Consider the following 134053-nt stretch of genomic DNA (forward strand, 5'->3'; position numbering starts at 1 on the left):
AAAATTCGCCCCAGGCGGCATTTTGCCTTGGGCCGGCCCTGTCAGCAGTGGTTTTTCGCCTTGCAACTCTTCCATGGATGCTTTTTTTAACTATCATGAACAATCATGAACATTGATCTTAACTGAAGCAAGTGATTCATGCGGTTCTTTACATGTTATTCTCATCTTATATTTGTGACCTCCTGGATGAGTCGTCGATGTGCTCTTGGAGGAATTTTAGTAGGCCGGCCGCTCCTGGGAAGTGGAAGTCTTTCTACCTTCCTGCATTGAAACAATCAAGTTACTGTAGGATTTGTTTGTGAACTATTTTGAGAAATACTTTCATTTAGGACTGAGTATTTATTATTTCAAACAAGCTGCTAAGAAGCATGAAATTTCACAGCTTATATTTGGGTTTTCTATGCATACTTTTATGAATTATACTTTCTAGCAAATTATGAACTTTATGCCACCACACTCATGTAATGGATAGCTGTAACTAGGGGAATTCTTGAAAATCATGGATTTAATTATGCAAATACAACCAGCACTTCTTGCAGAAGAATGAATAATACATTTGGCTACTTCAAAGTCACCTATAAACTCCCAGTTTATCAGTAAACATTCAAATTAAACTGTCTTCTGTTGAATACTAACAGAAAGTAAATGCAGTGACTTAGCTAGACTTTCAGTCCTTTTTGGAACACAGAGGCTTGGAACTTTACCCACAATGATGATTCAGCCACATGAATTCAAAGGAAAAGGCCAGAAGAAATTGAGATATTCTGTGCTGATGCCTGTCTATGTATAATAAATTCAAGCATGAGTACCAAGAATATATACGGTAAATAAAAAATATAAAGAATTGTATATATGTACTAAAATATTGAATTAAATCCGGGTGCAAGAGGCACATAAACACTGTTGATGTCAGAGGTCAGAGGAGAATGGGCAGACTGCTTCGAGATGACAGAAAGGCAACAGTAATTCAAATAACCACTCGTTACAACCAAGGTATGTAGAATACCATCTCTGCACCCATGGGCGTAGGAACCCCTAAACATCTGGGGGGGGGACAGCATTTTCCCCCATCAGATCCCCACTTTCTCCCCATCTCTCACACTATCTACCCCCTCTCCCCCTCTCCCCCTTTCTTACTATCTACCCTCTCCCTACCCTCCCTTCTCACTAGCTACCCTCTCCCTATCGCCCCCTTTTCACTAGCTACCCTCTCCCTACCCCCCTTCTCACTAGCTACCCTCTTCCTACCCCCCCTTCTCACTGTCTACCCCAGGGGTGTCCAAGTTTTTTCTGCAGGGGGCCACTAAATCAGAATTGTATACGTGCGCGGGCCGCACTTATTTTTCACTGTGAGAAAATATGGCCTTTAATAAAATATGCAGATTAAAATAAAGTAAATGACACAAAACCTTTACTTTTCCTCTCAATATTTTCTGGGCCTAGAAAGTTTTGTGACTACAAATTCAGGACTCAGGATAATTAAAAATGAAATAGTTATATTTATTCTAGGGATGCACCAAAATGAAAATTCTGGACCAAAACATTCACGGTTCACTTAGCCAAAACCGAAAATAACCCCCCACCTTTAAAAATTAATAATAAAAACTCACATTTTTAATAAAAGCAACACACCACAATTGGACCAAAAAAATAGCAATACGACTTGGCATGATAGCAATCACACTCCTATCATACCCAGGCAGCCAGTACAGGGTGGCTGTAAGTGATGTGCTGACCCCATACTGCTGGCAGCATCAATACACAAGGGGGGCAGCTAGCTAGGTTTCACCATGTACTGGCTGACTTGGCATGATAGGAGTGTGATTGCTAACAGCAATCACAGTCCCATCATGCCTAGGTTCCAGCAGTTACACATCCATGCTATCACACACACTCATTCATTCCCTCAATCACGCATACTGATTCAAACACCCCCCTTACCTGCACTGCAGCTCCTCGATGCCGCTCACTGACTTCTCTGATACTGCACAGAGGAAGCAGGATGTGATGTGATGTCACGTGAACTCTGCTGGGTTCCGCTTCCTCTGTGCAGTACAGAAGATCCTCCCACAGGTAAGTAGCAGGGCTCTTGTTATAGCAGGGCTCGAGGTGCGGACCGCGTAAGATCGGATGCCCTGTCTGCCGATCTTACGCGGGCCGCACCTCGAGGTCTCGCGGGCTGCATTTGCGGCGTTTCTATTGGGGGGGTTCCTACGGCCCTGGGGGGGATTTCTTCATTATCGCCCCCCCCCGCATGAGTTACTGGGGGGATCTGCCCCCCGTCCCTCCCGGTTCCTACACCCATGTCTGCACCCACAACACATCAAACCTTGAAGCAGATGGGCTACAGCAGCAGAAGACCACACTGGGTGCAACTCCTGTCAGCTAAGAATAGGAAACTTGGGCTACAACTCGCACAGGGTCACCAAAATTGGACAATGGAAGACTGGAAGAACGTTGCCTGGTCTGATAAGTCTTGATTCCAGCTGCGACATTCAGATAGCAGGGTCAGACTTTGGCATAAACGGTTCAGGCGGGCTTTTGGCCCCTTTGAACCAATTGAGCATTGTTTAAACGTGACAGCCCACCTATGTATTGTTGCTGACCATGTCCATCCCTTTATGACCGCAGTGTAGCCATCTTCTGATGGCTACTTCCAGCAGGATAATGCACCATGTTACAAAGCTCGCATCATCTCAAATTGGTTTCTTGAACGTGACAATGAGTTCTCCCTACTCCAATGGCCCTCATAGTCACCAGATCTCAATCCAATAGAGCACCTTTGGGATGTGGTGGAACGGGAGATTCGCATCATGGATGTGCAGCCGACAAATCTGCAGCAACTGCATGATGCCATCATGTCTATATAGACCAAAGTCTCTGAGGAATGTTTCCAGCACCTTGTCGAAAGTATGCGACGAAGAATGAAGCTGGTTCTGAAGGCAAAAAAAGGGTCCAACCCAGTACTAGCAAGCTGTACCTAATAAAGTGGCCAGTTAGTGTATGTATTTGGGGGTAAGGAACCAATGGCAAGGATAGTCTCAGGTAAATCCAAACAGAAGTAGCTCTAGAATTTTAGTGGACTTGCATGAAACAATTTACAGAGGCCTTTTCTCAAATATAGGTAAAGCATAATTATTTGTAAACAAAGAGAATGATACCTCTGATGATAGTTTTGTTGAGAAGAAAATTGTTATAGTAGTAGGGATGTGAGAGGAAACTGTATATATAACGTCATTTATATCATGTCAGGGATACTTTAGACCAGTGCACAAATGTTTCACGTTCTTAGCTGGTAGATCCACCACTACCCCCAGAAGTGTATGGTTTTTTTCAAATGAACAGAGGTGTATTCCTTTAGGACCAACCCTGCAACATCACTACTCTTAAGCATTCCAAGCTCCTGGCTCTGTACAGAAGCTCTGAATGCATTGTAAGTGTTTTGCTTAAGCTTTAACGTTGCATGATTCATCAAGCAGATTCTGAAACTTTATAGTTAGAATGTAAAGGAATGAAAAATATTCCTAGAGACACCCATTTTGATGAGAACATAAGGCAACTCATCTGGAATGTTTTAGGAACAGGAAATAACGGAGAGACCATGCAAACAAGGTGCATTCTCTCTATAAGATGGAAGAGGGCAGGTGCACATATGTTTCCAAGCACAGCTCTTGATTCATTAGTGATAACACATATTTTAACATGAAACATTTTGATTTTTCCAAATTATTAGAAGGCTATACAGGTATATGTTATAATGAATGGTGCCAGTTGTAAAAAAATCCATTGGTAGGACATGTACCTACCATCTGTCTAAGTTAGTATGGTGAGAAAATCATAGCAAATGTGTGACCTCCACAGAACAATAAAGACAATGGATGTAAATTAACTGTGATCTTAAGACAGTCTTTAAAATAAATCCAACACTGGTGCTGTTGTATATTTTTGGCTGCTGTAATGTCATAAGACAATACTCCTGGATGATAAATCAGTATGAATATTATCAGTTATAAAGTGCAATATTAATGAGAACGTTTGTGCCAAGGAATGCTGCTTCCACATCTAGGATACTGCACGATAGTGAATGGCACAAGAACAATGGTAGTGCAAGAGAATGCCAACTATGTTCTTTCCCTGTTGTCTACCTTTCCAATGTAAAAGGTGACTTCTTAGAAGAGGCACTAATGATAGAGGGAGACAAGGCCAGCCCAAGGCATAATGCCGCCTGAGGCGAAGTTTAAAGTGCCACCCCGCCCCCCATTATTTACCCTTCCTCTGCCGCCCCCCCCCCATTATCTACCCCTTTGTACTTAACTTTCAGCAGTGCTGCGGCGAATCTCCCTGCTCGGTGCCGGCTTGTAACGATGAGCAACCGGAAATTACGTCATCTTCCGGCGCTCAGCATTACAAGCAGACATCCAGACCGAGCTAAAGGGCTCGCAGAGGAGAGAGAGGGGCGCCGAGCGAAAACCACTCGGCGCCCTCTCTCCTCCGCTTTTAAAAAAAATAAAAAAAAAATAAAAAAAAAAAAAGGCTTGGGGCCGCCCCTTCAAAAGCGCCTCCTGGAGCAATTGCCCCACTCTGCTCCATGGTAGGGCCGGCCCTGGAGGGAGACCTTTAGGGAGTAAAAAAATAGAGTGAGGGGTTAGCTAACTAAACTCGTTGAATACCCTGTGCCAAGGAACTTGACTTTTTGTAGAAAAATCCCACCACTCGCAATGCATACAGATGTCAGCTCACTGTAACACACCTTGCACAGCTGGTACACATAAACATAGTAACTAGTACATCATTTTTATTCTAGCTGAAGACATGAATCATTGCCTATGTTTAATCACTTAACTCAGCCCATACAGATTTCATACTGAAGAATATGCGTCTAATAGGATTAAGTAAAAAAAATACCAGCAGAAAATTGCCATTGGCTTGTTTAACATGACACACCATAAGTTGATACCGGGAGTAGTTCCAAAGCCTCAGCTTCAATAACTACACATCTTGATACTGCTTCCCACTTAGATGCAGGCATTTGGGCTGATGGTATTGAATTATAAGATTGTAGCTTTTTTTTTTTGTCCCTAAATCTGTTTTCAGTCTAACGTTTTCTGTAAATTCTGGTTAAAGAAGCCACCTGACCCCTACAGACAAGTTTTCCCCTACAGGAAAAGTGAAAATGTTAGTATTTGCAGGATAGAATAACCTTTGATAAGTTAGAATGAGAAAATTGCACCAAATGTACTTACATAATAATGTACAAATACATATTTAAACTATTAAAAGCCATCCATCCCTCCTTATCTTAATTTTCATATTATTTAATATTTTCTTGTCTAGGGTTGTGGTCTTCACTAAATAAAATGAACATTGAGAGATTCAGAATGATACCTTGGGGGATGAATTACTTGATTAAATTACAGCCAGAATGGTCATGTGAAATAAATAAAAACATAAGGAACAAAAAGCACTAGAATAGTGCTATTTTGTGTTTGTCCCTTTCTAACCTACAATGTATGTCTTACTGATTTTTACAGGTGACATAGTCACACATAACTAGTCAGTAATCTGCAAGGACAGTAATCTGTTAGGGCTGTAAATATTGTAAATCCATTTGGCCAAACTGTTAAATATACGTAATATATATATATATTGAGTCTTTAATGTGAAGCGTAAGTTCTTGAGGTGAATGTAAATGAAAATACAGTGAATTGTTAAAATGTAAAGCTTCTACTAAGACAATGCATGATAAATAATCTGAAAACAGAGCCAACACTGCCATCTAGTGTACATAGAGCAAGTTTCTCTTCTTTGTGAGCACACATTACATTTATTTATATAGCACCAGCAGATTCCACAATGCTGTTACAATCAGTGGGATAATGTAAACTGGCACACAATAATAATAAAAAAAAAACCTAGTACAAAAGGAGAAGAGGGTCCTTAAACTTATTATAAAATACAATAATGACATGACACATTTTGGTGGTAAAAGGCCACAGAAAAAACACCCAATTCGCATCATAATACGAACTAATTGAATACAAACAATAAATAATCATTGATCATAAACCATAAACTGAATACAAATAATAAAAACTACAAATAACCAAAATCTAGACTATACACCATAAAAGCTACTCTATACCACACATGAACTTAAACTGTGTGTCAAGAACTTTCTTCAGTCTTCAACTGACTGCACCTCTATCTGTGAGGTAGGATTAGGGGAATGGAGAAAGATAGTGATGAAGAGTCCATTCAGTCTGAGGTATGCCAGACAGACGTACCAGGTAGGCCTAGAAGAGGGCTCTCCCGAGTTAAAGAAATGAAAGAAAGTACAGAATAAAGGAAGAGAAGAGTAATAAAGGGGGGGGGGACAACCACAAGAATGGAGAAAGATAGTGATAAAGGGCCCATTCGGTATGCCAAAACCGATGTACCATGTACATACCTGGGAACTTCTGCCAGGACTGCACAATGACGTCGGGGGCGGCCCCAGTGACGTCGGGGGGCATAATCACAATGCATGTGCTGGGACTGAAGGGATGTGTATTTAAATAGTTTACCAGAGCTCTGAAAATCCCACCAACCGCCCCTTCTCACTGCCTTCCCCCCCACCCCTTCTCACTATCTACCCCCTCTCCCTATCCTTACTTACCTTTTTGCCAGAGTCCTGCGGTGGGAGAGTGAGGGGCGCGAGCGGTTGCTGAAAACTTCCCGAGCGACCGCTCGCGCCCCTGCCCGGGACTTAAATTAAAACACCGTTTGTTTTTTTTAGTTTTAATTTTATTTAACATCCTCTGTGTTAAATAAAGTTAAAAACAACTTTATTTAGCATGGAGGATGATGAATAAAGTTTAAAAAAAAAAACCCGATGTTTTAATTTAAGTCCCGGGCAAGCTCCCCTGTTGCCATGGCATCCTGTGCGGCCGCACAGGTCGCACACCCCTAAGGCCGTCCCTGAGTTTACGCATAATCCACATAATATGGACTGATGATCTGCCTTTATTGACAATTTCAGCAGTAGCAATATTATTGCCGCTGTCTCAACAATAGGATACATTTCAAACAATGCTGAGGTATTATTAAAGGGGGGGGTAAGTAATATACACATACAGGAATATAACTATACATACATGTAACATGTACAGACATAAATACATGTAACAAAAACAAACATAAATATAACAACCTGTGCGAACCTAAGAAGGTTCTATACACAGATCTAAGTTCAACACTACAGTACTAACAACAAGCAAAATGCATATGAATAATACGGATTAAATAACACAGGTAATCTAAATCTCCAACTTCCAACACCTCCTGGATCATAGGAACCACCACACTACGGGTATGCAACAGAACTTCCGGAAGTGTTGATATGAGGCGCTGCAACGTAGCTGTGGAAGGACCTCAGGCTCATGAGAATAAGCCTTAACATATATCCATCCTTTACCTGCTCAGAGCTATTTATATCCATCCTTTACGCAACTAGCTTTTGGTGCTTGGTTTATTAAAGATAAACTTCTGCAGGAAAGAGGCAAAGTTAGTTTTTAGTCTCACGAGTAGTAATATAATATAATTATGTTATTGAAATATAATTATGGTACAATTAAAACAATATCATTGCTGACATGCAACTTTGAACATACTTGTATCTCCATTGAGGACCCAAGACTCGGGGGATAGAAGGAGCTCCAATTCTGGGATCAGAAAAGAAAATATTAATGGGCTTGCATAATTTGGGGCACTGTTAGTGAAGAGATTTTCAAGGGATAGTGTCAGGACCCGGGTAATCAGGTTGCATAGGAGCTTCATTGCAGGGATACCTGGGGTCCTGTCTTCACACAGCGATGCATGGTGAACAAAGGACAGACAGGCACAAAGGAATACAACACAGGCAGAATTACAGGTAATGCTATGTATTGTATAATATGACAGGACAAGCCAATACAGGTTAAACAGTGTCTTGGCAAGAAAACTGACGTATGACAGAATGTATTGTAAATTATGGCAGGACAAGCAAATACAGGTTAAACAGTCTCTTAGCAAGAAAACGTACGTATGGCAGGAAGCCCACTTGGACAGGGCACAAGGCAGGAAGCCCACTTGGACAGGGCACAAGGCAGGAACACAGGGGATGGAGTGAGGAGCCGAAATCTCCAGACTCTTTTCCTTTAATCAAGGATAGGATATCTTAACCTGGAGGAACTTCTTGAAGCCACCTAAAAGAGCGACCGCTGACAACCACCACAACCACTTTGCTGGCTGGATTCACCACGTACGGATTCCCTGGTCAAGGCGCAGGAAGCCAGGAACATGTCAGGATCAGTTACAGGACCAGAGCAACACGGTCCCATTACTTTAATGCAAAGGCCCTGACTGAAGGGCAGAGCAGGATGGAATAGGCAGGCTCAGTCCAGTCAACGAGGCACAGCTGGTTGGACTGATTAGGTCTGGGTGCTCCAGAGTGAGAAGGCTTACACCCAGGTAAGCAGAGGCTGCTGGTCTGCTTGTTAGCCTACAGGGTACTGTGTACACACACAGGAGGCCTCTAGGGGCTGCCGCTGATATGACACTGGCTGACAGGGTAGAATCCTGACAGATAGTTTGCCTTCTTGGCCAATCAACTACTTAAGGTGATTAAGAAATGTATTAAACAACTAGCACAATTTTGTTGTTTTTGGGAACTTAATGTGATTTTGAGGTAAAACTGTCTGCAAATCCTGCACATTTTTTTCTTTAGTGTCAGTGGAATCCCACTGTGAACTTGTAGTGCTTTTATGCTCTGTATTTTTATGCAAGTGTGTTTGCCCCCTGTATCACTGCCTGTGTGCGAACATTTTTAGTGTGTTTCTGGGTTTGTGGCTGTGAAGACAAGAAACTAACCTTAAATAAACTCATAGTGGTGCCTGGATACTGGTGACTGCTCCATTTGCCCTGTCTTAGAGAAACTCACCTGGATTCATAATTTATAGTTTAGGGGAAATTTAAAAAATTCTCACTACAACCCACCACAGAGTGACCCATTTACATCCTTTGATTGTCAGTCAGTTGTGTATCATCCCATTCTTTACTCACGTGCATTCCTGGGAACTTCAGGGCTCCTGCAACCCGGAGCCTTCCCTTTCAGGACACGGCCAGGACTGCCCGCTGGCTCCAGGGGCATTCCTGCTGACAGCAGCAGGAAACACCCCCATTTAAAGGGATAATGGGCGGAGAGCAGGGTGTGTGTCAAGACCCCACAACCCGGAGGATTTGGGTCTTGACCTGGAGAAGCGGTGCTTCACCCAGCAATCTCGTGCCTTAAGTTTAATGGGGTCATGGGCCGACACCTGTTGTTGGGACCCATGCATTTATTTTATGTACATGGTAAATGTGCCCATGTAATCCCATAAAAATGTGTTATTTTATACAACATTTCACTCTAACCAACCTAAGGTTTTACAAAAAAATGTTTTGCCTTCTTTTGGATCAACAGCAACAAATTAACAGATATAGGAAAGGCTGAACTTGATGGACGCATGTCTTTTTTCAGCCTATATAACTATGTAACTATGTAAATGTTGATGTTGCAGAGATAAATGCAATACATGCATGCATGCATGTAAACATTGACACAGTATGTTTATGTCTTTATATTTATATACTTACCATTTTTTTATGACAGTGTTTTTATTTAGCAGTAAAAACAATGCACATTGTATTGTCAATTACAGATTAATACAATTCAGCATTTCTCTGACCATCCAAACAGCATAGACATTATAGTCACTGACAATATTAACACAAAAGTGTACCAAGCACTTTAAACATAAGTGTACTGCCCTCACTCACAGAGAATGCTGCAACATCAACATTTACATAGAACACTCATTCCCATATATCTGTCATTTTCCACCCTTCGCAGCCTGGAATACACACAACCTTGTGCTGCTCATTTCCTTTAGTATCCACTAGTGGCTGCCCTTGTCACTCTGGGCTTACCTGCCGTGCGCCCCACCCAGAGGGCTTTCAGCTGTGCTCCCCGCCAGCGGGCTTCCAACCTAGAGACTTAACACCTGTATTTGTTGTTTTTATCATCATCTGCAATACAGATCATTTCACCGTATTCTGCCTGTGGTTTGTTTCTTGCGCCTGTCTGTAACAACCTCCAAGTCATCATGCATCGTGGGGTACAAACGGAACCCCTGGTATCCCCTACACCTGGGCTCCTACCAGATCTGTTTACCCAGTTTGTGACAATATCTGGACACATAAACAGAGGATCATACAAAAAAGACAGGCTCTCATGTGACTGAGATACACACCCTGCAACAAGTTCTTGCTTGTAAGTACCAACAAAATACGGTACTTACAGCTTCTCTTTTCTTTAGTTTCACTCTGACCCAATGGGGTCAGCCACATTATTGAAATTCAGTTTGAAAAGTGGCAGCTGTGGATGGGCCCCTGGGAAGCTGCTCCCCTGTAAAGATAGCCGTGATGGCTTCTTACAACCATCATGTGCTCAACAGCACTTGTCATCATTTGGGCACAAAGATGGCACCGGCAAGTGACAAGATGGGGGTAAAGATGGCACTTACTGCTACCTGTACACAGTGCTTTGCACAAGCTGAATTTAGTTTTAACTATGTATGTTTATATTTAATGTCTAAACTGACCATAAATAGAGCTCCAGGCACCTGTTACCTTTTACCCCTTTAACAAAAAGGCTGCAGCTCAATCTTAAGGGCATACTTAATGTCGAGTGACTCTGAACCCTTCTTGGCTCTGCCCCTGCTGACTGATCATTATCCATGACTATGGCCAGTATTTTTTAAGAAAAGGTGACAACCCTATTGGCTAATATTGACACTCCAGCTACTGTGGACTACAGTTCTCATTATGCTCAGCAAGACAACTTAGTATAAAAGACGCTAGCACTGTCTTGTTTGTATGGCGCAAACAGTGTGTGACTGTGCAGTAAAAGCAGTTACTACTCACGTCTTGGACTGACCACATGCTGATTCAACCAATGTGAGTGTAAGTACTGAAAGTTTCATCTTTCACTGTCACTGCTCTCTGCTGCTTTACTATGGCAATCACTCCATTGGTTCCCTATACCCTTAAGAATCAAATTTAAACTTCTGACCCTGACCTACAGAGCCCTAAACAACTTCGCACCCCCTATATATCTGCGCTCCTATCCAAATACACCCCTAACTGCCTCTTTGATCCTCTCATGACTTGCACCCCTCTTCTACTGTCATTACCTCTTCCAATTTCTGTATTCAGGATTTCACCCACACTGCTCCCCTTCTGTGGATTTACCCTCCCCATCCCGTCAAACTTTCTCTCTCGTAAATGTTCAAAAATCCCCTGAAAACCAACCTTTTTTTGAGAATGGGAAAAAAAAACTTAAAAAATCTCCTTAAAACTCTCAGGCATCATCCTAATCAACAATGAAGAAAGAAGTGTGAGCAAAAAGGAACTCACCTTGGTTCCTGCAGTTCATGGGACTCTACTGCTCCATGCCCACCTGCATTTCTGTTCCTGTGTACTGCTCCTAGGCGGGCGCGCTTTTCTTCTTATATATATATATCCTGTCGGGATAGAGTCTACTGAGCGTGCTCCTGAATTGCATCTCTTCAGGGGCATGGCCTAACCAGGCGTGCTAAGTCATTTTTATCCTCTGCGAGCTTCTGATTGCAGTTTGCTATTTGATATCTCATTTGTGTCTTGCTACTGACCCCTGTATTGACCTATTGCCTTCTGCCTGCCTGCCTACTGACCCCTGGATTGTTTAACAGACTTTTGCTTTATTATCTTCTGCCTGCATGTTAAATATCTTTGGATTGTCATCCTTACATAATCCTGCATAGTGGACTTCTCACCGAACCTGACACAAACTGATGAATCCACAGAAGTCCAATTAATATAAAAATATGAAGTTTATTGAAAAAAATAATAATAACAAAGCCAATGGAGAGAAATTGAAATGAGAGGGGGAGAGAAGAGGCGAGAGAGAAAAAAAGAGATAGAGAAGAGAGAGCAGAGAAAGGGGAGCGAAAGAAGATAGAGTGGTGAGAGAAAAAAAGGGGGGAGGGTAGAAGAAGAGAGAATAAATATGAGATGAGAAAAAAGTACACATGATTTTATGACATGCGTAAACGCAAATTTCCAAATATTTGTATAAACTTTACAAAGTGGCAACTGCTGTCATTTCATCAAGCTACAGCAGCTGACACCTCCCTTTAAACTTGTATTGGTAATTAGACATATACCCCTAACTCTGCATGCATTAGGTGAGATGATCTTAAAAATTGGTTACTGATATTCATTATTGCTGTGGTCCAGTATGTGTTTGGCCATCTTGCCCAGTGATGTGTGAATAGTTTAACTTTAAAGTAGACTCTCGGAAGAACAAAATTCATTAAATAATATGTATTTAAGGTTTCTACCCAAGGAAGAGAGGAAAACTTTTGAAAGCTTGTCTTTTAAGTATTATGTTAATCCAACAAAAAAAAGGTATCATTGCCCCCCCCCCCCCTAGTTTTCACTGTGGTATCTTATGTTCCTGTTATATTGTTCCTAAAGTCACCACTGCTTCCCATGTTGCCTATACACTGCAAGATTCAGTCACTTGCTCGCTCGTAAGTCATATACACACTAGAACACATACACACATCTTTGTCTGTCCTCTGCTCTGATTTCTATTTCTCATCCATGCTTACAAGATTTCTCAAAGGCTGCCCCACCATCTGGAATGCTTCTACACTTGTCTTCAGTTTCTTTCCTTTTAGCCATTTCTTTAGGGAGGCATTTCAACTGACATGTTAAAACCCTTCCTCTTCACCTTTCCTAGTCCCTCTCCTTCTTACAGTCTTCACGTATATCCAGCAGTGTTATTATTTATTTAACTAGTGCTTTCTCCCAGATATACAATTGCAAAGAGTGGCAGGTGTGTAATATCTTGTGTAATATAACCTGCCGTAACTCCTTCTAGTTTGCAAGCTCTTTTGAGAAGGGCCCTCCATATATTTGTTTCTGTAAGTCACAATTGTTATGGTATGCACTACTTATCATGTCCTGCTATTCACACAGCGCTATGGAATATGATGGCGTGGTATAAATCAATAAATTACAACAATCATGACTATGTTATAATATTATTAGTCAACTACGTTACTATCTACATTGTGCACCAATAACTATATACATACATCAGCTAAATACAAAATGTTTAAGTTAAAAGAGCTAGGAGGTAGAATATGTTGTTGAAAAGAACAGTAGCATTAAAAATGACATAACTGTTGCCTTTGAACATGCACAGCAAGGCTGTGTGTTCTATTAACTGCTTAATTGTGTCTTGAATAGCCAAGAAATGCGTTGACTTGGTAGAACCTTGATGGGTTTGATTTGCTCAGGCTTTCAGTTTCAAGTTATAACAACCTAGTACTGAACAGCTTTTTAAAGCACAGGTTAATACTTTCTCACCTCCTGTTTCTCACCCCTTATCCACCTTATCCACCTAAGTTCCTGCGGTACACAGTGCCCTTCATTCCTCCTGTATCTCTATGTCAATAGCCGTATTATACTTATCTGTAACATTTTCATCTTTGTACAGCGCTGTGGAATCTGCAGGCGCTTTATAAATAAAGTATAATAATAATGCTAATACCCAGTGGCGTCGGCAGGGGGGGCCAGAGGGGGCCATGGCCCCCCCTACATCATGCTGTGCCCCCCGGTGTGCCCCCCCAATCGAAACGCCGTCTTTTTTTTTTTTTTTTAATAGACCCGGAGGAGAGAGTGAGAGGCGCCGAGCGGTTGCTGAGGAATAAGTTCTCAGCAACCGTTCGGCGCCTCTCACTCTTCTCCGCGACCGAGAGGCCTCTTCCTGGTTCGCAGTGCCGGCATTTCAAGCCGAGCGCCGGTATATGTCGTCATATCCGGCGCCCAGCAGTGAAGCCGGCAGAACCAGGGATACAGAGACCTCGCGATCTCACCGCTGGACAAGCCCAAGGTAAGTGAACTTCAAAGGGGGGGTTAGAAAGTTAGGGGGGGGTTAGAGAGTCAGAAGAGGTAGATAGGAAGTGAGAAGGGGTAGATAAGGATAGATTGGGAGGGAGAGGGGGTAGATAGGATAGATTGGGAGGGAGAGGGGGTAGATAGGATAGATTGGGAGGGAGAGGGGGGTAGATGGGATAGATTGGGAGGGAGAGGGGGTAGATGGGATAGATTGGCAGGGAGAGGGGGGTAGATGGGATACATTGGGAGGGAGATGGGGGTGGATGGGATACATTGGGAGGGAGAGGGGGGTAGATGGGATACATTGGTAGGGAGATGGGGGTGGATGGGATACATTGGGAGGGAGAGGGGATAGTTAGGATTGATTGGGAGGGAGAGGGGGTACATAGGATAGATTGGGAGGGAGAGGGGGGTACATAGGATAGATTGGGAGGCAGATGTGGTAGATAGAGAGGCAGATGTGGTAGATAGGGAGGGAGAGGGGGTAGATAGGATAGATTGGGAGGGAGAGGGGGTAGATAGGATAGATTGGGAGGGAGAGGGGGTAGATAGGATAGATTGGGAGGGAGAGGTCTTTATGGGACAAAAACGGCGTACGTTCAGCTGTTTGGGGACAAAGTTGACATAATGTGTAACTTAGGTGCTGGTCAGGTTCTATGTGGGCAGTGTGGACACCAGGGTTGGCTTTGGGGTGTGTGACCAGTGATCTATGCCTGTAATTTAGGGGGTTTTATCTATACCTTTAATGCAGAGTTTATATGTAATTTCCAATTGATTTATATCTGCAAAGCTGGGTTTTGTGTCATTCTGTTCATCTGTATAGGCTATATTTCCATACATTATTAATGTTTACCTGCAAATATAGGATTTGCATGTCTTATTCAGTTGATCAATACCTGGAGTGCTGTTTCCATGTGTTGATTATTTGATCTAAACCTTCAGTGCTGAGTGTACATGTGATTTCCAGTTGATATATACCTACAATGCTGGGTTTGTGTGTTCTGTTGGTTTATACCTGCAATGCTATGTTTCCATACATTATTTATGTATACCTGCAAATACAAGTTTTTTTTTATTCTCATTCAGTTACATGTGCTGTTTCCATGTGTTGTTTATTTGATCTATACCTGAACTACAGGGTGTAAGTAAAAGAGCGCTATGGTTTAGTGAATGAGGGGACAAAGGGACTCTGGGGATGATTACAGGGGAGAGGACCTCTCAATGTAACGGTGCAGTCAGAAGGAGGGAACAGTGCACTGACTCTCACTGTCTTCCCCTGATCTGCAGTCAGTGTGGCAAATATATTGGCAGCAGGGTCTAATATTAATATATATTGGCTGCAGGGGCTAATATTAATATATATCGGAAGCTGGGACTAATGTTTATATATATCGGCAGCAGGGGCTAATATTAATATATATTGGCTGCAGGGCCTATTATCAATAAATATTGGCTGCAGGGGCTAATATTTATATATATTGGCTGCAGGGACTAATACTATATGTCGGCAGTAGGGGCTAATATTAATATATGTTGGCAGCAGGGTATAATTTCTATGTATATCGGCAGCAGGGTATAATATAAGTATGTATCCGCAGCAGGGGCTAATATTAATATATATCCGCAGCAGGGGTTAATATTAATATATATCGGAAGCAGGGTGTAATATTTCTATATATCTGCAGCAGGGGCTAATATTGAATGAAAAATAACTGTCACTTTAGCTGTTATTTTGAAATCATATTTTAATCACAGTCTTTACTTCAAAGAGATAAGTGCATATTATGTAGTTAAAAATGCACGTCTAGCGTGTGTGTGTATACATATATATATATATATATATATATATATAGTGTATATGTACCGTTTTATAATTGGCCCCCCTACTTTGGTCCCTGGCCCCCCATGTGCCCCCCCTAAATATGAAACCTGGAGACGCCACTGCTAATACCTAACCACCATGGTTTATCTCCATAAGACACAATTAATCAATAATCAAAAGGAACACTATTATAAAATATTTTTATTAACATTCCTAAAAAAGGATTTAAAAGTCTAGCATGGACCAGGTACCAGGTTAAATAAAAAATGAGGATAGTGGTCCAAAGAATCCATAGGACATGGCGTTCCAGTTGATAATTAATGGCTACTTCCTATTGAACCAAAAAATCCATTTAGCATTGTTATACAGGCAACTCAATGACAAGTATACCTTTCATCCTAAAACTGTTGTATTGATTTTAGGCTAGATTTTTGGCTAAATAGGAAAAACAAAAGTGACCATTAGTAATCTATTACTATTGAGGTCACCTTGTGGATTTTTGGCCCATTATCTTAATTGTTAACTGTTTTGGTTCCAGGTCTATGCTAGACTTTTACATGTGTTTTAGGAATATTAATAAAAGCCGAGGTTGCCAACAAGTAGTTGTTGGGAAAGTGATACTAATGCCCCCAGTCCCGACCACTGCGTCTACATCTTAATATTACCCTTTTCTTTGTGCTTCTTCTGTCTGCCTTGAAATATCTGCATGGAAGAGACCTTGTTGTTGAGTTTAAATACCTTGTGTCTTATTGCAGTGCTTAATCTTGCCGTGGTGCATGTCCGTTATTCCTCTTACATAACTGTTTCAGTTAATGATTGTGTTTCGACCAACATATTAAATTGATCACACTCCTATCATGCCCAGGTTCTAGGATGTACTGGCTGCCTGGGCATGATAGGAGTGTGACAATATATACCTGTCACATACCTGGCCCGGCAGCCGCCGAGAAGAAGGGGGAGACCTCCCACCGTGCCGCGGCAACCGCAGCCGCCACGGAGAAGAGGGAGACCCCCCACCGTACCGCGGCAGCTGCAACCGCCACGGAGAAGAGGGAGACCTCCCGCCTCTACACGGCAGCCGCCGCGGAAGAGGGGGAGACCTCCCGCCTTGCCGCGGGAGCCGCAACCGCCGCGGAGAAGAGGGAGACCTCCCGCCTCTCCGAGACAGCCTCAGCCGCCGCGAGGGAGGGGAAGACCTCGCGGATCCACGCGTCGGTCGTCCTGTGTTGGAGCCAGGTCCGGTCCTGCTGTGTGCACGCGGTCCGCTGCACGCCACCTAGTGGCGCCAGCCGGTACTACGGCTCCTTTTAGATTTTTACGTTCTGCCAATCCCAAGATGGCCGCGAACCGGAAGTGACGTAACGGCACTTTGAATTTTTGGCGGGAATTCAGTAATTGTTGCCTGGACTTCCTCTGCTTATTTAAGAGCCTCAGAAACACTCCAGCCTTGCCTTCTGATGGTTGTACCTATCTCGTATAGTGTCTGCTCAGTACGCGTTCCTGTTGATTTCCCGTTACCGACCCGGCTTGTTCCTGATACTGACTCCTGGCGTTTGACTCTGGCTTTCCTCACGTTTATCCTGACTTCTGGCTTCCTGACCTCGGCTTACCCTGCTACGATCCTGACTTCTGGCTTCCTGACCTCGGCTTGCTCATTGGCTATTCTATACTGGACTCTGGTTTTCTGTCTATTGGACTCGCACACGCTGCTCTACCTGATTACAGGTTCTACCATACGCTGTGCGTGACAATACCATTGTTTTTTATTTTCTTGTCCAATTTTGGTTTGTTAACCACACTTAAAAGTAAGTAACACACCAAAATTGGACAGACAAAAAAACAATATTAATATATATATATATATATATATATATAATTGTTAACAGCAATCACACTCCTATCATGCCTAGGCAACCAGTAAATGCCAGAACCTGGGCATGCCTGGGCATGATAGGAGTGTGATTGCTGTGAACAATCATATATAGATATTAATATTGTTATTGATTTTGTGGTCCAATTTTGGTGCGTTACTTTTAATAAAAGTGTGGTTATTAATGTATTTATTTTTTTATCTAAAAGGGGGGGTCATTTACAGTTTCAGCCAAGTGAATGTTGAATTTCCGGTTTCGGTCCAAAATTTTCATTTCAGTGCATCCCTAATATTTATTTTATTTTAGCAGCATTTGCAAAATAGTGCCTATAGTGCAGGTCAGCAGCCATGTGATGATCTTCTGGCACAGGTGTAGAACTAAAATAGCCATCCTTAATTTGCCATCGTGATATCTGAGAATAGTGTGAATAACCAGCATATTAATGTGTGCTTGGCATGCTCTTTTTCTTCATATCATATTGTATGGTTAGCAGCCTTCATAACTGTTTATTATAGAAAATGTGAAGTTATTAGCATGTGTTTTTGTTATCCAGTTCTATTATATTTATGTAAAAACAAGTTCACTTCTAAACTTTGCTTAAGCACAGATCATTAGACAGTTTTAAGCCTATTAATAGTTTATGGCTATTTTCTATTGATGAAAATTTGTGGACATTGGCCAGTGGCTTAATAAAGGCTATAATCACAAATACCCTATCCATTTAAAAAAAAAAAGCAACCCTCTGTATCTATACTGCCACACAGGTGAACCCTTGGTATGAGAAGACTAACAAGTACCCCAGAGAGGGAATGTCTGTAACAATCATGTCCCCTTTTGGTTGAGCCTCCTGGCCCCCCGGGTCTTGATCAGTAGTAAAAATACAAAACATAAACTCATTAACATTTTGTGTCACAATCCGAGACTTTTGTCAAGATTATATTTATATATATATATATATATATATATATAAACATCCTTTATCTGCAGACTAGGAAGCTGCCATTGTTCTCAAACATGTGACATTTTGGATGACTTTCCCTGAAATGCTGTGCTGATATTTTATAGCAATGCTAATGCAGTCCTTTCCTCTAAACTTTCATTAGTCAGAATGCCTGGCTGGGTGATTAACAGTGAGGTGTTGTATTGTTTACCGCAGGCAGTTTGATAATACCTGAGAACCCTTTGAGTTTGACCCAGAGTCCCAGGATGAGGCGTTGGTCTCTGGGTCACTCTTTTTTTCCCCTGGGGAGTTTAGCAATGCCCACTCTCCCCTCATACTCCCAAACCATTTAACATTATCTGGGGCTAGAGACTTCCTTGCTTGCCCTACACATGACTAACCACACCCCTTGTATGGCTAACTATACCCATACCTGGGAACTCTCCCGGTTTGACCCGGAGATTGCCAGGTGAAACACCGTTTCTCCGGGGCAAGACCCGAATCCTCGGGGTCGCAGGAGCTTGACACGCCTCGCTCCCCGCCCATTTTCCCTTTAATGGGGTTGTTTCCCACTGCCATCAGCGGGGATGCCCCCGACATCAGCGGGAACTCCCTGGAAGAGAAGGCTCCGGGTAGCCGGAGCCCAGACGTTCCCAGGTATGACTATACCCTTGTGCCACTCCCTTAGAAGTCCCAGTAGCCCACCCTAAAAAGTTTCTAGGTACTATTATAAAAGGGAGCGTGCTCCTCTAGTAGACTGGGCCAAGATAACAGAGCTAGAATGCACACAAATGGCTAATATGCAGCTGCCTTAAAACATTATGTGAAGACTAGGACCGCTTTAAAAAAGAAGTGTGCACTATTTTTTTACAAATTACTTTGCATCTGATACTAGTAACAAAATATGGTGGAAGTTCCAATTAAAAAACCTGTGGAAAATGTGAAGGGGGGCAATTTCTTGGCCCTGCAGGGTCCAAGGTAGGAAAGTTTCCAATGTGACACTTCGATAGACTTGATTGACAATAGTTTCATTTTCATCTTAGGACTATGCCTAGACCAGCTCCAACTTTTGTCAATAAATCCGTGACTGATATACAGAGTTCAGGATAGAAAGTGAAACATAGAAAGTGACGGCAGATAAGAACCAGTAGGCCCATCCAGTCTGCCCAGGATGTGTGTTTTATTGCTAATACGCTAATATCACCTATCCTATGTGTTGTAAGAGTGTGTGTATATGTAAGCATACACATAGATGCGCGCTTCTAGTCAGTGCGAGGTATTAGTTAGTACTGATTGCGGTCACGCCTCACATACAAATGACAGGGAGCCCAGCGCCGGTGACGCGCCCCCACCCTGTGCAGCCCGTGCGCGCTCCCGCCTGTCTCTCCTGACGTCAGGCTCCGCCCCGGGGACGCGCGCACTCTGTCCAGGCGCCAGGAAAAGGGGGTGAAGAAGATGGCGGATGTGGAGGAACAGTTGTCCGAGGAAGAGAAGGTTTGTATTTATGTGGCTGTTTGCAAGGCTCAGTAGGAGGAGCTTGGAGTGAAGATAAGGGGCTCTAGAGTGAAAGCGTGTGGAATTCGGGGTGGGTGTCATGTACGAGTAATCACGATATACCGCGGGCGTCTTCCTACGGTAGTGGGTGCGTGCAGGTAAATGGGCCTGTCAGGGTTTTGCTCCACTCAGAGCAGTTTTGTGGGTGAAGTGACTTGGGGTTTCCGCTTGGCCGCGGGGTAGGGAGAGGCCAGGTCTAGTGTCTGCTGCCTCCCCCTGGGTGCCCTGTCCATGTACGGCCTGATCACGAAAATAGGAACCAGAAGGGTGGGACCTCTCCAGCCGGAGGAGATGCACAACTTGCGGCATACTGTCCGGCAACGGGCCCCCCGGGGCCAGCCAGTTGTCCTGTGCCCCACTGGAGCGTTCAGCCAATGAGTGTACGGGGATCCACACCTAAGCAAGGTGTGCGCTGCTTATTCTGAGCAGATCCTGGCTGCACACAATTGGGTTTAATGTGATCGGATCACAGGGACAGCGCAGATCTGCTCACCTGGAAGGCTATCCTCCCAGTGTGAAAAGGCGGCCATGGGCATGGAAAATGAAAACAATAGTCTCCTATTTAATGATGTCTATTTAGTGGACAGATAATGTGCTTTTACTGCTCTAAGAATTCTTTTCATTAGAGCCAACATACTCTGCAGCGTGGTACAATGGACCGTACTGAGAGTTGGTAGTATTAGGCATAAAAGAGCTTCAAAACAAAAGTGTAACTGCCAGTGGGATAAAAAATTATATATCACCAACTTTACTGCGTTGTGACTTTATTTTTCTTCCTGTGATAAGGACGGAGTTGGACGTGCAAATTCAAACTTCATCTCTTAGAGTTGGAGGAAATGGTTCATGAGAAGTTGACAGTGCTAAATACCCAGTATCCTTAAATATGCTCCATTGAATAATTCTGGATATGCAGCTTCAACAAACTATTTATAAATGGGCAACCCCAGTGAATTGGTGGCCTTGTTTAATAGATCTGTTCCATTTTGTGAGTCACCTTTAGTAAATATTCTGGTGTATACTGAAATTGTAAAATGAAACTTCATCTCTCCTGCAAACTTTAGTGAATCAACACCGCTCAGGGTTTAGTGAAAAGAGAGTTTATTGAAGGAACGGTGTAAAGAGCCCTGAATTCACATCTAAAGGTTCTGGAATATCCCAGGTCACCCAATATAAAGGAGATTAACAGAAGAACCCATTGCAGCGTGTCCAAACCAAAAAGAGTTCACACCTGCTGTAACCTGTATCACAAATAGTAAAGTTTGGGAAACTCTTTGTTCTAATTAAGACTCCCCCAAATATATATTCCTGATGGAAGAGAAAACAATGTACTTGGGAAGAAGCCACTGTTACTGCAGATTTTTATCTTTTTATAAAGCCACAAAATCACCATATGATGTGATCACAAGAGGAAATTGACGTTCTGGTTCCATATTTTGTTCTCCAGTTGAACCTTGTTGCTCAGTGAAATTTGCGTAATTACTGGTGTACAGAAACAGCCAACCACTACATCAAAGAACCCAGGGAGTGTCCGCGCTGTTGACTGTTTAAACATGATCATCAGACTGGGTTGGTCTATATTGAGACCTTGATAACACATATTACCAAGTAAGGTTGTGATACTAGAGTATCATATCAGCGTCCTATTAAATATCATAGTTAAAATGCTTATGTATGTAAGCTCGTTTGAGCAGGGCCCTCCTCACCTGTTGTTTCTGTAAGTCAAATCGTTATGTTATATACTACTTATGTCCAACATATCATCTAACCAAAAAGGAGTGAATGGACATGCAACCAGTGCTGTCTGTCATAGGTTATTGTTTTATATAGTTGCCCTATAATAATAATGTATGACAGACAGCACTGGTTGTATGTCAATTCACTCCTTTTTTTGGTTAGATATGTTGTAAAAATGGGTCATGGTGGAAAGAGGAAGTAGTTTCCATTCTTGACGGTGGAAACTTTGGGTGTGGTTCTGATTAAGGGAATAACTGAAGTACGCTTTCTCCTAATGTACCAACTATATGTGTACAATGTAATAATAACCTTGATTAAACTGGAAGCTGCTATGACTTGTGTAGATAAAATACTTCTTGGACTATGATAAAACAGCATACAGTGTGACGTACAAGATACTTGTGCTCAGCAGCTAGTAACATGTGAGTGGGAGTGTTCCCTGAGCCTGGGGCCTGAGTTGTAAGCTGATAATGGGAAATCCGTATGGCTTGGAGATTTGGCTGAGATCAGTCGGTGGGTCAGTCTTGTACAGTTGCCCCCCGTCTATAAACCCAAGGGAGGGAATTCCCCCACATAATGGTTGGGATTCCTGCTTTCCACTGATGTCATGTGCCCATTTTATACCTGATGGCATTGCTGTGCTGTGAGAGTCTACCCAAGAGAGGTTGGTGTGGTGCAGAGTCTAGCAGAAGTGCTTGCCAACAATTAGCTCACCAGCTATTGTGGAACTACCAGTATGCCAAAGCACCTGTGTGTGTAAAGCATTGAGAGTTAAAGGGGTATCAGCTGGCTAGAATTGCTCTAAGGTAAGCACGATTGCTTTGGTGGAAAAATAAACCCAATCTAATTATAGAGGAATTCTATCACTCGTAATGCTTTTAAGCACTGTTCAAATTGCAACTTTCACATCCATAATTCGTACATTTTATAGTTTAATAATTTATGTGATTCTATAACACTATTAAGTAAAATAATAGATGCTGGGAACATACCTTGTATATGCTATTGAGAACAGACATCTTAAAGGTTCCTTTTTCTCTCTGTATCATTATTTTCCGAGATGTCTAGTTTAAAATGGTCTGTTTGCATCAGAGAAGCAGAAACCCATGACAAGAGCTGGTGTAAAACTCAAATACTGATCATGTGTAAGGAAGTCCTCTGCTTTCTTGCTACAGCAGCTGCCTGAACCAATCAACAATAAGGGAGAGAACGCTCACTGGGTAATATTATTTGCACTGGTCCTGGGAATCGGGTCCCATGGTATACACATAATTTGTGTTCCCAATACAAATGTATAATTATTTATAATATGTGAATACCATTGCACACTAATTTAGTGCACTTAAATATAAAATGAAGCAGGGCTTTTTTACCCACTGTGTTGGCTTATCTGTCTTGCTGTTAAGTGTAAAGGTCAGAAGGAGCAGGCAGTACATAATATAATACAGATGCAGGCAGTTGTGGCAATAGCTGAATTCGTTTACCCCTTAATCTTTTAATGTCTCATTGAGGAACATTTACTCAGGGCTCCAGCAAGCCTGCTGGCATCATATAATTGGGGATTACCTACCCAGATGCATATTCTGTTTCAGGAGCTCTTTTGAATAGGTCATCATATGAAATATGTCATTGCATTAAACTCGTCTTATAAACACAAATGTGCATATAAAAATATTCTCGTGATATTTTAATCTTCTCATAACCTCATCAGGCCCAAAGGTTATTTTGTGCCCTGAAGATTTTTTTTGTGACGTCTCACCATGTGTTCAACCCTGATTTCCTTTTTTTCTTGTGTTGTTTCCACACAAATTATGTCTGTTTTATGAAGGGAAATTGGGCTTTCAGCTTAGAAAGTTAACATATATCCGTCTGGAAAGGGGACTCTGGGACTCCAGTGAACCATGGTGAGAGTCATTGTCGACAAGTGGAGAAAACCTGGAACAATGGTGAACCTTCCCAGGAGTAGCCAGCCTACCAAAAGAGTGCATCCATGACTCGTCTAGAAAGTCACAAAAGAAACAGACTAACATGTAAAGAACTGCTGGCATCACATGCCTTCATCTAACACTTGCCACAAAAAACCACATCTTCATGACGCCTAACACATTTGAGATAGTATGACATTTTTGCTGTACAGCTAACACAGCATTCCACAATAAAAACATCAGACCAACAGTCAGACATAGTGGTAGTGTGATGGTCCGTGACTTGATGACCATACCTGGGAACTCTCCGGGTGAAGCACCGCATCTCTAGTTCGTGGGAGCGGGGTCTTGACACGCCCTGCTCCCTGCCCATTTCCACTTTAAATTGACATCAGTGGGCAGTCGTGGCCACGTCCTGCAAGGGAATGCTCCGGGTAGCTGGAGCTAAGAAATTCCCAGGTATGTTCATGACCTGAACATCTTGCCATAATTGGCAAAACCATGTATTCTGCTGTCTACTAGAAAATCCTGAAGGAAAATGTTTGGCCAAAAGTTTGTGACCTAAAGCTCAAAAGCATTTGCATTATGCAGCAGGACAATGATCTGACACACAAAAGCAAGTCCATCTCTGAATGGCTCAAAAGAAACAAAATGAAGCTTTTTGAGTGGCCTAGTCCTGATTTGAATCTGATTGAGATGCTGTGGCATGACGTTAAAAAGGCAGTTCATGCTGAAAACCTTCCAGTGTGGCTGAATTAAAACAATTCTGCCAAGAGTGGGCCATTATTCCTCCACAGTGATGTAAAAGACTCATTTCCAGTTATGCAAATGTTTGATTGCGGTTGTCCGGATTAGGGGGCATTTACTTTTTCACATGGGTGATATATAAGTTTTGATTAACTTTTAACCTAGAGTAAATTAAATGGTCATTTAAAAGGTGCATTTTGTGTTTACTACTGTTGTCTTGTATTCAGGACCTGATTAAGACATTGTAGGCCCCTGGGCTACAGGTACTGTGAGGCCCCCAGTAATATCAATTGGGCATAATTTGCTTGACAAATTTCATTTTAATATTCCTGCTACGTCTTTATATATATGCATGGAGCATCCGGAAATATATTTATTTGGCCCTCTTCCCAGAGTCACCAACCCATTGCAAAAAAAATAAAATACCGGCTTTTGTATTGCCGATTTGCAGGGCCGGACTGTGGTCGAGCTCTTGCACCCACACGTCGCCCTCATGCATACCTGAGTGGCACTATTTGCTATCCAAATAACTATAAATCATTAATTTTTATCACATTGTTTGTATTAAAATCCCAGAAATCAAAAGTGTTAAAAGGCCCAAATTAGTTAGAGATTAGACATAATGGAATCAAAACATTTGCTACTGCCCGTGTGTATGTAAAAGGTTCTCCCTTAAGGTTTGAGGACAGGGAATTGTCCCCTGTAGAGTAGAATGAAATAAGGTCTTATAATTTTCACAGACTCTGAAAAACCTTTTGTGATGAAATCTGCATTTTGAAATAGAGTAAATAACACAATACCTTTTTACTTTTCCTCTCACTGATTTTTGGGCCTAGAAAGTTTTGTAACTACAAAACCAGGATGGTGTTTTATCTCTGAAAAAGTAAAAATTACATAGTTAATTTTATTAAGTGCCAGGAAAAAGATGACCAAACACACACCAGGACAGGCTCTGCCACACCGACACCCAAACTAATTTCATTAGGTGGCCAGCGGACTCTCTGAATGTTGGTCTGCTGGGCCAAATTTCCCTTGCTGGCATGAGGCCCCTGGGCTTCAGCCCCGCCAGCCCATGCCTTAATTCTGCCCTGCTTATATTAAAATTTGTTGGATGATCTGAAGCAGTTAATATATTAAATCCCAAATTATTTTTCATTTTCTAAAGAATATTGTTTATATACCATAAAGATTTTTTTTTAGATGTTGATTTAATTCAATGTTTTGTGTCTGTCAACTAGATAAATAACAGTAGACTTTCTTTCATAAATGAACCAGTGGAGTATGTATGCAGGCTCAGGAAGGGGCTTCCTGTACACACCTTAGTATCTATGATCTGCATTACTGTGTATAACATAAAAAGAAGAAATTATTTTTCTTTTAATATTTGACCGTTTCAGAATCGACCTTGGTGGTGGTGGTTTTTTTTCCACTATACGATGATTTTGTTGGGGAATTAAGCATTCAAGCTTCTGACTTCTCAATGTGTTCTGTAGTTTCAATCCAGGTGAGGTTTGCCTCATCGTTAGGTCATAGATTACAGCAAAGTGACCTCAGTAAGCTCCCCTGCAGTGTTCACCTTGCATTTCAGAAATATTTTTAGTGATGCATAAAAAAAATAAAAAAAATTCTGTGTGTACTGGCGATGTTCTCCGCAACTGTGGTTTTTCCTATAAACTATTAATGTCTTTAGGCAAGTCCTTCCAAGAATGAGTAAGTGAGATGAGGGGGTTTTCATCGTATTTTTACATTTCTCTATGGAGCAGTCTTCTAGAATGTTGATGAGATCAGTAATGTTTTTGCAGTTGCTGATTACATAGATGATATACTGTGAGATGCATATGAAGTGCGCTTTAGATCATGCTGTAGGTTCTTGCTATTGCCTCCACCATGTAATTCTGCACTTGTATATGGTACTCTTGCAAGGTGTATATATAAGTAACTGTATACTGATCTTTTATTAAGCCTAATGGTTTACATCAGAAGCAAGCGTTTCTGTACTATTGCTTCATGTTTTTTTACATAATGCATCTTTTTTTTTTTTTTTTTTACCATACATGGACAATAAAGTGCTGCAGAAAGTGTGGGTTCTGGTGTTGCAAGAAACAGGAAATAGATATTATTGTATTGAAATATGCAATGTAATAGTGTCACACATCACAATTATTCTGTACTTCTACCATAAGCCAGATATTTTTCTTTTATTTATACAACCCTCTCTGCCGCATGTTAGCTACCCTGCTTTTTATTCCTCATTTCACGCGAAGGACCCATCAGAAAGACCAATAATAGACTGAATGCTAACTGTTGCCCACCTATTGACAGGCAGCACTGCTGTGTATACTGCACATGCACAGACACCATGGACACCCATGCCCCCAGTGCTTTTGGCCCTGACAGTCAGGAACTGGACCCTGCCAGGATCTGTTCATAGAATGGCAGCAGATTTTCATAGAGCTGCATAGGGCAATACGCCACCAAGCTCAAAGGGGCTAAGAACAGAAACCAGGGAGGTTTGCAGTATTAGAGAATAATATAAAATAGATCAAAAGCTCCCCACCAGTAGGTTATACTGGCATTTGTGCAGCATAGTATGAGTAGTGTTATAGAGAAGAATATGGTAACACCACTCATGCATGTGTGTTATATCTGTGATGAAAGCCTTTCACAAATTTGTGTTTGTTACTTAGGTACGTGTAGCAGCGAAGTTCATTGTCCATGCTCCACCAGGAGAGTTTAATGAAGTTTTTAATGGTAAGTAATGACGCTCACTGACATTGACTGTGCTGATTGTTATAGACAAAACAGGATTGGCCTCTGTACCGTTCACCTGTATGAGCTTAATTAAAAGAGCTTGTCCGCTAAATTTTTAAAATAACTTTGCACTGTTAGGAAGCGAAATTATTAGAGGGGATCTTAACTTAATACCCTCAGTCTGGGGAATGTATTTGGGGCAGGTGATCTGTAAATATAGAAATTATTTGTACAGAATAAAGACACGTGTAGTAACTCTATTTACAACTCAAATACCATATGTGCTTGATTATAAGACAACCCCCCAAAAATGTTATATTCATAAAAAAAGAAAAGGCCTGAATATAAGACTACCCTATAGGAAAGTTTTACTGGTAATTCACATGTAAGCTGTTTTTTCATATTTAAGAAATACTATGCATTTCGTGTTTTTATTTCCTTTTATTTGCCAAACTGCCCCCCAGAACGTCTATACAACGTGCGTAGACAACCTCTGCTGCTACCCATCACTTCTACCGGGACTGAGCACCGGAAGGTTATGTCATGCCGGTGCTCCATTATAGAAGCCCCAGGAGAAGTGCCGGGTAGTAGCGGAGGTTGTCTGCGCACATCGCAAAGACGTCCACCGGCTGCCAAAGAGGAGGATCCAGGTCTCCTGCAGCGCTGCGGGGAATCTGGATCTTAGTCTTGTAGTCAGACCTCTAAGTGAGGTCAGATTATAAGAACACATCAGATATAAAACTAGGGGTATTTTTCAGAGCAAAAAAAACTTTCTTATATTCTAGCAAATACAGTACATGTTTTTATTATTTATACTGAACAACTTGCAATACCAGGTAAAGGTAAAATTTCTGTAGATGTTAAGAGAGAAATCTTGTTGACTTGATGTATTTTAAGACCCAGAAAGAGGTACACCAATAGAGATCAACCTTTTTTCTGCCAGGAATGCATCAGACTATGAATGTGGCTTTTTGTTTCTAACTGCAATTTGTGTTTCTCATGCAGATGTTCGGTTCCTGCTAAACAATGATAACTTGCTTAGGGAAGGTGCTGCCCAGTAAGTGTGAACGATTTCATGGGTTTCTCAGAAAAATCTTTCCTCTCAGTACTTTTGTTGTGTTTTTTTAATGATCTTTCTTAGTATTCAATGTAATTAATGGATTTTGATGTTTATACACTAAAGTTTACAGCCCCCCCCCCAAAAAAAAACTATCCGTGTGCAAGCATTATCTTAGTTACTATTTTTTCTCATTAGCCTTTATGAGGTTTTTTGTTTGTTTTTGTTAGCTCTTAAAGTGTATTTTCTCTACCATTTATGTTGGAAGGATATTCCAGACATCTACTTCCTGATAAACATATAATTTTAGTTTAAAAGTTTCTTTTCAACAATTTCCCTCCGACTTATTCCTCCGTGTGCGGACCATATACGAAACCAAGCCCAATTTTTTAGGGCACATTAACATTTAATGTGGCTAATATATTTGGTCAAATATCTTATTTTAATGCGTTCTGTTAGGGACTGGCCGATCTAGAACTTTTTGGGTTTTGTGCTTCATGTCATATTATCTGTTACAATCGTTTTTTGTCTGTTTCAGTGCATTTGCGCAGTACAACTTGGATCAGTTTACTCCGGTTAAAATTGAAGGCTATGAAGATCAGGTATGTACAGGTGGATTTAGCTGCAAACAAATGGGACACTGGCTAAGAAGTGGAATGTTTTTTTTCTGTGAATAGTTTAAATTATTGACTGCAAGATGAGCAGAGATTTTTGGTATTTGCTTACTCCATGTGTGTTACTTGAGTAGTAATCGTAACATATTTACAAACTGAGTGTTAATGCTGTTTGTACGTTGTTGTCGTAGAATAGACATTGAGATACCTTTTTGTTATGTTACTATAACTAGTGTACTGAAAAGCGTGTGAAAAAATGTTGAACAGACAGTGTTTACTTCTAAAGACTATGTTTTTATTTAAACTATATATGTGTGTATATTTGTTTTCATTCCGCTGCAGGCATTAATAACAGAGCATGGTGATCTTGGAAACGGAAGGTTTTTGGATCCAAGAAATAAAATTTCCTTCAAGTTTGATCACCTAAGAAAAGAGGCAAGTGATATCCGGCCCTCTGAAGGAGAAAATGCAATAGAGTCGTGGAGGAATGCTGTAGATACTGCGGTGAGATCCTACGTTAAAGATCATTACCCCAACGGAGTTTGCACTGTAAGTACAATGATGTATAGATATACGTATCTTCCTAGGTACCCAGAAAAAGGAGAATGTCATGACTTAAACTATTTCAGAAACAATGTTTACTGGTCAAATCAGCACCGAGTTGGGTATGCCTCATCTGACCCCTACCCAACAGATCTAGATGGTGAAAGATGTTTTTTACATAGATTAGATTTTTTTAATTATTCACTCTACCAGTCTTTTACTTTTTAATGGAACCTGGTTATGAGAAGCAGACTGTTTCAAATTTCAAGACATTGGCAAAAATATATTGTGTAAGACCAGAACTGTGAATCCAGTTTCACCTTCTACCCCTAAATGCTATCCATGGGATCAATGCCTGGCAGGTCTCCACAAACATTTCACAAACATTGCTTACTGAGCATCATAACTGTGCTTCAATGGCACTAAAAGTTTGTTTTGTTTTTCACTTGTAATATATACCTAAGCAAGTTGTTAACTAAGTGTTTGTAGTTTATTTGTTAACGCTTATCTACGGCCCGCCGGACTTCAATGTGCAGCCCGCGTGAGTAGGGCCAGACTGGCCCTGCTCGCGGTGCAGCACAGTGTGTGCAAGCCGGCTGCCAGCAGTCTTACCAACTCGTCGTTGCACCACGTGAATATTGGTCTACCGGCCCACCGTGTAGTACAGATTTTGCAATTTAGTTATTGTCGCTTTTATATACATCCAAAACAGAATGCAGATAAATGAAACTATTGCAAAAGAATTATATTTATACAAAAATGTTCCCTTGTTCAGGTTTATGGCAAAACAATCGATGGACAACAAACCATAATTGCGTGTATAGAGAGTCATCAGTTTCAAGCAAAAAATTTTTGGTAAGTATTGATTTCAAACACAGTTCAACTTCATTAAACTTTTCCTAAATGTTTGTGTGAGACGCATGCTATAATTCATTGTGGGGCGTTTTGTTTTTGTACTTGCAGGTTGTACTGCCTTGTTTCTAAGATTGATCTAAGTAAAGATTGTGTGATGGAAAATTTAAGAGATAGAAAGGGATGTTTGCAACACTGTTGACCTATGGATTTTTGAGCAGTTTGGCCATTTTAGCTTTGTTGCCCAGCCTTTGATATTTGTGGGGTCTAAGTTAAAAGGCACCTTGAGATCAGGGCTAAGTCTGGAAGTCCTGTATTGAAACCACCTGCACTGTTAGTTATGATAGATTTGGTGGTCCCAAAAAGGGTTTATTTCAGGAAAGTAGGTGACACAGCACCGTTTTAATTCTTGCTTCTAGCCAGCTAAAACCTACAGCAGCTTCTGAGATTGTTGGAGACTCAGCTTCCTGCATTGGGTAGATCCTTTCCTTTAAATGTACCGTATTTGCTCGATTATAAGACGATGTTTTTTTTCAGAGCAAATGCTCTGAAAAATACCCCTCGTCTTCTAATCGGGGTCGTCTTATAATCAGACCTCAAATAGAGGTCTCACTATGAGACTAAGATCCACCCCACCCCACACACACTTACCTGTGCTTCCAATTTCCTGCTGTAAACCGGGGCAGCGGGTTGACGTCCACGCGATCCGCGTAGACAACTTACGCTGCAGCCGAAAGGAGGTGTGGCTAGCAGCGGGGGTTGTCTGCGTCCATCGCGCAGACCTTCCCCGACTGTCAGAGATCAGTGCGGGGAACTCTGATCTCTGACAGCCGGGGAAGGTCTGCGTGATGGACGCAGACAACCCCCGCTGCTAGCCACACCTCCTTCCGGTATACAGCAGGAAATTGGAAGCTCCGGTAAGTGTGTGTGTGGGGGGGGGGAGTGTTAAATGGGGGCATAGGGCATTTCTGGAGGCAGAGTGCTCTATGAAATGCTTTTTATTCCCCTGAACGGCCTTCTGCCTCCTGAAATGCTTTATACCTCCCTATATGCCACTCTGCCCCATAATATGCCTTTTAACCCCCTAAATGCCAGAGTGGCATATAGGGGTATAAGGCATTTCTGGAGGCAGAGTGGCACATAGGGGGTTAAAAGGCATATCATGGGGCACAGTGGCATATAGAGGGTTAAAAGGCATATCATGGGCCACAGTGCCATATTGGAGTGGCAAGCCGGGGGGCAGGTTGGAAAATACAAGGAAATAAAAACAAAAAAATATTTTTCTCAATCGTAGCTTTTATTAAAAAATGTAATAGTTTACATGAATAAACATTTACTGGTAAAACTTTTTTCCTATAGGGTCATCTTATATTCAGGCTTTTTCTTTTTTTCCTAAATTAATATTCAGATTTTGGGGGGTCGTCTTATAATCAGGGTTGTCTTATAATCGAGCAAATACGGTACTTGCAGACACTCAGGAACTCTCACACTAAAGAAAGCATTTTAAAATACTTACTGTGCATTTTTTGGCTGTTGATGCTGCATGGGACATTAAACTGTCCTCTCGAACATACGTGCTGTTTAATATATGAATATGTAACATTGGCCACCACTTGCTGTGCTTGTTGATTTGCTTATCTTTTCAAAAGTACTGATAATGCTATGTATATGAAATTGAAAACATTCTATTATGAACCATTATTTTTATTTAAACCTTTTTCATTACGCTTTGTTTTACTCTATTAAAAAAAAAAAAAAAAAAAAGGAATGGCCGTTGGAGATCAGAGTGGAAGTTTACAATTACACCATCAACTACGAAAGTGGCTGGCATTTTAAAAATTCAGGTAAAAACTCCATACCAGAACTACTCTATATGACCAAAACTATATGGACACCTGACCATCACACCTACATGAGCTTGTTGGACATCCATTCCAAAACCATGGGCATTAATATGTAGCTGCCCCCTGCTTTGGGTCTATAACAGTCTCTGCTCTTCTGAGAAGGCCTTTTGCAAGATTTTGGAACCCTTCACTGGACCTAAGGAGTGAAAACAATGAAATTCAGTCCCAGATCATTATCCAACCTCTATCATACTTCACAGTATGTCTTGTATTTGTCTGAATACCCTTTTTTTGGTTAAAGAGGAACATCCCGTCGGTTGCATACGCTTTTACCAAGTTGCACCAGAATTATTCTGTTACCTAAAGTAATTTCCTAGATGTTGTAGTTGTTTGAACCTGAGAACAAAAACATGTATGTTGCTTTTAGCGAGTATATGTACCTTTTACAGTTGTTTCACATAGTCAGCAGTTCTGAATGGTATTGCTTGGTTACAATTATCTAAATGCAATTATCTAAATTCCACTTCAGGCGTTCTGAATGAATTAGAGAAACACCTCTATCTCCTTAATTTTTAAACCAGGCATTGCCTATATTTCTTGGATATCCATCAGCTATACATACTCAATGACTTTTTTCTGAACTTATAGGTGTGTTTTGTATCTGTTCATGTCAGGTTCATTATTATGAAGATGGAAATGTCCAACTAGTAAGCCATAAAGATGTAGAAGAGTCTCTAACTGTGTCTGTAAGTATATGTTTGGATACTAAATCTGCATATGCGGTGCATGAAGAAGTGTATGAATATGTTTATATTTTGTATTAATGTGAGCAAAAAAAAAATCCCTCTAGGCAAGTCATCATGACATGTGATCTCTAGTTATGGCCCACTGTTTTCTTTTAGAGAGAGAATGTGAAAATATTTAAAAAGGGGGATAAGTTTTTAACAGCCCTCCATAATTAGTTTTACTTTTTTCCAGTTTGAGCCTGAATTTCATATCACTTTTAAAAAAAATAAAATCATTTTTTATATTCAGAATGAAGTCCAGACTGCTAAAGAGTTCATTAAAATTGTAGAAGATGCGGAGAACGAGTATCAGGTACGTGTTTCCCCCTCATGCAGCTGCATCAGGTGGCATGAAGGTAACTTTTTCCTTGGGCTCTGCCACCAGTGTGTGTTTACCAACAAGTGTTCATTTTTTAAATTACTTTATTTTCTGTATATTGCTGAACATACACACTCTCATCAAACATTGTTTTGGCTATCAAAACGTCTTACACCGCAGCTCTATTGTACCTTGGCATTTTTCCTATTTTCTTGCATTACAACCTGGGATTAAAATGGATTTTTATTTAGATTTCATGTAATGGACATACACAAAATAGTGCAAATTAGTAAAGTGAAAGGAAGAAAATATATATATTTTTTTTAAACAAAATAATAATAAAAAAAAACAGAAAAGCTGTGTGTGCATATGTATTCACCAACGTGTTATGAAGCCCCTCAATACGATCTTTTGCTACTAATTACCTTAAACCAGAAGTCACACAATTAGTTAAATGAAGTCTACCTGTATGCAATCTCAGTATATACACTCACTGGCCACTTTATTAGGTACACCTTGCTGGTATCTGGTTGGGGACCTCCTTTTGCCTTCAGAACTGCCGTCATTCTTCATGACATACTTTCTACAAGGTGCTGGAAACATTCCTAAGAGATTTTGGTCTATATAGACATGATGGCATCTTGCAGTTGCTGCAGATTTGTCGGCTGCACATCCATGATGTGAATCTCCTGTTCCACCACATCCCAAAGGTGTTCTATTGGATTGAGATCTGATGACTGTGGAGGCCATTTAAGTACAATGAACTCATTGTCATGTTCAAGAAACCAGTTTGAGATGATGTTAGTTTTGTTACATGGTGCATTATCCTGCTGGAAGTAGCCATCAGAAGATACTGATACTCAGGTAGGCTGTCACGTTTCAACAATGCTCAATTGCTACTAAAGGACCAAAAGCGTGCCAAGAAAATGTCCCCCACAGCATTACACCACCGCCAGCCTGAACCGTTGATAAAAGGCAGGATGGATCCATGCTTTCTTGTTGTTTATGCCAAAGTCTGACCCTGCCATCTAAATGTCACAGATGGAATCGAGGCTAATCAAGCTAGGCAACTTTCTTCCGGTCTTCCATTGTCCGATTTTGGTGAGCCTGTGCGAATTGTAGCCTCCGTTTACTGTTCTTAGCTGACAGGAGTGGCATCCGGTGTGGTCTTCTGCTGCTTTACTTCAAGGTTGAATATGTTCTGCGTTCAGTGATGGCATTCTGCATACCTTGGTTGTAACGAGTGGTCATTTGAGTTACTGTTGCCGTTTTTCTCCGTAAATCCTAGAGATGGTTGTGTGTTAAAATCCCAGTAGATCAGCAGTTTATGAAATACTCAGACTAGCCTGTCTGGCACCAACAAACAAGTCACTTAAATCCTCTTTCTTCCCCATTCTGATGATCTATTTGGACTTCATCAAGTTGTCTTGACCGCGTCTACATGCCCAAATGCATAGTTGCTGCCATGGGATTGGCTGATTAGCTAACAGGTGTACCTAATAAAGTGGCCAGTGAGTGTATATACCTGCTCATGGTGCAATAGACCAAGGAGCTCTCCAAACAGGTCAGGGACAAAGTTGTGGAGAAGTACAGATCAGGGTTTGGTTATAATTTAAAAAAAAATAAATCTGAAACTTTGAACATCTCACAGAGCACCGTTAAATTCATTATTAAGAAGTGGGAATAATATGGCATCACAACAAACCTGCCAAGAGAACATTTGCTGTTCGACAAAAAGCATGCGGGAGACTCCTCGATCATATGGAAGAAGTTACTCCGGTCAGATGCAACTAAAATTGAGCTTATGGGGCATCAAGTAAAAATGTTACGTCTGGTACGAACCCAACCCCTCTCAGGACAATGACCATAAGCATACTCCTAAAGCTCAGACCTCAATACAATTAAGTAACTGTGGTATGACTTAGAGATTGCTGTACACCAGCGGAACCCATCCACGGAGCTGGAGCAGTTTTGCCTTGGAAAAATGGGCACTAAATCTCAGTGGCTAGATGTGCCAAGCTTATGAAGACATACATCAAGAGACTTGCAGCTGTAAGTGGTGCAAAAGGTGGCTCTACAAAGTATTGACTGGAAGGGAGGTAGTTATGCACACAAGTTTTTTTGGTCTTATTTCTTGTTTGTTACACAATGCAAAAATATGTTGCATCTTCAATGTGGTAGGCATGTTGGGTAAATCAAATGATACAACCCCCAACAAATCCATTTTAATTCCAGGTTGTAATATTACAAAATAGGAAAAATGCCAAGGGAGTGAATGCTTTTAGAAGACACTGTATAAGCTTTACTGTTCTGCAATGGGAAAATACAATGGTAACTGTCTGTCTTTGGTGTCGGATATATTTCCACCATAACTATTCAATTTAAACATTGAAAGCATCATTGTTGGATATTATTTTTGTGCAATATTATGAAAACAGTCATGCTTATGGGAGGACATTTAAAGCACAATGTGGCTAAAGATGGATCTCTGAAAACTGCCATCAAGTGTCGTAGGTAAATAGTGTAAGGTAGGTTATAACTCAGGAATGTTGATCAAAATAACTTCGATATGTTTTTCTCCCTAGTGTTGGCCCAGAAGGCTTTTAACCCCTTCGCGACCTTTGCCGGTTCAGGACCGTCATGACATGAAGGTCACTAAATGACCTTTGACGGTCCTGAACCGTCAAACAGTAAAATAAGCTTAGAAAGTGATCAACGATCACTTTCTTCGCTTAAACGGCGTTACTGTAATGCCTCGATGTCGAGGCATTCAGTAACGCCGAGATCGGCATCGGGGGCCATGTCTGGCCCCTCCCCGAGGCGTCAACAGCCGCCATACATTGTATGGCGGCGGACGCCCGTTTTAAAAGCGTTTAGGAGGCGATCAACGATCGCCTCCTAAACTTAAATGGTGTCGCTGGAATGCCTCGATCAGAGCGGTCACAGCCGCAGCTGCCGGTGTTCTTCGCCATCAACAAGATGGCGGCCGCCCTGTAAAAGAAACAACCACGTTTTTAAAGTTCGCTAGATGGTCTAGAGAACTCTGGCTCCACTTGCAGGTTGAATACAGGTACTGCATTCAACCATGCAAGTCAATGGAGCCCAGCTTTCTAATCACAATGTGATTAGTAAAATATTAAAAAAAAAAAAAAATATGGAAAAAATTGCTAACATTTAAAAATTATTATGCAGTGATGTCACTAGATGAACCATCCAGCAAAATGTGTAAAAAAAATATATAAAAAAAAAAAGTATTAAAAAATAAAATAAAAAAAATAAAGTTTATTATTTTGAGCAAGTGCTAAAATTTCTCAAAAATCTCAACAAAGAGTTAAAATAAAAGCACTTCAAATACCCAAGGGGTGTCTAATATGAAAAAAAAATGGCTGATGGGGTAAATTGGAGTGGCTGAGCTCAAAGATAGGGCATAGGTACAGACTTTCCAAAATGGACAAAAAAAGCGCACTTCCCAAATGTGGCATTTTAAATCTCAAACAACACGACAAACCCATGCATGTCAGGTATCACTGCACTCAGGAGATGTTCCTGAACACATATTGGGGGGTTGTTTGACAGTGGCATATACCAGGACCTGTATATCTATAACTAAAGTACAATTTGTGTGGGGAAAAAAAAAAAAAAATTACTATTACAAAGTGTAGTTGTATAATTGGTGCATGGAAAGGGTTAAAATAACAGCATTTGGAATACCCTGGGGTGTCTAGTTTTCAAAAATATATGGTTTGAATGGGTTAAATTGAGTTAACCGGCTTCAAAGATGTTCCAAAGAGGAGATGGAGGCAGAATGACCAGATTTGTTAAAAAAGATTTGGAAATCATAAAACGCTGCTTGTACTTATTGCCCTATATCTTACAAAAAACAGCAAAAAAACATAAAAACATTGGGTATTTCTAAACTCAGGACAAGTAGTAGAATCTATTTAGCTAGTTTTTTTACTTGCTTTTTTAGGTGAGTAAAAGATTTTTCAAATAAAAGTTATAAAATGTGTTTTTTTTTTCAATTTTTCACCATGTTTTTTTTATTTTTTTTATAGTAAATAAGATGATATGATCAAAATAATGATATCTGAAGAAAGCCCATCTTGTCCTGAAAAAAACTATATATAACTTATGTGGGTACACTAAATGGGTGAGGAGAAAATTACAGCTGAACACAAGCACCACAAAAGTATTAAAACAGCCTCGGTCCCACAGGGTACAAAACGAAAAATGAGCCCGGGCCTTAAGGGGTTAAAGTTTCTAATGCAACAGGTGTAGGCAAAATGTATTCCCCACTGAATAACATTCCAGATACATAACATGTGCCAACATTGACACTTTAATCAAGGACTTTAATTTGTTTTTCCATCACAGACCGCAATCAGTGAGAACTACCAGACTATGTCGGACACTACATTCAAAGCCTTACGCAGGCAGCTGCCGGTTACACGCACAAAGATCGACTGGAACAAGATTCTTAGTTACAAAATAGGAAAAGAAATGCAGAATGCCTAAAGTGAACATTGCATGACTGGATCATTTTAGTGTATGTGCATAAAAATAAAAATGATTGCAAAAGTATTTGGAGCTTCCAGGTTGCCTGGTCAGCACGGCCTTTTGCTATGTTAAAAAATATAGAAAAAAGGTATCGCTGTAATGAAACTAACTGAGTTATAGCACAAGATTATCCCTACTGGCTTTCTCTCCTCTGGTTTATGTTGTGATTTTTTTTTTATTTTTTTTTTAGCGGGCAGTTGGTACATTTGCTATGTTTTTAATTATTTTTCTTCCAAGATGACATTTTTGTTTTTTAGGAGAGGAGCAGTGATATCTATAACTATATACTTAATCTTGTGGTAATGCAGAAACCAGGGGTAGCCTACAATACAGGATTTCCGTTTCTAGTTTTATACCCCTTAGTGCCATCCTGTAAACTGCAGAGAAGGTGTTAGTGCATCGGTTGTAAACATTTGCTGACTTCTCTCCCAATCATTGATATAAAACACACACAGGCAGTTTTGACTGTATGGAATTCCATTGAAAGGTAATTATTATTCTAGTTCAGTCTAAAAGTGCAAGGCCGACTTCTAATGTTTTGGGACTTGATTAAATCATAGATTGCTTGAATATGTTATGCTTTGTTCCTGCGATGGCTATTTAAATTTGCTTGCAATCCATCAGACCTTAACTTCTCTTTATTATACAACCACCTATGTATTATAACAAAGTAAATTGTAATATATACATATATACACAAATACATACACTGGTGTATCTATATATTATTATAGGTATATCTGTGCTCATTATCATGTCTGTTTTACTTTTTCGCTGCAGTTGGAATGTACTGCTATTCAATGTGTCATTAAAAATGCAAATTTTCTATTTCTCTGAGTAGCATGTGCTTGTACCAAACCAAGAGTGTAAGCGATTTCTTGGAGATGCAGTGATTGTTTATCAGACCTGGTTCTGTGGTTTTAAACATTAACATTCTCGCTTGTTTACCTATGAGTTATACAGGTCGACTGTAATGAAACATTTGTTTAGTTAACACAACCTAGTAACTGTATACATTCAATGTATACAGTGTAAAACAAGCCATAATTTATCAATGAAGAATTATAGAACTTCTGGGCAGGGATGGACATTAGTTTAAGGCCAGCATCTGATAGATGACTTACAAATAAAGAATTTGACAGCAGGTTAGAACCATTGAGCCCATCTAGTCTGTCGGTTTTTCTTGAATTAGAGTCTTACACTTCTTTGGTCTCATCTTTGATTCAAGATATATGCTTATCTTCTGGGAGGCCACCCTCCCAGTAAACATCTGGCAGTACATAAAAGCTTCAGACCATCTAGTGCAAGATTGCAACCTTCTTGAAATAAAATTCTTATACTTTAAATCCCTTTTTATATGACATGGATATGGCTGCTGGGTACAGAGTCACACGCTACACTTTTACAACATGGGCCATGTGTATCCAGCAAACAGCTGCATACTAATGTGTTGTATAGGGGTGTGAGTGCCAATAAATTGTACATGTGAGGTGCCATCAGCCGTTTTATTTGCATGTACCCCCCTCATTATAGAGGCTCCTGTTGCACACTTTGGGGAATTTTCTTGACTGTTGACCCCCCCCCCCCCCGTCCATTCATCCCAGTGGACTCTGCAGGTGTGCCCAAGGGGCAGTCTAGCCCTGCTTCTTGGGTCTAGGTAGTAAGGTTGGAAACAGGAACTTATTAGTTCTACATGGAGAATTCTTCTAATATTGTGCTTGAATTTCTACTGGTTTTGCTCGATGAATGATAGCTCTGAATATGCTATTTTACATTCACTCAAAGCAGTGTTCAGATGAATCAAAGGCATTTTCATACCAGGGCTCGGTTGGGTTTAATTACTGAAGGGGGCATTGTGTGTGTTTTTTTTGTTTTGTTTTTTTTTATATTTACTAGTCATTAACAACCAACCCTAGAAAGGTTCTGCAGCATGTACAGCTGAGATGGCCCTGTATGAATTTGTGTGAATAAATCTTACTGTGCATGATGCAGGGCTAGGCAAGTTCTTCCTGCAGCAAAGGCTCACTAGGTTTCGGCCTTCATGATTTGGAATGTCAATGAACTGAAAGCTCTGTGCACATGTTCCTACTGTATGTAACATACTTGGAACATATAGAATTGCTAAATATATGTTATCTACATATATGAGCATGTGTGTCTTGCAGGTATTTATTTTTAAATCGCATCATCTTTTGTGGTCTTTGGTCTGATTGAGACCCCACTCCATTCCCCTCAACTTTTTGTAAAACTTCACCAGTAGACATCTCATTCGTCCAGTAACTGAGATTTGGTTTCATATTTTTTGTATATAATGTAAATAAATACTTTGAAAGAATAACACAGAGGTAACAATAATTGAGCTCAATCTTTTTATTTTTTACTTACATAAAATTACACATTTACCTCCAAAGGAGGAAAAAAGGCTACCTCTGGACTCACATAGAGTCATTCTTCAGCACATAGGAAAGGAAAAACCCCCATTGTGGAGGAAACCTCTGGGAGACCATGGCTGAAAGAACTGCCCTCCCCTCTGAGCACTAAGAGGTTAGTTCAATACAAGGAATGTGAGCTACATGCAAAAAGGAAAAGTTGAAATTTTTACAATCTTCTGAGAGTTTTACAATTCTGCAATCTTTTCACCTACCGTGATAAGTATTTCCTAAATACTAATACACAAAAAAATCTAGCTAAATCCAGTATTCTTCTTTCTTGGTAAAATGCAAAAAATCTTCAGATATCCTTCTGGAGCCCTGACACAAGGCCAGGTAGCCAGCACCGTCGATATCTCATCAAAAATGGTGAGTGTGCAGGGTGGAGCTATAGCATATAAGCAGATTCTATTGTGACATCACAGTGCCATTAACAGTGTCTATGATATCATCTCCTGTTCTCAGTACAGTAAATGTTGCATATCACATGTTATAAATATGAATATTTTCATTCATAAGTTATGGATTTTAGTTTCCTACTCAAGTCAAATCTCACCACCATAGCCATGGTATTTCATGCACATTTCTCTATATCGTACCTACTTTTTTAAAATCATCAATAAATGCATCCTAATCCTAACGATGTGGTTTTTACAAGTAATAAGGAGAAAATGAGACCCCTATTTGCACCCCCCCCTCTATAGGGTCACCTTCTGTAATAAAACTATACTCATTGATTCATGACTCAATATTTTAAGTGTGCCCCTGACCTTGTTGACATACTTTTACCTACAATGAGTAGAAACAAATATAAATTCTCCAAGGATACAACTATGGAAATAAAAACATGTCTCCGTCACATATCAAGATCCACCAAGCAGCAGCACTGGGGAAAAAAAACAGCCAGTAAATAAACATTACAATAATCTAAACGCTTAAAGGGGTTTAACAAAGTGCAGGAGTGAAACCTATTTCAGAGGTTTAAATGTCCCTTTACTGAGAGGGTGGTAGATAAATGGAACAGCCTCCCAGCAGAAATGATACAGTGACACTTATCATATATATATATAGATATGTTATGTTAAAAGTAATAGTCAATAAGCTAAATGAGAAACACAATCAATAGGCGAAACGGATGAATTACACAGAATGCATGTTGTAAAACATTGCAGTTACTAGTAAGAGTGCAGCGTCCCAAGAGAAAGCAAACGGTAACCATGCGAAAGCGGCCACCAATTTCCCAAAATGTCCAGAAGCCCAAACACGGCAATTATAAGCCCAAAGGTAGCTCCAGCTACCACTCCGATGGGGTACCGGAGACGGTAACGGTCGGTACCGGAGACCGAAGCGGATAAACAGCAACCTGTCAATTGGTTCTGAAAGGGAGGGGCTGGGGGCTACCTTGTCAATGGGATTGGCCACCAAGTGGCTGCCGAGTCCTCCCATGCTGCAGACACACACAGTGCTTTGGGGCAGCAGAGAGCAGCACGCATACCGTGCACACAACATAAAACATGGCTGAAGCTGGGACAGGCTTCCTGGAGCAGATCAAGTCCTGCATGCTTTGCTCGTGGAGCTCTGTGTGGACCGTGTGCTTCTTCTTCCTGCTCTTCCTGGTGTACATCCTGAGGGTCCCCATGAAGATTAATGCCAATCTGAGCACAGGTAGGGAGAGCGGCTGCTCGGGAGGGCATTGCCACGTTGAGTGCTTTGGGGAGGAGAGAAAAGTTCCGTGGCTGTCGGTTTGTGGCCGTGGGAGGGTGTTGTTGCCCCCCCCGAGCGCGCGGGGGGGGGGGGGGGCGGTGTGTTAGTTATGGGGTCGCTGCTTTTCTTTTCTTGAATGTTTTTCTCTGGAGTATCCGATAGGTTTCTGCCCGGGTGCTCCCCGGGTCCTAGTGCCCGACAGGTTTATACGCTTTGTGGGCTGTAGTAACCCGCAGGTCACAAAATCAATATATTCCATTCTTTCCACGGACTGAAACTTGTTGCATGAAGCGGCCTGTGTGAAAATCATAATGAAGGGACTGTGTATGAGCTCTGTAACATTATTTAGACTACAGTTTGGGATAACTGATAGGGGGGGTGGAATAATGTACTGCATGTATACATACAAAGTAATGGTAAACGTGTCTTGTCTATTACTATAGTTTATTCATTAGTATCTAGTCAGGGCTGATATCCATCCAGTACATTATTCTATATATATATATATATTTTAGATAGATGCAGGTTTAATCTACCAAACCTTATGGACCCTCCTTGTGACCATAAACTCCATGAGAAGCAGCCGGGGATAATGATGGATTTGCTCTTTACTGAAAGATGTATGATGCTTCTTGTTTATGCTGCCGCCTGTTTATATTGCTCTTGCAGACAGGTATGAAAATTGTGGAAACCGCTCCGGGGCCGTGCCCAGTATTGCCCCATAAGGTATATTGGTCATCGCACATTTATTTATTCTGGTCTTATTAGGCCCATTGCATGTGCAGAGATGGCAGGCCTACGTCTTAGCAGCGTCTTGTTTAGGGGAGCAGCAGAGTTCCCTCCATCAGTATTATATAGACACAATGGAGTGGATGGGGTTATCCACTAAACGGAAAGTGTCAGTTCCTTCGCTTCACTGTTCATCATGAATGTCCATTCCATTTGCACTGGAAGAGCTTGAGCGGCCCTGTGTAATGGGTGAATCGGCAAGAATTCTTCAAAATCTCCTCATTTCTCCACATTTAGAGCTTTGTCCCAAAATCGCCATTTATAGATGAGGCCCAGTGTGGGTTCCCTAGAGTTTCTAGTAAACTTCTATGGAAATTATCCCGATTCCTCACCGCTGATACAGTATGATTCTGCCATTACACGCAGACCCTGCTAAACAAGTGACCCTCTGTTACGGGGCAGAAACAGCCGTATTTGTTTAAAATTAAAACATAATCCTTGTTGATATAAACCTCATGTGTATGAGAATGTCATGTTATTGGCACCTCTTCTGTACGCCATCCCAGCTTTTATTACTATAAAGCAATCTACATTGCCAGGTAATGCAGTGTTTGCTATCAAATGGTGTTTGTGGGCACACGCTTATTAAATAGCACGTCTGAAAGGCCGTTTATTAGATTGGAGGAGCTGATGTCATTCCTAATGTTGAGGGGTTGCTTCTTTGTAGAAATTGGTTTATATTCAATACATGTATATGGGACCCGCTGCTCCCAAGTCCTGGTAATTTAAACCTTTACCTCTGATGCATGTACTGTGCAGACCAGCACTATGAAATATAGAGCCCGACACGCGGCTGGAAATAACCCCAGCGCATGAGCTGGTCTTCTTCTGCAGTCATCCATAAATAGACAGACGCTCTTATCAGGCAGCTCCGGATGGGAAGTCTTGGAACCAGGAAGGTTTTGGGTTGTTATGACGGAGATTATCACTTTCAGTAGAAGTACATTTTTTTTCTTTTTAAACTTTTGCTAAAAACAAATTGTTTCTGTTGCAAAGCTTTTGCTTTGCTGCTTAGTCTTCCCCTTTGTTGACTCGATACTGTGCTGAGGTTACAGAACCCTAGATGCCCACCCCAATTGTGTCTTGCATTACACTATACCGGTTTTTCTTTTTTTTTCTAGCTCTATATCCTCATTTGTTGCATATCTGAGATTAAATTACAACATATAATTTAAACGATGAATGTACCTGTCTCTAGAGATTCTTTGTCCTTTTTAAAAAGCTTGAGGGTTTTTTTAATCATTATTTGGCTTTTTTTTTTTTTTACCATAGCGTTCTCCAAATATATGATAATGCGTTGATTTCTCATTTCTAAGAATACTTTACTCCAAAACTGACACTGGAGGGCAGATTTGCTAAGGGGAGAGAAGTCAGCTGTTGGTTGGATGGACTTTATTTGCTAGCTGATTCCGCAGATTATAATAGGCATGTTCGCTATTCACTTGAGATTCTCCAAAGCAGGTTCTGTCCTGAAGGGAATTCTTGTCCGGCTGCATGCAGCCCAGCACAAAACAGCTGGCCTCTAACGTGTAGTTTGCTAATTACTATTAATATGTTGTAGACATAGGGGGAGGTATCCTTTAACACCTCCTATTTAACAAAAAGTTTTTGAAAACAGTGCTTATAGTTTTGAGGACAAAAACACCAAAACTAGAGGATTTAGGAAAATGGAAATCCACTTAGATTTTTTTTCCTTAACATACAATATCGCTTGCTTGACATCTGGATAAAATACTCTCGGCACCCTTCTTCATGTCTCTATGTACAGGATAAACACATGTATGCAGTGGATTTTCATGGAGACCCTGAAGCCGTAACTTGCCTTTCTTTAGACTAAATCTTGTTTTTATTTACTTTTAAAACTGTTTACACAATGTGACCAGTCATAGAATGACTGTAGCTGCGGAACAAAATCCTTTGAGAATCGATATCCTTTTAATTTTCTTTTGGATTAAGATTTGAGAGCATTCTGTGTTCCCCTTTTACACTTTAGAGGAACTGCGCTAATGATCAGTACCGGGGGCCGACTTCTGTTCCGTAACATATCTTGTTGGTTAACCTCCTGTGGTTTAAGCCTCCTACATGCTATAGTCAGAATTTGCTTTCTCTACAGTAAGTTGTTCTTAATGTTTAATAAAATATCTGCAGCTATGCTTTCTGATGACGCATTTTTACAATTGGGGTATCTGATGCGTGTCAAACACCAGTTGTTCTGATGTGTAAAACTTTTCGTAGCTGCCCGCTGTCCTGACAATCTGGCTTTCTATGTAATTTAAGTAGGACCATCTCTATCTCAGAAGAATGAGAATACAATTTCTTGAATTGTGCAAACTTGCTTACCCTCTGACCCGTGCTTTGGTGGGTTCATTTTAATTGCTTACCTTGTACAAGGGGTCAAAAGGATGATTTGATATGCATTATGTGACCTGCATGTTCAATAAGTCCCTTACTTTTCGGAGAAGCTGCAACACACTGCCCTCTTGCTTGTGTTTTTCCATACCACTTTTGGCTGAAAGGAGCTCCCATTAATCCCTGCGCATGTGTGTGAGTTTTGAGCTAGTGGCTGAACACATCTTCTATAGGATGAATCTCTCTATGCATTTCCAAGAGGATGAAAATAATAATTTTAAAAGGGATGGCATTAAAGTACATATAATGACTGAAGTGCCCCTTTAAAGTAAGAAACAACCTTAGATTCTGCTTTTTTTGCTGGCTTTGTGTATGATATTGAAGATCTTTGGCAGAGGATCATTGAAGTTCTACTTAATCAGTGGCTGACGAGATGCTGTTTGCCTTTCCCTTGTTTTGTCAGCTACGTATTTTTAGGCTTGCACCATATTCATTGCAAAATAATAAATGTTTTGTATTGAGTTCCCATAGTCTTCAAGCAAATATCTTTTCACTGTGTGTGTTTGGCGTGTTTAGTTTTGTTTCTTTGCCCATTTGTTGTTGTTATACAACGTGATCTGCTTGTTCCATACCTCAAGTGAATAGAGAGGGAACCACAAAGGGCTGGTCATCCTAAATAAACTCAAACTTTGGCATTGATGCCCTGCTGCTAATTGGTACATTTTATTTGCTTATTTCACGTGAAGTAATCTTCAGAGCAGATTAGCAAAATATTAATGACAGAAACCCATGTGAAGAAACACGCACTTTGTGGATTGGGTCTGAAGCGCCATGAAGATAATGTGGACTTTACATAGACTGTTGTGTACGTATGTAGAATACCCCATTGGAAATAGCTCATGGCTTTCAGTTCTGTACTAATATTAAAAATTGTAAGCACCTGTCTCGTGTTAGTTGCAGTGTACCTATCATCTTGTATTCATACCCCTTCATGTTCTCCATTAACAACACGACTATCTTTCCTTCTAACCTGGCCATTACCTTGGGGCCATCTTTGACTCATAATCTCCTTCATCCCTCGCAGTCAGTCACTCTCGAGATCCTGCCTCTTGCACCTAAAAAAAAAAAAAAAACCACGACAAAAAAAACCCCCATCTCTCGCATCTGCTAAGTCGACTATTGCAACACTCTTCTGGTTGTCTCAACTCTCTCTCCTCTGCAGTCTATAAAAAAAGGCATATCTTTCTTACAAGACCCTTTTCTTCTTCCCCATTCTGTGAAACCCTTCACTGGCTCCCTGTTACCTCAAAGAATTACATTTGGAATCCTTGTACTAACAAATAAAGCCTTCTATAATGCTGCTCCTCGTTCCTATACTCATTTTCTGCTCTGTAGACAAAATTCTGCACAAAATACTCCCCTACTTGATACTGAATGTTCTTTCAGTGGGATAAGACTTTCCTCCTCACTTACCACCTCTTTCTTTTCCTGCTTACCTGTGAAACTTTCTTCCACCTAACTTAAGTAAAATCTCCAAACCCTCTACTTCAGAGAAGCAAACCATCTTTGTAGCTAGAACTTACCTGCCACAGATACAACCTCCCCACCCTACCTTCCTCCGTACCTTCATGTTTCTCCTCACCCCATTCCATCTAGAGTGTAAGCTTGTGAGCAGGGCCCTCCTTACCTAATATATCGGTTTGTCTCAATCTGGTCATTCCCCCTTGAATATTCATATTGTAAAAAAAAAAAAAACATGCGGAAATTGTTCCCGCTATATAAATAAAAGATTAATAAACTATACGGTTTTATAAAATATTGAGTTTGCTTTTAAGTTCAGTAAAAGTGTTGGATTTTTTTTTCTGGAACCCAATTGGCACCCAATTACCATTTCGCCAGTGTCCCAGACAAAATAACCACACATTTTTATTACTTTGTAAGTACTTTAGTATGCGTTCATTGAACCGGGAAAAAAAATTACTTTTTAGTAGAAGCTGCAGCACCCTGCCTTCTCTGTGGTCTCTGTCGTTTCACGACACCGATCGGTGACATTGAATTCTTCAGAATCCCTGATGCATTTGCAAGGGGGGACTTCATGAATCATTGATCAGTCTACCAAATGCATTACATTGCATATGGTGCTTGGAGTGTCTCTTTAACAATAATAAAGCAAAGTATTCCCATGAGAAACTCTAGGCTTTCCATGCACTTGCATTTTAGCGTGCAGATGGCATGGAGGGGATTGCCAGAGCTCATTGTAGGGCTGCAACTAACGATTATTTTAATAATCGATTAGTTGGCCGATTATTTTTTCGATTAATCCAGGCTCGACAAATCCCAGGCGCCAGGTCGCCATGGCGACAGAGCATTTTGTCCTGGCGCCTAGGTGTTTGTCAGCCTCTTACATCCAGAAAAAAAATGCCCCCGCGTCACCACGCGGAGGCGCTGCTGCTGCTGTCTGCCCAGGAGTCTGGGCAGACAGCACAGCCACAGGCAGCTTCAGGGAAGGGGGTTGTGTGTTGATTGCTGACCCAACACCCCCCAGCTGCCTGATCGCTCCATGAGAGCGACAGTGCAGCGTTAAGCCCTTCAATGCCGTGATCGTGGCATTTAGGGGTTAATTCCCATTTTGTAAGGGGCTCTGCTGCTGGTGGTCTGCCTGGAAGCCCAGGCAGACCAGCAACAGCAAAAACGAGCCCCACAAGCCCTTTGATGATTCCTGTAGGCATGGAAGCCTACAGCAGTCATCAGAGACTCCCCTCCCTGCAATGGCTGGTCTATAGACCAGTAATTGTGTCCCAGCTGCCAGAGGCAGCTTCAGGGACAGGGGAGAGGGTCTTTGGTCTCCACATGAGTGTGGAGAGCAGCCCCAATACCCCCCTGCTGCCTGATCGCTCCCTGAGAGCGACAGTGCAGCGTTAACCCCTTCAATGCCACAATTGTGTATGACACATTCGTGGCATTGCAGGGGTTAACATTTGTCCCCACAAGCTTGTGGGGAGTAAATATCAGTCAATGCTGTGCTCCAATGGAACATCAGCATCGAAAGAGTTAAAAATAAAAAATAATTTTTTCCTGTCATCCAGTGGCAGTACAAGTGGGTAGTAATCTTACTCGGGACAAGTAGAACCTAAAAGTGAATAAACAGTTAAAATATCCGAAGCCCCTCCTCCTTACCCATAAAAACCGGCACCTCTCCAAAGATGGCAGTTTTTTTCTTGTCCCTTTCAGGGACGGACGGTAGAATCTTCAGTTCCGGACGATGCTGGTGAGGTGCACGGGTTGCTGCCTGGGGGTTCCTCTTCCTCCGATTGCTCCCCGGGTGGTGAGCAGAGAGAGGCTTTTCCTTCCGTAGCGGTTCGCGTTACGGAAGATGACTGTTATGCATCCTTTTGTATTTGTGATGCGGGAGCATGCGCATTACGGTGGAACGCACGCCCGGGTGTCGTTGCGTTCCACTGAAGATCCGATCGCGCTACTGAGCATGCGCGAATCGGATCTTCCGGAGGGCGGCATTTTTGAATGCTATAAAAGGCGCTTTTTCCTGTCTGACTGCAGGAGCATTGCCAGTACAGGATTACCGTGTCACCAGCCCCCCCACACGGTTCAGAGGAGTTTAGGGTAAGATTTTATTTATCTTGGCTCTATACTTTCTCTGCCCTCATATAAAAAAAAAAAAACCTCTGTTTTCTTTTATCAGATGTCTAGTCCGGTTCCTATAGAAATTCCGGAGAAAGATAAAAGGCCACCGGCTCCCAGAAAAGCTACTTCTAAATCCAAGCATTTGGCTTGTTCAGAGTGTGCTACTCCTCTCCCGGATGGTTGTCGTAAGAAAATGTGTAATTCATGCTCGGCGGAACAACTTGCTACTGAAAAGCAAAAAGATTTGCATTCCTTCCTGGGTTGGTTCCAGGAGAATTTGGCCCAGACCTTTGAAGCTTTTCAACTTTCTGCTGCTCATTCCCAGGAGAAAAGGAAGGAAAGTTCGCATAAACGCAAGAGGTCCAGATCATCATCTAGATCAGACCTTTCCTCCGGTGAAATCTCTCACTCATCTCTTTCTACTTCAAGTAATAGTTCAGAAGATGAGGTTTTTTTTCGTAAGCTTTTTAAGGAGGTTTCGCGTCTGTTACTAGAGGAGGATTCAGAGAAGGTTAAAGGTTTTCCGGTTCTTCCGAAATTAACAGAACTTATGGAAAGAGAATGGAAGCACCCAGGTAAAAGAGCCTTTATTTCAAAACAGTTCAGACAACTGTTTAAACTTAAAGGGGAAGACACATGGGATGATCCCCCTAAAGTGGACTTCCAAATTGCACAACTTTCCAAAAAGACGACCATTCCAATTGGAGGGGTGTCAGGTCTTAAAGACCCCATGGATAGAAGGGCAGAAACTTCGTGCAGGCGCATATTTCAAGCTGCAGGTTCGCAGTGTAAGGCAACGGTGGCCAGCGCAGCGGTGGCTAGAGCCCAGAATATTTGGATTCACGCCTTGGGAGAATGTCTCTCCGATGACTCAGATTCTGAGATTTCCAGACTCCTTAACAGGTTAAAGCTCTCCAATAGTTTTTTGTTGGATTCATCTCATGAATCTCTTAAATTATCGGCCAGAACTATGGGATTGTCCTCAGTGGCACGAAGAGCCCTGTGGTTACGATCCTGGACAGCGGATTCGGCATCCAAGGCCTCTTTATGTGATTTACCTTTTGAGAGGAAAAAGCTGTTTGGAGCTCCGCTAGAAGACCTGATCAGACAGATGTCGGATACCAAACGAGCTCTCCCTCAAGATAGAAGGATCAAGTGGAATCGTAAATACCCTTATCGGAATGCCAGACCTTTCCAGTCTTCCCGCTCTCAGAATTTTCGTCGTCCCTACGGAGATAGGAAATTCCAAGAACGTCCTGGTAAGCAAGAAAAGAGGAAGTTCTGACAAAGTAGGAGGAAGATTGCTATGGTTCAGAGACGCCTGGGAGCAGACCACTCAAAATATTTGGATTCGGAAGATCATTGCGGAGGGATACAAAATCAAGTTTTTTCGACCTCCTTTGAGCCGCTTTCTCATCTCCTCATATCCTGCGGAAAGCAAAAATGTAGCCCTGTTTTCAGCATGCCTCACGCTGCTACAGAAAGGAGTCATAGAGAAGGTCCCAGTTCGTCACAGATTCCAGGGTGTCTACTCTCGTCTCTTTCTGGTTCCAAAGCCGGACAGTTGTGTACGCTATCAACATTTCCGTATGGAGAACCTCCAATCTGTCACTCATATTCTGCAAAGAGGAGATTTTATGGTTACACTGGATTTAAAAGACGCCTATCTTCATGTGCCTATGGCCGACGCGTCCAGAAAGTTCCTCAGGTTCTCGGTTCGAGTAAACAAGAGAATTTATCACTTTCAATTCACAGCCCTCCCATTCGGTCTTTCGTCGGCTCCAAGAGTTTTTACCAAGATCCTGTGCCCATTGACGGCAAGCCTAAGACTCCGGGGTGTCGCTATCATACCATACTTGGACGACTGGCTCATCAAGGCCAACTCTACAAAAAAACTTCTGGCAGACTTGGACACCACGGTTCATTTTCTAGAACAACATGGCTGGATCATCAACAAGTAGAAATCCAATCTCCTTCCCTCCACCAGGATCCAGTTCCTGGGGTTGATGGTGGACTCAGTTTCCCAGTGCATCTTCCTCCCGCAATCAAAGATCAGGAAGATAAGACAGGAAATTTCCTTTCTTCAAAGGAATCCTACCTGCTCTGTCAGAAGGGCTATGAGTGTCCTGGGTGTTCTTACAGCGTCCATCCCTGCGGTCCGTTGGGCAAAGTCTCAGCTGCGTCCCTTACAGCGGCAGATCCTTTCCAAATGGTCAAGAAGGGAAGAAGACTTAGACGCAATCTTCACAATATCACGCCAAGTCCTATCTCAGCTGAACTGGTGGAAGAAATCAACCCATCTTTCCGGGGGTCTCTCGTTCCAACCCCGACATTGGATAACTCTAACCACGGATGCCTCCAGAATCGGCTGGGGGGCGCATTTAGGTTGCCTCTTCAGGCAGGGAATTTGGTCTCCGGAAGATTCTCATCAGTCTTCAAATTACAGGGAATTAAAGGCAGTCCTTCTGACCCTCATGGCTTTCAGGCCCCATGTAGAGGGTCGTTTTGTAAGAATCCAGTCGGACAACGCTACGACAGTGGCTTACATAAACAAGCAAGGAGGAACGCGAACACGAAAGCTTCAGATTCTGTGCTCTGTTTTAATGAAGTGGTCCCAACAACATCTGCAGGACATCTCGGCAACCCACATCAGAGGCTGCTACAATCTTATTGCGGACGACCTCAGCTGAGCAAAGTGGTCTCAGGCGGAGTGGTCCCTGACCGCGCAGACCTTCTCCATCTTGGTGGCAAGATTCGGCCTCCTGGAGATAGACTTGATGGCTACCAGAAAAAACAGGAAAGTGCCGGTTTTTGCGTCCCTCAACAGGCTGGATTCTCCTCAGGTTCTGGACGGCCTTTCAATTCAATGGAATTTCCGTTTGGCCTACATATTTCCTCCGGTAGCCTTGATCCCGAGAATTCTCCAAAAGATTTGCTCAGACAGGGCCAGGATCTTGGCCATCATACCTTACTGGCCAAGTCGAAGTTGGTTTGCCCTTCTCAGACAACTTACCTTGGCATCCTGGGAACTTCCGACGTCAGAGCCTTTGTTGGACAACAGGGAGCTTCGTCCAGACCTCCTTCGGATGTTTCGGTTGACGGCCTGGCTTTTGCAAGGATGATTCTGCGGAACCAAGGTGTTGACGGTGACCTTTCTGATCTTCTGTTGAATTCTGTGAGACGCTCTACATCCAGGATATATTTTCGTATTTGGAAAAAATTTCTTCTGTGGTGCTCTGCTCGAGGTTTGACTGTCTTCCCTCAGAATATCAGCTCTATTCTGCAGTTCTTGCAGGATGGTTTGGATTCAGGTCTCAGTGTTTCTACCTTAAAGGGTCAGGTCTCGGCACTTAATCATTTTTTTCTTTCAGACTTGGCCTCTCACCTTCTAGTAAGACGTTTCTTTAAAGCCGCGACCATTCGGCGTCCCCCGTCAAGGTCTCCTTTTCCTACCTGGGACCTTACTCTCGTCCTGCAGGCTCTTTGTTCGGCTCCTTTCGAACCATTGGAGGAAGTTTCATTGAAGATCCTTTCCCTCAAGACGATTTTTTTGGTGGCGATTACTTCAGCCAAGAGAGTGGGGGAACTTTAAGCCCTCTCGTCTTCGGCGGATTTCACTGTTTTCCATCAGGACAAGGTCGTGTTGCATTTGAAACCCTCGTTTCTTCCAAAGGTCATCTACAGGGCGAGTATCAATCAACCATTGGTTCTTCCCTCGTTTTTTCCGTCTCCTTCCTCCCTGGAAGAATGTAAATGGCACTCCTTGGATGTTAAAAGGGCTTTGGACATATATCTCAAGCGTACTTCATCCTTCCGCACCACCGACCACCTTTTTGTCAATTTTTTTGGTCATTCTGCTGGTAAGGCGGCTTCAAAGGCTACCATTTCTCGATGGCTTGTTGACACCATTCGTATGGCCTACCAGGCCAAGGGCGAGTTGCTTCAATGTCCCGTTAGGGCTCACTCCACTAGAGCCATGTCTGTTTCTTGGGCTGAAAAGGCTTCGGCTTCTCCTGAAGAGATCTGCAAGGCGGCTTCCTGGTCCTCGTTCAATACGTTTATACAACATTACCGGCTAGACGTCTTTTCCTCCTCTGTGGCGGATTTCGGGCGCAAGGTGCTTCGAGCTGTTGTCTCCTAGGCATTTTTCCCCCCCTTCTCCGGGATCTTGTTACATCCCACTTGTACTGCCACTGGATGACAGGAAAAACGGAAATTTTTTACTTACCGTAAATTCCTTTTTCCTTAGTCCAGTGGCAGTACAGATTTCCCTCCCTTCGTTGAGAATAAACTTTACTTTGCATCCATTTCTGTGTGTCTTGTTACTAACTGCCATCTTTGGAGAGGTGCCGGTTTTTATAGGTAAGGAGGAGGGGCTTCGGATATTTTAACTGTTTATTCACTTTTAGGTTCTACTTGTCCCGAGTAAGATTACTACCCACTGGACTAAGGAAAAAGGAATTTACGGTAAGTAAAAAATTTCCGTTTTTTTTTTTTTTAAAAACAGCACTGACCTAAAAGTCCAGGGTGCTTTCAGGTCAAACGCTGTGAGTTTAGTAAGTGGGCTGATGATGATCCGATCACTCCTAACCAACTGTTAGTTTTAAAAAAAATCCTGCCTCCTAACTTTTTTACCTGGCGCCTAGATTCACAACAAATTTGTCAAGCCCTGGATTAATCAGATAAAAAAAAAAACAATATGCAAATTTTTCGTTTATTTAAAATAATTTAATGAACTGGATGTTAAAAAACAACTTAAAATTTACATTAACATTCTTATTTTGTTATGATGTAATAAAAAACAATATTTTCAAAGTACAAGAACCCAAACACAATATTTATGAAACAAAATAACCCCAAACATTCTGAAAAGAGGTGGACTATTACTGTTCAAGAAACTTTGCCCCAGCCCTGGCACTTTGCACCCAGCACTTTGCACCCAGCACTTTGCACCCAGCCCTGGCACTTTGCACCCAGCCCTGGCACTTTGCACCCAGCACATTGCACTGTGCCCCTGCACCCAGTCTCCAACTCTGCCCTGCCCCCACACTCTGCCCTGCCCCCACACTCACACCCTGCCCTGCATCCACACCCCCACTCTGCCCTGCACCCAGTCTCCCACTCTGCCCTGCACCCACACTCACGCCCTGCACCCACACTCACACCCTGCCCTGCATCCCCACCCCCACTCTGCCCTGCACTCAGTCTCCTACCCTGGCCTGCCCCCCCACCCCCACTCTGCCCTGCACTCACACCCTGCCCTGCATCCCCTGAAACCCCACCCCGCCGTGGACCCCCACCCCCGCGAACCGCTCTGTGCGAATGGAGCCACTCGCACAGAGCGAATCGCACATAGACATGAAGAATACTTACCTCCGGAACGCGTCACATCCGTCACGTAGCTGAAAGAAGGCGGAGACTGCAGAGCGTGTAGCAGAAGCGGGGAACGCTCGCGGAGGTAAGTAAAAGGAGCCGAGTGCTTCAACAACTAATCGATAACGGAAAATCGTCGACAAAGACTGAAGAAAAGTCAGAGGGTGGGGGTGGAGAAAAATGAAAATAAATAACAAAAAAAGACATTCCCTGTAAGTAATTTCTATTACAGCAATGATGTACTTTAGTTTATGTTCTAATGGACAAAAATTTTGGCCAGGGCTGCGGCTGAGCCCTGTACATCAGGGTTCGTTCAGTCCCAGCATGCTGACTGACACTGAGGAGTGACGCATTGCAACCATGGTTTACAGATAAGGTGTGTGTGTTTTGGGGGTTTTTTTTTTTTTTTGTTACATCAAAACTTTAGTGAGAACTTCCTTACTGAATATATTTTTCACTTCCCATGAATTACAAGGCAGCGTTCTGTGCAGCGTTTTTGTCGTACAGCGTATATATACGGCAAATGTATCTTTCTGAATTACAGTGAAGCCTCCATGGCATGTTCTGCCTTTTAGAAGTAAAGAACAATGTCATGGTACAGTTCATCGTGGACAAAGAATTCATTGCCCTCTCTAGTATGTTCAGCAAATAAACCAGATCTGTCATTTTAGTGTTTCCTTAGAAGGTTAAAACACATAAAAATTGCCAGGGGTTGGCTGACCCGGGATCACTTGCAATTTTACACCCCGGAGACTCCTATCATTTTCATTTAAATTACTCTTTCCCCAAGGTTAAAGAAGTATGAACCCTTATTACACACCCTTAACGTAAAAAACAGTGCATCTGTATTCAAGGGTGATGTAGGGTAAGCACACCGTTTTGGGGCTGTGGATGCCTCCGGATGGTGGGACCTCTCCAGAGGCTGGAACCCATAATGATGTAACCTGATGGCTGCTCTGAATACAGTGCTGTGAAAAAGTATTTGCCCCTTCTCGATTTCGTCTATTTTTGCATATTTGTCACACTTAAATGTTTAGATCATCAAACTACTTTTAGAAGCAAAACGGCTATCCAGCCCTACCTGACCCTATACTTTAAAATACTACTTGAAATAAAGGGTGATCCGTTTATTGTAGATGTTCATTTCTCTTTAAACATATTTTGTCCCATTGGTCCTATGTATATTTGTATTATCCAACAAGACACACACACCATCCGCTGAGCTAGGTTGACTGTCCACACACCTTTTAGTGTTCAGGCACCTTATTCATTCTAAGGAATTTTATTGAGTTTTAAAAATGTAGTTTTTGTACATATACCGTCCATCACGCATTCAACAGAATAATCCACATATTTTATGCGTTATTTACAAAGCTCACGCAGACTGCACCAGCAGGGTCCTTATGTGTGCTCCTAGCTCATGGATTTGTTGCTGTAATACTGCTTGATTGCTACAGTAAAGCTGCTTCTGGGGAGATAATACTGGAACATTGTTTCTTTCTTCTGGAATCTGCCTTTTTAAATTAGTGGAAGAGGGCTTTGTTTTATTTTTTTAGGTCAAGGAGCCATTTTCTACTTTTAAAGCCTTCTTATTTTTTCCCCAGAGTTACATGTTGTGTAAACCTTTGTTGATCAGGGGAATCAGACAGGTAGCTTTGTTGTCCTATGAGTCCAAGAGAGCGTTTGCCAAGTAAGATGCTTGCTGGGGATCATTTGAGTTTTACAGCTACATGTTTGGGTGCGTTTGTGGGAATTTGTGTCCATTCAGCCAAAAGAGCAGAGGTGATCTTTGCAGGCCACTCAAGTTCCTCTATACCAAAGCATTATCTCTCCTCCACCAAACTTTACAGTAGTAAACTTTACTCTGTATTCCGGTAGGTAGCATTCTCCTGGCATTTGCCAAACCCAGACTCATCCATCAGACTTCCACATGATAAGGCAGGATTCATCACTCTAGAGAACCCAGCTTTGTGTGTGTGGTCTACCTCTTTGTGGCTGAGCTGTTGTTACTCTTAAATGCTTCCACTTCACAAATAGTGGACCAGGGCAGATCTAGCAGGGCATCCTATGCCACATTTGAAGCCCTTGAGCTCTTCAGTACGACCCATTTTATTGCTGATGTTAGTCTACGGAGATGGCTGCCTATGTTCTTAATTTTATACACCTGTTCGCAATGGGTGTGTCTAAAACACCTAAACTTAACCCCTTCCGTACCGATGACGTACCTGGTACTTCCTGGCTGGGTTTCACCCACAGACCGGGGCCTGCCAGGTACGTCATCGATGTTGGCGATCCAGCTTCGCTATGGACGCTGGGATCGCGAGGGGCGGCTGCTGCTGACTGCTGGGTGTCCCCAGCGATCCGTAGCAACCACTCCCCGAGCGAATCACGAGCACGGAATGAAAATATTTAAATAATACTGCGGTCTTCAAGGGAAGATGCAGTACGCGAACGCCGGTACGGAAGGGGTTAATAAGAGCTGTATTTAGCAAACTGAAATACGATTTGTACACAAACAATAGAAAACCGTAGGAACTGAAGCCACATGCTTTATGTGATTTATAACAAGCACACAGCACTGTTAGACAGCTCTTAAAACTGTTATATGACTACATTATTTTTTTCTCATTAAAAAAAGGTGGTGATCTCAATTGTCTGCGTAAATGTATTAATGCCATTTGTTAGCAATTTAAATAAGAAAAACTACCAAATATGAGTACCAACTTACTAAACTTTTAATAAAATGTGTATGTACTGGGCTGCTAAAGCATCACTTTTATTTGTATATTTTTTTATATTATTTTGAATTCCCACTGTAAGTTCTGATAATGTGTGATCATAGTTGTAACATAGTAACATAGTTCATAAGGTTGAAAAAAGACCAAAGTCCATCAAGTTCAACCTAAATACATATTGTGTCCCTACTGTGTTGATCCAGAGGAAGGCAAAAACCCTTATGAAGCAGATGCCAATTGCCCCATACCAGGGGGAAAATTCCTTCCCGACTCAAATATGGCAATCAGAATAAATCCCTGGATCAACGTTCTGTCCCTATTAATCTAATATCCATAACTTGTAATATTATTGCTTTCAAGAAACACGTCCAGGCTCCTTTTGAACTCTTTTATTGAGTTGTATTTAATGTAATCATGTGAAATGGTAAGGCAGTTGGATGTCTAACTGTAGATTTAATAATCCATTGCTTTCCCTGGTGGTAAAGGGTGATGGAGAACAACTAATGCTTAACAAGATTATTATTATTATTATTATAATTTTTTTTCCTGTAATATATTAATAATAAAGGCAGAGCTTTTCCAGCCTGATTGTAGAGTTAGGCAAACCCATATTTATTTTTGATTGGATTACACTATTCTGAAATAAATGCCTCCTTTACATAGTGAGTAAGGTGACAAAGGAATTCCTTTTTGAATGACTCTGCTTTACCCAAGCCCCCTCTGAGCCTTTGGTTAACAGCAGTCGGTCATTGCAGTGTCCTGACGTCATCCTGTGCGTGTGTATGTGTGTGTGTGTGTGTGTGTCTGCGTGTGCATAGGCTGTGCTATTGTCTTACTGGGAGCAGGGCTGTGGACTGCAGTATCTGGTTTCTGCCACCTATTTGTGCCTCTCTGCATCATAGAAGAGACACATTGGCCTTTTCTTGTCCACTGGATTGAAAATTGCAGCTCATGGTTTTTTCTTTCCGTCGAGACCTTTTTGTGTGTCTCAGTGAAAGTGGTGTGCAGCCTGCAGCTTTTGAGAAGGAGATCTGCAAGCTGGATAGCCAGGGCTGCATTGTCTGTCTTCATGACCCCTGCTGTGTAGAGGTTTTATCTTTTCCCTTTCTCGTCTCTTTTTCATTTATTAAACCCAAATCTGAGGCCAGCCATGTTTGGTACAGAATCGTCATGTAAGTAAAATCCTTCTAATTACCCTGCTGTTTTTCTGTTTTAACTATTTGTTGGTACAACAGCTATTCAGCTAATTTTATCAAATTTGACATGGTTTGTTTGCTTCATTATATAATGGTAGCTCTTGGTTGTATGGCTACATTTTGTATGCATGCTTCTTCCAGATAATCAGTCCGCTTGTGTTGAGCTAAATGCAGAGTTAAGGGGACTAGAGGGGGATGATGCTGGTTCGAGATTCCATTTACAATCTGCATTCTACTTTGCTTTGGGAGACATTGGCACCCTGATTAAACGAAGGGTTATATAACGAGGATGCTACATAATTTACAGTGAAAAAACATGGGTGATCCTGTCATCCCTCGCTGCATGTCTAGCTATAAAGCAAATCCGTTCTGAGCGAGCATATTTAAACACACACACACAGCAGACATTATCCAAATAAGCTATAGCGTGGCTTAATTGATTGCCTGCTGTTTGGTTTATAGTATCCAATGATTTGATCCCGGTTTTATAAACCCTTCATCATAGTTGTCCGTTTCAATGTCTTGCAGCGGGAGAAGGAAGGTAATAAAAGATTCCTTGAGAATTTAAGCTTGCGAGAGAACAATTTTGAACAGGTGATGTTCGCAGCTTTGTCATCCTTTCTACAGGATTGCTTCCTTCTACCAGCTGCATGCACACCACAAAATATACGGGGGGAAACCTTGGGAGAGAACCCTCCTGATAATATGCATAAAAGCGTCTTTGCCTCTCACTAGCATCCAGAACACTGTAGGGAATAGAGCTCCAATGCCGGCAATGGTTTTATTGCTACTGGCTATAATGTGTCTGCAGAGCTGAGAAATGAAGATTCAATATGTTTAAATTAACATGCCTTATTGTGTAGGATTTACAAAAAGCAATATTGGTCTGTGTTGTATTTTAACTAAGCAAAGACTTTTTGTTGGCGTTGGAAGCTAAGCTGGGCACATGGTAATAAGATGCATTGACACACGCAGGTGCAACACTCGGAGAAGACACAAAGGTCTGCCAGACCACAGGCACGTGTTTCATGTTCTTTGTAACAACACCCTATTCTTTTGAGATCATGATTAAGATTTAAGGCAGCTAGCCTAACGCTTGGGAAATTTACGTTATTAACGGATTGCCGTTTTATCTCAGATGGCTCTAAAAAACATTATGGAGATAGATTAATGCTTAATAAAAGGGAAGCCTGTATCCAGGTCAGTAATCCATTATATGCTGTGCAGCTATATATCGCAACAATATGTCCCTCTAGCCTTGAATTCCTGAAGCAATTTATTAAGGGTTTACATCCTTGCAAATCTATTTTGGTTTGCGACCAGCGTGTACTTGCATCTGGATCTTTGAACAATCCCAGTCGTTGATTCGCATATATCCCATAGAGGTAGAACCCATTGCCGCCAATGCGTTGAGGGATAGCTTCAACCTCTTTTACTTTTAACTAAATGTAACCAACCAGCCCCCCAAAAATCTGTTCTGAAGGAAATCCCTTATTGAAATCGCCATCAGCCCCATCACAGGATACACATCTACAAGTGTAGAAATCCTAACCTAGAAACAAAAATCAGCAGTCTCAAGCGCCTTCCTGCATTTGCCAATTCTAGATGCTGACATCAAATGTACCCCCCCCCCCCCACCTTCATGCATACGACACAACCAAGAATACCATATTCACAATTATGGTACAGTGTATTACCATGACTTTTTAAGCCAGAAGAAATTGTAACACACATAAGCAACGTAGATGCTGAATCCATTGCATGCTATTTTACAGCGCAATAGCCCAGGCTGCAGTGATTTTCATGGATCCTGAATCCTTTGGCACATGTATTCGGGATTATGGCATTGGTGGGTTCTTGCCACGCTTGGTACATTATCGTGCAACTGGGTGTACCCTTTATCTTTGCACATGGTTCTGAGATAAAGCCACAGACATACTATCTGTTTAGCTCTCAGCTGCTCGCTGCCTTTGTTTCCATAGCTACCAGATTACTAATAAAGGAAGAAGGGGAAAAAAACCCAAGCGTGCTCATTCTAGCATAGCGGCAGCAAGCATGAGACAGGGTTAGTGCCAAGTACATTACCTGCCATTTTGATTACTGTTATTAAAGGCGCAGAAGGAAATCTACTGACATGCTTTGGAATTACTGAAGCTGAAAGGGAACATATTCTATTTGTCCCACTACGAGACTGTTCTGTCAATCCGGTCTTTTTCATTTAACATTTTGTAAGCAACACAGTATTTCACGGCAGATAAGACCAATTTGACCCATTTAGTCTGTAAAAAAAATAAATAAATAAAAAAAAAAAGCTTCTGCTAGTAAAAAACTTCCTCAGATTATATCTAAGCCTCTAGGGTTTGTTCAATAAGGAGTTTGTAGGTGAATTATACATTTTTTCTCCCCATAAAAAACATAAACTAGTAAGAATAACTTTAATAGCTCTCCTGCATTAACTATCCTCTATGCAGGGGCAATTCTCTTTCCAGGAGAAGCTTAGTCTGTATTTTCCCATAATATTACATAGTGACACAAGGTAGTTAAAATGTTCAACCTGCCTACCCTTTAGCCAATACACCCATTTGACCCTGTAGTTTTAGATTATGACCTTTTTATATCATAACATTTATTTCTCTTTGAAACATACATCCCTCTTCTCCTTTGATGAACCCCTTTATGTATTTAAATGTCCACATCGTCCTCTTACTCCCTTCTTTTCTCCAAGCCACATGTTGAGATCACTTAGCTTTTCCTGAAAATGTGGATCCTACAAACAATTTACTGTAGTGGCCCTTTTCCAAGCAATGTTTAGGTTAAGTCTTTTAAAACATGCTCTAGATTAGAGGATGTAGTAGTATCTCCTGTGGTCTTTGCACCGGCTACATGGGAGATCAGGGTGTGATTCCACAGCCTGGCGTCTCCCCTGTCAGCTGGTGCCGGTATCTCTAGCTTCCCGATGACTGATCAGATGTAACAGCGCTTGGTGCAGGGGCCAGTTACACTGAAATAACACTAAATTCTCTGCCGGCTGTGTCAGTCGTGCCACCGCCGGAAGTGATATTGAATGTAAAAGTGTTCCCAGAGCCTCTGAGCTACCCGTGCAAGCTGATCACAGGTATTGCAATGGAGCCTTGCTTGCTGTGATGAGCAGAAGTGAAGATCAAAGTGAAATGAAAGAGAAACTGTGTTAAGTTTAAGTATTTGTATTGTTAGATATAAAAAAAATAAACACTGTGATCACTATGACATCACAAGGAGTACTGTCCAATCTGAGGAATCTCCAGTAAAATAAAATTTATAATGAAATAATATAACCCCCCTTTTTTGCCCCTGGTCCAAAGTTTTAAAATCGTGTAGTATGCAAGGGAGCATTTTGCTCCATTTTTTTAAAATAAGGAAAATTATCCATGTAGTGTATACTACTCAAGGGGATGTTGTTGAACACAAATTATGGATTTCTTTTTTTATCAGTGGGACCAAATTTGTGGACGGGATCCTAAGTAAAAAATGTGTAACTAAATTGCAAACTATACAAAAAACCAAACAGTATAAAGAGTAAACCCCATCTGTCCTTGAAAAAACAATATATAATGTGTGCGGGTACACTAAACATAGGAAAGGGGAACAAAAATATGCTAAATATGAAAGAAAAAAAAAAAAGCTCCAGTCAATTAGAGGGGTAAGTACCTCTGTCACAAAGGTATTAAGAACCAACACTGAGTTAGAGATTTTGTTTGGTGAGAAGCCCTTTAATATCCATGCCTAATACCATTGGGGTGATTCTTTGTCATGAAGGGTGGCTAGATTGCTCCTTATCTATAGAAATCACTACTGCGGTATGATTAATTTCACTTTTTTTCTGTATTTCTTTAGTTAGTAGAAAAAAAAATGGTATTTTCATGTAGAATCCATTTATAACATTTATGTGGAAAATTAGTTATTTATAGAGGGTGGGAAGATGGTTTAATTTTAACTGGCATTTAGAAACTTCACATAATTTATTTTTTTTAGCTGCTGACGATTGATTTGAAATTGTTTTTCATCTATGTTTGTCGTAAAAAGTATTTTGTAGATCAACTTAGAAATACGATTATTACACTGGAGAATTGAATACAGCTGTTTTTACGCTACATGGTAATGGATCTTTTCCATCTAAGTAGATTTTGATAACATCACAACGATACTCAGAATTCATTTTTGCAATTCTGACATATTTGGCAACTTACTGAAACACCCTGGACCAATTCGAGTGAAAGGTTTGGGCTGTAGAGAAAAAGGTAGAATATGGAAGTGAACAACCAGGTCATAGTGCAGGAGAACCTGCGTTTGGTTGACCTTTGTTTGGTTCGCCCTACAGTTTGAGAGCTTGATGACTTGCTTCTAAACATATATGAAGACCAAAAATCTAAAGGGGTGATGACGGAGCTTGTTCTCTACGCCTACTGATCTATCCTGAACAAGGCATTGGACATGTTCAGGCTATCCTATCAGCGATGAGGGGAGAGACTCAAAAAACATAGATATGAGTAATTTTACACGCAGATTGTTATCTATACGGGTATTTTAAATTGGTATCTCCACCTAATACAACACAGAATTCATGTTAATCCACTTGATATTTAAGGCAACAACCTCCTTAACTGATTTCGTAAGGCAGCAGTTCATTTAAATATGGAGCAACTGTGTTCACCTTTGTAAATCTCTCTGATTTATAAGCACTCTGACGGCTCTAAAATTTGTTAGATGGTGACTTCCCTGTGTACTGTGCTTTACAGCCGGTGGCAGTCCCCTTAATCATTTTCCATGCATGCTTACCTCTGTAAGCATTTCCATAACCTACACCATGCTGTTTTATTAAGATGTTCTTTGATATATCTGGATGTAAATATGTTCTGTCTGGGCTTGCGTCTCATTTTGGATATAAGATACGTGGCGCTGCTTTGCATAGGTCTATTTATAGCTTGTTTGTTGCTGAAAGAAAACTTAGTCGCCAAGTCATTGAATAATAATCTATTTAAACACCACCTGCAGTTATTTATATTATTGAAATAATGTACATTGGCATATTGATTTAAACGCACTTAGACTGGGGATTTCTAGTAACTTATCTATCTGCCTGGTTCTGTTTACAAAGCTGTAGGTACAATTTTGGAGCTTAGTAACATAATAGAAACGTGTTCTGTAGTGAAATGGTTAAAGAATAGCGGGCAGAATAGCACTCTCTGCAAAGCTGGACATAAGTCTGTTTAGTTCTCAGGTTTATCAGTGGAATACTGTCTCTGCAGGAGAACGGACAGTCAAAGCTTTTTAGCTGGCTGTGGCTGCTGAGTTCAGTGGAACACACAGTTGGTTGGTTGCTTACAACTAAATTCTGCATTGTCACAGGGGTTCAGTGCCTACTATTGCTACTAAGGTAGAATTGGGCTTCAATTCTGTCATAAACATACCTTTTTATGCTTTAATTATAAGGACAAATCACCACTCATGGACATTTGCAAGTTTGACACATTTTAAAGATTGTGCTTCAATCTGTTTTGGATAGTCTTGCAGATCAGGTGACTTTTCCATCTGCCCTTGACTATTGAATCAAGCTGTTTGTTAAACTCTTAGGACCAAATAGAACTGAATTGTTGGGGCACACCTTGTATAGCCATCTTTGAAAGGACCCTTTCAAGTAGCAATCTTTTCCATGCTCCCATTCCTATACCTTCTAGTTTAGCTTTAGGTATTACTGATGCTGCCCAACATACCATAACATTGGTAGTGCCATGCTCCTTTGGTCTACATAAATAAAAGACAGCAGAGTTGGATGATTGGCCTGTTTTGACCTTGATTACACAGTAAGCTTTCATCATTTGCCCTCATTTGCTTGTAACCAGATCATAAATGCAAATTAAAATGAGAATATTTTCATTCTACCACATCAAGATGTTCCAATAAAAAAACAAAAACGGAACAGATGGCATTTTGGATTCTCTGTCCTTCTGATGCAGTTTACTAGATTATAAATAGACCTTTTAAATATTAATGGCTTCTCCAATTTCAGAGGAAAGTGTAGCTGTGTCTACATTTCAGATAAAACTGGTCAGTGCACATATATGACCATACTCATGCGTAGAAACATAGAATCTGATGGAATATAAGAAACATTTGGCCCGTATAGGCTTCACCTTTTTGCGGAATGTAAAGACCTTGGCCTCATCTTAGATTCGTCTTCACTGGCCTTGCAGAAGTTCACCATCTTCTGCTCGTTTGGAGTCTTCAAACTTCTTGATACTCACTTACTCGTTCATGCTTTCTGTCAATGTCCCCCTACCTTCTCCACCGACTGCTTCTGTGTCCATGTCTCCTTTCCCACTGCTCTGCTTTTGATTTTGCATCTTCTTGTTCTTCTGTCTTCATCTGCTTTTCATAGTGTCTCCTTTTAATCAGGCCTCCCTGCACAGTTCTCCAAAAGGGTGGAACTTCTGGGAACATAGTCTCCCTCGTTTCTCCAATAGAGTAGAGGATGCTTCCAGACGTTCTGCCCTTTCGCAGTAGGCCTGATTTACAGACACACAGACCAAGAAAGAAGACTCTTTGAAAAGTGGTCGAAGACAGAAGACCATTAATAGGCAAGGTCAGAAGCGGAGCTGTAGGAAAGGCAACAGGGACATGGAAGCAGTCAGCGTTAAGTGAGGACTGACTGTATACATGACTTTTAGGGCTGTGATACACTCCTACCCAGCAACCATACTCAGCTCTAGAAAAGAGGGACATCATGAGGGAAATGCAACAGAGAGAATATCATTCCCGATACAATTGGGAGGTATTTTTGCCTTTCCACAAGATACACTTGAGAGGGCTGGTTATGTCAGCATTAATGTTGTAGCTGCAGTTGGTTTATTTTTACTTATTTGTCCTACTTTCAAGCTCATGGTGTGGGAATCATTCTATCTCTATTGTTCATAATGTGTATGTTATACATCATTTTCTATTTATAGATTTTTGTTTTTACTATGCCAGGAATTAGTGAATGTCAAAGGTTTCCAATCAGATACATTTGTATTACATTTTTTTCAATAGATAAAGTGTATATAGAGGCTATAAAAAGTTTCTCAATGGAAACATGGAGAAGTAACCTTTTGATCCATTTTCCTGAACACTAAACACATCATACCTCATTGCTGGCGGTTTTGTAGGGTACTGCTGTGTCCAGCTTTTTAATTGGTCACTAGGGAAAATGCCCTTCTAGTGTTTTGGAGCAGGGTGGACGGGTATCTACTGTGTGCTGTACAGTAGCGTTTTTCTCTATATTTATGATTCGTGTTTAGCAGTGTAAATAGGTAAGATGTAGGAGGGCACAAGGAACGGCAATTAACAACTTGGTGTTTATAAGTATAGGGTTTATTTTTATTTTAGATCACCAGAGTTGCAGTGTGTGTGTAATATATATTATTGGAAAGCAGAAAAGAGCCTTCTCCAAACTGTTCCCACAAAGTTGGAGGCATTGCATTTTCCAAACTGTCTTTGTATGCTGAAGCACTTAGACTTCCCTTCACTTAAGGGGCCTAGCCTAACCCCTGAAAAACAGCCCTATACCGTTATCCCTCCTTCACCAAACGTTACAGCTGGCACAATGCAGTCATACAGGCAACATTCTCCTTGCATCCACCAAACCCAAACAGAGAAGTGTGATCCGTCACGCCACAGAACAGGTTTCCACTGCTTCATAGTCCAGGGGCAGCGTGCTTTACACCACTTCATCCATCTCTTGGCATTATACTTGGTGATGTGAGACTTGCATGCAGCTGCTAAGCCATGGAACCCTATTCCATGAAGATGCCACTGCACGGTTTTTGTGACCTCGCTCTGTGACTTTACTTGGTCTACTACGTGGGTGAGTCGCTGCTGTTCCTAAATGCTTCCGCTTTCCAATAATACCACTTACAGCTGACCGTGGAGGTTCTAGTAGGGATGACATTTCACAAACTGATTTATTTCAATGGTGGCATCTTATTGCAGTACCACGTTTGAATTCATTGAGCTCTTTAGAACAACCTATTTTGTTCACAATTTTTTTTTGTAAATGCAGATTACATGGATGGGTGCTTGGTTTTATAAACCTGTCGCATTGCATCTGATTGAAACACATGAATTCAATATTTAAGAGGTGTGTCCCAGTACCTTAGTCCGTGTGGGTATGTATGTAACCGTTCAGTTTCCTGTGTGAAATTTCTTAACAATCTCAACAATCCTTTCTAGGGTGGAGGTAGCCCGGTTCACTGTGAATTTGGTAAGATAAAAGCGAGAAAATAATTGGTGGGGGCATGTGCCAAAGCCCCTCTCTACCATGCTTTCTGATCAGCTACAACTGAAGAATAGCCTCGGTAGCACAAGTAGGATTTTGCACATGTGACCTTCAGACCCAACAGTGCTGCCTTCGACTATGGTAATTGAGTAGGGCTGCTGAAAAGAAGTCCCTCTCCTTTAATAATGATAGAGAGTTCAGGGATCCCTTCCTGGCTATTGGAATAATGGCCCTTTTTGCAGAGGTTATGCCTTCCTCCAAATTAAGAAGTCACCAGAATTAGGAATCTGCACACACACCACAGGAACTCAGGTGCTTAGCTGTGTCAGGAAGGGCCAGCTCCCCAGTAAATCAAAATAGAAAAAGGCTCCAGGCACTCAAGGGTTCCACTCAGGCAGATTTATTGAAGGAAAAGGACAACAACGTTTCGACCTCACAATGAGGTCTTTATCAATGTGTGTTTTTTAATATTTTTAATGAGCGTCAGACCTGCTGTGCATGCGGCCACGTCTAAAATTGTAATTCCTTTTTCTTTTGTGAAATATTTAAGTGATCAGTGTTTTGACTTGCCATGATCATATGCAAGCAGCACTCTTTAAAGCAGCAACCCAATGTTAAGATGTGTTTTTTTTTGTTTGTTTTTATTGAATCAAATCTAAGAAGGTGAAATCTTTGAACCTGTATTAATTTTCCTCAAGCCGATCATACTTTCTTCTACGTACCCTTGTATGTTCTTGAATCAGATTAACAATCCCAAGAGAGCCTATTTGAAAAAAATACAACTGACATTTCCCCTGTCCCAACAGAGACCACATGAATTGTTGTTATGATACAAAATACAGCGCTAATGGCTCAGGTGGTGTGCTAGAAAAAGGGCTATCAAGGTCTCTGAACAGCAGAGCATTTAAGCATCTGGGTATTTCTTATAATAGAAACTGTAACAACTGCAAATATTAGTACTCTTCCTGTAAATAACCATAATATATGCCACGTGCTGAGTATTTGTACATATTCATCTTTCCCCACATATTTAAAATTTAGGCCTGGATTATCATAACCTAAAAGGCTAGTCCTTTTATATAAATTAATTTTTACGCATCTTTTATACCCTAATTTTAGGGAGTTGAGCCCCAGACCATTAAAGACTCCCCTTAATGTTTCCTTTTGTACCCATGCTTGGTGTTCAGATTGTGTGAGATGGGATACGGTATATTTGGTTCTGGTGGCCTACATATGCAGTACTTGTTTCTTTTGCGGGAGGATCAGTGAACACATAGAACGTTCTGTAATTCGTAAATATTTTATATGGGGAAACCAAAGGATTTGTAAGTGATGATGTACAGGCTAATTTGCTATACAGGTCTACACCTGCAGTTCACACCCCAATGGCACTCCAGGGATTATTGTTTTCTCATAGACCTTGATGAAATGATTGTTTTTTTTGTTCTTTGTTTTAATTTGATGTTCATCAATATTAGTGTTTCTGCGTTACAAGTGTGTCTCTTCACTAAAAGAATGGTTTACAGGAGAGTTGCTTCATCTCCTTGACTTCAGTCTATATTAGGAAGGGCCGTGAAGCTTGAATGGCCATGTACAGTGCATGATTAAATCAGGAAGGTTTCTTCAAAGTCATCTTTCACATTGAATTATTAATTGTGCAGGGCAAGCTCAGTGCTTGAGAAACCTGCTAGTATTGATCCTTCATAACGAATAGTGAAGGGAATTAAAACCACAACTCTACTGCCAACTCTTTCATTTAGCGAATAAACCAAAATGAATGCTTATGAAAACGCGTATAACCGGCGTGTAGTTTGCTACTTTCACAAGGATTACTTAAGGAATAACAATATGTGAACAACAAAAGTCACAGAGCTACATCTTACCAGTGGGATATAGTTGGGAAGCAAATAAAGGTGGGGAAAAAGAATGAATGGGAATTTTTTATTTTTTATTTTGTATATATTTTTAATAAAACCTTTCTTTCATATACACTGAACAATGAGATTTTGTTCACTCACAAACAAATATTCATAAAACCATTATTTTTTTTAAGAAAAGGCAAGGATTTCAGAATTTTCTCTTGCATATTTGATGTTCAACTGCAGAGCTGTGTATGTTAGTAGCCATATAAATGACAATTTTCACAGAAACAATGTTGATATCAAGTATCCACCCAGTATTGCGCCCAGTTCAAATAATAATTGCAGGCAAATGAATCAATTTCTAGTTATGTGATTTAAGTACATTGTACAGTGCTTTGGAATACGATAGTATTATATAAAACAATAAATATGTATGTGTGGTGTACATACCTATTAATGATATCTCCTTGAAACCATTTGCTCCTCACATGATTATATAGGTGGATATGCAGATTATAAAATTGGAATCTTCTTATAGTGTAGAGATGTTAATATTTATTGAAAAGCACTTTATTACACTCATAATAATCCATGTGCTCTCCGGCTGTTACTGGTAAAACCAACCTGATACAGTCTAGACAGCCATAAATGATTGTCTTCATTTATTTGTTCAAAACCTTTTAAATTAAAATACAAATAAATTTAGTCTGTAAATTCTAGTTTTGTCATACCCTTAGGTAAACGGGAATGGTTGTGCTGCAACTATGTCCTTATTCATGGATGTCCTTAAAGTGAATGTGCTTCACTATAGCAGGGTATGCCTGTAATATTATTTTATATTCACTTTATTTTGTGAAGTGAACATGAACGCAAGATATTTGTTCCAGTATGTCTTAACATATATGTTAATTGAGCTCATTTTTATTGTCCCCTATTGTAATTGTGCTGTAGAATCTGCTGGCACTTACATGATTAGAGCCTTAACTGCTTGAATGATTAACGATCTGCTGAATACCAAATTTCATAGTTTACAGTATGTTCTTTTGACATAAATTATAACTATTTTAGAATGCTATTAATAATAATCATACCAATAATACTATATTTGCTCGATTTATGAAAAAAACGACATTGTCTTACAATCAACATCATCTTTTATTCAGAGTTCGGATCTGTGGCATACAGGGCTCATCTTAAGGATTTACTCTCCTGCGCGCGCCCACCTTACCGCTCTCTTGCGCGCGCCAACCTTACCGCTTCCGTGTCTTTCTCCTTTCCCGCAACGCCTCTTATTCTTCTTCCACTTTTCCCTGTTATCACCTGTTATCCAGGTACTTGATTAAAAGGGCGGAGCACCCTTGCACATCCTTTCTCCTCATTGGAGGAACGGGGAGAGGCTGTCTTAGTGGCGCACGCTGTGGCTCTGCCATTTTGCAGAAGTACGCCAAGGGGCTACAATACTGCAGACTTGTAACTTATTATTATATTATCTTTTGTTTATATAGCTCTGACAATGTACGCAACAGTTCTTACAGTACATATATTCAAGGGGAAAATCAAGAGTAGAATAGACAGGCATTTGTTAGAGAGGGCCCTGCTTGCAACCTAAAGGAAATGGATGAGGACAAACATCGTATGTAGAAATAGGAGAGATAGTGTGGGAGTGCGTTAATAGAGAGCCAGTTGGAGGGCTTTACAGAGTGGGGAAGTAGTAGGTTAAATTTACGATAATGAATTATCTTTACTGTAGAAATACAAATGTGAATTCTACTTGGTTAAGGTGACCAAATCATTTTTTATTCATGAGGATTTTTTTTATATTAACTTGACACACTTTCTGCTAAAATACAGCAATTTGCAAAGCCTAGAGTTTTTTTTTTTTAATACAGTACAGTATCATTTTAAAAAGTTATGTTTAGTATCAAAAGTTTAAAATGTTGTGGCATGATTACATGTAAATCTTTGGCAGAAATAATAATAAAAAAAAGTCTTGGAATCTTGGCAATTCTCCGTGTCTATTATAGGATACAGATACTGTAGATTAATGTTATTCCCTGAGCTGCAATTTGTTTGTTTTAATATGTCTTTAAATCAATTTTATGCTGGCAGTATAACCCCTGAACCATATTCCCAGGGATTTTTTTTTTGTTAAAAGAAATTGAGAATGCAGAGCGCTAACCATCTGTCACTAGACCGTACCATTATTAGAATAGGGAGGGAGTTTTTCCTACTGCTTTGTGCATATTTTCATGAAGGACATAGTTTGAGTGGAAGCATTTAATTCAGCGACATTCTTTAGTGTGAGTGTTTCGAATGTGCAAGATTACATTTAAAAATAAAAGGCCTTTTAAAACATTTGTGACCTGTTTTTTTTTCCCTTTTGGTGGGCTTTTTTTTTTTGCTTTTTATTATCAACCATGTTTTCTCTGTATTCCTGACTTTCCGACGATAGAAAAGTTTTCTGACGTTTTTAACTGAAAGCTGTTAACTACCTTTAAATAATACCGGATAATGTGGTTTACTAATTGGTTTACGTTTTAATACAGCTTTAAAAGATTAGTCTTAGAAGACTTACAACCAAGTATTCTACCAACAAAGCACCTTACACACACACACACACACACACACACACACACACACACACACACACACACACACACATTACCATCTTGCATCTTTTACTTAGACGCTACAATGAAACAATATATTTTTTTGCAATACTAGATAACACATAATACCGCATTTGCTCGATTATAAGACAACCCCCCAAATCTGAGTATTAATTTAGAAAAAAAAAAGAAAAAGCCTGAATATAAGACGACCCTATAGGAAAAAAGTTTTACCAGTAAATGTTAATTCATCTAAACTATTTTTTTTTTTTTAAGCTATGATTGAGAAAAATATTTTGGTTTTATTTCCTTCTATTTTCCAACCTGCCCCATGATATGCCTTATACCCTCTATATGCCACTGTGCCCCATGATATGCCTTTTAACCCTCTAAATGCCACTGTGCCCCATGATATGCCTTTTGACCCCCTATGTGCCACTGTGCCCCATGATATGCCTTTTGACCCCCTATGTGCCACTCTGTCTCCAAAAATGCCTTATACCCCTATATGCCACTCTGGCATTTAGGGGGTTAAAAGGCATATTGTGGGGAAGAGTGGCATATAGGGAGGTTTAAGGCATTTCAGGAGGCAGAGTGGCATTAAGGGGGTTAAAAGGCATTTCACAGAGCACTCTGCCTGCAGAAATGCCTTATGCCCCCCATTTAACACTCCCTCCCCCTCCCTCCTCCAAACTTACCGGTACTTCTGAGTCCCCTGTCATGTAGCCTGGGCAGCGTGTAAACGTCTACGCGATCCGCGTAGACAACTTCCGCTGCAGCCGGATGGAGGTGTGGCTAGCAGCGGGGGTTGTCTGCGTCCATCGCGCAGACCTTCCCCGACTGTCAGAGATCAGAGTTCCCCATAACGGTGCAGCGGGGGGGGGGGGGGGGGTTGGGTTTGGCAGAGACAGGAGGATCCAGGTCCCCTGCAGCTGCGGGGGATCTGGATCTTAGTCGTCTCATAGTCAGACCTATTTGAGGTCTGATTATAAAATGACCCAGATTATAATACGAGGGGTATTTTTCAGAGCATTTGCTCTGAAAAAAACCTTGTCTTATAGTCGAGCAAATACGGTATAAATACATAATAAAATTAATTATGTTGTAAATACCATGCAGGACAATGAATAATTCAAATTATGAAGAATTAGATTTTATTTATTTGTAATGGCAAATAAGAACCATTTGTCTACCATCCTGTTACAACTTTGATTGTAAGTCAGATGTGCTAGAAGAAATACTCCTAATTTATATTAAAAGGGACCCTCCACTTTAATGCATATGGTAACTGAGTGTCCCCTTTAAATTACTATTTTGTGTCCCTTGTAACTACATATAGGGATTCTGCAGAATTCCCTGCCGAGGCATTTGCCTCTTTCCTTGTCCCCTTGATGAAACCGTTTCTTCTTTAATGTTAAAAAGCGGCCTCTTGTTATCTACTCGTAGTTGGAGATGTTTACCCTGCCAGTGCCTGATACTGATCCTTTTTTATATATACACCGGTATATAAAACGCTTATCACGCACACAAACATGATGGAAATCATCACGAGAATTTAAGATAAAGTGAAAATGAGAGATTCCGTTTTTATTTTTCACGTCCGTAACACATCATCTCTTTGAACAGCTTAATTGTATGTTAAATGGAAATCAGCAGGATTTGTTTTATTCACTAAATTAGATGCTGCTGTTTTTGGAGTAATTTAAGTGTTTGCAGTCTTCACAATGCTGTATGAGGGGCCAAGCCTAGTGGGCTGCTCCATCAAGAATGGCATGGTTGGCCATGTGTAATATGATGAGATTTCTTGAATGCCATTTCATAGCTTGAACTATGCATGGTACAAGGGCAGCTTAACCCTTGCATTATATGCTGTCTGGGTTTGGGCCTTCATAGAGCATGGGGGAATTGTTTCAACGTAACACAACTCACTTACAAACTCATGGTTCAGGGCATAAATCCCACAGCAACTGCAATTTAACTTTTGAATAAAATAATGTACATTTATCTTTGATCTTTGCTTGTATTGAATTTCTGTCTGTGTTGCAGTACGGCACTCTCTGCGGTAGCTACCTTCTTTTATACGTATGTGAGCAGACAAGCCGTGACTGTACAAATAGGGCCAAGAAGCAATCCTACAAGTAATTGCTTCAAATTAACGAAAATACGATGAATTTGGTATTGCGGATGGGGGACACTGGTTCTAGAGTACTGATCCTAATATTCTGGTTTTATTTTCTTTGCAGTGAGCATGTTTCTGAACACATTAACCCCTAAATTCTATGTTGCTCTGACTGGCACGTCCTCCCTAATCTCGGGGCTGATATTGGTAAGTATGTTATTCCTACTACTACTTTTGTGAAAATCAAAACCAGTATTTGTAAACACACTATTTTCTATGTTGTTTAATGTTTATAACCTGCATAGTGCTGGTAAATATTTATAACTGTGTGTATATAATGTGTATATATATATTATATTTAAACAATATTTGGCTCTAACAAATATCAGCAAGTATGTGTTTATTGGTATTTAAGATACAGCCAAAATACTGTGTTTGCTAATGAGGCTGTTGGCAGTTATGGAATAGAACAGAAAGAGGCAGAAAAGGACTTGGGGGAATGCATGACTTGAGAATTGGTTTTAGAGTTCCAGTTTGGCAGCCGGTATAAGCCTATAATAATCCGGTATCCTTGTGAACTGTGATGGCAGTCTTTAGTAAAAGACTTAGATGCTTCGTAACGGTTTTCTTGACTGCCTAAAATAAAGGTGGATGTAGGTGATATGTCACAATAAAACTTAAATGAATCAACAAGGTGTTACAGTTTTATGTGTAAATTTGTGCAGGTCACCAAAAAAGAATACGCACTTTAACCTTTATAGTTTAACTTACATTACTTATTTGTTTAGAACTTGCTTTATCAACAACACCTTACTTTTATTTGTTTGTTGAAAAACAAATAGATATTTACATACTTTCAATGTTTGTTTTTTAAGGTGCATTCAGTAAAACATTTTACAAGAAAGTATTCATTAAGGACGTGTGTGTGTGTGTGTGTGTTGCACATGTTTCCAAGCAATGAGAAAGACGGATGCTTAATAGGGTCTCTGCGGCACTTCGCAGCCAAACAGGCAACTCCCCAAAGATAATCGCAGCTTGAGAATAATTCTTAAGGGATTTTCTTCCCCCTCTTTGTGGAGTTGCAATCAATAATTCTGTCGGAGACTTGATAATAAGGGATCGCTAAAAAAAGATCGGTATTTTACAGGATATCATATGACTAATGTGTGCAGATAAGGGAGTATTTTTAAGAATAACTATCTGTAATGCTTTTCTAACTAGACTCACGTCTTATGTGGCATATTAAACCATTTAAAAAAATATATATTGTCATTTTGTATTAAAAAGCATGCTAGGATTGTGGCTATTTTCTGCAGTTTTATTTCTCTTTAAGGATTGAAATCAATCTATGCTAGCTCATCGAGTCTTGTAACTCAAACCTAGATTTCATTTTGCCTCAAATATGAAAGGGGCTAAATGTGAGAATATCAGGATGCACCAATGCACAAGAATGATTTCATTCATTCGCTCATATTTGGGAATGTATTTGTAAGGTTATATTTAGTTTGTAAAGTGAACAGTTTGGCACATTGTGGAATACCTTTTGATGGTTTTTGGTCCTTTTTCTAATTCATCCATAGACTCTGTGTCACTGCAAAGCCAAGGAGTATATGTACACTACATGGTCTTGCACAACATGTGGACACTCATATATAAGATATTTAAAAGGTCTCTAGTTCCTAAAATTCTGTAAAGGTATACAATACCATTACTTCCCAGGTAGCCTGCTTTAGTCTGCAAATCTCTTTCCATCCTTGTTACATTCGTAGAAAGTTTGGTTGATATGAGTGCATGTTCCACAGCCTTAAAAAGTATATATAAATTATTTATAAATTCAATTGTATGAACAAAATAGATGTATTTTTATTATTGTTCAATGACATAATAGGCATTACACAAAATGTCCCAGGAGATCCCTATTGCCAAGCAAGGCCTCTAACCACACTCCATAAATAAATACATCACTCTTTGGCATTTGTGATGCTCGAATTTATGCTTTTGATGATGCCATGGTATTGATGCCGTCGTAATCTGTTTGTCATCTGGCTTTGTAAGAGCTTTTTCCAGAACCAATTTCACAAATTATGTAATTTTCTGTACTTTTTTCCATGTTGTGTGCTGAAATGGTTGTTATAGCAACGTGCCCTACTAAAGTGAGAAATATATGAAAATGACATATAATGTTCGGAACGTGCACTTCCATTTGGGACCTTTTTGACACATTGGTGCAGATACACCTGCCTGTTTACCATATATCATTATGGATTCATAATTTTGCTAATTTTATTCTGTCACATCCCTATGGCCTTTATAGAGCTCTACTGGCTATATCTAAAGTATGCACTTCAGTCAAAGGAAACCAACAACGCATGTGTCTCATTTCTTTAAAAAAAGAGTGCTTTTTCATTTGGGTTTATATATATTATTGGTATATAGCACCAGGTTCTACAGATCATACGTTGAGTCCGTGGAATGCAGAAGTTAATAGAGCTTTTTTTCTTTTCCAATATCACCAGAGACCTTTATCAAGAGTGCATGTATGTATGTGTTTGCGTATATGTATGTGTATATATATTTATGCATGCATGCATACATATATATTAGTTGATGGCAGGGATTGGGCAACACCGAGTTCAATGCTGAACCCATCTAAAAGAAGCAAATACTTACACAATACCCATCCACTGCTGGTACCCACTTGCACAAAAGCAGAGGTACCCAAGGGATGCAATATTCTCTCTGGAGTACTGTTTGGGTAATCAGTAGGCAAAATATGGGATGTTTCACAGATACTGGTGTCCCATAAACCAAGCAGCTGATGTGCATCGCTGTTACTTCACCCTGTAAACCACAGTAAGGTTCCACAACTTGTAATGTGCATTTTCTATTAACTTTTTTTTTTTTTAGATTAATCAAATTTATTGAATCTGTAATCTTGTAAGTGGCTTCAAAAATAGATTTGATTGAAAATGACTTATTTCTGTTTTGCAGATATTTGAGTGGTGGTATTTTCGGAAGTACGGAACGTCGTTCATTGAGCAAGTATCTGTGAGTCATTTGCGCCCTCTATTGGGAGGGGTTGACAATAACACTCCAAGCAACTCAAACACAAGTAATGGCGATACTGATTCCAGTCGACAAAGTGTTTCAGGTGGGTGTTTTTTAATTACTTTTTTTGAACTCTGTTTGTCTTTCCAATACTTACCTTTATTCTGGATATTTTGTATATTTTGACTATACACTCTATAGAATATAGATAGAATATACACTCTATGCAGGACATTATTATTTCTCAGCCAAGTAAAGCAGAACTGCATTCTGAACCTCTCAACACACAGACCGAGCAGAGAAGAACCATCTGTCCTCTCCAAAAGCCTGTCATTCTGTCCCACTAAACCTGTGGACAAGGTTACACTATGCAGCGACATGGAGGAATACTTCAGAAAACTCAGACTTACGGAATAAGGATAGAGAAGACACCAACACCACAGAGCAACATCACAATACCCGGGTTCCCACAAAAAGATCCACTTGGAGCCCAAAACCAGGCAGAAACCCTACACTGGACAGGTACATAGAGAGCTTCAGAAACAGAGCCACTGTGGAAATACTGGAGAAACGGGTAGACCCAACACCCAACCTGACACACAAAGAACATAAAGCCATTCAATCCCTGAAGGACAACCAGGATATTATTATTAAACCGGCGGACAAGGGGGGTGCTGTTGTCATTATGAACACCACTGACTATATACATGAGGCAAATAGACAACTGTCAGATGAAAGACACTATGTGAAGCTACAGGAGGATCCCACCAAGGAATGTACTAAACAACTCAATAGGATAATACAAAAACTGCCATACACCATTAAAGACCAGCTAAAACCACTAATACCTGAAGATCCAAAATTGGGCTCCTTCTACATTGGGCTAGCCAAAATACACAAAGAAGGCAACCCAGGGAGAACCATCATCTCAGGAATTGGTACACTGACAGAGAATATATCTGGCTGGATAGAAAACACCCTGCAACCACTAGTACAACAAACACCCAGCTTCCTTCAAGACACCACAGACCTCTTAAACAAACTGGCTGACCTGGGTCCACTCCCACATAACACTCTCCTGGCCACCATGGATGTTGAATCCCTATATACCAACATCCCACACAGAGATGGCATAGCAGCATGCCAGGAATACCTGAACCGACACAACATGGACACCGAATCGGTTACGCAGCTCATTCAATTTATACTTAACCACAACTATTTCAGGTTTGGACAGGACCTCTACATCCAAAAAACTGGGACTGCGATGGGTACTCGAATGGCGCCACAATACGCCAACCTCTTTATGGCAAAATTAGAAGAGGATTTCATATCCACCTGCCAAACAAAACCCCTGGTGTACCTTCGCTATATAGATGATATTCTAATCATCTGGACCGCCAGCAAAGAGGAACTTCTCACCTTCCACAAGAACTACAACGCATTTCACCCCACCATCAACCTCACAATCAGCCACTCACCCACAGAAATAAACTTCCTGGACACCACCATCAGCATTAAGAACAATACCATCCACACATCCCTGTATCGCAAACCAACAGACAGACCGACTTACCTTAAAAACAACAGCTTCCACCCTAAACATACAAAAAACTCTATCATATACAGCCAGGCCATAAGATACAACCGCATCTGTTCTGATACAGCAGATCACGACAAACAGCTCCAGAAACTAAGGGGAGACTTTATGAACCAGGGCTACAATGCCAGGATAATTGACAACCAGATACAGAAGGCCACCAACATTCCCAGAAAAAAATTACTAAAGTACAAAGAACATCGTACTGGAACCCGTGTGCCCCTGGTTGTCACTTACCACCCCCAGGTAGAAGCGCTACGCAAAATATCTAAAGAACTTCAAGCAACACTACACACCGATGACAGACTCAGGGAAATTTTTCCACAGCCTCCCCTACTTTCCTTCAGACAGCCCCCCAATCTTAAACAACTATTAACCAGGAGTGCCCTGAACAAGTCCACAAAAAATGGCACTTTCCCCTGCCTACAAGGAAGGTGTAAAACATGCGCACACATCCACACTGTGGACATGGTGCCTATACTAAATTCTAATACACTCCATAAGATCAGTGGTGCCTTCTCCTGCAAATATTCTAATGTGGTTTACCTTATTATGTGTGCAAAGTGTCCAACAGCCCTCTACGTGGGTGAAACAGGCCAGCCATTGCATAAAAGGTTTAATTCACACAGATTCAACATCAACAACAAGAGAGCAGAGACACCAGTGGGAGACCATTTTGGCCAAAATGGACATAGCATCAGTGACATCAGACTGGCTGTATTAACGGGACTGTTCAAAACTCAGAGGGAGAGAAAAATATGGGAGGTTAAATTAATACTTAAATTTAACTCTTTAAATGCTGGCCTCAACCTGGATAGGGAATTTGTATCCCATTATGACTTTGTAGATAACAAACCAGACATGCACACAACCCCATTAGAGTTGTGAATACCTCCTAACACCTCCTTTTATGACTCCAATCCACCTCTGATTTTAACACTATTGACTGATCAAAGAACCTTGTCTTAGACATTTTGATGTTATCTGCTTCCCAATTGTAACCATGCTATTTGACTGATACTTAAAGAGAGGTTTTTCACATTATTGTATAACATGCCTGATGAAGGGACCTGAGAGGTCTTGAAAGCTTGCAATCTATATTTACTCAGTTAGCCAATAAAGGTATCATTCAAACTCCACTTGTCTCCTATTATTATTTCTGTACTGTTATTTTCTCACTTATTAAGTGCAATATCATGCTTGAATGGTTCATTACCAAGGCTTTTAAAATCATATGAAAGAAAACAAATTACAGTAGCTTAGACAATTTAGTTCCTGGTCTTTGTCCTTAAATTGTGTCTGAACTACCTTTCCCATGCATGCAGCTATGCCACTTCTGCTGGAAGGCATTTCTACTTACCATTGTTTGCTATAAGTATTCATTTAACAATGCTTCAATCATGTTGAAGTAAACCAGTAGTACGGTATCTTCGGGCATTGTTGAAATTAACAATGGAAGATGAGCATCATATTTGCAGGGTGAGTAGGTAGGAGACAGGAGATAGCTGAAAACTTATATTTAGCTATGCAACCAGGTCTGCTACAGCCCTTCTTGCTGGAGAATCTCATTGAGGTTTGCCTTTTATAACATGATATTTGAAATAGTGTACTTTTCTACAAACTCCCTCTATATAGAATATACCTCAATGATTTTGGGAAATTACTATAGGCAAATATGAGGCAGATTTGATTTTTTTTTTATTATTATTTGAATAGGATACCCACAAAGGTGGGGGGGGGATAAAATGAGAATATTCCTGTGAATAAATGATAAAAGTGATGCTTTAAATTTATGTGGGTTCCCAAGATTACCAGAACTAAATATACATATCTAGGGCTGCAACAACGAATCGATAAAATCGATAATAATTGATTATGAAAATAGTTGTCAACGAATTTCATTATCGATTAGTTAAATCGATTTTTATCGATTATAAAACGAGGGTTTTTTCAGAGCAAACGCTCTGAAAAATACCCCTCATTATATAAAATCCGTTTCAGTGACTCACAGCAGCAGCTCCTACTTACCAGTCCCTCCCTGTAATCACTGTGACAACTGGCCCCGCCCCCTTCCTTCTCTAGAACCACATGGCTGTGACACTCATCTAACTGTAAGTATAAAATTAATATTTGGGCTGCTGAAAGTTAGGGGAGGTGGGGGTTAATTTAGGGGCAGTTATGGTTAATGGGGTGTTTAGGGGCAGCTATGGTTAATGGGGTGTTTAGGGTTAATTTAGGGGCAGTTATGGTTAATAGGGTGTTTAGGGTTAATTTAGGGGCAGCTATGGTTAATGGGGTGTTTAGGGTTAATTTAATGCTGAGAACTGAGGGTTAATTTAATTAATTTCATAAAGTTAACTAAACGTGCAGTTAGAGATAAAGGGGGGCAAACTAAGGGGAATCTAAATCCTGGGGGCAGTGAAGATTAACCCAGTATTTATTTATAAAAGTATGGTGTCAGCGTGCTGAGAACGAGTCTGTGACTCTGAGGGGACTATGAGATATCTGTGGGGTATAAGGCATATCTGGGGAGGACAGAGAGACATATCTGGGGGTATAAGGCATATACGGTATATAAGGCATATGTGGGGAGGGCAGTGTGGCATGTCTGGGGTGGACGGAGTGGTGTATCATGGGGTATAAGGCATATCTGAGGCCACAGTGGAGTGGCATATGTGGGGAGGGCAGCGTGGCATGTCTGAGGAGGACGGAGTGGTGTATCAGGGGGTATAAGGCGTATCAGGCACAGTGGCATATGTGGGAGGCAGCGTGGAGTGGCATATGTGGGATTAAATTATTTATTAAATTATTTTAAATAAATGAAAAATTTACATTCATTTTTTTATCCGATTAATCGAAAAAATAATCGGCCAACTAATCGATTATGAAAATAATCGTTAGTTGCAGCCCTATACATATCAGGTGGCCGTGGGACAGAGCATGTACAGGGATTCGATTGACAGAGATCTGGGGTGGTGGGGACAATTAAGTCCACCTTTGCTTCTTGTGGACACTGTATAACGTCTATTTTAGGCCTCTTGCTTTCCTTCTCAATGTGGTGGTACCTAGTTACATCTGTTTTTACAAATAAAAAAGATTTGTGTTTCCAAATCTCATGTAAATCATTACTGCCATTTTCCACACTTCAATATCTTCAAATTAAATGGTAATTGTTGCTTTTCTTCTTAACAGAATGTAAAGTCTGGCGAAATCCATTAAATCTGTTCAGAGGAGCGGAGTATAACAGGTAAGCTTTTTTTATTTTTATTTAACTGTAACAGTCATGTTTTTGTGCTTCGTAATAGTTACATGTCCTTCGCATAGTTTGTTGGTGTTTGTTGCATAGTTTCCTTCAATGTTTATTGGTGTCTTACTGAAAACAATTCCAAGGGAAATGTAACTTCACAATGAACTTGCTAGGGTTTGCCTATTCATAATACTTAAAGGTTACTGAGAAGACACTTAAGCTTTTGGGCAAACTCTCATTTCAGTGAATATCATCTCCTCTGTCATAAAAGTGGCGACATTGTCTTTGATTACTGACTAATTTGTAGCAGCTTTGTACCATGTTCTTCTGTGACGCTGCATGCTAAGTATAATAATGTGTTGTGCATCTCTACACACTCTAGTGTACTGTCATTTTAGTACTAACTAACATTCAGGCTGTTTCCGTATATTTATAGAACACCACCTGTGGACTTTTTTTCATTACAGATACACATGGGTGACAGGACGAGAACCCCTGACATATTATGATATGAATCTTTCAGCACAAGATCATCAAACATTCTTCATATGTGATACAGATCACATGCGGCCAGCAGATGCAAGTACGAAATAAACATATGATCTAAAGTCATTCTAAAATATTTTTGCTTCTGTCCACTTATTCGTTTCATGTCTCCTGCTTGATAATATAGTAGACATATATGCATGTATGTAAATAAACATCATGGATTTCTCCAATTACAAAAATGTCCCAGCACCTGAACCAGTGATGTTTATAGAACTATTGGCCCAAGGGCAACCCCAGCTTATTAGCTTTGATATATAGTAGCCAAGAACACACTTGGCAGACAGCATGTTCATTAGGCACTAACCATTCGTGGTTTCTCCTTTTTGTAATTGCATGTCTTCATGTGTGTTATTGTTAATGTTCACTTTCCCTATAGTGTAATAGCACTCTTAGACATTATTTGATTCTTGACACCCCCCCATCCTTGTAATGTTGGGTAATAAATATAGGTTTTGTATGTATTTTTGGTAGATGGCTTCCATGCCCCATAGACCAGCTGTGACATTTATTTCACTGTCTGAGGTTATCCAGCAAACCTTTTTATTCTGTATTGAGTCTTCTGATGTTTCCACTTATCAAAGGTGGTTTGCTAAGGAACCAGTGCCAGAATCATCTGATATATGGCTATGACAGAGTTCTAGAGAAAAGATATATAATTGGCTATTTTAATTCTCTTTGTTGCATATCAAATAAAGGCAGTTCAATTGATTTTCTATATGGGCCTGGATTATGCTGTGACCGAGTTGTGTGAGAACAATGCCCTCCCCATGAGTGAATATGCAGCAAAAGCAGGGTGGAGATTGACCCAAGCTATTGGGGACTGCTCCTTGAATTCATTATAAATCATGAAGGGCCAACCCCAGTGAGCTTTATGAACAGCTTGGCTGGCCTTGTATAACATATGTAGTGGGATGTATTAAAGTCTTCTTTACTCATTGCATTTTACATTATTAAGGGTCAAATAAGCCATTTGTATTCCAGTGTTGATGCTTCCTAATGAAAAGTGATGTAAATGAGCTAAAACCGCTACTTTCCTCTTAATTCTGCCTTTCCATTAGTGAATAAACCCCATTGTTTTGATCTGTTAAGTAGTGGATCCATGCTCCTATTTCATTAATGAACAAACCTTGTAGTTTTGATTTGCTACTGCAGTTATTTTAGCATTGGTATAAACCATTGATTACTAGAAGATCTATACTGAGGTAAAACAACACAAGTGAGCAGAAATGCAACCAACAAAAACAAAATGTTTTAAAAATACTTACCTTTATTATAAGACAGACTTGGGTAACAAAGAGTATATCATAGTATGTCATCAATTTGTTTTCAAACGGAAGAGCTCAGTGATTGCTTTTCAAAGCTAAATTATGGGCAAAACTCCCACTTCCCTTCAAAGTAAAGTACACTGTTGAAAATAATTGATAACCAGTGTCCCGCCCCAGAGGTAATTTTACTAGTGGCCTACCGTGATTAGCCCTTTAGGTTAAAAAAATTACTTTGGTTGTAAGTACATACCTTGCACCATTGCTAATGTAAATGATACAGAACCTTCCAGCAACGCTGTTGTTTACAGTAGCTTGGATACCATGACGATTCGGCACCCTCAGGTAGTGATTTTCCTTTCATTTTGAAACTGTACATTTATGAGCGTGAACAAAAATCAGGGTCAGACTTTATGGTTGGAACCTGTACTTAGTCATGGACTATTGTATGTCAGATTTTCTAGGCAGTCAAGGTGAAAATTCTTAATACACTCACTCAAGGTTGCTTGGTATCCTCAAGTATATATAGTTTATACCGCAAATGTTGTTTACAAAGAGTTTCTTGATATGTAAGAATTTACATTCCCGTGTACTGTCTGGGGTATTATTTAGTAAAACAGTAGAGAAAGTAGGGTTTTATAGTTTGATTGCTGTTACATTATTTTCAAGCGACCCTTTACAGACCCATACCCTAATTATCGTTTCTCTGTATTAAACAGTAATGCAAAAGGCCTGGAGAGAAAGAAACCCACAAGCCAGGATTTCTGCTGCTCATGAAGCTTTAGAATTGAATGAGTAAGTAGCCATATTTAAATGCACTATGTTTGTATTGTTTTCAGGATGGCAGAACTGAATATTATACATGTGTACAGTAGAGAATGTTTTATGCAGATCTTTTTGGAACTGCCGCAGCATAAACGGCAGACAGTAAAGTGCTGCTAGCTCTGCAGGTTTTGAAGACAAAAGGTGGTTGATTTGATTTAGATTTTTTTTTGTTCTGTTCACTCACTTTTGCATTTTGTTAAATGATAAAAACAAAATTTTAACATGTCTATTTTTTAAAGCATTCTTACTTTACAGCATGTTTCATACCTGTGTGTGTGTATGCAAATACACTTTATGAACAAAAGAATTGGGACACCTGACCATTACACCAACAGGGACTATTATGACGTTGCATTCTAATTACATAGGCATTAATATGTAGTTGGTCCCCCCCCCCCTTTTTTTTGCAGCTATAACAGCTTCCGCTCTTATGGGAAGGCTTTTCACAAGATTCTGGAGTATTTCTGTGGAAATTTTTGCCCATTCATCCAGTAGAGCATTTGCAAGCCAGGCCTTCTCATCCAACATCAGTGCCTGAACTCACCATCTCTGTTCCATAGGTGTTCAATGGGGTTGAAGTCATGGCGGTGTGCAGTCAAGTCCTTCCACACCAAACTCATCCAACCATGTCTTTATGGACCTTGCTTTGTGGACTGGGGCATAGTCATACTGGAATAGAAACGAGCCTTCCCCAAACGGTTCCCACAAAGTTGGAAGCATTGCATTGTCGGCATTCCAAGACATTTTGGACAATGCTATGCTTACAACTTTGTCGGAGTAACTTGGGGAAGGTCCTTTATATTCCAGCATGACTGTATTAGAAGATTTCTAAATATCTTGATGTGCATTAGGCATGATTTTATTTATTTGGAGGAAACGGAGAGAGGAATTCATATGTAGAATACTCAACGTTCTTAACAGAGTATATTCACTGTCCTAATTTTTACATCAACAAAATATATTAATCATAAAATATTACAAAAGCTAAAGACTATACGTTTTTCATTTGCTGGAAGCACTGTTTGCAATACCTTTTTAGAGGTGACCTCCACAGTGTACTGAATCTATAAAATCCTAACCAAAAAAGAACCATTATTTCAAAGTAGCTTTTTGCCCCAAAATATTGGGACAGTGAGCAAGATTTTCTTTGTTTCAAAATGGTTTGTATCTAATTTTCATCGAAATTGCTCCTTATGTTGCGTACCTCCAAAACATTAATTGTGTTGATTTTATCAGCTGATCTTCTTGTTGATTTTGTCCTTCATTGACAGATGTGCCACTGCATTTATTCTTCTGGCAGAGGAAGAAGCAACAACTATTGTTGAAGCGGAAAAGCTGTTTAAGCAGGCGTTAAAGGCCGGGGAAGGCTGTTACAGGCGTAGCCAACAACTTCAGCACCATGGAACGCAGTATGAAGCACAGCACAGTAAGTGGCACATGTATGAGCATGTAGGCTTAACTAGCGAGTGAGTGCGTGCAAGTGCAAAAAAACCTATTATTCACTTACTGACAAATGAGACAATATTTGAAAATGTCTAAATATTACTCTTAATGTGCATTAAGCATGATTTGTATCTGTTGTAGCACCCAGTAAAGAAAATAAGTTGTGTACACTACTCATTGAGACAGAATTTACTTGCCTTTGCAATTTTTGTTTTTTTATCTGTCCTTTTTGATTACGTTGTTTGTTTTGGCAGGACGAGACACCAATGTACTTGTGTACATTAAAAGAAGATTGGCAATGTGTGCCCGGAAGCTGGGCAGGACGAGAGAAGCAGTGAAAATGATGAGAGATGTGAGTGTGCCAAGCATATCATAAATGTCTTCTTTCTGTATTCTGTTTTCACAAATCAGTTGTTTCTGTATTGTATATGCACCCTACATAATGCATAGTTCAATCGGTGAAGACGCTGGTAAAAATACACCATAAAAGTGTACACCATAGAAAAGCAGTGCCTGTGGCAATTCCAAAATATACCCATGGTAAGCTTGTGGTTGGCTCTATGGCTATAAAAACAGATCACGCCTTACCTATCCACCACCCCCAAGCTAGTGGTTGTGTTGGTGTTATCCTGTCTCATAACCTGAGTGATTTGTGTTGCCACAGAGTGACACAAATGGTCAGATATAGGCAAAGCAATACCTAAAGTAAACTGAAATCTAGAGGTTATTGATTTTAATATGCATGACCTATGAGTCGGGGCTGTTCTGTGTGTACATCACCTGAGACTCTGCAGCTTCTGTTTAACATGGATCAACTGGCTTGCATTATACTGTTTTGATTTGGACCGTTGGCATTCTGAATTTTGGTGCACAAAAACCCCTTTAACTGCAAAAGAGACCCCAAACAAACTGCACCATAGAATACTGTTGGTACTGGTTATTAAATCCCTCTGTAACTGTATATGTAAACTTTTATGTATGATAAGAAATTAAGATAAATGTATTGTAGGGTAGTACCGTGTGGTTTTGTTTCCTTGCCAAATCATCCCATGCATAATTCTAAACTTCATTTGGCTTTTTCAAACATGAGAAGCCATTGCAATTAGAAGAAAGCCATGATACGAGAGAAGAAATATAGTAGCTTCGATATAATGGGATAGTCTTAGTGAAAGAGCTGTGACATGTGTTGATACCAGGTTGTGGGTTTTAAGAGGATACGGTATATCCTTCTCTAAATAGGTGTTTTAGTGAGTGTGTTAAAGTTTTACAGTATTGCGAGAATGAGAATGAGAATTCCAGGTGATCGGGACAGCATACAGTGTTGAGGGTTCTGTAGGTCAGGAGTTTAAATTTGGTTGTGGAGCCGCCTGCAAACATTCTGATGGGCTATCACAAGGGAATGGATTAGTATTTTAATAGTGTAATGTGTAAGGAAAGAACACATTTAAGATGCAACGTGTGGTTTTTCTCATTTTACAATCATTAAGCACAAATATACCTTAAGTGTTTGTCCCGGTATGTCTAGATATTGCCGTGGTGTTGTGTCCTGTAAGGTGATTCTCCATTTGAGTAGAACCTCCTTCTTAATAGCTCTGTTCTTTGTCCCATTTGCTCCAGTTAATGAAGGAATTCCCACTGCTGAGTATGTTTAATATTCATGAGAACTTGTTAGAAGCACTGTTGGAACTCCAAGCATATGCAGATGTACAAGCAGTTTTAGCAAAGTACGATGGTAAGTGCGTTTCTTTTTGTTTCTTAAAAATATTCAGTTCTCCTAAAATACTTTAAGCTTATCTAATTTAAATCCCCCTTATTGCATCAACACCTTATTTACAGTTACTGAAACACAAAGTGCTGGTTAAAGTACATCCTTTCTTCTAAATTATTTAATATCTAAATGAATTATTATTATACAACAAAAGTGCGTGTATGAAAATATAAATGCTGGACCCACAAGTTTGTAGGGCAGTTGTAGAATGAAATCAGTATAAAATAATTTCGGCAAACAAACCATTTATAGCATTTATATTTTCATACACGCTCTTTTTTTGTTGTAAAATATGTAGGAACTACCATTTGTAACATCACATGATTTCAAATAATTTATTTAAGATATATCTAATAATAACTTTTAGAAAGGAACTGTTTGTGCTTAACTACATCCGTGAATAAAAAGTGCAGGGTTTTTGTACCATTATAAGGACATAGAACACCCGTTCCACAGTTGTCTTCTTCTGGGGCCACACTATCAGAAGGGATATGTTGCTCCTTCTTTCCCTTGCCGGCAAAACTCATGGAGGGCCAGTTCTTGGTGCCCTTACAAAGTGGGAAACCTGAAGTCTTAAAGGGCACATGGGGAGCCAAAAGGTCAATCTACATTTTCAACAGAATAGCTGAGTTTGCAAGGACCTGGCTCTAGTGTGTAATTTCTAGTGCATGCATTGGGGAATAATTGCAATGAAGAAAGTGCCACTTTTGCCCTAAACAGTGCCATTACAGGCCAAGTCAATGGTTAGTATTAAAAAAATAAATAAATATATATATATATATATATATATATATATATATCCATCACAAGTCAGCCATAGGCTGGGCCAGTTTGAAAAAAACAAAAACATGCAAAAAGAAGGATAAAAGTGGTTTTGTGATGCTTATCCGCCCAATCAGCCAGTGAATGCTCAAGTGTACCCCTCACCCCGAACACCACAATGAGCGCCCAGGTTGACTTACTTGAGCTGAACCAAAAGATGCTCTACCTGTTCGTAAAGCAATTTCTAAAGCTAACGTGATAATAGTAGGATTTCAATTTCATTTTTACTGTGTAAAACGAGTGTGGAAATTAGTTTGATAATCCCAGTGTATCTTAAAATATAAATCAGAGTAATTTTTGAAACAAACATTAAATTAAAATGTTATGTGTTTTTTTTTGTTCTATGTGACTATATAACTATGTTCAATGTAACGTAAATTATAGGGAATAGTAACCATTTCCTTAAAGGGAAGGTAACTCAAATTAAATTTAAATGGCAACTATTGTTAAAAAGTTATTGCCACAGGAGATTCGTTTTTTTTTTTTTCTTTCAAATTGCCTAATGCAGGGGTGTCCAAGTTTTTTCTGCAGTGGGCCACTTCATCAGAATTGTATAGGTGCGCGGGCCGCACTCATTTTTCACTGTGTGAAAATATGGCCTTTAATAAGATATGCAGATTAAAATAAAGTAAATGACACAAAACCTTTACTTTTTCTCTCACTGATTTCTGGGCCTAGAAAGTTTTGTGACTACAAATTCAGGATTCTGGATAAGTTAAAATGAAATAGTTCTATTTATTTTAGGGATACACCTAAATGAAAATTCTGGACCAAAACTGAAAATTCAGGGTTCACTTAGCCGAAACTGAAAATGACCCCCCACACACTTTTAATAAAAGTAAGTTGCACACCAAAATTGTACAAAAAAATTATATATTATGATTGTTAACAGCAATCTCAGGCATACCCAGATTCCGGTATGTACTGGTTGGCTGGGCATTGTACCAGTAATTTTTGTCCAATTTTAGTGTGTAACCACACTTTTATTAAAAGTAACACACCACAATTGGACAGAAAAAATCAACAATATGACTTGGCATGATAGGAGTGTGATTGCTAACAGCAAACACACTCTTTTTATACCCAGGCAACCAGTAAATGCTGGAACCTAGGCATAATGGGACTGTGATTGCTGTTAGCAGATTGCTGTTAGCAATCACACTCCTATCATGCCAAGTCAGCCAGTATATGCTGGTACAGGGTGGCTGTAAGTGCAGACCCCATACTGCTGGCAGCATCAATACACAAGGGGGGGGCAGCTAGCCAGGTTTCAGCATGTACTGGCTGACTTAGCATGATAGGAGTGTGATTGCTAACAGCAATCACAGTCCCATCATGCCTAGGTTCCAGCACTTACACATCCATGCTATCACACACACACTCATTCATTCATATACTCATTCATTCACACATTCATTCCCTCACAGGCATACTCATTCAAACAACCTCCCCCACCCCCTTACCTACTACAGCTCTCGATGCCGCTCACAGACTTCAGCAGGGGGCGCGGCCTCCCTCGTTCTCCCCACAGAGGAGGCAGGACTGAAGCAGAGAATAGACCCTCCCACAAGTAAGCGGCAGGGCTTGTGATCCTGGCTGCCGATCTAAAGAAACCAAAAACCTAATTATAGAAAAAACACAAAAAATGATAAAATATGGAGTTGTTAATCTACATTCGACAAGAAAAATATATTTTCTTTCAAATATGTCAACAGATTAAATGGAGTGCCAGAACTTGAATTCTCAAACACCATAATGAAACCCAAGTTTCCTTTAATAACTTTTAATAGTGTTATCCTTAAAAGATAAAGAGAAACAAAGTGCCACCTGATGCATTTCCTTGAAGAAGTTGGCCATTCTGCCGGCAAAGAGCACACTGGGTTAATGTCATAAGTTTGTTGCTGGGTGAATTGGGATCAATAATCTTACTTTTTTAGCAAAATATGCTTTTTACTGTATTTATCCGCCATTCCTTTTTGTGACCTATAATGTGAACAATTCAATTGCAAAACAAGCTGAAATCTTTGAGGGGGAAACAAATTGTTTGTCGGCTGTGCGGCACTGCCATGGATCTGAAAGACGCCTCTATTATAAGACGAGGTCCTTTTTTTTTTTATCTTTTATGGTTAATACTATTAAAATTATATTTTACATTTGTTTCTAAAGAAAATATACACCCTTTTGGTGAATGACTTGGAATGTATTCATAATTGAAGTAGTTAAATCAGACTTCCAATGATAGTACCTTAACTATTCAATAAAATGAAATAATAATGGGATTAAAGGCAAAAAGGTTAATTTTGAAATATAAATTATCTTTGGGAACACTGCCAGGCACAAATAGAAACTGGGGTCACGTGAAATCAGGGACATCGGGTTCCCCTGCCATAATCTCCTCCTGTATACCATTGTTATCTTTCTTTTTCTTTTTTACAGATATAAGTTTGCCAAAATCTGCCACAATATGCTATACAGCTGCCCTACTCAAAGCAAGAGCAGTATCCGACAAGTAAGTGGAATAAGGTGTCTCATCTCAAACACTGTACAAAACACAAGATGTTAGTGTCTCTCTTGACGTGGTCTTGTGCTTAATCATTTGTACCAAATTTCAGCCGGGTCTTTGGCTGTTTTTGTAATTTCTCATTCAAATGGGAATACATCTTATCATTTTTTTTTTCTTTTTGATATAATAAGTGTGTTTGTTTTGGTCAGTTCTACACAGAATATGCAGTGGTGAGTCTCAGGCCTGACCATTACATATTGCTGCTAAATGGGTGCGAGCATTTATATCAACAAGATGAACTTTGAGTCCTTCAGACTTACAGGCTGGTGGCCCTATGGTATACGTCCTGACAATTAGATGTATTTGGGCAGGCACCTTTTACTTCTACCATGAAAAGGTAGAGGGTGGCTTCAACTGGATCTCCCTGCCCTTTTGTGTTTTTAATATTGCAGAGTTTACACAAACGACCGATACATAAACACAAATAAACATGTTTCTTATAGACACAATGTTTATAAAATGTCTAGATATGTTTAAAATATCCATACATTTCAGACTCTGTTCTTTCCCACCATGTTATTATGAGAATGTGTGTGTTGATTCAGGTTGAGTAGGAGAAAGCTGTAGAAAGCAGGTCCTCCTATAAATCTAGTGAAGAAAGGAAGCTTTAGCTAGTTTCTCCCTTTGGTAAGACAGCATGCTGTTTAACGTGTGCTCTCTTGAAAGTACAAGTAATTTTCTTTTTTTTTTTTTTTTTTTTTTTATTATTCTTTTTGTCCTGTAGGTCGCCAGTACCTACTGCAACATCTTTCCTCCCTACACAGCGACTCCAGCTTGGGAGGGCAGGGCAATGGTTGTCACAGCTTTCCCTGTGGTGTCTGCCTGCCAAGTACAGCTATGGAGTTAGCCGTGAGGTGTGAGGTGAGAAAGATTGCATGGTCTGGTTTATTATATCCCAAATAGTGCTTCAGAAGTTTGCCCAACACCCATGAGTGCTTATAAGATTCTGGCTCGACTCTACATTAGATGTAGATAAGCGATTTCTGCGCATCCTATTCCTTGTAATTAAACAAGATGATGTGATATGTTCTCCAACTCATTGATTTTTCAAAGCTTGTCCTTAGAATCTATTAGCAGTGTAGGCTTTCAGAATCCAATCCCTTTAAAGATCAAAAATAGCTGTTCTATTAGCTCAGGGTGATCGATCTGGTGGATTGATGGATCATGAGTGATTGATAAGATGCTGGCACCACACACCACAGACATTTCTGAGCATTATATTTCCTGTAACTCCCCAAAAATGGGTAGAATATGGTCTCCAACTCATTGATTATTATTTTTTTGATTTTTGTTTAAATTGTGATCTATTAGCAGTGCAGACTTTCAGGATTCCATCAAATCAAAGGCAACAGTTCTATTAGCTCAGGGAGATCAATCTGGAGGATTGATCCACACCTGTGCAAACATGAGGAGATCATGAAAACTTGATTAGTTGGAGAATCCTCTGGAAAGACTTTGAAGCCTATGGACAAAAATGTCTATCTTTTATGCATCTCTGTATTTTCTAATATATCTCACTGTAGAGTGGTAAACGTTATGTAAAAACTCATGAAAAGACTGACTCTCTTCTTAAAAAGCATCTACTTGTATTGTATTATTCACATATTATGTAGTTTGAGTATTTATTTGACCTTCAATATTCTTGCATTTTCAGATTTTCTCCGGAAGCTGCATCGCGGCGTGGGCTCAGTACAGCAGAAATGAATGCTGTAGAGGCCATTCACAGAGCAGTAGAATTTAATCCACATGTGCCAAAAGTACGTCTAAATATTGCATTGTGTCTGACTCCTGCATACTTCCCATGGAATGGTTTATTGGTATCGAACTATTGCAACTGGAATAGTCCAGTCAGGGGCGTACCTAGAGTATTTGGCACCTGGGGCGGATCCTGTATGTGGCACCCCCCCACACACACACACACTTTAAAACTGCATAGCTTCTACTGTTATATACCGGCGCAGACACTGAAGGTGGTACAGCATAACACTTACTTTTATCATTATATACTGAGGCAGACATTGACGGTGGTACAGCATAACACCTATCACTATATACTGAGGCAGACAATGACGGTGGTACAACATAACACCTATCACTATATACTGAGGCACACATTGACGGTGGTACAGCGTAATCCCTATCACTATACATTGAGCCAGACATTGACAATAGTGCAGCATAACTCATATCACTATATACTAAACCAAACATTGATGTGGTGTAGGCCTACCACTTCATTAGTAGTAGGGATGCACCGAAACGAATTCTGGACTGAAACCGAAAATGCAGCATTTTCCTGGCCGAAACCGAATATGACCCCCCACACACCATAAAAAAAAAAAATCTAACACTTTTATTTAAAGTAAGTAACACACCAAAATAGGACAAAACAATTAAATAACAACATTAATACATATATATATATATATGATTGCTAACAGCAATCACATTCCTATCATGCCCAGGCATACCCAGATTCCAGGATGTACTCGCAGACTTGGCATGATAGGAGTATGATTGCCCTATCTACCCCTTCTCACTCCCTTTTGTCCTACCTACCCCTTCTCACTCCCTATCTACCCCCTATCCCCCCCGTCTCACTCCCTTCTCCCTATCTACCCTCTCCCCCTTTGAAGTTCACTTACCTTTCAGGAGTCCTGCGGTGGGGGTGCAAGGCCTCTGTCTCCCAGCTCTGCCACTGTATGGAACAGTATAGAGTGATGGGAGTTATGATGTACTAGAGCATAATTATATAATGAAAAATACATTGGTAATGGTACAGCATAACACCCATCACTCGCACACACACACCAATCCGCACACACACACACACCAATCCACACACACACACCAATCCACACACACACTAATCCACACATATACCAATCCACTCTCACTCACTGAATGCTTTCCTACCTTTCCTCTTTTCTCCTTACAGCTTCTTTTCCTCCTCTTCGCTCCTCTTCTTCAGTTCTTCTGTCTTCTTCCGGTTCAGTGGGCGGGGCTTCAGTGTTGCTGCGTGGATCGCAAGGGAGCGATATCGGAGGTCTTTAACAGACCTCCGGCTCCCTTGAGGGATTTTAAGCCGGGTTCAACCCTTGAACCCGGCTTAAAATCCCTCAAGGGAGCCGGAGGTCTGTTAAAGACCTCCGATACCGCTCCCTTGCGAGCCTGCTCCTCCAGCGGCGGACATTACTGTCCGTCTCTGGAGGGGTGCCGGCAAGTTGGCACCCCCCTGATGAGCGGCACCCGGTGCGGACCGCCCCCCGCTAGGTACTCTACTGAGTCCAGTGCTTATAGGAAATTGACAGGTTATTATCTCCAACTGTAGAGGTAGAGTTGTGGTTTCAAATATGCAACTTCACTGTTCACTATGAAGGGCCCACTGCAGTGAGATTATGCCGCAGAAAGAGCTGGCCCTGTGTAGTGCATAGTTAAATCAGTGAGGTTTTTTTTTTTCTGTCTCCTGACCCACGGAATTAAAAATTTGCTGGAAAACATGCCAGTTTTAGCCCTTTGGAAAGTTAATACTTTTAATCAATTGTACACACCAGGGTGTTCAGCTTTTCTGTCATTCTATGCCTTCTATTGTCTGTTACAGTATCTTCTAGAAATGAAAAGTTTGATACTGCCTCCTGAACACATCCTGAAGAGAGGAGACAGTGAAGCAATTGCATATGCTTTCTTCCACCTTCAACACTGGAAAAGGGTCGAGGGAGCATTAAATCTCTTACATTGTACGTGGGAAGGGAGTAAGTAATTCTTTTTACCTAGAAACCTGTCCTAGGGAGTAATGTTGCTAATTGGACCAGAGGTAATCTAGTCTTGATATGCCTCCGCCAAGACATGTTTACTTCGCCCAAGTCAGTATGGAGAAAACCTGGTCTTTGCCTTTGAATGGGCCATCTGTGCTCAAGTGGTGAGAATCCTGTATTATTATGATGCCTCTGACCTGATGTAGTCTTTATTCAACTCGTGCTATATTTCCAGAAAAAATGGTGCTTCTAGATGTGTGCAAACCCCTTATCAATTTAAGGATGCTGTCATGCCACAAGGTCCTTAAATCTTGTCTCATTGCTTTAACACCAAGTATTGGCTTGGTTCACAAAACCTGGCCCCTTCACCCAAAATCTGGGTTTAAATAGCAGAAAAGTCATGACGTGATAAAATCCAGATCAAAAATTAGAATTTTTTTTTCCTGTGATTTCCCGAAGCAAGCCATTTTATTTATCGGTTTTAGGTACAACATTCCTGGGTAAAAATACCAGCTTTGCTTGATTATAAGACAAAGTTCTTTTCAGAAAAAATTGATCGGAAAAAAAGGACCTTGTCCTATAATAGAGGCGTCTTTCAGATCCATGGCAGCGCTGCACAGCCTACTAAAACACAGAGATCGGTGGCAACGCGGCTTTCCTGGAAATATCCAGGAAAGATGGAGAAAAACAAAAGCTGCTGAATGGTCCGATTGCTGCGGTAGCCAGTCACAGCAATGGGCCGTGAAAAAATGACAGGCCAGTCTTGTTTACTGAGTTGTTTAAAATTCTTACTGACACACTCTTTGATCTTGTGTCAGAGAGAGATACTGTGTCATTATTTTTCACATCCTTTATTGTAAACAAATGGTTAAGTCACTAAAAAAAAATGGTCTCAAAAGAAACTCCTAACTCACCTTAGAGAAGGGACCTCACAGGTTTTTAAAGCTTATGAAGCTCAATGCGCTCTAGTAAAAGGTTGTTAAAAAATCTTCTTTTGACCATTTTTTCTAGTACCAACATCCATTTTTGTACTATAGGCTGCAGTACTCGGGATTGGCCACTTGATGGGACATTTACACCTCTCTGGAAGACTTTTTTTTCCTTTTCACTTTGCAGGATGTGTTGCCTCTACCACACTCCTAATGTTGCCATTATGTTTGTCCTCTATATGCAGAGATTGCAATTTTTAATATAATATCATTGAATTAGATCTGAATTTATATTTTGTGATTGCAACCCATTAAGCACTTATGAAGTATTGAAAAGGTGTTTGTATAGGTTAAAAAGGAGGCGTTTAGTCAGGATGGCAATTCTGTTTAAGTTTCACATTTAGCACCATGTGGGCGGCCGGCCTTGCCTCTCATCGTGTGCCTCTATGGCTAGCCCCAAATATGCTGCTTGCTGCATATTTATAAGCACATATATACACAATTTAATTCCTTGTGTGCATAACCACACACCAATTCATCTGTCATTTTAATTTTTGTTTTAGTTGGGTACATTAGCAAAGCTTGTACGGTGCTAATCCCTTCAACTGAATTGGTTCCAAGAATTGCTGTTTAACTATGACGTACTTTTGTGTCTCTTTAAGATCACAAGAGAAACTTAAATGGCAGCTTCGTTTTGACTGCCTATAAACCAAGGGGGAGGTTAATATGATGCCTTTTAAAGTTGACCAATCTGACACATTGAGGGTTAACAGATCTTCTTTTATCCCTGCCTTTTATTTATTGTGCATTAGGGCCAATAATAACATTCAGGATAACGTATTACTATAGCAAACAGCTGAACGAATGGTACAGTGAGAAGAATCAAATTGTATTATAATAGTAGATAGAGTGATTCAGATGCAATGTAAAAAGTGAAAGTACTGAAGAGTTCATTGGAACGCTTGTGAGATCCAACACCCCATATGAGTTCTGTGCATCTGTCAGTTTGAAAATAGACATGCAGCCTGATGCACCTAGCACCGGGGCCTTACGTGTAGTCCTCCAGGGCCCGGCCCTGCCAGAGTGTTAGGATTTCTCTAATTAGCATATAATCATGCAATTAACATAGTGGAACACTGAGTAATGTTAAGTATTATCATGAAAACCTGGCACGTCTCGGGCCCCCTGAGAGAGGGAGTTTGATATCTCTGACCTGGGAGTTTAACTTAAACTTGCTTTTACCATGTCAGGCTACGATAACAAAGCGTGGACCGGCAACCCACATATCGGTCCAGTTAAGGCTAGTCGCCCTGTTGTGAAACCTCTTCTAGAGAATTGTGTACATTTCTGGAAACCCAATCTCCAGAAAGATGGGCTGCGCTAATTTGTTCACTACCAGAAATGTGTAATGTCCGTTATGGAACACTTGTTCTATGAAGCCTCCTTTCGATGGTTTTACGTACCGTATTTGCTCGATTATAAGACGAGGTTTTTTTCAGAGCAAATGCTCTGAAAAATACCCCTCGTCTTCTAATCGGGGTCGTCTTCTAATCAGACCTCAAATAGAGGTCTGATTATGAGACTAAGATCCAGATCCCCCGCACCGCTGCAGGGGACCTGGATCCTCCTGTCTTCCCCCCCCCACACACACACACACTTACCGGTGCTTCCTGCTGTATTGCCGGGGCAGCGGGTTGACGTCTACGCAATCCGCGTAGACAAGGTCCGCTGCAGCCGGAAGGAGGTGTGGCTAGCAGCGGGGGTTGTCTGCGTCCGTCGCGGATACCTTCCCCGACTGTCAGAGATCAGAGTTCCCCGGTGCGGGGAACTCTGATCTCTGACAGTCGGGGAAGGTATCCGCGACGGACGCAGACAAACCCCCGCTGCCAACTCCACCTCCTTCCGGCTGCAGCGGAAGGAGACGTCAACCCGCTGCCCCAGCAATACAGCAGGAAATTGGAAGCACCGGTAAGTGTGTGTGTGTGCGTGTGTGTGTTAAATGGGGGCATAGGGCATTTCTGGAATGCCTTATACCCCTATATGCCACTCTGGCACTTAGAGGGTTAAAAGGCATATTATGGGGCAGAGTGGCATATAGGGAGGTATAAGGCATTTCACGAGGCAGAGTGGCGTTAAGGGGGCATTTAATAGAGCACTCTGCCTCCTGAAATGCCTTATACCTCCCTATATGCCACTCTGCCCCATAATATGCCTTTTAACCCCCTAAATGCCAGAGTGGCATATAGGGGTATAAGGCATTTCTGGAGGCAGAGTGCTCTATACAATGCTTTTTAACTCCCTTAATGCCACTCTGCCTCCTGGAATGCCTTATACCTCCCTATATGCCACTCTGCCCCATAATATGCATTTTAACCCCGTAAGTGCCAGAGTGGCATATAGGGGTATAAGGCATTTCTGGAGGCAGAGTGGCACATAGGGGGGTCAAAAGGCATACCATGGGGCACAGTGGCATATAGAGGGTTAAAAGGCATATCATGGGCCACAGTGCCATATTGGTGTGGCAAGCCTGGGGGCAGATGTGCGTAACTGGGGGACAGGTTGGAAAATACAAGGAAATAAAAACAAAAAAAATATTTTTCTCAATCATAGCTTTTATTTAAAAAAATAGTTTACATGAATTAACATTTACTGGTAAAACTTTTTTCCTTTAGGGTCGTCTTATATTCAGGCTTTTTCTTTTTTTCCTATGTTAATATTCAGATTTTGGGGGGGTCGTCTTATAATCAGGGTCGTCTTATAATCGAGCAAATACGGTATTTTACCAACTCTGCTCCAATCGGCTGGGTTTTCCTCAGGGCAGGATGGTGTTAGCACTTCAATATTTGTGGGATAAAATATCAGGAAAGATTAAAAGATCTCAATATGTTTAGCTTTGAAAAGAGAAGGGACAAGAGAGGCCTTATAGAAACATTTAGGGATTTAACAAAATATGAGGGAAGGGTAAACATTATTTTTCCCTTAGGACGCAGTCTAAAATTAGAGGGCCGGATAGTTGGAAGAGTTGCTTCATTTTAGTGGAAAAGTCTCCCAGAAGATGTGGTAGATGTTAATACGGTAAGGGAATTTTAAACATATGAGATAGACATATGGTTATCCCGACCAAAGGCCTAATAAAGTTTGAGCTCTCCTAGAATGACTGAATGCTCCTTATCTGCTGCTACAATCTTATGGAAACAAATAATTTATCTATGTCTTTTGTTTGTGAAGTTACCAACGAGATACACAAACTCCATTCCTGCAAAAAAAGTTACCGGATAGAATAGGGAGGTCAAGCTTGGAGTCGCCCAGGAAAGAGAAGGAGATAACTGTATAACTAAGAGATAATGAAATAACTAATACGAGATAAAGAAATATTTGGGGCAACCAAACTAAACGGCTCTAAACTGAAACTCTCTGGACTTCCAGGTTTTAGATTGTTTTTTAAGTGCTGTTTGTCTACAAACGATGGTTTTATTGTAGTGTGTGTGTGTGTGTGTGTGCGTGATAGACTGCGATCCTCCGCTGCAGGTAACCTTTGTATGTTCGGATGTGGCTGCAAGCCCACATAGGATAGATTCATCCCCAATTTGTAGCATTCTCTATGGTGCTCTCTGGAGAGAGCTGAAGGAAATCCAATATAATGGTTCCTTCAAATGCAGACCGTCCGCCAAGAAAACACAAGGAAAATACCTATTGTTAATCATAATAGAAAGGAAACCAGTGTGACAGACACCCGAAAAAAAAAAAAAAAATTATGCACATCATTTAGTAATATTATAAGCTGTTCACTACAAACTATTTGCCAAGGTGCATTCTATTTAAATAATATGGATTTAATATATGAGCTATTTGCATATATGCCAAAAACAAATGTGCACCAAGATACATTTTAAACATAACTTGGAAAAAGATACTACTTTTTTTTCTAATGATTTGGATTTGCTGGCAACCCTCTCTGTCTGAAACAATTTAGATCATTCTTATAGCTCTATACTGAATACTTAAAATACTGCGTTGTTCCACTGATGGTGGATGAGATCATCTCTGCATTGCTGTTTGTCAATGAAGGCATCAGCAAGATTGTGGGACATGTTTATCCCAGTAGGAATAGTAATGGGATAAGATGGGGATGGTATAGACATCCTGGGTGAAATTAGGTAATGAACCCCAAACTGACCTCCACTAATAAATATATATATATATATATATATATATATATATATATATATATATTCTAGCATAGTATAGAAAGGAGGACAGGCAGTATAATCCATTAATAAAGTCCCACCCTTTAATTTAACAAATGTGGGGATAACATAAAACCTTTTAATGAGCCACTAAACCTTGAATTATTTCCAAGTTCCCCATCTCATTGAAATCCGTTTATTTCCCATGATAGGCATCCTGTAAGCTCATTTCTCCGGCTATTGTAACAAGCAGCACATACCGGCTTCTTCGCTGTTCACGTGATGAGATACAATTTGTGTTCCAATTCAATAAGGGTTTACATCAGAGCACACTTTACTGAATGATATACCAAGACCCACTTACCTTTGGTGTGACCTGGCGCACCCTTCTCTACCCCTCTATGTGCATATGAGTAAAAATATACACCATATTCACCACAATGTGCCTCCCAGCCTCTAACATAGTAACAGATATAAAATGTGATCATTAATTAAAATGGAACTCTTGCAGTGAAAGGTCCATTTGGCACTGTCTGTCTTCAATTTTGTGGTGTCTGATGTAATGCATGCTTTGAAAGGTTATTACTTTGTGATCATCGCTCAAGCGAGTGCTGGCGTATTCCTGAGGCTTTAGTGGAAGAGATTGACTTCTGAAGGCCATATGTCTTCGCGTGAGATTGTTTGGCAAAAGTGCCCTGCATGTTTGATTTCCAAAGTGACAAGGCGTTGTATATCTTCAAAATAATACCTCGGTTACATGAGATTACTTAGTCTAAATGATGAAATCCTATACATGCTGTTTTTATTTTTTAAATTTCCTTCAGACATCAGTGATTTATGGACCCAAATAAATGCCATGTGTTCACAGGTTCCTTTCATTATGTATCAAACGGAGTATTTTGTCTTCATATACTATTCTTTTACCTTTTTAAGTCTAAAACAAATATGTCTGATGACAGCTTTCATGTGCATGTTACAGCATAGTCTGCGACTGCTATTGTTTAAAGCCCAACGCAGGGGATTTCAAGGTTTAAGTGCAGTAAAAGCTCCATAAAATGCTCGTACTCCTCATCTTTTACTCTGGCGTCCTTAGTGGTGGATCAGGCTTTGAACCCTTAGGCTGCAGTAGGGATGAGCAGCAAATTGCTGATCAATGTCTGGTCCGTAGGGGATCAGATGATTTTGCTTGATGTGCTGAGGTTAAGAATCCAACTCGGCTGTCACAATGGAGTGTGGAGTGTATACATTTAACCGCTTAGTCAAGCAAGGGGCCCTGCCTATTCTTGCAGTCCAGGAAGACAACTGGGTCGTAATATTTTGTCATAGTGGGAATGGAAAGGTAAGGTGGGGGCAGGTTTGCGATGAACCAATGGAATAGACAACTGTACACGGACGTTCTATTTGTTTTGGTCCTGGTGTTTACACTTCTAACGCGTTTATTATAAGTAACATATACTGTCACATATGTAGATTGACTTGATTTGTATTAATGATTTCTTTAAAACAATGGAGTAAAGGCTCAGGAGTGTAATAGAGAGAGGTTCCTTATATAAGGCGGCTAGGCATGTAAACTTGCCAGCAAATTAAACAAGCTTTTTGATATACAACTTTTATTGGGTACAAATCCATTGGGAATGAAGGCATTGCACGTTATTTGGGACTGTGAAGAAGGACCTGGGCAACAATCCACAGGCCTGGTTGCTCAGTAGGGTTTTGGTTTTCTTGTTTTCTTGCTTAAAAATGGTTTGTTTAATTGATTGTATTGCACATCAATAGATATCACAGAGATATGTATACCGAGGAAGCCACTACTGGTTGGTGGCCCTAACTTTTGTGGTGGTCTTGTATAACTGGAATCTAAATTATATAAAACCCCACCTTTGTATTCATTATTTTCAAACAGATTTATGGTTATTCTGCACTGTGAAGGTTTGAATATTTATATGTATATATATATTTATAAGTATATTTATATATATGTACCCTATAAGGATACTAATTATCTATATGCTGCATAATTTTGGAAAATACAAAAATGTTTGAACAAGAAGTATGTATTAAAGGGGTCTATACACTAAAAGTAGAGTTGAGCGTTTCCAAGAGAGTAATTTCCCCACACTGACTACATTATGAAGAACCAAACACTGTCAAGGTTTCTCAAGCAAGAAGGGTTAAGGTGGCCATATATAATGCATGATTTAGGGTGTGCGAAGACCATGAAGAAATCCCACTGATTTAACTATACACTATACAGGGCTGACCAAGCTCTTCGTGGAGCACAAGTTCACTGGGGTTGGAACTTCATAATGGACAGTGACGTCAAGGAGCTAAAACACAGCTCTCATCTAAACTCTCCTAGGTGTAATAAATACATAGTATTTTTAAATATGGAGTTCAACAGCATATTGGCTTTTTATGTGATCTGTTGATTAATGTAAGTTCTCTTTTTTAGGTTACAGGGCTATGATCACCGCTAATAATCCAGGTCATTTGTAGGTGTTAACAGTCCTGTTCAGTGCTATTTGAGTTATCGAGTTAGTTATTTGACTCTTGTAAACTTGATGTCTGGTTCATGTTCCTTCCAGCATCTGTAAAGAATTACATTGTCTGTGCTGGTATAGTATTGTTTTACTAACATGCATGAGTGACAGAATTTACCGGAACTTCCAAAATGCAAAACAGTTTAACGCATGATTTATAAGCACTGCTTTTATTCCCTGTGGTCTTTTAAAATGTATGTATAGAACTCCTTTAAAGGTTACTTGAGGCATTTAACATTGTTCGGCTTTTTTTCTTTTCAGCATTCAGAATGATCCCTTATCCGCTGGAAAAAGGTCACCTTTTTTACCCATACCCCATCTGTACAGAAACAGCGGACAGAGAATTACTGCCATGTAAGTGTCACAACGTTGTTTAACTGAACTATAAGGTAATGCTTTCCAGGTGCTTTAAGATATGGTGCTGTACTGAATTTCTCCCAAATTCGACAAGGTTGGTTGTGGTGTTTGCCCTGAGGGAGCATTGCGAAATAGTTTGTATGTACCCCTTTTTCCTAACAGATTTATACTTTTTTCTTAAAGCTAGTGTCTCAGATCCTTATTATACACTCTGGGTTGACTATATAATAAACTTAAAAAATATCAATAACTATAATGCTCTAAATCTGTACATCGCATGTATAACACTAGATCTAGTGTCCGAATGGAAAACCAGAACTATACTAAGCCAACCAGAAGAAGGTGCTTCTCAAAAGGGTTTTAGACTTCTTGTGTGGCACATAACAGCATCTGTATTACCCATTAGTCTTACCTAAACTCTTGCGGTTATTCTGAAACCATAGAAAATGTGAGACTGAAATTAAAGTTTTAAAACGAATAAAACACAAACTGGTATGAGTGCCAGCCAACCAAGGAGAAGTGATTGCTGGGAATGTGCTACCTACAAAGGAATACGTCATTGCACAGTAATTAGACTTTAAATACTAGAGGCACAAAACGTGTGCTTTCTAGATATTTTTTTTTATTTCCCCATAACTGACATACTTCACCTCTATTTTACAGAGGGGGGGTGTTAGATCAATGGAAGAGCCTCTTAGCTTAAATGGTAGAGACTAATACAGCAAGGGAATTAAAACATGCATGGGGTAGGCAGCTATCCTGAATCTTAAACAAGACCAAAGACTGATGAAGGTCTGAGTCTCTACATCAGAAAAAAATGGGCAAACTAGATGGGCTGAATTGTTCTTATCTCCCATCAGTTTCTGTGTTTTTTCTTTTCTGACAGCTTGAATAATTTCACAGCATCAAATTCAGTTCAGGAGAAAGTTAATGTTTTCAGGGCACCTGTGTGGTAAATTTCTTTTTCATCAGCTACCCAATAAATCCCACTTCTTTGCAGAGAGCATCTTTTTAATACTAAGGGTTGGTTTTGATTGATTTTTAATGGTTAAGGTAGCTCAGTGCTGCACACATGCAGTCATCGAGGAAATCTGTGTATCCCTGGCTGAGAAGGTGTAGTTCAGTTCTTGCAGGCATATCATTTATAAGTTAGAGTTACACACACTCTATTCTCGTTCAAGAGCATTGTATTCTTCATCACGCCAGAATCCTGTGCTTTCTAAAGCCACATCTTTTGTTTCCTCCAGCATTTCATGAAGTTTCAGTTTACCCAAAGAAGGAACTTCCTTTCTTCATCCTATTCACAGCTGGCTTGTGCTCTTTCACAGCCATGTTGGCCCTCCTCACACATCAGTTTCCAGAACTCATGGGAGTGTTTGCAAAAGCAGTAAGTATAGCCATGCAACATGGTTAATAAGTAGCCTTTACTGGAACTTATGTGTAGAGCATTTGTACTTTATTACAGGTAAAATCCATCCTTGCGATGCCTTAGATACTGATTTGTAGATTTGTGGTGTATAAGCATTTCCTGCATAGACATTTAGGATGCACATGACTACAAAACAGTTGCAGGAAAACTATATAAAGGCAATATATCTGAACAGTTCCCATATCACAGTGGTGTTTGTATTTCAAAGTATTTTTAAAGACCTTTGAATGCTTGGTTTATTTTTGTGTTCTGAGACAGATGAAAATTGACCGTTTCATGTCGGTATGCCCTTAAAACATGTGGCAAGAAGCCTATTAGGACTTACTGGTACACCCTGACTTAGCCTGATCTCCGGTCTAGCAGCAATCAGTCTGGACCCTCCACTGGCCGCAGAAGTGGCCAGTACAGTCATTTAAGGGGATTGGGCATTCCCTTCCAGTAGGTGTCACTGCTGACACCCACCACAAGTTCACTTGAGGACAGGAGAGACCGCATGGCATTTCTAGACCTTGCGGCATTTTATAGACATATTGCGATCAGCAATCAGGCCTGTGGAGGATCAGCATAGACCAGGATGACAAGGAAAAAAAAATCACCCCCCCAAACACATTATACCCATATTAAAGAAAAGGGGAATCAAAGTTTAAAAAACCTATGGTAAAAATGACAAAACATTTTGGTTATAAAGTTCTAAAAAACACTCGGGCATGAAGGGGTTAAAATAGCTGTACCAACACATGACCAACAGTTACTCCCATCAAATGTTTTGTATTATGTGCCTGGCTTTACTGTTTTCTGTCATTTTGGATTGAAGTACTAATGCATCTTCTGTTTTTCTCTCCCCCCCCCCAGTTCCTGAGCACTCTTTTTGCCCCTTTAAATTTTGTAATGGAGAAAGTGGAAAGCATCCTTCCCTCCAGCTTGTGGCATCAACTCACCCGGATTTGAGACTCTCACATCACTACAAGACTGCCATGACCTCTAACCTGCCAACAACAACGCATGATCAAAAGGGAACAGTTAATTAAAAATGAATGGACTGTCTGTTCTCATATACAAACTGTTTTTGTTGCAAAAGACAAAAGAAAAAAATGTTCAGTTCAATTTTACTTTGCCTTCAGAAAACACAACTAGTTGAAGGGAAAAAAATAAACTTTTGTGTATGGCGAAAGGAAGTGGTCCTTGCTTGATGAGGTCTTCCATTTTAGTAATTGCAGATATTAAAAAGTCTCAGTGCATATATTTGCTTGTGCATAATGGTACCTCATCCACACTTTACAGCCCTGCCCCACAATCTAAAATATCCCTCTTATGGAGCCAGTACCCCACTGTCTCTCTACAAACTGTATTAGGTGAGTATTTTATTTATTTAATTTTAAACAAAAAAAAAAACAAGGGTAGCTCTAGCCCCTGGGCAGTTTCCTAAAGGCGGTGGGGATCATAGAACCCAATATTCTGTGAATGTGTACTCCAAGCAGCAATGGACTCTGCCACAAGGAGCTCCCTGTACACCAACTCTGCTCCTAGACTATTTGAAGGTTTCTTAATGCAGGTTTTCAGAGACTAACATTCTACTAAACAAGACTGGGTAATAACGAATGCCACATATGATATTTAAAACAGCCAAGATAAAGGTACGTCTGCACAGACATTTATTCAGGAGCATAAGAGAGACGGTACAACTAGAAAATGGTGTGATACGAAGAACCCAGTTCAATGATCAGAAGCAACTTTCTGCAAAGAAGTCACAATTTTAAAAAAAATATATATATATATTACAGCGAGTCTGGGCAATAGGAAGAAACCTCTACAGACATTAAGATTCATCACATATTCAGTATAGCTTGAGTCTCCTTATCTATAGTATGGCAAGATCTAAATAATGTCTACTACCCCAAATAATAAGTGTGTGCTTTAATGAAATTACTATGAGTGCCGAAAGTATATCCTTATTAAAAAAATATATACATATATATGAGCTCCACCGCCTAAAATGGTATGTATACACAAAAATAAGTAGCAGTTCATGATACACCTCAAATACTTTACAGCACATACACTAGACACATATACAATATAATCTCCACAATGCAACTGCAAAAATAAGGGGCTTATTCACAATATAATTTAATATAATTTAACTTTTTTAGGCAATAACGTGCTTAAAGTGATTGCTTTAATCCTCACTAACCACTGCTCAGTACATTTGTTTTGTTCCCCCCAGAAGGACGCAGGCCGGGTACACGCCATGTCATGTTTTCTCCCTCCAGGGTACATCCTTTGGTGCTTTGCAAGTGTGCACGTCCACAGTCTCAAGGCATTCTTTGCAATGTACGGCACAGCACCAGTGAAACTTGCACTCACACTTTGCCATCTTAGTGACTCGGGCCGTATCGTATCCTCTCCCACAGCACATGACCTCGCAGCTGTCCATGCCTCGTGATGTCTGGTTGCAAAGTCTGCCTGCTGTTCCCACTGAACCTAATATACATAGAAAAAATATATAATATATATCACTACATGTACAACTTCTTCTACATGTCTTGTTTAACAGAAAATGCAATATAAAGTTGCGGGCATTTCATTGGCAAAGCAGAATCATTTAGTATTTTTACACATCACTTAAGAATTACTACCAGTTTGAAAGGCAACACTTTTAGATCCTTTAGAATAGGGGTCAGATTAGTATTGGGACAATTTCCTCAGCAGATTCCATAGTGTTACTGGCATCATCTTGACAACAGATTGGTTGGAAGTGCAAGGTGTTCCTTATTACAGTCTTGACATCGACTTGGCAAAAATAACTTGCTGAAAATGGCAAATTTTCAGAGGTATCTTGTTAAAGGGTAACTTTCCTCCAAAACAAAAAACATTTACATCACATGACCTCATGAAAGGTTGTGATGTCAGCAGATGCAAACTGGATGTTTCTATTGAGTTTTGCAGATGTTTTTGTTCCCGTGGGCATTACTGCAGAAGGGAGCAAAAACATGGATGTAGGTTTTTTTTTTTGTAGTAACTCATTGGAGCATTTTTTTTCTCTTTTTGCCAAGCTCCTACTGGTACAAAAACATAACCAGATAGGGGCCACACATGTTTAATTCTACTCCAGTTACAATATTACATCCTAATTGTTGTCATTCAAAAGCAAAAAACATCTTTACCATGAGAAGCAAGCAAGCTTGCTTGTTTTAGACAACCTTCCACTATGTTGAAATCAAACAAACTTGTCATCTGATACTATGGCAGATCGGAATGCTATTAAAGGGCTATCACACCTTGTACCATTACAAACCCCGAGACTCTTCAAATATCTTGTTTTAATAACTTGATATCACTACTCGGAGTACAGTAAAAGGGAGTTGGCCCTTGAATTGGCGACCACAAGAATCTGCTTGATTCAGAAGATCAGTGGAAAGAAAAAAAAAAAACAACAACTTTGAGACAGGGGTCAAACTTTCTATCAATATGCAATCATTCAATGATGCTTCAGGCTATACCTAGTATTATATTTTGACATGCAAGCAGCCGACACCTTGGCTTCCAAAGATTCTTTATAAATGCTTATACAAATTGTTTATTTAGCCCACAACTGTGTTCACTGTGAGTCATTTCCCCCATATCAGGAAGAAACCCTACATATTGGTCCTCTGCTCGTAGGTGAGAAGAAATGACCTGAGGGCCACACCAGACATCTGGAATTCCATTCATACCATCAGGAACCATCTGCACTTCATATAAGCCACATGCACTGCAAATACCCATCACTTACAGGAAACAAATATCATTTGAATAGCAGGACTATCTCATTAAGCAGGTGTGTTAACAGCTGAAGACACATGTAGTAGCTTCCTAAGGTTTCTCAGTAACACATTTTGATCCAGAATGATGGAAAAGGTATACACAGGCAGTCCTTTTCAAATATTCTTGAGATTAAAAACATATTTCAGGAATGTAAATTCTCTGGTGGCTCACTTTACAATATTTACAGATGGACACGCTTAATTCTTTTTACTGTACTAAAAATGGCATTAAATACAAATTGTGTATCCATGAGCCTATAAATACTATGCAGCCCTTGGCTCCCCCTCGGGTTTTGGCACTGAACCCACCTGCCAGGTGGGAATGCGTTGGGAGCAGTGTTCCCTCTAAGCTGTGCGCTTGTGCGTGCGCACGCACATAGCTTTCAGAGGGAGCGCACACGAACAAAAATTGTGCGCACAACCAGTAGCGTACCGAAGGGGGGGGGGCGGTCCGCTACCGGTTGAGTGCACAGCACCCCTCCAGAGACGGACATTAATGTCCGCCGCTAGAGGAGCAAGCTCGGTTGGGGAGATCAAGGATCTCCCTCCAACTGGCTTAAAATCAATAAAGGGAGCGGGAGGTCTGTTAATACAGACCTCCGATCCTGCTCCCTTGCGATGCGGGCGGCAACTGATAATGTGCGTCAGGATTTGATGTCAGATCCCGGTGCACAGCACTGAAGCCACGCCAACCATCTTTACTGCACCGGAAGGAGAGGACACAGAAGAGGAAGAACGAAGAGGAGGAAAAGTGACAGAGAACGGGTAGGAAAACACTCTGTGAGAGTAAATTAGTAAGTGTGTGAGAGTGATGGGTGTTATGTTGTAGTTTAAAGTGAATGTTTGTGAATGAGTGTGTGTGATAGCATGGATGTGCAAGTGTGTGGGGGGGATAGCATGGCATAGGGAGGCTGTAATCATATTCCTATCATGCTCAGGTTCCAGCATGTACTGCCAGCCTGGGCATGATAGGAGTGAGATTGCTGGTAATAATTATATATTTTTTGTTCAGTTTTGGTGTGTTAACCACACCTTTATTAAAAGTAAGTAACACACCAAAATTGGACAGAAAAATTTGATAACAATATAAATTTTATATATATATATATATATATATATATATATATATATATATATATATATATATATATATATATATATATATAACAGCAATCCCACTCCTATCATGCCCAAGCAACCAGTACATGCTAGAACCTGGGCATGGTGGTAGTGTGATTGCTGTTAATCATATATATATATATATATATATATATATATAGTTATTGATTTTTTTGTCTAATTTTGGTTTTACTTTTAATAAAAGTGTTTTTTTTATTTTTGTTTTTAAAGGTGTGGGGGGGTCATTTTCAGTTTCAGTCAAATGAATGCTAAATTTTCAGGTTCAGAATTTTCATTTCGGTGCATCCCTATATAGATATATATAGCATATATATATATAGTATAGATTATATATATATATATATGCTACTAGGCCAGACACTAAAGTGGTAGGCCTACACCACATCAATGTTTGGCTTAGTATATAGTGATAGGGGTTATGCTGCATTATTGTCAATGTCTGGCTCAATGTATACTGATAGGTGTTATGCTGTACCACCGTCAGTGCGTGCCTCAGTATATAGTGATAGATGTTCTGCTGTACCACTGTCAATGTTTGCCTCAGTATATAATGATAGGTGTTATGTTGTACCACCTTCAATGTCTGCCTTAGTAAATAATGATAACAGTTATGCTGTACACCTGTCAATGTTTGCCTAACGATAGAAGCTATGCAGTTTTAAAGTGTGTGTGTGGGGGTCCCACGTACAGGATCCGCCCCAGGTGCCAAATACTCTAGGTACGCCCCTGCGCACAACAGTTTTTCCCAATTTTTTTTTTTATCCTTTATGCAGCCTGGAGCCTCCGCTAGTGATCCGCTCATAATTTACTTATGCAGTGAGAATTTCATCTTTAAAAAAACATTACAGTAAGTAATACTGTTGTGTAACTAATACTACATTATCACACTATAATGTAGTGTTATTAACCATGACCGAGCTGTTCCAAAAATATAGAATAACAATTTAACGTTTGCAGAAGCATATTGTGCGCACAAAATTTTGGCTCTGGGAAAATTTTGCACAAGAGAAATTTTCTGCGCACACCACCTAAGAAAAATTAGAGGGAACATTGGTTGGCAGCTTTAGTTTTTCTGCTCTTAGTATTTATGTGCATGTGTAGTGGATGAACAGGTTCATTCACTGGACCGAGTCAGAAGGAAGAATGTCCTAGCAGTGTTACTTAGCATGACTGGGAAGTGAAACAAATAATGATTTGCCTCCCTGTAGCCTGAAGAAGAAAATAATACACTCACTAGGTACCAGAGAATAAAAGACATTGTCTTGACCCAAAGATATAGTGATCTGACTGTTCAAGAGCATCAGTGTGCTTCGCACAAGGTATGTACGATGCGCTAGGAAATACCTGCAGCTGCGTAAGCATTCTGTAGAAATAGAGAGGTACACTGTCATACTATGTTAGTAGCTGAATGAAGATATAAAGAAGATCACTTTTAGGTACATTAATCATCCACAAGAGCCCAGCAAAACCCATGATTCTTATTCTTTGTAGCAAACGTATACTAATTACAGGATCTCATACATTATACGGTACAAAACCATGTATGGCATGAGTCTGGAAAAAAACTTTAAACATTAAGTTCATCATACTTAATCCTTTTATTTTAGGCTATTTAAAAGCTTTCACTTTATTTACCTAGAGTACTGGGGATACTCACCTACTCATGATCCTCTGGCACTCTCCAGCCTTTTTTAGAAACACATCTAAAACATTAATCTGTGATACCCGTAATCTGAATCCTACCAGCCGTTGCTGTGAGGAACAAAACTTATTTTGGAGGACCCCGACACCTGATCATCTGCAGCAAGGCACATAATGAAACAGTCTGCATCAGAGAATGGAGAACACATATTTCTCACCATTTAGGTTATGAACAGTACATGACTCTGTGACTTAACACATTTTATACTTTCTCATCTTTAATGTTTACGCTGTCCCAGTTGTGTTGACAACGTAAGGTGAAGTGTAGAGGATCCTAATTTCTGTAACACAAGCACTTCTCTCTTTCTAAACGCATACAGATCACACACCTGCAGAAGGACATTCTGGGTCTGAACCAGAAAAAAGCATCAATTACTCTATGCAGACAGGATCATAAAATGACTCACCATTCTATAAGAGGTAAATGATGGAAGCTTCCATCATAAAGTCTGTGAGCATTTGAAGGATATTAAACTACAGACAAAACTAAGTATAAAGTCTGTGTCCGTTAAAGCTTCTCCAATCACATCATTACCTTTGCTTTCTATTCAACACCTTACATATATTGCCAAGTGATATACACTGGGAAATTACACAAGTGTTAAGCGCTTTAAGGGTGTATGAAGCCAGTTTATGAAAGGTGATTAAAAAGTTGACATTTTATGCTTTTCAAGGGATTGTATGCATGTAATAATCTAGGTGTCTTTTGAATATGTTTGTGGGCACCTTTGTATAAGAAGTGTTCTGATGTTACACGAACCGCTTGAAGCTGTAAGTGCTTAAGCAAACAACAGCTATTTATTTTGGCCACATTGACTTAATATTATTTGGGTAGATCATGAGAAAATAGGTCCAACTATATATAATGCCATAGTTCCAATGGTGTACAGTTGTTATCAGGGTCTGTCCTTGACCAAACAGCACCTTTTGTTGTCCCACACATCCACATGCCATGCCTTTAGTATTTGGAAAGAAAATATCAGGCTCCCAAATGTCCATACTAAGGAGAGGCCTGACCCTTTTTATAACCCAAATCTCTATGTCCTCTTTTCTAGGAGTTTGGAAAGAGGTTGTGTTATTATGGCGACAACGATGCTCCTAGTGATTGAAACATCCCTATTGTTGTGACAGTGATAAGACCACTTGAGAATCATTGTTTAGACATAACCCGTTATGCTCCCCCCCCTTCCTCATCTTATATTGAGATAAATGTGTAGTTTGTTATATGTGGATGATTTACTCCTTAAGAATAAAGCATTTAAAATAATCCATGACTGCTCACCACAAGGTTTGATTAATATGATTTCCTAGCAGCTTCATAGCAATAAAAAGCTATGAAGATTGAAATCAGTTACGCATAAAGATATAGTAGTCATTGTGAAGCAATCAGTAGAATGGTTCAAGTGGTTGGTACAATGGACAAGCATCATATGCTTGCATTGCAAAAAGTGTCAAGCAAGGGGTGGTGTAGAACTAACAACTAATGATTACTAGGTTTCTATAAAGAATAATAAGGAATTCAGTCTTTCAGCTGACTGGTGTGTTCATAAGGCAGATGACATTGCCTTCGAATCATGTGCCTTGGTGCTGGCTGGTGTTCACCTCCACATAGTAGCAATTGCCAACAATGTTAAGGAGGACAACCCTTAATGTGTACACCGATTCAGCTGCTTAATAACTCTCCAGGATTCCGGTTAATAGTTTTATGTATACAAATTATGTAACGTTTCTACTTGTGGAGTCCGAGCAACACACTTTCAAATTTACAGCTACTACGGACCAACGTGTAATCTTACAACCATGTTAGAGGGTAAAGAGCAACTTTCTTTGGACCTTTCCAGCAGATTTGTGTTTAATGTTAATAGAATGGCCATAAAACAAAGGTCCCCTCCTTTCTGTTAACCTCTTGTTTGACTCTTTCTAATCACAGCACTCTGATAGCCTCTGCTCTGTGTTTAGTGAAACTGTGCATGGATTAGCCGAGATTAATTTTATGGCCGAGTGGAGGTTTTCAGAAGTGTACTGCGATTGCCTCTGATTTTGCTAATAAATTTTTCACAGGGTGTATTATACAAAAAGGAGACCCTGATGAATACAGAGGAAATGAGAAGTAGACCTGCCTAGAAAGAAATACTGCGTTACTATACGACAGAGCGTGAAGAAGTGCTTTGGAGTACTGGGAGTGTCCTCTTTCAGTAAGATGGAGAAGATTTAGGAATCAGTCCTTTATATGGAATAATTCTTCATATGAAATTTCACTCTGTGGGCCAATAGCTCAGCTTTGCCTGCATTTTTGTATATACTGCACGTAAGATATTTCAAAATACAGTTTTTAATTTTGTCCTCATTTACATTCCTCAACTTACATTACATTTTATTGGGAATTATAAAATTATAATCATAGGGCAAAGCCTTTCTAGGCTCCACGTAAATTGCTATTGATTCACCAATAGACACAAGAATAAATATACAATTAACACAAATGATATTGCTAGGCTTATATCCTTGGCTTGAATCAGAATCAAACTTCGACAGAACTTTATATGGATTAAAAGCATTTTATGCACACATTTTACACACTCCGTAAGTGTAAACAGTAAGCGTGTGAGCTGCTAAATGGAAGACATTCGATGTTGGCTTGAAATGCCCTTTATCGTCGCCTGGTTAATCTTACATATTATTCCTTAGAATATGCACCAAGGAACATTGACCTTTCCGTGTAGCCCGTGTGCTTTACTTTCTAAGCTTTTGCTTAGTTTCTCTGTCCAGAGGCCCCAGTAGTAAACGGTGAGAAGCAGCAAATTCACGAGCTGGTGTACAAAACCATGTAGCTGCTGAAATGGGACCACCATTTAGAGTGACGTAAACAGGCAATTAAAATGCTACGTCCTGTCCAAGGATTGTGGGAGGGAAAGCAGCACAATTTATTTAACAGAAGGACTTGGCATCTAATACTTTACAGTTCATAAAAAGTGTAGGTTGTATTCACAGAACACACACCCTGTCTCCCAGAATGAGAGGTACTCTGAATATAATATCCTACCCAAAGCAATTGATGCTCCAGTTTATTTGGGGAGGTTATGGAAGGCTAGCAGATCTAATTCAGCAATTCCCGCATTGGACTTTCAGTTTATTATAAAAACATTGTTTTTGGCTTAGAAATGGGGGATATCATTATGTTTCTTAAAGCATCTGACTTCCGCATTACAACCCCATTTTTTTAAGCCTGGAACCTGCAATAAATATTTGCTTTGGCTAGGCTGTGAGAGTGGGACCAAATTGTAAACACAAATTTAGGGGGTTGCCATGTATCCTTACAAAGCAAATAATAGTAGTATAGAGAGATAGAAGCATCATGTATTTTTTAAGCTTATTGCTATACAATGGGGGGTTTCTTCTGATGATATAGGTTGCCTGTGGTAATGCCTTCATAGTTTATCTCAACACCTGATGCCCCCGTTTAAATTGTACGGCGCTGCGTAATTTGTTGGCGCTTAATAAGTGAAAGATAATAACAACATTAGTAGTTCAGAACCAAAAAAGGGCCCACACTCTTCAAAAGTGGTGCTGGCATGTTACCCAACCAGTTTTTTTTTCCATGGCTGTGAAAGTGAGGGCCCCCGGACTGGATAAAAAAAAAAAAAGAATCCGAAAGCCAACAAGAGCTTCTGGAGTCTAGGGCTGCTCCTCTATGCCTTACTTAAAACACACAGCTACCACAAAAATATCTTCAGAAATGTCCACTGAATACAATAAAATAATAGAGGAACAGACCATAGCAACTGTTCTACAGTGACAGTGCTGATTCTCTGGTTGGGGAGATCGGCCATACAGTAACACACACACATGGTGACACCATACATTCAGGTGTCGGGTGCCATGCACCCGCTGTTACAGCCTTAACGCACCCCTGCTTCTAACTCAAATAGCTAAAGAAAAGCATTGGAATCCTTGCAAAACATATTAAAAATAGAAATACAAGCTTAAGCAGCACCATACTGAATCTTTCATTGGTTACTTTATGTATGAGCATATTTGTAAGTATATGCATTTCACACCTTGCATATTTTAAAAAATTCAGCAAGCCAACTTCTCTACAACATTAACCCTTTCATGAACAATGCAGCACCTGGTACGCCATGAAAAGAAGTCCCTATAGGATCAATGACATACCTGATAGGTCATCAGTTAAAAACAGTTATACGATCATGGAAGGTCCGTGGAACATCATTAAATTGTCTTTACATTGTGTAGTTATTGTGGTTGGGGGGTTAGTTAGTGCTGAAATAGACTAGGGTTATTTTTAGGTTTAGGTAGGGATTCAGAAAATAATAATAATAATTATACGTTTCTGAATCAAGGCAAATATATTTTAGGTATTTCTTCCCAAAAATAGCCCTGGTCCACACAGGAGTTCAATGGTTAAAATCTAAGTATATAGTCATTTAAATGTGATGCAAATCAAAATCACTTTCTAAACTGAAAAACAAAAAATAAAACAATCTCCATAATGGAGCAGGTGCTAATTATTTATCTTAAAAACATATATTTTTTTTTAGTTTGAATCTCCATTATTTTCCATTAAGGTAATTTTATTTTTTTCTCTTAAAAAAAACCCCAAAACATGTTGTCCCAATTAAGTGGGACATGTTTAATGATTGACAACATCTTGTACAAAGACATTAACACTTTCAAGTGTGTATTGTATTCCTGTGAAAGAAAAAGGTTATAGAAAGGGCACCAATAACAAAATCTTATCTTGTTCACCTTGTCAGGAGGTGTAGACACCTGATTTGATGAAGCACCACAAATACTATGTCTTAGCTTAGCTTTAGCGTTAAAAGCACAGAAGAAATGGAACATACTTTCTACCTCATCAGAAGATATGTGGGCGCAAAGAAAAACCCATGTCTTATTGCCACAATTTTTTTACAATGGGCACAATTCTTAAAAACGGATCTGTAACAGTGATGAAACTCATGTACAATGTCAAAAAGATATTTGGAAATCACTTTTACTGGAACCCTGAAATTATATGAACTTTCTTCTGAAAAAGTTAAATAAAAACTTTAATAATGTTTAGAGTTTAGTTGGATTCCTTGCAACATTGCAGTTTGGGGATTTAACTAAGAGTTTGCAAATGAGATGCAGTAAAACATTCCGACTCACACATATGATACAAGAAAGGGTTGAGTTGGCCACGCGTATTGCCTTGTTAGAAGAACAAGCCTACGGCTCAATTCACTAGATTATTGCACAAAAGGCGCCTTCAAAGGCAAGAGGAAGGGGCCAGTCCTCCCTGACAAATCTACGTTTGTACAGTATACAACACATTATACATGAGCAGTCTTTCTGTTGGCAAACAACAGCTTGTGTGATAACCAGAAGTGATACAGAGGATCAATGTCTTGAGGACGAGAGAAGACATATATTAGAAACCAATCCAATGACATAACTTTCCTAAAATACAGGTTTCCATGTCTTAACAACTGTGCGTCTAGTAATATCAAAGGGAAACTTCCACCTAACCTAGGACAGGTCTTTGGAGAAGCTCATTAGAGCCAACCTAGGGCAGCCAATAGTGTCAGTACATTCATGTTTGACGATGTTTGTTTTTGGTGTCTGTGTACCTCTGTGTTAAATACAGGTAGATACATTGTTTTTCTTTTGCATATAATAATTCGATTTTAAACAAATAACAATTACATGTATATGTCAAATGGTGGGATCTGGAGATACGAGTTATAGGTAATAAGCCTACCCTATAGAAGAGACCATGAATGTGGTATGGTAATAAGTAGCCCTACGTAAATATATGGTATATAATTTAGCAACACTGGTTTCTTTTTTATGATACAGCCTTGTGTTGACATTGAAAGGTTTATATTTTTATTGGTATACTGTGTTTTTTTTTTCTCTCTGTGCATGGGCAAGATATTTATTTCAATTTTCTAGAACGTGTTACATTTCTTTAGACCTGTGTTGAGTATTCCATAATCTCGAAAAAAGTTTGGAACAGATGAAAATGCATCTATTTAACGCACGCCAACAGTCTGGATGCCTCATTGGTTACTATAATCCAATTTCTGCCACTGTTAACACCAATTAACGTGGATCATCAAATTGAGACCATTGTTGTTATGTTATGTTTGGGTAAGCCACACTTTGCAACTTTCCTGTTAAATTGTTTTTGCAGAACATAAGGTAACACTATCTACTCGACTTCTTGATTCTGGAAACTTTTGGTCTGCTAACATTTTAAAGGATCACCCCAGCCCTATTTTCATGTAAAATATGTATTGGAGTCCATTCAAAGAATTGAAGTCCATGCAGATTAAAGTATGTGTTCTAGAAAGATACTTTAGATGTATTTTGAACTCATATAAACAAGCTTTCTTCCAACCACAAAAACAACATTTTCTGTAGGGTTTTTCAGTTTATATTCTGTTAGACGAGCAGCCCTTTTATTCTCAGGAAATAAAAGTAACATTCTCCTATGGAGTCATATTTTTATTATATCTAGGTGAAGCGTCGGTGGCATTAAAGATATATAGACTGACAGATTATTGCCCTCTCTGGCATATTATGATATTATATAGTGGTTTTGAATTATGTGATTAATCAGAGATCTGTTATAATGGGAAATTTTTTATTTAGGGGTAATTTAAGTCTGATTTTATTTTACACCACATGAATATTTCATATAGGCTTAAAATGGAAACATATAAACCAATTCATAATAAATTCAAGCTGCTGAAAACGCACAAGCTTCAAGTTTGGAAGACGTCATTTCTTTCCCAAAGTGACCTTAAGTCAACAGTCAATATCAGACATACAATTGAAATTCAGAGAAAATAGCAGAGTTTAAAAGGAACATTATAAAATCAGGTTAAGTGCATCTTTGCCTATTTCATTCCTTAAGTGCTCTCTCGGCATCGGCTCACTGCATGTAAATCTGACATAATCAATAAATTTTAACTTTTGATATACAGAAAGATGAGGAATCGCAGAATGAAGTCACTATTGTGTTACCTAACATTGAAAATGAGTATTTCCATTAGTGCAGATAAATACGTCACACTATGTTAACAAAAGAAATGATCTTGTGTACAATTGCTGTTCATTAAAACTATATATAGAGAGTACTAAGCATTATGTCATTGGTTTGCATGGTGAATAGTAATTCTCAATGAGCATGTAAGATTGTACTTTCAATTATAGGTCTCAATTGTTGGGTGGTCCCTCAAAACCCTTCTGGCAACGCAGGCTTTTTGGAAAATGTAAATTGTAGATAGATTACGGAATTGAAGAACAGCCAAATATATAAAAATAGGCACATACTAAAAACACTCACAGAATAAATAATATCCAAACATTTGACAGTCCCTTAATACTACAAAATAAGTATAAGAAAGTCAACTGAATTATTAAACAATCGTGTATATATTAAATATCCATGGCAAAAAGAATCAGAGGTCAACCAAGGTGGCCCACGACAACTTTATTTGAGGCTTCAGCTTCAAATTTTCTGAATGCCAGAAAGTAAACTACCAATTCAATTGCACTTCCCCAAAAAGACGACAAATAACATCACATAGACATAGAACACACTCAAGATCTTAAAATATGTTCTTGTTCAACAAGCCCTCACCCACATACCCCACTGTCACCTAAAGGACTAGTACTCTCCACCAAATGTATCGGTTTGTCTTAGTCTGTCAATTCTTGTCTTGTCATATCCCTTGAATTTATGTATTGTATTAAGCGCTGCGTAAACTGTTGGCGCTACATAAATAAAGGATAATAATAATAATAATAATACTCTCTACCACCTTCTCCATGTCCTCTGTTTCCCTTGACTCACTGCCCCTCTAGATTGTTAACTTGAGGACAGTGACCTTGTAGCTGAAGTTGGTACATTGATTTTGCATATTTGCCAGTTTTCGACATAGCATAATTTGTGGGCATGATGAAATTAAGTGATGATAATATGCCACAAAGGCACATTAGCATGTGGACACTGAGCACGCATAGGATGAAGGCCAGAATGAATTCAGACTGTTAGCTGCTATGCAAAGTCTTGAAGCAAGAACTGTTGGGCATATGTAAGTTCACAAAAAATAATATGGGCATTTTTTATGGAAGAATTTTTTTTTCCCATAAATGTAAAAGTGTTAATACAGATAAGTTAGGTAGCTTAAATAAACATAACTTTCACAAACAAAATGCTACCTATTATAAAGTGAACAAAAATTACTTTTCAGTAGTTTGCAAAGAAATGGTTCTCTCTGCTGCAATTCAGGAATTTAGAATACGTTATGTTATGGTCTATGCTCTGTCCTGTGCAATCAGACATTGTTTCTTACACTTGAGCCCATGTGAAGTGCCTCATCACTCCTCATGGCATTGTCCTTCCACTGAGATTTGATTCATGAATTCATTATTAAAGAATATTGTAGATTGCTTTCCTATAACCGGACATAAGAACGACATCTAAAAAGTATCCACCTTTAAAATAAAAATAAACCAATTTCAGTAGGTTTTATATTTGGCACTTACCAGCATCTCTATCTCTCAGGCAGTAATCAGGTGAATTCTCAAAGTATACCAAGTCATTGGAAGTAGGTTTGTTAAATTTCTTGTTCGCTACAGTAAAGCCAGTACCATCTTGATTCATGACCACCTGTATGGCTCCATTATATTTCCTCCATAGAAAGTCTCCGGATCTTCGAAAGTCTCCCATAGCCAGCCAACATGTCCTTAGGGTACAGGATCCACTCACCCCATGACACTTGCAGTCTTGTTTCATGAACCTCTTGACTGCCTGCACCAAAACAGAAAGAGAAATAGGGATCTGTTGTATGTAGGTGATATGTCGTAGTCTTCGTACAAATACACGGACAACCTATTATCATACGAACAGAGTGGGAGGTAGCAACAAAATAGATATAACCCTACCATTACTAACGGTCTAAATTTGGTGAAAAAATATGTTTTATTTTATAATGAATATTCACACTCACTACAATGCAGTTTGAGACATTTACCTAAATCTGTTGGTTAACAATTAGAAGCTTGAATTTGTAAAAGCTAGCAAAGTAATGTAGGAGATGTACAGTAAATTATGCAGAAATTTGACAAACATGGGTGTATCTATTCTATGTTCTTTATATTTTCCTACAGAGAATATGCAAATCCTCAGATTATCATCTGGAGTAATATACAGTATGAAAGCCTCACTTTTCATAGTTTTACTTAATGTTAGTCATAATTATCAATAGAATGTATAAAAATCAAATACCTTCCTTCCTGCCCTGTTGTTATGAAGGTTCATCAGTGCTCGAGCGTCTTTTCCCTTCCTCTCCTTTGCATCCACAAACGCTCTAGCAAACTTGATGCCATAATCAATGTTATCACTGCAGCCACCCCAGTCAAAGCTGCCTTTGTTGTCTTTGGAAGGACCCTTTTTGTTAGGATCACAAGAACACGATTTCAGTTCTCCTTGGCTGCAGGCTCTTGTGATAGCAAATACTACTCCAGCAGATGAGATGGCATACACAAATGCTGACTCTCGACTACCTAAAATCCATAACAAGTTTTTTTTTGTATAAATACATATAAGGATAGCTTTACTGTTCACATTAATCTTCCATCAAATATTGAAACCCTACATGCAACATATCATTTTTTCCTGCTACCTCTTTGCCTTTAACGCATATGGTAGCTATTTTCCATACAAGAATTATATTCGCTCAAACACAGCTCTTTGAACATGACCTACCGCCAGTCAGCTAGAGCACTGGCTTGGCAGGGTCCATTCTACTGATTTCAACAGGAGCGCTTTCCTGCCACCGACTAGCTGCTTCAAACAGCCTATCAATGGCATAAATCATTGGACCACTTACCGCGTATAGGAGCTTTTTCGTTTTTAAAGATTGTATATTCAAGTAATCACAGAGTACTGATAGTATATCTATATAGTATAGTGAGGCTGTCAGCGACTGGGCCTTTAATATGCATTCTTTCTTGTGAGAATGTTTGTATACCTTGTATAAAAAGAGTTCTACACAAGCCCTTATAGAAATATATTGTTTTATTATACAAAAAAATATAAAAAATCAAGACAAATGATATTTAGACAACAGAGGTTTCTAGGAAACTAATCAGAGCATATGGAGGAAATATGGTTTTGTATATATATATATATAAGTGTCTCAAATGCATGTAAACAGTAAGTGAATCATAAAGTGCTAAATCATTTGAATAATATTACCATTTGCTCACTATGGAGTGCACCTATTGATTCGGTAGACATGTAAAGGACTAATAGTTTCAATAAATATATAAATAATCCGGACAATCAAAGAATACATCTTTAAAAAGTCAACTTGAAAGTGCTGTAGTGCTTACCCATTAACCTCCACTTCCCCTACGCCGTTTCGGTTCTCCTTTTTCAAGGGGTCGCTGTCATTTCCTTGTCGTATACGGGTATTTATACCCCTCCCTTCAGAAGTTGCGCGCCGAAACCCAAATTGGCGCCGATGCTGCGTCTCCGCCCCGCAAATCACTGCCTCGTATCGGACGCCCGATCGAAGCAGGACCTCAGGACGGCCATCGCCGCGCCGGCGCACTAGGTTTCGGCTCGGAACTTCTTTAGCCTTTGTAACGATCGTATTATGCCAGAATGACCCTTAACTGTGTTACCAGAAGTGATCCTAATAAATAAATATAACAAATATATATGAATGTGTGAATATAAAGTGCATGGAGTGTATGTTATAAATAAATATTATAAATAAAGTGATGAGTGCATAAATACCTATATTTCCTCATGCATGTAATGCATATATATAAATAAATAAATATTGTGCCCAAAACTCAGTATATATATAACTAATTCATTAGTCATCAATGTGAATAAATATCAACATATTAAAATGGAAAAATGGAGAATGTTAAAGTAAAAATGTTTGGTTTTTTTGTTTTGTTTTTTTAGTTTGTGAAAAAAAGAACTTTTTTTTGAAAACCGAGCTGGAGCAAACAGACCCTCCCTCCATGCTCCAGCAAGACCAATGATTGGTTGAATCATACAGTAATGAATAGTGCTGGATTATTCTTTAATGGAGAACCGTAGATGACAGATGAGCGTGCCGCAACAGGTATATTATACAAAGGAAAAATATGCAGTGAGTCTGAGCTGGGTGCACACACATGCAGAACTCACCTGGAAGGGGGCTTATAGGTTTAGAATACGTGAAATAAACCAGCAGGCATTAAAAGAGATCCATCACTTCTCTCAAATCCTACACGTTGCAGTTCAATACACTAATTGAGCCCATGTAATGGTGTTTACTGATTAAAATAAACTCCTTCTGTGTCTTACAGTTCCTTCTCAAGATCTGTATGATGACCCATTAAGTTATCACTTCCCTATTATCAAGGTTCTGTTTTTTTTATTTTATTTCAGGCAGACTGTATAAGGGTGATGAGAAGGAAAAAAAAATCAGATAATGCTAACCCCGCCACCCATCTCAGCTTCCATGAGTCAAGTAGTTGTCTCTAGAACAATTACAATGACTGACAAACAAGAAGCACACGCTATAGAATTAATTAATGGTAAAAGCTCTTAAGACAACATATCCCATTTTCATCCTAAATAAGCGTACTGCAGATATTAAGCGGCAATAACTTCCACTAGAGATTAAAAAAATTGTTCCTACGATAAGTATCCGTTGATGTAAGTATAAGAGGGAAAATCGTCAATAAAGTGAAATATTGCAAAATATGTACGTAGACGTATATAAATATAAATTATGTAAAGAAATTAGTGTGCTCAGGCAGATTATTATCAACAACCTTATGTAATATAAACCATTTGTGGCTTTAGAAAAAATACAATAATACTTTTATAATCCATATAAGATTTAAGTATTTGTACTCCTTTAAAGCCAAGGAAAATGCACGTTCACTCCAGAAAAATACTTGGGTGGGGTAGAAACCAGTGAAAGGATACAATTTCACATTCACAATCTTGAAAGCTGTTCGTGTAAAAGACTGTCCAAGTATCCAGTTGGATATATTAACAGGAATTATAGTGCAGATCAAATAATGGAAATATAATACCAAGTGGCAAACATAAATGCAGAAATGATGTGTTTTAAAACTTGCTTGTCACATAACGTTATTTCACCTGAACAAATAAATCGATCATTAATACCTCCCATTAAAAAAAGGGGGTTGCTGTTTTCCGATTAGCAGATCAGTGGAGGTTCCACCAAGAAGACAATAAACTTAGTTGAGGCAATGGTTTGATCTAGTGGGGGGCAACAGAGTCACGTAAAGTTGTGTTGTGTGACCCGCACTGTGTGCACACCGCATTAAAGACAGGCTGAGGCATGTGAGATGTGATTGAGTTATTGTATGTTAGTGTCTGTGACTGGTTATGTTAGTGTATGTGTGTCTGGGTATGTCAGTGTATGTATGTGTGTGTTAGAGTTAAATGCCCAGCTGTGTTAGTGTCAGTGTGTGTGTTAATGTGTCTGGTTGTGTTAGTGTGAATATATGTGTGTGCGAGTGCCTGTGTATGTTAGAGTGCCTGGGTATGTTAGTGTATCTGGGTATGTTTATGTTTTAGTGTGAGTGTCTCGATGTGTGTGTTAATGTTAAGTGCCTGGCTGTGTTAGCCTAAGTGTCTAGATGAGGGTGTTAGTATGAATTTCTGTGGTTGTGTGTGGGTGGGTGAGTGAGTGTCTGCTTGTGTTAGTGTGAATGCCCCTCTCTAGATCTGGCTCTGGATTCCCCTTGGTTGGGCCAATTTGTTAGTGTGCATTAGAACCAGGATGAGTCAAATACAAGAAATGCAGTGTTAAACACAGAAACTAGGCTTTAACTAAATAGTAGTCCCACTCACCTGGATTAGCTACCCAGCTCTCTGGCAGCGGGGGGATGTCTGCATGATGCGCACAGACAACCTCCGCTGCTGCCGGCACTTCTGCCAGGGCTTCTATGATGGAGCACCGGCGTGACTTGAGCTTCCGGTGCTCCACCATAGAAGCCCCAACGGAAGTACCGGCCAGCAGCAGCGGATGTTGTCTATGCGCATTGCGTGACCATTCACCGGCTGCCAGAGAGGAAGATCCCCCACAGCGCTGCAGGAGACCTGGATCCTCCTCTTTGCCAGCTGGTGAACATCTGCATGATGTGCGCAGACAACCTCCTCTGCTACCTGACATTTCCGCCGGGGCTTTTATGACTGAGCACCGGTGTGACGTGACCTTCTGGTGCTCAGTCATAAAAGACAAGTCTAGGGATGCATCGGTAAGTGGGGGGGGGGCACATAGGGGGGGTATAAGGCATATCTGGACGGAAGGGTAGCAAGCTGTGGGGCAGATGTGCATAATTGGGGGCAGGTTGGTAAATAAAAGGAAATAAAAACAAAAATGCATTTTTCCCAATCATAGTTTTTATTAAATATGAAAAAAATTGTTTACATGTGAATTAATATTTACTAATAAAACTTTTTTTCATTTATTTTGTTACTGAGTGCCCTGAGGCGAGTCAAAAAGAAACATTGAAATGCATTTTCTATTTCATTTTGCACACCTCTGTGTAATTTTGCCATCAAATCTGAATAAAGCCCACAATTGAGATATGTATATATATATATTATATATATATATATATATATATTATATATATATATATATATATATATATATATATGAATCTATGTATGTATGTATGTATAAAACAGGTCCATGCACCAATCACTGCTCATAGGCAGGGATCGGACATACTTCTCTTACATGAGAAGTGGCTGATTGCTGCTGATCGATCAGTGACCATTCTACCTTCCTTGAAGGGAGCCTCCGCATATAAATATAAAGTGGTGGTTCTGTATAAAGGTAATCTGTGGTCTATGGACCTCTTGGATAATCATGTATCCCATAGGTGGCTAGCGGTGAAAACATTCTTCTATTTCTTCTTTTCATGTTTTCACTCTTCATCTCAAAATGACATTTTCAGACTCGGCATACAAAAATATTGAAATGCACTACTTAATTCTGTATTCCATTACAAAACAGAAAGGATGTCTGCTTAGTCTTGTAGAATGACGACTTATAATAAAATGTAACACTTAAAACTTTGGAGCACAGGCTCAATATGGATTCTACTGATTTCCTTAATATTTTAGTTGGCATGGCAATGTGGTCATCAGCTGCCAGTTCAACAGCTAAGAACCATGTTGAAATGAGTACTAAAAAAGTACAAAAATGAAATGAGTAGAAAAAAAGTTTTCAACTTACTGCGTAAAACCAACTTCCCAAAAAGACTTTGGTCCCTTTCTAGAGTGTTGCAATTCCAGCGATGATGGCGAAACTGATGCTGGCATTCTGCTGTCCACTCGCTCACCCCTAGACCAATAACATGCATAATTTCTGGATAACGTTGGCACAACTGGCGCTGGTGAGCTACCAGCCCTGGAATATTATTGCACATCACTCGGGAAGAAGAAGTTGAAGAACCGACAGCTCCCATATACCTGCAGAAAGTAACAATATCAATTATCCAGAAATGCTTGTGAAAACATGACTCACTTTACTTATTAACTTTACAGTTTCTCATGGCCCATCAGTAAAGGACATAATCACAATCTGACATTTATTGCTAATAAAGACACACATGCAAACGTGTTGGCTATGTAGGTGATCACATGGAACATGTTGGTATTACAAAACCCGTACCGTAAAATAATAGTTGAACAATCTGACTCGACTGTTTGACAATGTAGTCATTTTGGCAGATAAATCATTTTCTATTCTATTTTTTTCTATGCTTGGACAAACTTTCTTTTGAAAGGGAAAGTGATGCTTCGTGATAGTTTTAATATTTTCTTGATCACAAAACCATACCCTTAGCTCTATCTTTGACTGTGACTGATCAAACACGTTCTTCTTTTCAGAGAAAACCTCCTTCTTTAACAGAAGTCTTACTCATATGGTTAAAAAACGCAAGACACTGGGAGGGGACAGGGGAGAAGGAGCCGATCAGCCGAAAATGGTTTTTCGCATTCACAGGGAAGGGATCCTGATAGGCATGGTTGACACCGAAAGGGTTAATCATCAGGGCATAAACAATGCTAAAAATTGATTTTAGCAACTCCGGCATGTAATGTCCATTAATGTTTCACTGGGCATTCACTGTTCATACAGCATGTGTGTTAACATCCCACTGTTTTTTCATATTACATATGTGAAGTTATATGGTGGAGCAAATAAATACAAGTATTCATTTCACACGTTTAATAACCTGGCACAGTCATAAGCACAGTCATTTATGTGATATCCCACCGTAGTCACCAATAGGCTGATGCTGTAATATGTGATATATTGTGTTTACTTTCTTAATGATTCAGTATCTCATTTGAATTAATTCAAGCAAAAACTCAAAATTCTTGAAATGTGTATACACTAACTTAACACTTCTTTGTTCATTTAATGCATTTGGCTTACTAGTTCTCTACTGTTCTATCATTACAATATCCCAGCCTTATATTTTTGTTCTCCTTTACAATTACTATGTGATGAATCAAATCTCTTAATTATTTGGATTTTAGTTTCAGATAAATAAATGTCCACCATTAATTACTCCCCTAAATATAACTTAACCCTGTACATTTGTCACAGATCAGTGAAGGTTGCCAACGTGTATTAAATAGTCTGATGGCTTCTTTATAGATTTCGTAAGTCTTGAAAAATGATATTTTACATTGACTTAGTAAACGTGTTCAAATAACATTTTCCAGAAACAGGATATCTGGATCTAGCAAGCAATCAGTATACCTCGGAGAACGTAGGCCACAACCCACAAGGAAAATAGTACATAACCACTTGTATTCACAAATAATACATATCAGAGAGTCTATCACAACCCGCAGTCACATTCTATACCTTAGAATGCAATGTGTTATACCTTCCACTGCTTGAATACTGTAACAGGATGCGTTCCAAGGAGCACTAGCACAGGTGTGAGTCCTGGTTAGGCGACAAGTCATTTTAATTCCTAAATAGCTTTTATTTAGAAAACACTTTTAATATGGCATTCAAGTAGACAATTCTCCCTTTTTTTGCAGTGATACAATGAATGTCGTGCACTGGAACGTGTTTTTTTCCTGATGGAAACCCACAGGTCACAAGAATATGCATAAAAATCCAACAGAACTTAAAAAAATGAACTACTTTACATAAGGCCAATTTACTTAATGCAGATTTTCGTAGAATGTACCCCTTTGCTGGCAAATGTTATTTTTTGTTATGTTGTTTACCCCTCTAGCCTAAAATGTTGTAAATTCCATTTTAATGAGTATGCCAGAGGCTTGGTATAAAAACTACCTTTGATTTCTAAAATACATTTAAAATTTGCCATTCATTTGTGCTACACCTAATGGTAATTACAGACCGAAACAACCAATATATGAGTTGTAGATAGATTTTGATGAGATAAGAAATTTCACTTTATTGATTATGTATAATAAAGGACCAAGCAAGGTCTTCTTGCAGCTAACACATAGTAAAGCGGGATAATGCTGAGATGGAAAAGATCCAGTGCAACTCACTGACCACAAGTCACTGTTTAGTTTTTTTATCCCATTAAAGTGCAACCATGTTAAGTACTTGTAATTATCCATGCAAGATTATACTACTTTATAAGGTTGTTGCTGCACTGTAATTCAAATAGCATTGCCATTAAAATCCTCTCATCTGAGATAATAGTTAAATTAAAAACAAAACTTTAAAAATGAAAAGAACCAATATGTTTAGTAAAAATAAATGGTTATAAAAAATCAACGAGACCCCAGAGAGGTTTAGGTGCCAGGTCCCCTTCAGCATATTTCCTTTCTTAAGAACTGACATTAAAAGTACCCGGACCGCTCCGAACATTCTATACACTCCATATTCCGTATTCAATATTAAGAATCACATAGCACATTTTCATTTATCATGATTAAGAAAGTACATTGTGTGATTACACGAATGGAAAAAAATATTTTATACAGATTGTTTCCATTTTCATTTTATATCCCATTTTTTTTTTGTGTTATGTCTTGGCAGATAGCCACATTCTGTCTTTCATATGCATGTTTTCACCCTATATGATACGCAAAACTGTAACAGACCAGAGTGGCAATAATTCCCTGCGGCTAAATCACCCTGTGTGTTTTCAGAATACTCAAAATCATTTTGGGATCTTCCATGGACGCTATAGTATTCCAGACTATATTCTATTACTACTTAAACTCTGTGCTCACTTGCCCTACTCCTACTGTTCATTTGTTTCTTTTTTCTTAATTTATTATATATATTTTTTAATATAAACATCTAAACAAATAAAAATTAAGGAAAAGGAACTGAATAACACATTAACAAAAAACAAGATACTTCCTAAACAATGTATAAATAGATCTAGAATAATGATGATCACTGGGGAGACAAATCCTGAAAGTTCATAGCAATAATGTGTATCAAATAAAGCCACTGGGGGTACTCGACTCATTTTTGTATTCATTTTTCCCAAATCGAAGTTTCATTAGCCTACACCCATTGTATTTTGGTATGACTTTCTCCACAGTCTCCTGCCAACCTGGTACTTTTGAGCAACTTTGTGGCCGCTAACAGATGAATAATCAAAAATAATTTTCTTTTGAAAAATTCGACCAATCAAGATGCAAAAATATACTATCTGGAGTATACAGCAGGGAAATCCCAAGTAACAAAGTTAGCTTGTCCCATAGTTCCATACTTCATTTATGGGTCTACAAAACCACCAAGTGTGTAAGAAATCCCTGGCATTCAGGCCACACCTCCGGCACATCTGATCTATAGTACCATACATCTTAGCTAACTTTTCCGGTAACAAGTACCACATTTCTTGAACTTTGAAGAATGTTTCAACAATACTCAAACAGTGGAAGATCTTATTTACCCCACTTACAACCTTAAGCTGTTCCTTCTTTGAGATACTCCTATTATTAGCCATTGATTCTTAAAACACTTTCTTATCACCCTGCAGTTGAAATTATTTTCACAACACAACAGATTTTTTATGTTAATACAATCACAGTCCGGTGAAGTCTCTAAACAAATCTCTCTCGATTCCCTTGTACTACCTGAAGCATATTTGTCTAAGCCAGAGTTGTTGACCTTTCTGACAAAGACAGGTCCCTCGCCCATCTATCAGTGACAAAATGGGTGACATCAACCATTCCTTCTCTCCCAAAAGCATCCTGAATCAGATTAGGCTCACTTGATTTCATCAGCCAATTATTAAAGGAAACATTACAATGTGCAATTCCATAACAAGATTATTATTCATAAACATTATGGACACCATTGCAGATCATGGATATCTGCTCATCTTTACAACACTCTCGTAATGGGCTTCATATTTCTTCATGTTTTTAAACCTGAGATTTTGAGAAATCCAAAAATGGAATCAAGTCAATAAAATGTTCTCTGTTCTACCATGAAATGACACTTTGGGGATCATATAAAAACAATGAGCCCCTACATGTACGGGCTTTGTCAAGAATGGGTTTTTATATACGTAGTATGAAATTCCTCAACATTGAAAATAATCAGAAATAGTAGTTTCTCTTTATGAGTTATTTTATATTGGTTTGCAATAATGAAAGTGATAGGTTTTACTATGGATGGCAGTGTGGGATAGACAGAAGAATAAATCAAGGAAGAACAACCAAAACCAATAAATAACTGATGTCACATTTAGATGTCTAAAAGTCTGAAAGGCCATCCAAACTTCATTATAAAGAATTTGTGCAAAAAAACCTTATGCAAATGTAGCTCTTAAGAACTAGCCCATCTTTATTCCTAACGTTGCTGCTGCAATAAATGCAAACATGGTTATATTTCTTGTTACACAATTAGCACCTGTTTTATATAGGTGTCCCCATATACTGTAACATACCAGGACAGGCAATTCGGTGGCAAAAGCCTACCAGGATAGAATTCCTACAGAGAAGTCAGCAAATCAGGTTGTCCCTAGAGCCAGCTACATCGAATCAGCAAATCTTAATGTGCTATAGCAGACAGAAATTTAACAAAATATATCACCACAACTTGCTAAGAATCAAAGGATTTACAAAGAGTGCCGCACCATCAAATGATATATTCAGTTTCTTTAAATTCTGTGAAACCGTGTTGTTCTGTATTTATTTATTTCCTATAGCAAGGGAGTCACAAACCAAAATAAATTACAAGAAAGAATCATTGCGATAAGAAGGGGTCCCCGTAGAAACCTATTAGAAGTCTTAAAACGTAAGATGACATCATCTATGCCCAGATGTTCCCTATTAACAATAAAGGTTTGGAAAGGCACCTTTAACGTTAACTCTCACTTCTAACAACGGCTTCTAAAACCGAAATATCAAAAATCCGACCCATCCTCCCCCACTTTACTAAGCGATCATAAAATATTTTTATTATGAGCGTGTATACAATTATATATATAACAGAGTTTTGACAGTGTGATTAAAAAAAAGCAATGTAATAAATTCTTCTTAAGCTACTTCTGCAAAACAATACTAATTTTATTGAAAAATGGCCAGCTTGCCTGATAAATCACCAGTACAGGAGAGTTAAATAGACTGCAAGCCTGCGGTTAAAGGCATCTGGTGGAATGGGGAAAAAACAGAAGGCATTCTAATGCAGTAATGACAAATGCACACTCATGAATCCATGAATATAAATGTGAACGCTAACCGATAAAGATGATTAGATATCTTAAAGACATGTGCAGGAAGACTAGGTCTACATAATTAGAGAATTGATAGAATTGTGTATTTGTGTATTAACTATTTCAATTGTTTTGGGGGTTTTTTTTTAAATACTTTTCCTTCTATAAAACACACGACTGGTTTTCGTCTTTGTGAAATCTTACAGCAACCTGTGCACGTAACCGTACATTAATGTCACACTTTGAAATCTAACACATAAAATAAAGCGTAGGCATAGAACAGGCTACGAATTCAAACTTACCAGCGGACGTGCAGCTACCCAATGTCCCAGTGGCACTAAGTGACCTCACCTGCTCACATTCAGCTTCCAGGTAATAAAATGGAAGCTCCAGAAGGACATGTACGCGTGTGGACAATTTCTCAGAGAAATGTAACATGCATATGTAATAGGGGAAAACGTACGAGAGGATGAGCAGGAAATAATTTAATTTGGTTGACTAATTATAAAAAGGGGAAAAAAAGTTTAATACCGCAAGATCTATCTTGTCATCTTGTAAACGAGACATGTTAATGTCCTCCTAGCAACTTTGTACAAAAACATAAATCTAAAAGCAATTATACGCATTTGTTTCAGCCAAGACCATTTATAAGATGAAGACACATAAGAAATGTTAATCTGGCAGCAAGTGGGTTAAAAGAGCAAAACTAAATGTAAATGCAAAAAAAAAAAGTTTAAATTTACCAGAATTATTAATCAATAATGATAAATGCTAAGCAAAGGAATGAGCTGGTACATTTCTGCAGAAAACAATTAGCGTTCCTTGTCAAAGCATAACACATGTGGATGAATGCTACCTACAGACTGTGTTAAAAGATAAAAACTTACCACCATGAAGTTGTTGCTTCAGGTGTTACGAGCAGCAAGATGACAGCAACGAGAAACCAGACGTTCGAGAGCAAGGCGTTCATATTAACAAAGCTTTAGTGCATATCAGTATCATGAGTATAGTATCCCATGGGGCAGGTGAAAGGTTACTACCTCCACATCAGACACAAACTCTTAGAAGCTCTGCTGGATGTCTTCCGTCCATCTCCAGCCTACAATGTCACATAAAACGCTAAGCTGATATTTGCAGGAAAATTGAAATCTACAGATGTAGATGACTTGGAACGTCCCCAAATCACTTAAGCGTTGCCGTAGAATGAAATAGTAGCAAGACAATGACAGAGGTTAGGTTGCTTCAGCTCTCCTGTTCAGTGAAAGCACAGTTGTGGGACTGATGGACGTTGCTTGCAGAATGGGTGGGTTTTTTACACTGATGGATGGAATGATGTCAAAAGACGAGAGAGGGTTAAAGAAAGGGAGGGCTGGGAAGAACACCTTTGATTGACAATTAAACCCTGAAGTCACCTTTCAGAAACACGAAACCCAACCGCTACTCGATCAAACACTTTGCAGTGTGTAAAGCACGCTGAATTAATATGATCCACGTGTACGCTCCTTTCAATATAATCCCAGGTTTTAAAACAGAAATCATAGATCTATCTAAGGAATACATCTCCCTTCCTCTCCAAACACATTCTCGTGCGCAGTTCAGGCAGAGAAATGTGTCCAGGTTATGGTGCACAACCTGATTTATTTAAGGCTATTCATTAATGTTCATCCGAGTTTGCAAAGTCACTAAATGTCTGACTCAATAACAGTGAACTGTAACATTGTAGAATGCTGTCAACTGGCATTTAGCTTAAAATATTTCCTATTCTACAGTTATATGTGGAAAATGATGTATATATTTTCCTCTTATACTTTTTAACCATTTCATGACCGAGTGATCGGGTTATTTTGTGAATACCACGCAATGGTTTTTTTTCACAAATCCCTGGTCCTTTAAAATGAGCTACTTTTTTGGTATCAATGTAACACACATTTTATTGCGTTTGTTAATAAATTCACTATATCCTTATGTGATGTTTTGCCTGCACAGTAAAACATGCTTTAATGATACAGTTTGAGAACTAGACTGTAGGGAATCTATTTATTTCCAATACTTTTATCTGAGCTACGTAATAACACAGAAGCTTAAAAGAAGTAAGGGGCTGCTGATGAATAATATTTGAAGTCCCTTTTCACACATTGTAGGGTAATTTGGTGCTGATACCAATTGCAAAAGGGCTTAAGTTAGAGAAAAGATTTATGGATCAACAGGTAAACACAATTGGTTTACCACTGAAGAATTAAATCCGTGCTGTAATGATTAACGCCGTAAATATTCTGAAATTAACTATTTGGGGAAGAGTTATGTACAGGATCACATTTTACACTGGTCAGCCATTACTAGCTTACAACTGGGTTTTAGTTACATTTGTACAGACACATTCCTCGTATGATCAGATGATACAAAGCCATCTGTACATCCTACTCATTACTGGATATACGTAAATAACCGTACATCATTTGCACAATAGTTAGCAATTTGTAGTAGAGGCCATTTACATGTATTCAGCAAAAGTAGACAAGCCATCCATGAGTAACAGATACTCTTTAAAAAGTTCAAAACAGTTCAACAGTTATTGATATTACATTTTTTAATGTATATGAGCAGCTGGTCATGTTTAGAACATATTTCCCAGCACGCATTGGTCTAAAAGTTGAAGAGTGTTTCATGCATGGCTAAAATGGACCCACCATAATAACTTTTACGGCAGGCAGTTTGAAATCTGCTACTAAATGATGCTGCCTTCCTCTATTAATTCTTCTTTCCTAAATAAATATTCTATGGTACTGGTTAAAAGTTTTTAAGCGAAAGGTACACTGTCAAGAATCAGTAATACTTACATATATAGAAGGACGGTCATATTTAGGAAAGCTAAAATGTACACAAAAATCATGTTCAGTAACCATAAATTCAGTTTTATCGGATCTCTAAACAGACTGGGATTCTGAAATTTGTATTTTTTTTTGCTTGAATGCCTGCTTTTTCCAAGCTACAGCACATTTCACAGAAAAACAAGTCCACATAGGCATGTTCTATATATATATATTTTTTTTTTTATTTTTTTTTTTAACTCCCCCCCCCTTTATTCTCCCACTAGTGACTGTATGTGAGATTTATATTGAGGCTTTGCTTTTAGGTCATACAAGCCAAGTACTAATCTAAATCCAGTCCATGTGTTGCACCACTGCCTGTTCACTTTCTACATAATTCAATTAGTCGGCCATAATACAAGGAATATATATATATATAATACAAAAGATATTACGCCAAAATAGATCAAAAAGTCTCACTTTAGAACTAATTAACACAATAAATTAAGACAAGACCTTACACTGCATAAAAATAAGGAAAAAAAACATACAGAAAAACTTATTCCCACTGTGAACATTTAGTATATGGTCAACCCAGATGTCTTGCTAACTTGCTAACATTCACGAGCTAAACTGTAAGAAAACAATTTACCTGTATAAGTGAAGTAGAGTAGATGGGCAATACACAGATGAGAACTAACCCCTTTCAATTGAAGGTTAATGAACATACAAAATATTGTTTCACAAAACAGTCAATAAATGAACTAAGTTAACACCAACCAAGTTGATAAGTATATGCTAAACCTAATAACGAAAGTAAAAAATTCTAATAAATCTTATAAATGTAGCTGTGCACATATGTAGACTGCACACAAAGTCAAGGCAGGTGACATACGCAACATAAGATGATCATTGGTAAGTCCAGGGTTAGTGGCTCCTGCCACAAACCTCCGCTCCCTCGGCGGCAATACAGTCTTCAGAGTGATAACTTGGCCTGTAATTAACAGGGCTTAGCAAACATTGGATAGGTTTATAGTGAAATTGGTGAGGTATTTTAAAACAATTTAGTTTGATCTTTCCCTGGGAAACTGCTTTAGAGCAGTTTAATGGGTTTGTCGACTCAGGAACTAAAAAGAACTTCATTAGGAAAATGTCAATATACGTTAGCAGTCCTTTCAAGTCCTTTCTAAGTCTATTTTCTTAATGAAGTTCCTTTCAGTGACTGAGTCGTCCAACACCAACACCACATATCAGCAGGTATTTTCAAGAACGATATCGACACTCTTCAGGTTCTGCAGTGTGGCGCAAAATTAGAGCAAACAGTGTAACGCAATACTGTGTATTATTCAAATATCCCAGATTACTAAACAAAAGTTTCCATCACTATACAAAGTATTTTACTAAAAATAGAAATATGAGATCATGTGACTTACTAAAACATTTTTCCTGGGTGATAGATATGAGCAGTAGCAGAGAAGAGATTCGTCAAGAGGAAGAGACACTGTACAAT

General features: G+C 39.7%; 3 protein-coding genes across 3 annotated transcripts; 2 read left to right on the top strand and 1 right to left on the bottom strand.

The window, feature by feature from the left end:
• Positions 1-20092: 20092 nt before the first annotated feature.
• On the top strand, positions 20093-37877 carry LOC149302800 (F-actin-capping protein subunit alpha-2-like). The gene is made up of 10 exons (XM_089482044.1): positions 20093-20131; positions 27285-27348; positions 28354-28405; positions 28944-29007; positions 29362-29568; positions 30338-30417; positions 32180-32258; positions 32933-33004; positions 33294-33356; positions 37737-37877. The coding sequence occupies exons 1-10, from the start codon at positions 20093-20095 to the stop codon at positions 37875-37877; spliced, it is 861 nt and encodes a 286-aa protein (XP_089338170.1).
• A 3985-nt stretch (positions 37878-41862) lies between these two features.
• LOC149302801 (suppressor of tumorigenicity 7 protein homolog) lies at positions 41863-104288 on the top strand. Its single transcript, XM_089481939.1, has 15 exons — positions 41863-42013; positions 73141-73223; positions 76008-76167; positions 80857-80911; positions 81379-81494; positions 83442-83517; positions 84819-84973; positions 85245-85342; positions 86608-86722; positions 90017-90089; positions 91798-91900; positions 93745-93895; positions 101816-101908; positions 103159-103298; positions 104193-104288. The coding sequence occupies exons 1-15, from the start codon at positions 41863-41865 to the stop codon at positions 104286-104288; spliced, it is 1665 nt and encodes a 554-aa protein (XP_089338065.1).
• A 1303-nt stretch (positions 104289-105591) lies between these two features.
• Positions 105592-130706, bottom strand: WNT2 (Wnt family member 2). Its single transcript, XM_089482198.1, has 5 exons — positions 130624-130706; positions 124291-124526; positions 119286-119563; positions 118544-118808; positions 105592-105821 (listed from the first exon to the last, which is right to left on the bottom strand). The coding sequence occupies exons 1-5, from the start codon at positions 130704-130706 to the stop codon at positions 105592-105594; spliced, it is 1092 nt and encodes a 363-aa protein (XP_089338324.1).
• Between the last annotated feature and the right edge of the window lie 3347 nt (positions 130707-134053).

The sequence above is a fragment of the Sceloporus occidentalis genome, unplaced genomic scaffold (genome assembly GCF_023333645.1).
Source record: "Sceloporus occidentalis isolate IW3139 unplaced genomic scaffold, rSceOcc1.0.p SCAF_17, whole genome shotgun sequence".
Lineage (NCBI taxonomy): Eukaryota > Metazoa > Chordata > Lepidosauria > Squamata > Phrynosomatidae > Sceloporus > Sceloporus occidentalis.

What these genes read in the sequence shown, in the direction of transcription:
- LOC149302801 (XM_089481939.1), top strand. Translation starts at nt 41,863, where the DNA reads ATGGCTGAAGCTGGGACAGGCTTCCTGGAGCAGATCAAGTCCTGCATG. An exon ending in TAATGCCAATCTGAGCACAG is followed by an intron (nt 42,014 to 73,140) that starts GTAGGGAGAGCG and finishes TTTTCTTTGCAG; the next exon opens with TGAGCATGTTTCTGAACACA. An exon ending in GAAGCTTTAGAATTGAATGA is followed by an intron (nt 83,518 to 84,818) that starts GTAAGTAGCCAT and finishes CTTCATTGACAG; the next exon opens with ATGTGCCACTGCATTTATTC.
- WNT2 (XM_089482198.1), bottom strand. Translation starts at nt 130,706, where the DNA reads ATGAACGCCTTGCTCTCGAACGTCTGGTTTCTCGTTGCTGTCATCTTG. An exon ending in GAAGCAACAACTTCATGGTG is followed by an intron (nt 124,527 to 130,623) that starts GTAAGTTTTTAT and finishes TACTTTCTGCAG; the next exon opens with GTATATGGGAGCTGTCGGTT. An exon ending in ACAACAGGGCAGGAAGGAAG is followed by an intron (nt 118,809 to 119,285) that starts GTATTTGATTTT and finishes GTTTTGGTGCAG; the next exon opens with GCAGTCAAGAGGTTCATGAA.
- LOC149302800 (XM_089482044.1), top strand. Translation starts at nt 20,093, where the DNA reads ATGGCGGATGTGGAGGAACAGTTGTCCGAGGAAGAGAAG. An exon ending in AGTTGTCCGAGGAAGAGAAG is followed by an intron (nt 20,132 to 27,284) that starts GTTTGTATTTAT and finishes TTTGTTACTTAG; the next exon opens with GTACGTGTAGCAGCGAAGTT. An exon ending in GTTTAATGAAGTTTTTAATG is followed by an intron (nt 27,349 to 28,353) that starts GTAAGTAATGAC and finishes TTTCTCATGCAG; the next exon opens with ATGTTCGGTTCCTGCTAAAC.